Source organism: Euprymna scolopes, chromosome 8 (genome assembly GCF_053919585.1).
Source record: "Euprymna scolopes isolate OS-2025 chromosome 8, ASM5391958v1, whole genome shotgun sequence".
In the NCBI taxonomy this organism is placed as follows: domain Eukaryota; kingdom Metazoa; phylum Mollusca; class Cephalopoda; order Sepiida; family Sepiolidae; genus Euprymna; species Euprymna scolopes.
In genome coordinates this window covers 52,322,829-52,467,007 of record NC_136489.1, presented here as the reverse complement: position 1 = coordinate 52,467,007, position 144,179 = coordinate 52,322,829, and the positions used below count along the sequence as shown (strand labels likewise).

At 35.0% G+C, this 144,179-nt stretch overlaps 2 protein-coding genes and 1 pseudogene across 7 annotated transcripts in view; 2 read left to right on the top strand and 1 right to left on the bottom strand.

Moving 5' to 3' along the window:
• The window catches only part of LOC145283568 (uncharacterized), a 138,801-nt gene extending 84,534 nt beyond the window's left edge, over positions 1–54,267 (top strand). For 3 of the 4 annotated variants that reach the window (XM_080132477.1, XM_080132475.1, XM_080132476.1), the window contains exons 2-8: positions 8,134–8,188; positions 19,927–20,013; positions 23,545–23,578; positions 27,749–27,775; positions 31,801–31,874; positions 36,223–36,444; positions 53,029–54,267. In XM_080132477.1, coding sequence (XP_079988603.1) covers positions 8,171–8,188; positions 19,927–20,013; positions 23,545–23,578; positions 27,749–27,775; positions 31,801–31,874; positions 36,223–36,444; positions 53,029–53,157 — 591 coding nt within the window. In that variant the 5' untranslated portion in view covers positions 8,134–8,170 and the 3' untranslated portion in view covers positions 53,158–54,267. The remainder of the gene's footprint in view (positions 1–8,133; positions 8,189–19,926; positions 20,014–23,544; positions 23,579–27,748; positions 27,776–31,800; positions 31,875–36,222; positions 36,445–53,028) is intronic. The other variant, XM_080132478.1, reaches the window with a different exon arrangement.
• Positions 54,268–68,432: 14,165 nt separating this feature from the next.
• Positions 68,433–130,710, bottom strand: LOC145283566 (GPI-N-acetylgalactosamine transferase PGAP4-like). 3 transcript variants are annotated; one of them, XM_080132468.1, is made up of 4 exons: positions 130,502–130,710; positions 120,957–121,068; positions 89,263–89,416; positions 68,433–88,612 (listed from the first exon to the last, which is right to left on the bottom strand). In XM_080132468.1, the coding sequence occupies exons 3-4, from the start codon at positions 89,278–89,280 to the stop codon at positions 87,302–87,304; spliced, it is 1,329 nt and encodes a 442-aa protein (XP_079988594.1). In that variant the 5' UTR covers positions 89,281–89,416; positions 120,957–121,068; positions 130,502–130,710; the 3' UTR covers positions 68,433–87,301. The 3 variants fall into 3 exon arrangements, with proteins under 3 accessions (XP_079988594.1, XP_079988595.1, XP_079988596.1); XM_080132469.1 differs by lacking the exon at positions 120,957–121,068; XM_080132470.1 differs by lacking the exons at positions 120,957–121,068; positions 130,502–130,710 and adding an exon at positions 102,524–102,830.
• LOC145284194 (U2 spliceosomal RNA) lies at positions 116,249–116,388 on the top strand (annotated as a pseudogene).
• Positions 130,711–144,179: the final 13,469 nt, after the last annotated feature.

Here is a 144,179-nt window from a genome sequence, read left to right as displayed (position 1 = left end):
GTTATTTCATATTATTTTTTATCATTTGGACTACTGTTCTCATTCTGAGTGCTATTCAAAGACAAGTGACCTAATAGATGCAGTACTTGTAAAATTCAGATGTAAGTTAGTTTTCTGGGGGTTAAAGGCTCAATCCTAAGTATGGGTGACACTCAAAATATTATTACGAATTACGGTAAATGTGCAGAATTTGAACCAGACGTAACTAACCGTCTGCTCGTTTTTTGTTGTTTGTTCGTTTGTTTGTTGTTTTTTTTACTGTAATCTGACGTAAGAGGCCGATCAGTAAAACAATGCGCGGCAAAGGAGCAGAAGATCTTTGAGGGGAAAATATTGGAAGAAAAAAATCAATAAATTAAGTAAACAGCACACCCTCAAACGGCCGTTTCTAACAATTTTATACAAGATTAATATCTCCGCTTTGGATCAACAGTTGCAGACGTCAGAAGATTTCGTTTCATATTACCAAAGAAAAAAAATCGTATCAAAGAAAAATTGCGCGTCTCGGAGTGAGAGTTGCGTCATCGATAAAAGAGAATCCGTTATTGTGGCTGGAGATGTACCAGAACGAAATTCCAAGGGAATATCCAGGCTGTCTTAATTTCTTGTTCATGAAAAGAAAAAAATGAGAAAAAACATATATTTTTACTTTTTTTTTTAATTTTAAAAATTATTGTTACAAAACCAAGAAAAAAATGAAAAAAAATTAATACATGAAAAACACATAAAAAGTGCTTTTTTTAAACAAACGTTTTTAAAAAATATAAAAAATAAACAAAAAAATTATTCTCTTATTAATTTTGTTCAATTTAGTTTGACAGCAAAAAAGGTTGAAACAAAAGAGACAACTTGGGGGGGGGTTCACTTAAAAATTTGTACAAGAATAAACAGAAAGTGTTATGGTAGGTCGTTGTTTTTTATCTTCGTTATTGTATTTTTCTGATGATTTTATCATTATCTGTTTTCTTCAGTATTTCCCTTGGGTAGCGTTGTTACGCTTTGATAATCGACGACGAAACCCGGCGGTTGACGTCATGTTCCGAGCAAAGCCGAGCGGCCAGTTAGTTATGCCTGGTTCAAATTCTGCACAAATACCCGAATTACTTAAGACTTTTACCTTTAGTCATGACTATCGGAGCGAGAACATGCTACTGCCGTGGATTAAATCAAGGATTTCGTTGTAAATTGCGTTCAGATTCCCGAATGCGACAGGATACACCTGAGGAAAGTCGGGGGTTACATTGACTGGAACATTGATGAGAATAGTAGTCCGAAGAATTCAAAAAATACAAACAAATCATTTTATAAACGTCTAAACTTAAACTGTAAAACTAATAACAGTTCATGTTTACCCTAGCAACTCATAATACAAGGTTGGCAAAAGAAATTAAATCGAATATTAGATGCTAACATCTTCAATTGAGTAGTTATTTGGAAATTGAATCGCATGTTTGAATTATAGAAAACACCGACACTGTTTTCTTATCAACCTGGTATCATCATCATGATCATCATCATCATCATCATCATCATCAGGGTTTTTGATTACTTATGGAACATTAGATTTAGTGAAAATGCCTAACTATCACCAATGAAAAAACGAAAATTAAAAAAATATTCATGGTGTACGCATCCATGACAAAATATTGTACACAAAAAAAAATACGGAAATTGAACAAGAATTCTTATTGATTTTTTTCATTTTTTAAATAAACGACGATTGACGTTCTCTGGTTGTAATTTTGAAGAATAAGAGTGATAATTTTGAATAATTTAAACATTTTGAGAGTTTAGAAAGCCATTCTTAACATGATAAAATGAGATACGAGTGCTCATTAATTGCTTTAAAATGATTTTCTTTATGAAGATAAAACTATTTGATCAATTTGCGTCATTTTTGGTGTACGGTATTTTCTTTCCACCACAGTTACATGCATCATGATTATTTTTATTTTTGTTTATCATTTTATGGAAGTGGGTTATGAACTAACGCAGAAACTCCTCCTTTATTTCTTTTAACATTATTGGTGTGTGTCATTTAGGGTTTTGCCGTAGTCGCCACGCTTGATAATGGGGACTATATTTTGCTAGGTGTCTCAATTTGACGACAATATTTTTTTCTTTTTTATTTTTGCAGACAGGTGTAACGTCCCTCCCCACATACAGCGCCTGGTAAACGGTCACACATGTAGTACTAACCAGAGTTAACGTGGCTTAAGCTCGCTAATCTAATGGGTATACTTCTATAATATTGAACAATCTACTCATTTTGCATAAACAGTACTGTAGGTGGATGGCTATAATGCTCCCTATCTTGGGTTGAGCATATTGGGAAGTGATATACAAACTGGCATTAGCGTATTAAGCGATGCTCTTTGTGTAAACAAATCGAGCGGAGGCATTTGGATGATGTAAAAACATCGTTAATTCATTATCCACACAGCAGCAGCCGTATAGCACAATGGTGAGAAGCCTTGACTGTCATTTGAGCGGTCGGGTTTAGATCCTGGCTTGAGGCAGTTCCCTGTCTAGCCGCACTGATGAGCTGTGAAACAGCGTAACAGTACTGTATGTGGATGACTATATATATATATATATATATATATATATATATATATATATATATATATATATATATATATATAAATGTGTGTGTATATATATATAATATAATATAATATAATATAATATATATACATATATATGTCACTTTGTGTGTGTGAGTCCCTTCCTTATAGGTTCCCTAATGGCTGAGCTTATCTTTTTTAAATTTAACACAGAGGCAATTTGTATGTCTAATAGTGAGCTTAGATATGTTCGTTACAGAAATTCATCCGTATGTATCGAAAGTCGAAAAAATCCGATCCTAAAAATAGTGTTTTTTTTTATAAATAAAAAGAAGAATTTTTTCAGGGGAATGCTTATGTTACACCGGTAAAGGAGATAATAAAACTTCGCAAATGATTTCTTCTTTAAAAAAAAAACAAAAAAAAAAACAGAATTATTGACATCTGGGGATGTAGTTCAGTGGTAGAGCATTGAACTACAGATCGAATGATCCAATGATCAGCCTGTTTATTTTACCTCACCATTTTATTTTTATTTTTTTTATTAATGAGTTCAATGTACAATAAAATAAGAGTCACTATTCAAAAATCGCCACAAATCATTTCTTCGTTTGCATATTTTAAAACTAAATATAAGTGACTTTTCCAGCGCATTCATCGTCAAGCCGAAATATCAAACATGGACGAAATATGATGAACGACATTACCATTATTATTTTTTTTTTTATGCTCGTAATATTCAATATTAAAAACAGGATTGATTCTATAATAATACATACGCAATCTGCATAAATTAAAATATCTTTAAGCGTATTGTATGACTGGGCAACGCAGGGCGTCCAGCTAGTGTGTATGTATATATATATATATATATATATATATATATATATATATATATATATATATATATATATTGTTGCAAACTAAATATTCTAATTTTATCCGTTAGTGTGCTTTGTGGGAACTTGGCTTACGTCCATTGCAACAAAACTGTGCTCGTATTTAATTTCTGTCGAATAAAATTATATTCGCCCTCAAATTCTTTTACAATGGTGACATATTTCAATGATCAACGATAAAAATACAAGCAACAACAATACGTTCAATTTATTAAAACTTAGCTTTACTGTATAAAGCTAAATGAATGAATGAAGTTTTTTTTAACAGCGTCTAATAAATTAATATTTTGTACAATTTAGTTATAATGTTAGTCTCCTATTTCATTATAGAGAATGAATAACTGTCCTTATATCATTCTTAGCAGGGAACCCCGATGTTGCCAGAGATTGAACGAGGATCAAATGTTCCACCATCCCATACTTGTATTGTCATTGAAATTGGTGAAATTGCCCATTTTTTCAGTCAAATTGATTGATTGTCTGCTCTAGTCGGTGACCCACCACGATGCACTGGGAGGAAGTACGCGCTTTCCCGCATTGGCTTAATCAACAACACATTGTATTCTAAATTGCACTTTAAGGAACTTACTGTTGATTTCATTAAATTTTTATATAATGCCTTCAATCACAGTTTAAAATGCTAAACTCAAGTAGCATGGTTCAATTGTGCTCTAAACAGAAACATTCACTTCGAACTCGCCTCTTTCTTATCAAAGAACCTTGGGCCTTTCTGGTTGTGCGATAATAAAACTTCTTGAATACAATTGCGATGTTAAGCTTTATAAGGTGTAAACTTTGGTAAAAATTAGACTTTCATTATTTAGTCGGATTTTTTCGATTTTCGAGTCTTATCGGAGGCATTCTGATACAAAACCTGTCTAAGAACACTCCCAGACACATCAAGTACATTTGTGTAAAATTTTAAAAGGTCGGCTTAGCCGTTTTGAAGTCCATAAGTATCGATTATCGATAATCGAAATAGTCCGATGAAAGAAGGACAGGCGATTTTGACCAAAATTAACAACTTACACAGCATAACATCACAGTTGCATTTGAGAACTTTCATTACCACACAAGCCGAAAGGCACAACATATAAAATCAACAGAAGATTATTTGATATAACAGTGGCGCCTTTGAAATTAATCTGTTTAGTGCACAATTAAAGCATGATACTTGACTTTTGCAGTTTAAACTTTAATTAGTCATTATCACCGCACAAGCAACAAGCAAAGCATATAAAATCATCAGTAGATTCTTTAATATGATAAATGTTTCTGTTTAATGCACATTATATATATAAAATAATTTCATAGCTTTATCAGTAGGGTTTTTAAGTGCAATGTGAACTACAAAGAATTGTGGACTAAGTCACTGCGGGGAGGCATGTGAAGCTTCCTCCCGGTGCCGATGGGTTCCGAACTAGAGCAGGCAGTCAATCGATTCGATTGAAAATGCGCGATTACATCGACCTCGATGATAAAAAAATATGAAACATTCATTGATCATCATTCAATCCCGATCAACGTCTGGTCTTCCTGCTAGTTTGTCATAAATCTTCCTAAAAAATAATCAAATTTTGTTCATTCAACATTTTAAATCCTTTTGTAGTATTCCTCATTCAAATGACAATTTATCCATCTCATTAACCATTATTTGATGATCTTCATATGTGGTGATTCATCAGGAAAAAAAATTCAATTTTTATTTTTGCTTACTCACGTTCATCCCAAACATGGCATATCGTCACTTGGACGTAAGGAGTTACTATTTGAGACCATGTTTAGGGGAAATGAGCAAGATGTTGGTTGAAGTTACATTTAAACTTCCGCATGTCAGTACAGTCAGGGAAACAGGTAACAGGAAGGAAATTGCAACGTCTAGCTGTCCGAGTGAAGAAACTATTAGAGTAGAAGGCTTTCCTGTATTTAGAGACTACAATAAAGCGGGGGGGGGTGATTTTGTTACTAATCGAGTTTATCGTGGAACTGTAAAAAAATTTTTTTTAAAACATAAGTTGCAGACGTGGTTTGGAAAGTATTGTTGATAAATGCTTTTTTGTTAAATCTGAGAAAAACTGGAGTCATTTTTTTCCTTTGCGACTGTTTCTACATGCAATGTGTTGACTCGAGTGAAAATGTAACAACCACGTTACAAACGACTATGACGCGCGATGCAGATAAAACTATTGGACCCAACTCAACCCACCTCGGGGGACCGTCGCTACAAATACAAATCAATGCTTCGTACACTCTTCAGATACACTCTCAAAATTGAACACAGAACTTCCTACCTCTTGAAACGAAACCGCTTCATAGTCATCTTTAAATCTCACAACAAAAAATACTAATAATATACTGTATTCAGTAGAGAGTAGATCTTGGGATTACTTTCGGCAACCTTTTAACTCTCGTTTCCTATATTTTGTCCTTTAGTTTTCACATTCTATGAGTGACATTTCTGACAATGGGGAAGAATTGCTGTTTTCTGGGTTGGAATTCATTCATCTAACACTCATCGTTGGTTTATTGTTTTTTTTTATTTTATTTATTTATTTATTTTTTACTTTGAAGTAGTATTTTTAGATCCATACCGCCTTTTCCAGGGATGATCCTTCAAAGAAAAATTCCCATGAATTATGGGGATGAATGCTCATTCGATGAGGTAATTCAAGCATTTCGGAAGACCACAAATAGAATTTGTGAAAGAAGAGGAATTACGTGGTTTCATATTTTTCTTAAGGACCTTATTTGTCCGAATAGAATTATGCCATTCAAAATTTCCCAAACATATCCACTCAGGAATTTAATTAAATTACAGATTTTTAAACGTTGGATTAGATCTAAGTTTTTAATCCTATCCAAAGTGGATTGGTTTAGGTTACTATATCCTGGACTAAGACGAAATTTTGCCTCCATTCGTTATTACGAAGCGAGGAATGCTGAATTTAAGACAGTGCATCAGTAAATAATGCGTTAAAGTAGAATGGCTTTTGGGAAACGTATGACTGACGAAGCTTTATATTTTAGTGCTTATAAATGTACTAACAGGTATATTAATACGCTTCGAATTTATACACTCTTGATAACTAAATTTCTCGTACGCGGAGTTGGAAATATGACTATCCATGGCAACGAGACAATTTAAATTTATGGGAGACACTTTCCTCCTCTTTACAGATAAATGCAACAGAGTTCCACATGCGTGCAGTTCTAAGAAAGAAGTTTTGTTCATGGAATCTACATTTAGGTTTAGTCACAGATGAAGAGTGGGGGAAATTATTGATAGTAGTTTCAACTAGACGAGTGTTTTCGTGAAAGTCAGGCCAGAGAGGACCATAGATTGGAGTTCAGACGAGCACTTGCCATGAAACATTCGGTTAAGTCTGCCACCAAAGTTTTTGTATGGATAACAATCATTTGCTTTGTTTTCCATCTTATCGCACAATTTGCACGAATTTTCACTATTATTATTATTATTTTTATTATTATTATTATTATTATTATTATTACTATTATTATTATTACTATTATTATTACTATTATTATTATTATTATTACTATTATTATTATTACTATTATTATTACTATTATTATTATTATTATTATTATTACTATTATTATTATTATTATTATTATTATCATTATTATTATTATTATTATTACTATTATTATTATCATTATTATTATTATTATTATTACTATTATTATTATCATTATTATTATTATTATTATTATTATTATTATTATTATTATTATTATTATAAAATGAGGCAAAAGTAATTTATTTGTCAAACCATGTTCTTAGATATGCTTTGTGCAGAAATTCATTCGATATCAAAAATCGGAAAAAAATCCGATCCTAAAAATAATCTTGTTTCCTTACAGATACAAAAGAATTTTACAGGGTAATATTTTACGTTACACCGACGAAGGGAGATAATTCTCAGCAATTCAAGGGAGATTCAATTCTCAGCAAATCATTTATTCTTAAAATAAAAGAACTATTTAGCTCAATTTTAGAGTATTTGACTACAGATCGAATGGTCCCCTTTTCTATCCCGAGGGTACCTCACCATTTTATTTTTATTTTTTCTGATTAATGAGTTCAATTTACGATATAAGAAGAGGTACAGTTAAAATCGCTGCAAGTTAGTTTTCGTTTACTTATTTAAAAACTAAACATGAACCAGAAGTGACTTGTGACTCATCAGTATATTTTTTTAGCTAACTAAACATTAGCTTCGTTTAAATTATCTTCTTGATAAAAAGCATATTTTGATAAACGTTTTTGCAATTTATTTTTCATGTTATATTACTTCAAATAATTACTATTAATACCGACGAAACTATTGCAGATATAGAAGGGCAATAATACAGTAAAATTACAAATGAATAACAGCAAACATTTATTAATTATGGACTATTTAAAATAACGTATGCAAATTAGACAGACATTTGAATGTGTATATGTCTTTTCGCCGTACTATATATGTATATTTATACCATCTTTCAAAATATCAGTTTAAAACTACATAGACTCATATAAACTCATAAGAAATATAATATAAAATTCACATATTTAAAAATGAAGTATTGTTTCTAAATTTGTTGGAATTAAATGTATGCGCAATAATATGCTGATAACGATTGATATTCGGTATTTTTAGAACAGAGGCACCCGAACAAAACACAAGGAAGTCAAAGATGCTTCAATGTGAACAGGTAAGTAAAAACCTTTATCTGCAGTACATACATATGTGTAATAAAGCGGGGGTCCTACGGCAAAAATTAGTCGAGTAGATTATCTAGACAAATATAGGTTGCACAGCTAAGACAAATAGATGCAAATGAAATATGTGACAAAAATGGAATTTTTAAACAAATGGCAATCGGGCTGAATAAGAGGATACAAAAAATAGACAATAACAAAAACTGGCCTCATTTCAAACGTTAAAGATCACACAATTGTATGGGGTCGAGGTAGGAGTTCTGCGGGACAGCTTATTATATAGTAACAAAATTCGGATCAGTCAGAGTCAAGAAGTTGAATGCGACAGACATTGAACCATGTAATCAATCGCAGATAATCAGAAGAATCGGTTCTGGAAACGAAGCAAGCAGTTATCTAATATAGCCCCAAGAAGAGACGATTCGGTAGTGCGAGATAACCTTACATACATCCGGAAATAAAGTCATTTCAAGCCTTTAACAAGAATTTATCTTGGTGTAACTCATGCAATTAAGTTGGAAGGCCCTTTGGTCCAGCGTCTCCAAGTCGGGTGCCTTTACGCTGGAAGCAGTGTACAACAATGGGCATGTAGGTTGGGGTTAACAATCCGTTATAAATAACGTTATAAAAAAATTCGTGTCATATATTATTGCATACGTTGAAAGAACTCTCGAAACTCTTATTATTTAATCTGCTTATTGAACTATATGTTTATACGATCAGACACAAACGCTCTGATAACTACACACACAACTATGACAATTAAATGCATAACTAATGATCCTTAAAAAATAAGACTATTGTGAGTTCGAGAAAGCAAGTTGATTCGACAATAGCAGAAGAGTAAATGACTTACTGACAAAATTATTTTCCACGTAGGATTAACGTTTTTTGTCTATTAATTCTATTTTCGATCGTTTCAAACTTCTGAATAACAGTCTTTACTTCTGGTGGGAACTTGCTGATGTAATCGCCATGTGCATCATAAGTCCGAGTACTTTCCAATCCTTCAGGATTAATCGTCAAGGATAAATTAATCTAACTAGTTTTGAATAATTGATAATTTTTTCCTTAATTAGTTAATCATTTATCCTTTTTTTTCTATTGGTTAATTTTAACTATTGGAAAAAGACGATAAATAATTCACCAATTTTAACCAATGGAAAAAAAGAAGAAGAATTTTTATTAATCTGTTGTTTTATTAATTTGTTATTTTGTTACTTGTAGTAAATTGTATTTTTATTTATTTGTATTCTCATGAATTGCATGTTATATTAATCTGGTGTTTTGTTTATTTGTTTTTAATGTATCTGTTTTTATTTTTGCTTTTTTTATAATGCATTGTTTTATTAAATTCGTTTTAATAATTTGTCCATTAAATATTTGTCCTTTTATTACCTTCCTGTCTTATTATTCCTTTTTATTCATTATTTTTTTTATTAATTTTTTTATTAATTTGTTGTTATATTTATGTATTTATTGATTTTCTTGTTTCATTAATTGCTTGTTTTATTATTTCTGACTTCCATAATTTGTTGTTTTATTAATTTGTATTATTTATTTATTGTTTTATCTTTAGAGGTTAGCTCTTTCAACTTTCACTTCTTGGCAGGCAAATTTTCGCCCAAAAACTGATTAAAAATCTTGCTGCATGTCTGAATATCCTTTATGTAAAATTCCAAATATTTAGACCCAAAATTGACTTAATAGTTTGCTAGAGACCACAAAGGTCAAATCTTTTGAACTTTGGCCCTTTGGTAGCCAAATTTTGAGGCAAAACAGATTTAAAAAAAAAAACTTGCCTTATGTCTGAATACACTTTATGTAAAAATTCAAATGTTTAGACCAAAAATTGGCTGAGTAATTTGGTAGAGACCGCAGAGGTCAATTTATTTTAAAGTTTGACCCTAATTTTGACCCATTAACATTTATTGGGGGAGGGCTTAAATAAAACTAAATTTTTGATCCAAGTCAAAGTAACTTATATCTAAAATTTCAAGTGTTTAGACCCAAAATTGACGGAGGAGTTTAGTAGAGTTTTCAAAAGTCAAATCGATGAAGTTTGACCCCTTGACAGCCAAATTTCTGGCCAAAACCCGATCCAAAAGATTTTCCCAAATCGCAATATCCCTTATGTCAAATTTCGAGTCTATAGACTGAAAATTGACAGAGTAGTTTGGTAGGGAAATGTACACAGACACACAAAGACACAGATAATTTCATTTCATAGATATATAGATTGTTTTATTTTTGTTGCAAGTATTACTTGTTTTATTAATTTGCTGTTTAACTTATTTTTTGTTTCATTTATCTGTTTTAATAATAATTTTTTGTTATATTATTTTTATTAATTTGTTGATTTATTGGGTTGTTTTATTAAATTCTCTTTGTTATTTATTTGTATTTTTCTGTATTTGTATCTTTCTGAATATCTTGTTTTATTAAACTGTTGTTTTATTGACTTGCTGTTATATAAGTCTGTTGTTCTGTCTATTATCTGTTTAATATTTTCTGTTTTATTAATTCTCTGCTGTATTACCTACTTATCTACTTACGCATGAGTTGTTTCACTTTGAGAGTTTGATTGTTGTGCTGGCCGAAATGTTTTAAACTGCATGCATAAGCAAACATCTGTATGATCGGCTAGAACAGCTGGGCCAACCTCACAAATATAATGAAAGTAATACAATTAAGGTTTATTTATGTCTATACATACGAACATGAAGGTTTGATTAACGGGGTTCAACAATTTGGTTAAGATGAACATTTTTTTTACTTTTTTGTGCCGATTCATTCTTCCTCACAGTTATTTCTATATTGACGAAGATAGACAGTGAGAAAAGACTAGTGGCACTCTAAATAACCTGGAAAGAAAGAATGTGGAAAGCAGATATGAGAAAAGATTCTACTTTTATATTTTTGTAGTGTTTTATTAAGTCATTTTATTTGTTATTTCAGATTTATTTTTTTCTGATTTCAACTATTTTACTAAGCTCAGTGAGTGACTGAATCGATAATGTTTTTAGTGTTATACATTTATCATATTTGTATATGAACAAGTGTTCTGGAATAAAATCTGGAGACCAAGTCAGTCAACTTTATCTAGAAAGTATAAAATGTAACCTCGTAAAATATTTGTAGAATTATTCTCAGTTCGTTCGACAGAAACACTGTCACTTAAAAACGTTGGCAACGTTCACGTTGTGCGTTCTGTAAATAACCGATATCCTTATGGAAAGAATCCTTAATAGAAGGAGATTGGGGAAACGAATGCCAACAAATCACCATCTATAATATAAATCTCACCTGTCTGTTTAAATGTATGTATGTATATATGCATGTATGCCTAAAACTTTCGACGGAGACAACGGTTTTCACGAGGTAATTATCGTTTTGAAGCTCGACCTTTCGGACGACAAATATCGACAAATTGGCTGAAAAAATTAATTCCTTCACCCTCAACTGGGCACTTTTCTACATGGAGGGGTCGCTTTTTTCGCTGATATTTTCGAAAGTCAACCCCTCTTTTCGATTGACTAGCCTTAATTTAAGCCTACGTCACTTCCGGTTTGGCGATGGGCACAACATCAAAGATGTCGCGTTTTATTTTCATATTATTTTCCTCATTCGCGTCATGGGTTCGAGCCTGCCTGCCTACCTACTACCACTTTTTTGCGCAACACACACCTCCAAACACCCGGTCAACGCCGGACACTAAGGCTAGTCTATGATATAAATCTCACCTGTCCGTTTAAATGCATGTATGTATGTATGTATGTATGTATGTATGTATGTATGTATGTATAAAACTTTCGACACAGGCGATGGATTTTCCTGAGATCGGTATCATTTTGAAGTTCAACGTCTCGGACGACAAATATCGAAAATTGGCTGAAAACATTAATTTCTTCATCCTCAACTGGGCAGTTTTTTACAAGGAAGGAACGATTTTTTGCGAGCCATTTTTGCAAGTCATCATATCGGTTGGATTAACTTTGCTTAATTTTAACGTTCCGAACTTCTGGTCGCGTTATGAAATAGTGGTACGACGTGAGATTTTCTTTCACGGATTTGAGCCTGACTGCTTACTACCATTTTTTTTTGTTGCTGTTTTTTTTTTTTTTTTGCTTACACACATTTCCAAACACTAGGGCAACGCCGAACACACAGACTAGTCATTATTATAAATAATCATCAACAAACAAACGAAAAAGCAGCAGCATCATAAAGGATGGCAGTTTATTTTACAGGTACTACTTTATTTATTTTAAAATTATTACATATATACATATATGCATATACATATATATGTACACATATATGTATGCATATATATATACATGTACGCGTGTGTGTATATATATATATGTATGTGTATAGACATATATATGCATATGTATACATATATATCGCTGTTTTCATAGAAAGTAATCGTCTGACCGCTAATCTATGGCCCCTTTGCCAAACATCCACAAAAAGTACTTCACTAGCTACAACCACTATCAACAATTTTCCCTACTTGTCTGTGCTAAATTCTAAACGCAGATTCTATGAACAAAGCTTCTTGCCTAGAATTTCCCACATGTAGAACACCGTTCCATTGGCTTCTCAGTCGATTACAATATGGTAGCCTCCATGTGTAATGTAAACAAGTTTTTGTTGAGCTCATCCTAACACACACACACACACACACACACACACACACACACACACATATATATATATATATATATATATATATATATATATATATATATATATATATATATATATATATTAATGTTGGGTCGATTAATCGAAATCGAAAAAAATCGAGTTTTTCGGGGTATCAGAATCGGTATCGGAATCGGAAAAAATTCGATGGCCAAAACCATTCTTTTAATTGTCTTTTTTATTTGATTTTGATTAAAACAATTGCTGGTAGCAATAATAAAATAATAAATATTATTGATTTTAAACAATCAGTAAAACTAAAATTTATAGATCATCAACCACAATTGTTTAGTTTTACGTTTGGGAAAATATTTGAACATTTACCATGTTTTGTTTTTTGTTTTGTTTTGTTTGTTTGTTTGTTTTTTTTTTTGTTTTTTGTCGGTAATTCGGAAAAATCACACTTCTATAGTTAGGTATTTAGAGATTTTTAAAGAATCAAAATCGGGATGGGGAAATCAGTATGAAATCGGTAATTTTATCGGAATCAGAAAATATATTAGAACTTGTCGATGGACTGGCAGTTTTTCAATAACACGCCAAATTCGCCTTTGAAGTGTTACTTTCTCAGTTTTTCTTGAAAACCGCTACACTTACACTTATGCCATTAATTGTTCCAAAAACCCATACTGCAATTAGAATATCTAAAGTTGTATGTGTGCTTTTAGTAGTTTTTTTTTTCTTAAGTTTAATCCAGGAGAAATACATACAATAAAAACCATGTCTTTCTCAGATAGTAAATTATTGCAATCCAGGATTACATTAATTATAGACTTTAGGAAACAGCAATAAAAATTCTTGCCGGTAATTACAATTTGAGACAAAGAGGCATTTCATTGTTTTACTACAAACCCATTAGCACGTCTAATCAACCTGGTTTATCTTCGATTTAATATTATCAGAGGAGCGTTTTTTTTTAGATAATTTTTATGCTTGTGAATTTTAACATAGGGGTTGATAATTTGAATTAGATTACTATTCGTGTCTTTTCACAACGTTTACGCCGATGTAACATTCGATCTTCTGCAGGCTTTTCGTGTCAATGCGGAAATTTTTCTGTCGAACTCGGGAATCTGCTCGGAGTTTCGAATATCAAGAGGAAATGGACGGTTTAAGAGAAAGCCTCTACTTAAAGCCTGACATCAGCTCCAAGAAATCTGAACCAAACACCAAAGAAAAACAACGGTAAACTGAACACAGATTGGATACCATGCATGAAGGACTTATTAAAAAAAATCAAATAATATGTAATCTATATGACATCAGGAAAATATTCAGGTGCGATTAAACTCTCCGCAAACATCTTCTTGTGAATCAAGTTCTTTAAAGTGTTCTCTTCGAAATTGCGCAGAGATTCCAAAGTTCGACAAGAGACATCTTAAAAAGGTCGGCGGTTACATCAGTCAAAACGTTGTGAAAATAATATTCAAGAAGAAAACAGTAGTTCAACTAAAGAAAACAAATTCTATTTTTATTAAGAAGCAACATTTGCTGATATAATACAGAGTGCCTTACGAGAAACAAGAACTTTAGAAAACAATGGCTCGACCCGTGAATGATCTACAGCCGAATTTGACGCGAAGAAAATCATGAGGAAAAGATACATCAAAGGCATAGGTATTCAACGATAGTGTTGACTAACACAGAGCCAATACTTATAACACCATCTTTTCAAGAAATTATTTTGAACAAGTCTAGATCTCACCGAAATATATTATACAGAGTGTCCAAAAAGTTACAAAAGGGTTAGAACTTAAATAGATTCTTTAATTTTTATATCTTTTTGTGCTCTTTCAAAAATATTATTCATGACTGATTGAAGAATCACTGGATTGCGATTTAACTCCCTAATTTTGTTCCATGTGTTTTCCTTCAATTATTGTAGTGTTTGAAGGTTTCTGGGTTTTTTTACACAGGCATCACCACATTATCAAATCCAAGAGGTCACTCGAGGATAAGGGTTAAAAAGTGTACAGTAGAAATTGGACAATATAGTAATCAATTTGGTAAATTTGTTAACTTATATGGAACGGCTCATCAAGAACTTGACTTGAAGACAACCATATTGTAGTCAGCCGGAAAGCAGGAAAACGGAAGACAATTCCACAGACGCGCAGTTCTAAGAAAGAAGCTTTGTTCACGGAATCTATGATTAGGTTTAGGCACAGACAAAGAGTGGAGGGAATTATTGATAGTGTTTTCAGCTAGACGAGTGTTTCTTGTGAAAGTTTGGCGAGGGGGACCATAGACTGAAGCTCAGTCGAACACTTTCCATGAAAATAATGATACATCAGAGACAAACTCGCAACATCTCTTCTGTGAGATAGAGGTTGCAGGGAAGAGAAAATGACATTTCCTACGAGGCTACGAAGTCTATTTTAAACTCTATCAAGGCAGGACAAGTCCTTTCTAGCAGCTCCTGCCCAGATGTGGCAACAGTATTTCATCCTTAGACGTACCTGGCTCTTATATAGATAGAGAATTGCATCAGCAGTGAGATATCTACTGGATTGATAGAAAGATCCCACCATTTTTCCAGCGGCCTTGGCAACAGATTTGATGTACGCGTTCCATGTAAGATCAGGAGCAAAGGTCAAGCCCAGAAGCTTGTCAAAACATGATGCCTCTCCAAGACGAGAGCCATTCATTTCAATTGATGTCAGATGGGGATCAGAGCGTTGATGATGTAAAGATAAAAGTTTGGTTTTAGATGCATGAAAAGTAATGAGCTACTCCTTTCCCCATTGCACAACGTGCTCAAGATCAGAGGAGATAGAATCAGAGAAAACTTATTCGTTTACTGTCTTAGATGCGCTACCATAAATGGTAGTGTCATCAGCATAAATGTCTACAAATGATGTAAGGATGTGATTTGGAAGATCATTAATGTAGATCAGGAATAGAATTGGTCCCAGGATGGACCCATGAGAGACTCCAGCATTAATACTGTGAGCTTATGATTTTTTCCCCTCAATTACTACTCTTATGTACCTATCAGAAAGAAATGATTTAATAATTGAGAAGACATTTCCAGCTATACCATAGCTAGAGATCTTGTGAAGTAAACCTTTATGCCATACCCTATCAAAGGACTTTGTTAACATAGACTCTTTCCTTAAGATATCCTCCACAAGAAAATATCGGGGATATTCAAGTCTGGGGAATGTGGTGGTCATTTGACATTGCCATAGCTAGAGATAATATGCGAAGCTGAAAACGGGCAAAATTTTTTTTAAAAAAACATCATTTTTTATAAATAAAGATTGTTTGAATTTTACATTTTCTTTTGAATTTCGCAATGTCTTAGTCAGATTGTGTTCAAATTACAGAAAGATATCATGAAAAATTAAGAATCTATTTAAGTTCAAAACTTTTCAGTGACTTTTAGGACACCCTGCATTGATTGAAGGTATCGGTAATATCAACTTCAGTTGTAGACACGAGAGGTCACACCCATAAAATCCACTAAAATTAAAATTCGGTTGATGGAATCTTCGAAATATTGGGTTGATTACTATTTTTATTAGGATTTAATTTAAGAGATTTTATAAAATAAAATGTATAAAAATGCAATTATAATTAACTAATAAGATAATAAAAATAAAATATGATAATAAATAAAACGTAATATATTCGATCCTGCTGTTTACAATATTTAAAAGTTAAACAAGATTTTCAATAAGTCGTTGGTAAAGATAAAATATTTAAAATATTTATTATAAAAACATGTTAATTATATAATGTACTTATTATAATAACATGTTTATTTAAACAAAGTTTTTATTAACTGATGTGAGGACTCACCCATGCACTAAAGATGGACTTTTCCTAACTGTAAAAATAAATGGGTGGCCAATGTGCTTTCGCAAGACACGTAAGTCGAGGTTCCAACAGAACCCGGGCCATGTCAGTGGCCCCTTTACTCCCAGACTGATACAAAATGTTCTGTGTATACTTAGGACGTCAACATTTAAATGAAAAGGGGCGCTCCCCTTGATAGAAGTCGTTATTAATAACTAGAAGCACATAGCACTGGTGGATTGTGGATGCTCTCGGTTCCTCGTGACTGGAGCAGTCTGTGACCCTTGGAGTCAGCTATCATTGGAAGTCCTAACAGTCGCCGGTGAAGTAACAAGAGTATCGGGACTATCACATTGGCAATAGAAAACCCAAGCCCGTGAAAGTTAATGTTCTGGTCATGGACACATCGTTGTTGGGCTTCGGTATGCTGTTCGGAATGGACATAATCAAAATTTTGGATAGGTTCGCATAAACCAGTTCTATGATACTACGTTTGTTAGGACGGAGTCTTATGCCTGTACCGCAATCAGAATCGAGGAACCAGACTTCAATGCCGAGTTTAATGAATAGACTAAGGCTAGGACGTCGTGGAAGTGGTCAAGAAATCAACCACCTAATGTACTCACCAAAAGGTACCTGATTATCCGATGTCCGGCTGAATTCGACATGAGTACTGTCATCATTTCAATCTGTGCTTGGGCAATGGATTGCTACTTCCCTATTCTGAGGAAAAACTTGGTTCTTCACGAAGGGTCTGATTCTATTAATAAGCTAAGATAATGGAGGAGAAAATGTTCCAATGTGTCGTTACTTAACTTTCGAAGGACCGTGCGTGTGCGTAAGTCCTTATGGCCGTAACAGACTTCGAAAGAAAAAGGTACAGTCTGACGCACATGGGTAGCACCCACCATCATACAAGCTATTGTTGGCACACTTGCAAGTTTGGTCACGGAATATAAACTGCCCGTAGATGCAGTCCTAGTTAAAACGTGGCCGAGCAGACACTCTAACGAGAGTACCACAGCGATGGCTTCATCTCGTCAAAAAGCCGTTGAATCTCCATACTGTGCGGTAGTAGCGTCGCCAAGTAAGTACGACCTTGACTGGATAAAGTCTATCCATCACCAAATTGGCCACACCTCGGCGTAATTCGAAGGTTATACTTTGTTAAACAAGTGGACCTCACGATTCCTAAGGCGTTGGTTAGGGCTGTGATAAGAAATTGCGAAAAATGCCAGGCAATTGACCAACTACTCACACGTTGGTCAAAAGGGAACTTGGACGTTAGCGACACTTAGTTTCCGATGGGAATAAATGTAACCCACTACCAAGGCCAACACTACCTGTCGCTCATTAACTCTAGGGCCACATGGTTCTCAATCTGGCGCCATTTGAGACAACAGGATTCGGCAAGCATCATCAGCCACTTAGAACTCCTATTTTGCGAGCATGAAGCGTCGGCAGAAATGCTTGTCGACAACGATACAGCATTCCGCAGCAAGATTTCCGAGAACTTTCTGAATGAATGGGAAGTGACTGCAATGCAACGGCATTGTGGGGTGGTGTTATCGGAGGATAAAACGAATTGCAGCAAAGAAACAGTGTTCCATAGCGGAAATAGTCTATTGATACAATGTAATGTTACTCTTAAGGACGATGTGTCACCACTGACTACCTCAGCTAACATGATTCATCCCTACTGCGTTTTACTGAAGTGTATCGACGAATCCCGTCCAAGCAAGCCCTAAAAGCAGCAACAGAATAGATACAGTATGGGCGATAGTGTCTGGGCGAAGACCCCAATTGGACGGTGCGCGACACCTTATAAACGCAGACGCGTCACAGGAGTGACAAGCCCACAGAACGGTTTTGTCGACGGGATTCCCCGCTATATAAGAGATCTGCGTCCCGTCATGGGCTTGGATGCCACGGAGGATGGCAGTGACAATGATTCCTCAACCCAAAGTGCGAGGTTGATTACTCTGAAGAAGACGGCGTGTCCACGCCAAATAACAATTCTCCAGACGAGTTAGTTGAAGAAGTACCTTTACTCCGAAGGAGCACTATGCGAAAAAGCCTATCTCCAAGTTGCCATCTATGTGATTATCAGATCGAGCGGAAGTGTAGTGGATATGAACAACAACATTAGGGAATTGGTTACGTAGTGAAAGTAATGTAGAAAGTAACTTACACAAACGGTTGCGCCTTTCTCTTTCCTGTCAGGTGACAGAAAGAAAAAGATGAGATCTTCATTTGTAGAAGGCTCAGTAATATACATATTGCATTAATTTGCATAAGAGAACAGAAACTGTTATAAAAAGGACGGGTTAGAAGCACGACAGGCAGTTAGTTTTTCGACAGATAAGAGTGAGAACGGACGGTGTAAATGACAGTTGAATATAGTCGTGGGAAAGCAAGAGTTTAAACAAATATTTTTTCCTCATTTAATTCTCTTTCTATTTTATTCTAAAGTGTTTATTTTCATTTAGTTTTAATTAATCGTTTTTAATTAAAACTAACACTCTAAGATACGTTAAATCAATCTGCCTGTTTAATGATTAAAAAAAAGATTTAAACGTTAGTGAAACTGGCTAAATGACAGAATCTTTTATAGTGGTGGTTAGATGCTCCCTACGATTTAAGTGTGCGTTTCCCGATAGAAATGATATTTCCAGCTTAAACGGAAAAGCCAAAAGCCTCTGTTGATAACGGTAGCCCCCCTCTCTCTCTCCCTCTCTCTCTCTCTCTCTCTCGCTCCCTCTCTCTATCTATCTATCTATATATATATATCTCTTTATAATGCACTTACCCAATCTGGTTATTTTTTCCTATCTTTATTACCTTCGAATCTAAATAAACAGAGACAGAGAGAGGGAGCCGAAGCGAGAGTGATAAACGCGCAATAGAATAAAATTTGTGAGGAGATAACCAACCTACAATAAGCTGTCTTATGGGTTATTCAGATCTGGGTGACTTAGTGAGTTAATTGCAAATTACATCCAATTAGAAAAATAAAAATTGAATATCATTTTTCAAACATAACTCAATCCCAAAACTGAGGTTTATTTTAGCATGAACATTTTAAAAAAGACCTTAGTGACACAAATTAAGCTTTAGTATAATTATATATTTTTAGCGTATCTCAGTATTTATTTTGTATTTATGGCATTTGCTTATCGTTGTTTCTAATACTAAATTTTCTCATGATCCCATACAGTCACCATTCAAGAGCAAAATACAATGGCGATTCAAATACATAGAACCAGTCATCAGGAATGTCATGCTGGAGAATCGGATAAAAGAGGTTCGTAATAATTAAAATGTCTTTCTTTGAAAATTTTATTACGCGAAAATTGTGTCTGTGGATCCCTTTTTCGGCAGTGTTGATTTCAAATAATTCTTCCAGCTTTTCTATCGCTGTCCAATTACCACACGTCCGATCACTGAATTATTCTTCAAATCAGCATTTTTTTATGTGTGCACATGTAATCTTGATACGACGAGTGGGAAAGTTTTGGTTAACAACTATGTCGGTGGTTTACCTGAAATCGTGTATGAGAAAGACCTCGATTAAAAGCTGACGATATCGATATAATTAATTATGTCTGTAAAATAATCGATGTTTATCGTGTAAACATGTGTTGGGCTTCATGTTTAATGGTGTATACGAGTTGAGCAGATAAATATTTTGTTAACAATATCTATATAACGAGTAAAATTTGATCAGTAAAGACACATGAAAATAAGAACAAAATTAATAGTGAATTTTAAAAAAAATTTATAAAAATTCTTATTTTAATGTCGACTTTCGGTATGCAAGTACTTATCAGAGAGATGAACGGCCCTGCCTTGCACAGTTCTAGGTCACATTTGGGCAACGTGTAGTACCTCCTAGCCTCCTTCTAAAGTTCTGGAGGATTACCACACACACACACACACACACACACACACACACACACACACACACATATATATATATATATATATATATATATGGCCCAGATGGTTAGGTGACTGGCTTTTTCCCCCTTTTCGTCTCCACCTTCGCGTCAAGGCTTAGGGGTTCAATCCGACCTTCCGATCAAAACTTTCTTTTTTCTTCTTTTACACCTCTTTTTAACACACACACACACACACCTCCAAACACCCGGGAAACGCCCGGTATCCCCCACTAGTATTTATATAATTGAATCATTGTTTTTATCTCCTTATGAAATAATGTTATAATCTTTAAACTTAGCATTTTTAATACTAATAAACATAAGAGCACAAACACAACATTAAAGCAGAACGAATATATTTTAATTGATTCATATGATCTTAAGAATTTGGTGTAAATAAATGTTACTGGCCCAACATTCCCTAATGAATAAAATATACGAACAAAATAAGGCTATCAAGTTTAACTTGCTTGTAATAAATATTCTCAAGTTCAGAAAGGCACGCTCTACTAACGCCGGATTTTACATCACTGCAAACGTGATATTACAATAAACACGATGACAGTAGCAGTTCGAATAATTTATAAATCTGCAACGTTGCTAGAAAAAATTTTTAACAAACAATATCACTGCATTGTAATTGGTTTAAACCCAAGTTATTTTTATCACCCTAGAATGAAAGCAAGGAACTGCGAAATTCAACAAAATGTTGTATCGAAGCTAAGTTCACTTGTGATTCCTACTTTTTCTGAAATACAAATGTAAAATGGCAAAGTTTTGCTGTGACTGTAAAATTTGATCATATGGATCTTGTAGTCAATGTTGAATTCATGCAAGCTGGCTATGAGCTTACCTATGAACTCTTTTTAACTAGATCTCAAATACCTTTGTCACTAAGCTATGCTTTGACTGTCCACAAAACCCAGGTTATTTCAATCGATTGTATCATTGGTGACTTGTGATCTGATGTCATTTTAGATAGAATGGCCTATGTAGCTTTTTCATGTGCTAGAAAACCGTGCAATGTCTATTTGATTGACTTTGATCCTCATAAATTAACCATATGTAACAAAAGTGTATGGAGTGGATATAATAGATTGAGGATTAAAAGAGATAGAGTTAATTTGCCACTAGGTCCACCTTGGTCTGTCAAGGCTGTCAGTTTGTCAATGTACGAACATAATTATCAACGAAAAATAATCATTATTGACCATGATATAATGATTCAGATAGAAAACGGCTAAAACTTGACAATTCAGATGTTCAAAATAATTTGGACCTGATATTGATCAATGCAAAAAGTCTTGTTCTGCAAACAGCATTGTTCAGACAATTTACCATCTTCCTTTGTTGTCTGACATCATCAAAAGAATTTCCAATTCAGTAATTGAAATGATTGCTTGTTTCTGTCACTCACAGTGTTGACGACCTTAGAGAATCGATTGGAATTGTTTAAAATAGTGATCAACAAGAAAACGCCATTGAATTTTGGAAATGTTTAGTAAACAATTCCTCTGACAGTGCCAAAAGATTATTAAATTTTGAAGAAAATAACACACTGAAATATGTGAAAATACACGAAATGCACTGCCACAGACTACTGGATCGTGAATGCAATTGCACCTTTAAAGCTGTCTGTGAATTTCAAACTGTGACGATTACATTGTTAAAAATAATAATGACAACCATGGTGGTGGGAATGTCATGGTCTGGGGCTGCATGAGTGTGCAGGTATTGGAGAGATACATTTTATTGAGGGAAACATGAACTCCAACATGTACTGTCAAATACTGCAGCAGAGCATGATCCCCTCCCTCCAGAAGCTGGGTCGCAGAGTAGTGTTCCATCATGATCCTAAACACACATTTAAGACAACCACTTCTTTGCTGAAGAGGCTGAGGGTAAAGGCGATGGACTGGCCAAGTATGTCTCCGGATTTGAACCCAACAGAACATTTTTGGGGCATCTTCGAGCAGAAAGTAGAAAAGTCTCAAATATCCGCCAGCTTCGCGACATCGTAATTGAAGAGTGGAAGAGCATTCCAGTGGCTACATGAGCTCAGGTAAACTCCATGCCCAGGAGAATGAAAGCAATTTTGGATAATGATGGTGGGCCACACAAAATATTGAGAGTTGACATGCTGTATGTTAATATTGACAACATTTTGTAAGGGATGTACTCACGTTTGTTGCGAGGGATATAGCTTTTAATGGCTATATTTTGAGTTATTTTGAGGGGAAAATAAATTAACTATGTTATATATGCTGCAAACAGATTACTTTTCATTGTGTCAAAAAATCATTTTTTCTAATGTATCCCATGAAGAGATATACTTTAAAATATTTGAAGAAATGTGAGGGGTGTATTCACTTTTGTGATACACTGAATGTACGTGTGTGTGTGTGTGTGTGTGTGTGTGTGTGTGTGTGTGTGTGTGTGTGTGTGTGTGTGTGTGTGTGTGTGTGTGTGTGTGCGCGCGTGTGTGTGTGCGTGTGTGTGTGTGCAAGTAGAGAGAAGAAGAGAGAGAAAGAGAAAAAGAGAAAAATATATGCCGAACGTACAAGTATATATATTTGAAGGTCATGTGCTAATGAGCTGCACTTATATGATAATTAGTTTAGTACGGGGTTATGTTGATGGCAATAGGAACAAAGATCGCCAGTAAATGAAATTGGGAAATGGCGTGAGGACTTAGGAATGTTGCGAAATTGAAACAATGGCTTAGAAGGCGTGGGTGCCAATCAATTGTGATGATGATGATAATGATGACAATGACGATTACGATGTTGATGATGATTTGCACGCAAAATTTGAGATGGTAGTCGAAAACTGTGCTATTTGAATATTATTCATAACAAAAGTATGTCATCGTCGTTCTCTTTTTTTATTTTCAGGATAATTGTCCAACTCTTCCGAAAAAGGGTTGCGGTAAGTTGAGATTAAATTTTTATCTGTGGTTCTTTTATCTTATATTAAAACACAGGTACACACAGACACATACAGACACATACACGCACGATCATGTCGCATATGGAGAGAAACTAAAACGGAAAACATCAACATTATTTCAATTTTACGGGATGTTTTTTAGCGGTGGCGAACTTTAAATTGACAGCCCTTTTTATTTAATTACAGATTTGGCAACTATCGGGTATTCTGAGTTCAGTTTAGGTTGGCAATTCATCATAAACAGACTGATATTCGAACATTGCAAATGGTACGATCAATTTACTGAAAGAAAGTTTATGAACGAATAATCTCACAAAATGGACTTGCAATTTAACACCATTATATTATTTTCTTTGGGGATATGTAAAGTTCCATGCCTCTGCTGATAAACTAGATACAATGGACAACTTGGAATACAACATTTGACATGTTATTGCCGAAATACAGGCTAATTTAACGTGTAGGGTTTGTAAAACTTGGACTTTTAGATTACGTTTGTTACGCGTGAGCCTGAAATTGTGTTAAAATTATAAATGCAAAAAAAACTATTTAAGCGCTGCCTTAAGGAGAAGTGCTTTCCGACTCCCTGGAAGACCTCCTCAGTTTGCCCTATATTTAAGAATTCAGGTGATAAGTCATCTCCCTCTCAATACAGACCTATAAGTCTCCTGTGTGTTATGAGTAAGTTGCTGGAATCCATATTAAATAGAGAAATAGTCAACCACCTCAGCAGGAATAACCTTCTTAGTGACACACAATATGGTTTCCGCTCTGCAAGATCTACCGCAGATGTGCTGACGGTTATATCCCACAGGATAAGTGAATCTCTTGACAAAGGCTTCCTTTCTAGGGCAATTGCTCTTGACATATCAAAGGCCTTTGACAAGGTATGGCATAAGGGTCTACTTCACAAGATTTCTAGCTACGGTATAACGGGAAATGTTTTCTCAATCATTAAATCATTTCTCTCCGATAGGCTCATAAGAGTAGTGGTCGATGGACAAAAATCGGAGGCCTGCAATATAAATGCTGGAGTCCCCCAGGGGTCAATCCTGGGCCCAACTCTCTTCCTGATCTACATCAATGACCTCCCTAAACACATACTTAAATCATTCGTTGATATCTATGCTGATGACACAACCATCTACGGCAACACATCAAAGGCTGTAAATGACAAAGTTCTCTCTGATTCTCTCTCCTCTGATCTCGAGCGTGTGGTTCAGTGGGGGAAGAGGTGGCTGGTTACCTTTAATGCATCCAAAACCAAACTCCTATCCTTACATCATCAACGCTCTGATCCCCAGCTGGCATCAATTGTGATGGATGGCTCTCGTCTGGGTGAGGCTCCGTGTTTTGACAAGCTTCTGAGTTTGACCTTTACTCCTGATCTGAAATGGAACACGTACATCAAGTATGTTGCCAAGGTCGCTGGAAAGATGGTGGGATCCTTCTACCGCTCCAGAAGATATCTCACTACTGATGCAATTCTCTATCTATATAAAAGCCAAGTACGTCCAAGGATGGAATACTGTTGCCATATCTGGGCAGGAGCTGCTAAAAACAGCCTATCCTGCCTTGACAGAGTACAAAATAGACTTCGTGGCTTAGTGGGGGATGCCCTTTTCTCTACCCTGCAACCTCTCTCCCACAGAAGAGACGTTGCGAGCCTGTCCTTATTTTATCGTTATTTCCATGGCAGATGCTCGTCTGAACTCCAATCTCTGGTCCCCCCTCGCCAATCTTTCACGAAAAACATCCGTCTAGCTGAATCCACTGTGAAAAATTTCCCCCACTCTATATCTGTGCCTAAATCAAAACGCGGATTCCATGAACAAAGCTTCTTTCTTAGAACTGCACACCTGTGGAACTCTGTTCCGTCTGCCTGCTTCCCTCCGGACTACAACTTGGATGTCTTCAAGTCCAATGTTAACAAATTCCTAATGAACCGCCCCCTTAAGTAAACACTTCATCAAATCTCCTCACTAACTTAATGTACTTGCAATAACCCTTATCCCTGAGTGGCTTCCGGGCCTTGATAAGTGGTGATCACTGTGTAAAAAAAAAATAAATAAAAAATTAAAAAAAATAATCCTCCTAATAAACCAGATATTAGTATAATAAAAATATTTTTCTGTGATTATTTTTGTAAAAGAATAACACCCTTAACTAAAAGCTAAAGAGCTCACGAAGAAGAATTTTAAAATGTATCTAGAAAGTATTCCTGGAAGACCATGCATGAAAAAGATCCAAATAATTGCTCTTAAAGAAAACGACCACAATCCTTTAAAAAGCACTCTGTTGGAGCCTCTAAATAACAGGCGATTGTCTGACACATGGAAGAAAGTTTTATCCTTATGCTAATGAAAAAAATAAAGAAGAAAATTAAAAGACAGAAATAAAATAAAAGAAAGAGAAGCCACTAGGCTCATGAAAAAGGACTTAGAATATTATCTGGCGAATATACCCAATGAACAAAGTGCACTTAATGTGACGCTTAGAACCATAAGAAGTTCTCTCGGTTGGAGTCTGAAAAGTTAGTGAATATCTGGCATCTGGTAAGATGCTGAATCTCCAAAAAAAAAAAAACAGAAAATTAAAAAAGAAGAATCATAGTTATTATCATAGACTTCTTTACTTCTCGAATAGTAATCAAGTCAATGACCTGCTGATATTTGTGATCCAAATATAATTATATTTCTATAACCAATCATCATCATCATCATCTTATTATTATTATTATTATTATTATTATTATTATTATTATTATTATTATTATTATTATTATTTACTCTCTACGAGTAGTCACACAGGCCATCATCAGCGGTTTATCATTAAGAACAACTTGGGGTGTTCTCTGGAGTCTGAGTGACAACAAGTCTCCCCAGATTTTCAGTACTCTCCACCTTCTTCGATTCCCTTTGCAGATAAATTTGCGTTATCGCAGCAGCTTCTGTATGTCCGGCTTGTGCCTGTAGCTCATGTGTATTAGTCTCCGCATTCAAGGGTTTTATTTAATAGTTCAGTCATTTTCATTATTGTTATACCTTGCATCTTCTCAGCCACCCCTCTAATTTCAATCTCTCCCATTCTTTTCTCAAAGTTTATCGGTATTGTTTCTAGCACTTTTGCTATTAGTGGTATTATCTTGACTTTCTTCATCTTCCATATCCCTTTACGCTGTTTCTCTGTTTCTTTGGTCTTCATTCTGTGGTCTGCTAGAACGGCAAAATCTACAATCTGGCAGGACTGTTACCCCTTGTTAACTATTATGACATCCGGTAGTCTTGCTTGGATGAGTTTATCGGTTTGTACATCCATGTCCCATAGGATTTTGTGACTTTCATTTTCAAGTACTATTGCCGGTTTGTGCTTGTACCATTTGTCAGAGTGTATAAGATTTAGTTGTTTGCATAATTGCCAGTGCACTGCCTTCACCTACTTGATCGTGTCTATTTTTATATTCTTTTTGTGCTAGTTTGCTGCACTGTCATTGAATTCCTGGCAAAATTGCATTGAGAATAGTAGTGACTATGTCGAAAAAATAAACAGAGTAATAAAACTTTCTCCGAATTCCTAGTCATCACCGGCTTTTGTTTTTTGTTTTGGTTTTTTTTTTTTCAAAGCATTTTTAAAATTATTTTATGGTATCGAAATAGCCATTTAACAATAATTTCTCTCTGAATACGACTGTTAACTATTTCTGGAATTTGAATAATATTAAGCCTTATCAGGACTCTTTATGCTTTTGAAATGGTATTCTCGTTTTTAGGTTTTTCCATCTTTTTCGCGGTCATTTTGTGTGACAGCAACCAATACTGGTACCACAAATTTAGGATAAACCGATTAGATTATGGGCCGTTTTACTTCGCTTTAGTTTATGAAATATTACATTTTGTTACATTTCTAGTTCAAATAAACTGTGAGTGTGTGAGGTTTCTTGATTATACTAGGTTTCTGCACTTGAAAAATGTCCCCAATATTTCAAATGTTTACACCAGTAGCGTGTGTTTTGTAAATTCTTTCCTTCATTCAATTTTTTATTTCTATTTCGAATTTGCAATTCTCTATTTTCATATTTTAAATTATGTTTTTCTTTCGTATTTCAACGTGATAATATCTAATATAAAAATCATTTTTATTTTTCCTCAGAAACCAAATCACATAAAAGTAATTACGGTAAGTCTGTTTTTGTAAAGTTTTTATTCATTAAAAATATATTCATCGATAACTTTATTTTTAGAAAAGCATTTTTGCATCTTATAAATTAATTAATAATTTAAATGTATTTTTTCTTTAAAATTATTTTTAAATACTATAGTCTATTTAGTATACTTTGATTTTTTTTAATAAATACTACATTTTATCGCCGTAAATTATTTTTTATTATTTTAATTTATATTATAATTTACTCAATAATATGGATGATTTATCCCAGCAATTTTAACATTCGTTTTAAATCGGATTCCGACATTAATAATAATAATAATTTTATATTTTGTTTGTTATGAAAAACGTGTTTTAAATTTTAATTTAAAGCTATGAACTATGGTGATTAATTTATATAAAACAAGCAACGCTACCCGGCGTTGCCCGATGCGAAAGAAGCCTATTTCTATTAACATTTCTATCTCTTTCTATTAAAACTTATTTCTCTTTGCCTCTTTCTCTCTTTCTCTCTCTTTCTCTCTCTCTCTCTCTCTCTCTCTCTCTCTCTTTCTATCCGTCTCTTTATTTTTCTTTCTTCATGGGTTGGATATACACACACGCGTATAACTCTCCTTTATATAATATATTTGGAAAGAGTCGGCATTATCTTTCTAAATTAGTACATAATAACATTGAAAAAACACCCCCCACGACGAATCCTGATCCAGTCAACCGCCAGAAAATGATGATTTTTTTTTTATTTTAGATATTATATTTCAAGACAATACAAACTTGATATGTTCTTGTTTAGTAATTTTTATTTTTATTTTCAGCTAGACATAAAACATACAAACACACAAACCACTGTCTTTTATATAATAGATGGAATATTTTTTGTTTATTTTATGCGAAACATTTTAATAAACACTTTATTTGTGATATATTTTTTTAATATGAAATAAGTATAAAATAGTTTTGGTTAAACAATTTTTTTTTTCTTTCGCATAATTAAGTTTTCCACAATTAACCACAAATGTTGCTACCATTTCGCAATTCTATTATTATTTTTAATTTGGTTTATCTATGTAAGGCATTTACAAATAGAGCCCATCTTTCCATCAAAATAGTTTTAAAAAATTCCTTTGTTATAATGAAGTAACCTCTTATCAAGGCCCGGAGGTCATTCGAGGATAAGGGTTAATGAGTGCACGGTCGTGAATGAGGCATCATTAATAACTAACTAATAATCGTTAGTAGTGGAAATTTGGTATGATTTAATTTTTTAAGGAGGCGATTCAACAAGAACTTATTTACGTTAGACTTGAAGACAACCATATTGTAGTCAGCTGGAAAGTAGGCCAGCGGAACAGAGTTCCACAAACGAGGCGGGCAGCTGTAGGAAAGAAGCTTTGTTCCTGGAATCCATGTTAAAGTTCAGGCAAATATAGAGAGTGGGGAAAATTATTGATAGTGGTCTTAGCTAGACGAGTGTTTTTGTAAAAGTTTGGCAAGGCGGACCATAGATTGGAGCTCAGACGAGCACTTGACATGAAAATAGGCAAGATATGTAGCTTCGAGTAGGTCCTGCTCAGATGTGGCCACAGTATTTCATCATAGGATGTACTCGGCTCTTGTACAGGTCGAGTATTGCATTGGCAGTGAAAATGTGTAATGATGTAAGAATGAAATTTGGGAGATCATTGATGAAAATCAGGAAGAGAGTTGGGTTCAGGATGAGGGACGCCAGCATTAATCCTGTGAGATTCTGACTGATAATCACTACTTTTATAAACCTATGCGAGAGGAAAGATTTAATAATTGAGAAGATATTTTCGATGCCGTAGCTGGAGATCTATCTTGTGGAGTAGAGCTTTATGTCATACACTATTAAAAGCCTTTGATATGTCAAGAGTAATTGCCCTAAAAACTACGTTCCGTCGAGATTCGCTAATCTTGTGAGATATTAGAGTTAGCACATCAGCTTTAGATCTAGCAGAATGGAAGCCATATTGCATGTCACTGAGTAGATTATTTTTGCTGGAGTGATTGGACAACTTACGCATGATAGTGTTGAGGCTTAATAGAGTGTTGGTATGTCGCATTACGTGTTTTCAAAAGTAGGGGAAACGTGGGAGGTAGGCGGCTCTGATCACATAGGGTTGAATTTATTGCGAATGTTCTATGAAGACGTTGTACTATCGTAGCTCGTTGAGTATATATTTCTGCGTCTGTGCCTTAAATGGAATCTTCCAACATTTTCTGTGCACAATGATAGTCACGATTCCAACATTTTCCTGTGTACCATGATAGTCACATCTATTTAGACCAGTGTTTGACCATTGTTTCTAATGATGCCACGTTGTTTAGATCTTCACAAACTGCAATTCGCTGCTTGGTTAAACGGGTTAAAATTATCGTAATATGATGTCATTAACTACCTCCATAGAATTAATTATTTGGCTTCGAGATAGGGGTCATCATCGCTGAAATTTGAATATTTGATAAGAAAGGGAATAAGGAATTCTGAATGAAAACTATACTTTTTATTCCCCCCCCCCCCGCAAAAAAAAAACTACGTAGGAACGTGTCTTGTTTTTGTGATGAAATTCAATCAATTGCTGTTTCTCTTTCGTGGCGACAAAAAGTAGATAGAAACAAACGTTGAACAACAAAAAAATTGTATAAACAAAAGAGAGAAAGAAAGAACAAGAGTCAATCATTGTATCAACAGGCTCACCCTTACATTCCTTTGCAGCATCAGGTGCAGATGTTTTGATTTCTGACTTTTCTAGGCAGTCAAAAACACGTGGTATTAAAACCTCTTTTCAAGAGAAATTTGATTAAGTGCGTCAATGGCGGCTGTTTGCGATTTCGCTATTTACTTGCTTCCACACGAGAGAAAAGTACGGTAGGAGATCGGTTTTGAATGTGTGTGTGTGTGTGTGTGTGTGTGTGTGTGTGTGTGTGTGTGTGTGTGTGTGTGTGTGTGTGTGTGTGTGTGTGTGTGTAGAAATCTAGCCGTGCCAAAGGGGCGCTTATCCTTGTGTCATGCATGCCCCCATTTTTTTATTTGCCTATAAATACTCATCTAAACTATTGCGAAACAGTCAAATTAATCTTTAAAACTTTATTTTAGGAATAACCCATTGAAATTCTTATGATAACTTTTTTCTAGAAACTATTTTTGCCTTGCATTGACAACAATATTGTAATCATTTTTTGTTGCTGCATTTTATTTCAGTCGAGGTTCTCATAAACCAAGAAATCCCTCTTCTAGGGCTAGCATATGATCTCTATATAAGATACATTAATATTCCAATATTCCATTAAAGTTATTTATCTCTCTAACACCAAGTTAGTAAAATAGTTACAAACAGAATTTTTCTCTCCACAATTGATCATGCAAACATGTTATATATACTTTTACTGACATCACTGGGTCTTACTGGATTCCAGGACAAGAATTCATCTAATCTGGTTAAGTATCCAACTTCGTGCTACTACTTGAAGTAACATGACTTGGAGAAGATGAACCATTCCTCGTAAAAGCCAGTGTGGATTACCTATACCAACGAAGTCTTATTATAACAGAGAATACTATGTGATTTGGAATATTTAGTCAGGGTTTACTAGTCGAGAAAAGTATCCTCATGCCAGGTTGTTCTGACAAGCCCCTGTATAGAAAAACTTTTGGTACACGAGGATAATATCTAATAGGCATCCAAGTTCTCTCCGTTAGCTCGGGTTAAATGTGTGATTTGTAGCCATGCAATGCGCCAGTGTTGGCATATGTGTTGCATGTTAACTCTCTGCCAGTGCAAGCATCATATTATATTCCAACGATTGTCACTTATAATTAGACCTAATCGAAATCGTTAGTGAGTAGCACGTTGTTAGACCTAGAAATCGACATCGACAACTATTACGCCAATATCACATTCGGTATGAATTCAACTGTGAATTGATAAGTATAGATTATTTAATTTTGATTGATTCTTTTTATTCTGATTCATTTTATAAATTTCGATATTCTACATCGATCTTTCCTTTCGAAGTGTTCCCCCAGAATAAAAAGCTGGCATCAAAAAGTAAGGAGATACCAAGATTTGAAACGGAAACGAATTATATGGTGAGTGTTTTTTTTAATGCATACACACGAAATCATCCATCATACGCACACGCGCACACACACACACACACACGCACACACACATACACATACGCACACGCACATATGGGAGAAAGGTCAGCTGATGGTCTACTTGTGATGCATGTCTGAAGCTCCGCATAACCTCTTGTTTAGCTCCCCCTTACCGAAACTCTTAAAAAAAAATATGACGACAGTACAATCTAAAAATAAGCTTAAACCAGGATTAGGGACAAACAAATTCAACTTGCCTCCTCCCTTGAGGCTCTCATTCACAAATATCCGTGGGCTTAGAACTAACTTAGCTGATGTTGAAGCATTTCTCTTAACAAATACCCCGGATATCTTAGCACTAAGTGAGACTAACCTACACTCCTCCATTCCCTCTAACCACTTTAACATGCCTGGATATCTCCCACTCTGCCGTAAGGACTCTGACAGACATATGCACGGACTTGGAGTTTACATTCGTAATACCCTTCCCTTGACTCGAGAAACAAACCTAGAAACAGATGATCAAGCCTTTATGTGCTTTAGACTAAACGTGCAACACAGTATTAGCTACTATTATTTTCTCTACCGCTCTCCCTCGACTCAGGACTGCTCCATAATAAACAAAGTATCTGACAGCATAGACACGGCACTGTCCCTCGACACTAGCGCACAAATACATGTGTTTGGTGACTTTAATGTCCACCACAAAAACTGGCTTGGAGTCTCTACTGACACAGATGCAGCGGGCAGCACAACCCATAGCTTCGCTATATCTCACTCCCTATCACAAATTGTTACGTTTCCAACCCGTTTCCCTGACCAGGAAGAACAACACGCATCACTTCTAGATCTGTTTTTGACCACAGTTCCCGATGACTGCATAACGAAGGCCCACAGCCCACTCGGGAACGCTGATCATGCAGTGATAATGGTTGAAATCGCCCTAAACTCTAGACCCAAAACTGAAGAGCCAGTGCTCAAAACAACGAGATATCATAATAAGGCTGACTGGGAAGCCATCAGGGAACTAATTAGAGATGCTCCATGGAAAAATATTTTCTCTCTCCCTGCTGAACAATGTGCAAACGAGACCACTGACTGGTTCAAAACTGCAATCGAAGCGCATGTTCCCATGCGGAAATTTTATAGTAAGCCCCACTCTCTCCAATGGTTTACGTCGACTTGTGCAACTGCCATTACTCAAAAGCAGCATGCATACCGTAGGTTTAACCGACATAAGTCCAGTTCAAACAGACTGAAGTATATAGAAGCTAGAAATAACGTTAAGAAAGAAATAGCGACAGCTAAGAGAGAATTTACGGAAACCACTAAAAAGCGCATCGAAGCACAAAAACTAGGAACTCGAGACTTCTGGAAAATCTACAACAGTGTAGTAAATAATGGGCAATCAACAATTCCCCCACTAACCAACAATCACGAGGTTGTCTCCTCAGCAACCGACAAGGCTAACATGCTTGCCAGTCGGTTTGCCTCAAACTCCACACTGAACCCTTCCAACCACCCCCTACCTGACTTTCCTATGCGGACAGACGCCACACTAGACGATCTGAAAACCACCCCTGCTCAGGTGCATGCTATCATAAAAAACCTTGACACCTCAAAAGCATGTGGACCCGATCTTATCCCAGCTGTGCTACTAAAAAAGTGCTCAGCCGAAGTAGCTCCAGTTCTCTCCAAACTCTACAACAAATGTCTTAATGAAGCTTGCTTTCCGGGCTGTTGGAAAACTGCTTCTGTTGTACCAGTATTCAAGAATTCTGGCGAAAGGACAAACCCATCAAATTATCGCCCCATTAGCCTCCTCCCACTTTTTGCCAAAATATTTGAGACCATAATTAACCATGCTCTAGTCCATCATCTTACAGATGCTAAACTACTGACTGACAAACAATATGGATTTAGACAAGCCCGTTCCACAGCAGACATCCTCACTGTGATCTCTGAACGTATATACCATTCACTGGACAAAGCGGGGGAAGGCAGAGCGGTAGCTCTAGATATATCTAAGGCTTTTGACAGGGTATGGCACGAGGGTCTCCTCAGTAAAATCAGATCATACGGTATCACTGGTAGAATACTTAACATAATTAAATCCTTCTTAGATAAGAGAAAAATCCAGGTAGTCCTCGACGGTCGCACATCTAAACAATATGATATAAATGCGGGAGTGCCCCAGGGTTCTATCCTTGGACCTCTATTGTTCCTGATATTCATAAATGACCTCCCCGACAACATTGCCGCTGAGATGGGTATATATGCTGATGACACTACACTCTATGGCAGACACGACAGGAAGACAAATGAACACATTTCTAAAGAAATGGCAGAAACACTAGAGGAAGACCTCCAATCTGTAGTGGAATGGGGACAAAAGTGGTTGGTCGCGTTCAATGCTGCCAAGACTAAACTAGTTTCATTCAATAATTACAAGAAACCCTCTCTACCACCCATAGCAATGGCCAGCGACTCTTTATCTGAGAGTCCATCTTTCAAACTCCTTGGCCTAACGTTCACAGGAAACATGAGTTGGAACAATTACATTGAAGGCATTGCCAGGGCCGCTGCAAGAAAGGTAGGCTCTATCTACCGTGCTAGAAAACTACTAACACCCGAAAGTATCCTGTACCTCTATAAGGCCACCATTCGCCCATGTATGGAGTATTGCTGCCACATCTGGGCTGGTGCATCTGCTACTAGTCTCTCGCTCCTTGACAAGGTTCAAAAGAGAGTCGCAAACCTGATAGGCCCTGAACTGGCATCTAAGCTTCAGACTCTGTCCCATCGACGAAATGTTGCATCCCTCTGCCTTTTCTACAAGTATTTTAGTGGTGAATGCTCTGACGAACTGCAATCACTTGTGCCCCCACGACGCGAGCACCCTCGACAAACCCGACAGGCTACTAAATCCCACCCCCACACTGTAGAGATCCCTAGATGTAAAAGATCTTTTTACTCCAATAGTTTCTTCCCCAGAACCGCAAGACTCTGGAATTCCATTCCAGGTCCCCAACAGTACTGACGTGCAGAAGTTCAAGTGTAACGTGAACCGACACCTTGCTGCCCAAATCCCTACATAGTACCCCAGTAGTTGTTGCCCCTGATAGTAGCCCCCTACACCAAAGTGGCAATTTGCCTTGTTTGGGGTGAAAATGTAATAAAAAAAAAAATATGTGAATAAAAATAGATACGATAGTATGACGTTATGGGAAAGAGAAGAGAATAATCTATAGCATTAGAAAAATGGGACTTAAATTTGATATGTGTACTATCAATAAAAGTGACCATGCAAAAAAGTCTGGAAACTTATTGAAGACATCTCATACTAAACTTAAGAACAATTTCATTATACATATGCTCCCATTAATTTTCACGTAAATAAGAGTACACTTTTTCGTTGTGGAATTGACACATTTCAATGAACTTCTTGTATACAGAGTGAGGCAGAATTATCTCCCACATTTTGCCATGCGATTTTCTCTTTAAGTTATTAGCTAAATGAAAACATGATTGACACTTGAATAAGTTTATTAGTAACATATACTTGAAAGTTTATGATGTGGGAGGTATTTCTGCCGCACCGTGTATTACTTATAGCGATTTAAATCTTTTAAAATATTACTTTCAAATTTTGCGCCTTTGCCATATATATCCTCCTAGCCGATATAGTTTCTATAGATATGTTCTGGAAATAATTTTCTAAATAACTAGAGTTACTTTGTTTTTAATTTTTGTATTCAAATATATATGTGTGTGTGTGTGTGTGTGTGTGTGTGTGTGTGTGTGTGTGTGTCTGGCTGTAGAACGGCCTCTACCAAACTTTTCTGTCAATTTTTGGTCTACAGACATGAAACATAATATAAAGTGGATTTGGTCCTGTGGAACAAATTTGATTTGGTGTTTAGCTGGTAAAAATAACTGCTAAGATGTCAAAATTTGAGTAATTGAAACTTGATAGGCGTAAGTCAACTTAAAGTGCTCTTCCATGCATATGAAAATATAGATTTATAGGTTAGACAACGTTATTTTTTTATAAAAGTGCCTCAGCGGGTAACGTATAAGGCTGAAGTGGTATATGTTTTGGTTTCGATTCTAGCTCATGGCACGGTCATATATTTTTTTTTATTTTGGAAATCACTACTATATATTGTGTACAATATAATAATCGATAGATAATTGATTCTATAATAATTAATAGAAAACTGCATAATTCTTTGAATATTATTTACTTTCATTTAATAATTTCGAAAGATTATTGATGAAACAAAGTTGAGGGTAATTTTAATCGAGAATGTATTTCTGATCTTTAATTTTTCAGAGAGATTACGTTCCGTATAAAATCGAGAAAGAACTTCCGAGCATTGTTTCTAAAGTGATTACTAAAGGTATCATCCCTCGTCTTCCGCCGTTTGGACCTGACCCACACTCTAAAATGTCGCATACAACGGTGGAACTGGAGAAAGTAGCGGCGAGATTGATTCGCACTCGTCGGCTACCTTGTCGTCCCACCAAGGACGTCATAGAGGATTCAACGACATCGGTGATGTTTTCATTAGATTTTGCAATTATTTATATAATCTGTGGTCTGAAATGCTACCAGGGGCAGGATAAGTTACTCTCCTGAGATTACGCGTCTTAAAAGTGGTACAAACCTATTTTTATGCAGCCTGTAGGGTCGCGTTCAGTCAAAAAAATGAAGAAAATAATATGGCAGCCTTCTCTCCTTATATGATAGCGATATTGTCACTTAATATATAAATGAGATGCTTCCGGTTTTAAATGAAAAAGTCTCATTTTTCAGAGACGGAGTTGGTTTTTGATTTGGACATTGTAGTAGCGAATCTTGTCAGCAATGCATCGTGTTTTGAAGTTCAGAATTTTGATAGAAGAGTGTTAAGTTTGTGAATTGGGTTTTTGGAAGCAGACCGTTGAGTATTCGAGTAACGGGTTTTGGCAGCAGTGTAGGTGTGAGACTAACCGTAGCCCTCGGCGCAAGAGGGTCCGTGTGTGCCTGGCGTGTGGGGTGGTGGCTGATCCTGTGGTCGGGGCAGCGGAAGAAAGAGTTTCAAGATGGCGCCTGCCTGCTTTTATTAGAGACGGAATCTCGCAGGATCGTGCGAGATCTCGCGGGGATGCAAATTAGCTAGGCCATCTTGAGTAATAAAAATCGGTCCATTGGAGGTGCGAGGCAGTCGGGTTCTGACGTTTGTGGCGATCAGTACAGTGACCGTTGGGTTCCGTTTCTATTCGTGCAGTCAGCTGAGCTTTGTTAGTTGCCTTCGCGCCGTGGCTGTCATTGTTTGTTGGTTTGCTGTGTGTTGCCGTGGTTCTTCAGTGAAACGCTTCGTCGCCCACGACGAGTCTCACCGTCTCCTACACAAGATACTCTTACAGTAGGACAGGTAACATTTGATTGTTTTAACCACATAACTACTAAACTCGTCAGTTTGTCATGCTTAAATGTTAAATACCATTTTAATCAGTCTGTTATGCTTAAATTTTTAAATATCATTTCGTCGGTCTACAAGGCTTAAAATTAAAATACAATTTTTGTTGGTTTGTCATAGTTTAATTTAGAATATAATTAGTATCGATTGAACAGCTTTCAGTTTAGAATACTATTTCCGTTATTATCTAAGTTTAAGTTTGAAATACAATTTGCGTCGTAGTTGATCCCCGACTAGAGCAGGGAATTAATCAGTTTGATTGAAAAATGAACAATTTCTCCAGTTTCGATGACAAAAATATTTGAAGCGTGAGACATTCACTGATCTTCATTCAATACCGGGTAATGTCGAGTTTTGCTATTAGTATATTGCTGTGACTCTGTAATGGTAACTAAGGAAAACACAGACATGGAGAGGAGTTAGAAAAGATAAAATATATTGAAACAAAAAACAGCAGATATAAAGAGCAACCGTCGTAGTAAATGCCACCAAGATCGCGGACTACGAAAGTATACTGCGATAGTTACCTCTCTTCCACCGCGAGAGTATGTGACACAAAGTGGGAAGATTACAAGCGATAAACTTGCCTCTCCCGAAAGCCGGGAGGTAAGGCCTGGAAGGGTGTACCTCCAAGGGCTACACAAAGCAATTTGCATCAATCCGATAGCAAAAAGGCCATTGAAATGGCTTACTTTCTGTCGGACTGATGGTCGAGGTTGGAACCTCGACTTACGTGTACTACGAAAGTACACTGACCGATATATACTTCTCTCCCATCGCGAGTGGATGTGACACAAGGTCGGAAGGTGGGAAGTGAGTCAGCGCTACAAGAGGAGCACTTCGGCCCTGCAAAAATATGCCTGAGTATCTCCGTCGGTATTCCCCAGTAAGAGCGCCCCAGGCAACAAGCGAAAGACTTGCTCCTCCCAGAATACGACAGGTAATGTGTTGGTGGGTGGATCTCCTAGGGTTACACAGAACATTTTGCATCAATTCGACATAAAAAAAGGCCATCGAAATGACACAGTTTCTGTCGTAGTGATTGTATAGGTCGGAACCGCGATTTCGTGTACTATTGAAGTGCACTGACCACCCCGTCAGTCATATACACAGGCAGAGTCAGAGAGCTAGAGAAGAGATTCAGGGAGGGTTGAGTTGGTCAGACTGGGAGGCGATGCTCCTTGGAGGTGAAAGGGGGAGGAAGATAAGACCATGTAATTGTAAGAGCTTGAATTCTTGATTCATCAATCACCCAGCTGGTAGAATAAAGAATCATCATATATTTTTTAAACCGTTTGTCTTCGTCGTCGCCATTACAACAGAAAAATAAATGTGTTTTGTCTATCATCTGTGAAAGAACTTTGTATAACTCTGTGGTTAAATACAATGACCCCACAACTCAATCTTCACTCTTCAATCCTACAGTCCAATGCACTTCTGACAGCAATTGCTTCTGCCAAATAAAAAAGACACCCTCTCTCCCAAATACAGGCTTTTTATAGGACAAAACCGTCCAAAGTTATTTGCATACTCTTCCCATGATCTCTAGTCTATAAATAGACGCAGTGGCCATTCTCTTCTTCTTCTTTCTTCTTTCACTCTCTGAAGCGGGCGTTGCCAGTGGTAAAAGGTTTGCACGATTTTTTTTTTTTTTTACTACAAACTCCCTCCAAGTATTACGTGTCCCTAACGCCATCATCAATAATAAATCCTTCTGATGTAAAAAGAACTGTTGCATCATATCTCTCAGCACCGTACTATAATATGTTAAAAGAATTATCATCACAGTCGGACTGATGTACAAAGAATATAAATGTCTCAGCCTATGCTATAAATGTATCCCTCCTGGTAAAAATGTATGCCGTGATATGTCAACAGCAATAAACACATCTTCGATATATATATACACAAACTCTGAAATAAATAAACACTCTGAAAAATATACACACGCACGATATATACCATCTGGTATATGTGTACACAAGACAAACACACTGAAATATATATATATGTATATATACACTGAGATACAGTTCATAATATGCACACATGCTATGCAACAAGAATTTGTTTTTATCTCTTCTTTCCTTCTTCTATTTTTATTTTGTTTACCTATATTAATGTGGTATCTATTATTTATTGTATGTTCTCAATATTAAGTGTGTATATAGTATTGTTTTTTTTTAGTTTGATTTTGTATATTTTATGTTCTTATGTTTTGTTCTTGCTTATTTTAATATTATTATCGAGGCAGAGATGGGCGGCTGTTTGGTGTGGGATGTCTGTTTGAATAATCACTATTTGTTTATGCTTCTTGAACGGTTGCATTGCAGCATTTAAAATAAATTTTTTAAATATAATTTATTTTTTATGTAGCAATGTGAGTGTGTAGGAAATATAAACGAATATATTTATTAGTTTAACGTTTAAAAAATACTGACCACTAAAGCAAAGAATACGCTATTGGTAAAAAAAAAAAGTTTTTACGCACGTGACTAACAATCGGGATTTTTTGGCATTTTTTTACGCACGTGTAAAGTCACAATCGCTATTTTTCGGAATTTGTGCAGCAATAGAATTTTTATTATCATTATTTGATAGTAAATATATAAAAATAAACAATATTAGTGTAAAGCGAAATAGTAAAACAATAGTTAATAAAAAAAAAAAATTTAAGCGAATTTTGTCGCGTTCAAAAGTATTTTTAATATTGTAATATTTTTTTAATCCTTAATATATAAAACCACGCTTGGATTAGATAAAAACGCCATCGCATGTTGAGACAATCGATCCAGCAGTATTTTAGATCATCGATTACGAACAAACATACTTTTATATACATATATATGTGTGTGTGTGTAATTATTTCCAGAGTCAGGCAACGTCACAGCTCACAAGAGCTATGAAAACGAACAAACCGGAAGACCAAGAGTTTCGTCCTCATTTGAGCTCATCAGTTAGACACATCCGATCTCTTGTGAACTGTGACGTTGTCCGAATGTGGAAATAATTATATATTCTCTCACATTCTAAAATTTCTATTGCATATAGCTCGTAAAGTAAGCTTGTCGTGATGACATCCTTAGCGAGGATAAAATTCTTCTTAGTGAGACATCGGCTTGGGTTATAGCTGGTCGCGACGATCACATCCCTTGTTTGAGATGAAAGTATTTTCATTCTACTGTCGGAATCTGTTGCGGTTTACTTGATCTGTGATAGTTAATGAGACTTTCTTTGTACGGCATGTTTTCTTAGTTGGTAGAGTGCTTGCCTCGCATACAAGAGGCTCAAGTTTCGAATCCTGAGTTCGGATGTGTCTAACTGATGAGCCCAAATGAGGGGGAAATTTGAATCTTTGACTTCCGGTTTGTTGGCTTTCATGACTTTTGTGAGCTGCGACGTTATCAGACTCTGGAAATAATTATATATTCTCTTACATTCTTAAATATATATATAGATATATATATATAAAATATATATATATACAAATATATATATATATACAAACAAAGCTATATATATATACATATACATATATATATATACAAACAAAGCTATATATATATATATATATATATATATATATATATATATATATATATAGCTTTGTTTGTATATATATATATATATATATATATATATATATATACAAACAAAGCTTGAAACGCGTTATAAAAATATTAAAAATATTAAAAACTGATAAAACAAATCTTAAAACCCTTCAATTGGTGGATGCTACACTCTTTTAAATATACACTTTTTTCTCTCGTTGGAACGACACAACTATCAATTTATAAATATGAATAACTACAACGACAGAATGCTACTAACAAGGAAAAAATCTATTAGATTCGCAGATAACCCTCTCCATGGAACACAAATATCTCGAGAACAGATTACAACAAGTAAGTGGGAAAATAGACTGAATAATCCACCTCGTATCAAACCAACAGGATAAGAAAGATATCCAAATTTAGGAAGTCATTGAACAACTTAAAATACAACAAAAATACCTGAAATACTATTGAAGACCGTATACCCAGAATGAATTATTAAAAACAAAAGAACAAAGTCTCAAAACCTGGAAAGTCCACTTTAAACAAAGAAAAATGGCCTTTTACCATGCAGTCAAATTGAGCGACACCGCGGCAACGTACAGGGTATTTTTAATGATGGAGAACCAATTCATTCCATATCAATTCTGGGGGGAAATTACGCCACAAGATCCGGAGGAACAAAAGAAAAAAAGCTGTAGATGGACATACAGGAGGACAGAAGTACACTTCACAGAAAATACACGGAAATCGATAACAAAATGTTAAACAACATCAAGGAACTTTGTCCTAAGGAGACCCATCAATCCCTCTTGGAACTCTGGGAATCTGAATGCAAAGAAGAGGAAGAGAAATTCGGGAAAACCATCGAACGGAAAATGGCCTGGCTAAATAACCTTCTGGAAAAAGAATAAAGGAAAAAACGACAAACATCTATAACAAGGACAACAAGGAGCAGAACATCCATACATGATATCCACAAAATCACATAACAAAGGTAAGAAACGGAACACACACCATACACAAACACACCCAGACAACAGATCCAACTACACATAAAAAAGCAACTACAATATACTCACATCATACATACAAAATCAATACTAATCACAGCTTAAAATTTCACGCTCCAAACAAACACTACACACCAAATAACATATCACACACTATATCTTTACACACAAAAAAACATATATACAATCCTACACAGCGATACAAACTAAACTACCACCATTCACTCTAGCAAAAACAATCAAAACCCACCCCCACACACGATAAATCTCCCAAATAAAGTACCAAAAATATCTTTATTAAATAACCCTTACCAAAACATCCCCACAATACAAAACAACTGTCACAGATGTCACATAATTCAAAACAATGCCTAAAACAATCACCGCGCCTGCCATATATGACACAAAGAAGCAGACCACCAAAATGCCTCTTTCACCAACAGGCACATTTTAAGTATTCCAGACATCACCAATCCCAACGAATAAAACTACCCTACAACGAACCCATCAACACAACCCTATACAACAACACAAATATCCTCCACAGCAGCATCAATTTCAACCAAAACAAACAACATAGAATAATGACCCAGTCAAACACTCAACTCTTACAATAATGCAAACAACACTGGCTTTACAAGAAGACACAACGCTCCAAAACAAGGAAACCAACAACCCCAACCATTTTTTATAAATCCCTCACAACAACAATTCCAGATTAGAAAAATTAGACGCAAAATCAACTTATCCACATGCACCTTATCAAAAAGCGAAACAAATACTAAAGCTTCGCCTCAAAGTCTGTCTCACTCCCAAAAGCAATATAGCGGAACTAAAAGAGGACCTTAAAGAATTCGAACGCAAAAACAGACTAATACAAACATTAGTAAACAAAGGAGACAAATCAGATGATTCTTTAGTAACAAATAAATCAATATACTTCTCTAACATACATAACAAAACAAAAGAACTAAACACCTACTTTGAAAATCTCTGGAACTTCAACTCTCTATTTCCTGTCTTGGTTGAATTGAGTTTTATAATTTGGTTGGACTTATTATATAAATATTAATATTTATATTTACTTTGTTTACTGGCGCCTTTTTTTTTATAAACTTAATCTTAATGTTTGATTATATATACATAAATGTTTTAAATAACGATTAGTAATTCGTATTATTTTGTCCTTCGGACTACTCTTCTCATCTTGAATAATATCTTCATAGCGTTACGGTCGATGTAACCTCCAACTTCCTTTAAGTGTATATCGTCGAACTCGGAAATCTGCAGAAAGATTTCCGAGTTTGACAAAATACACCTGAATCAGGTCATAGTATACATGGACCGAAAAATTGTGAACATAACACTCATGTTGAGAATAGTAGTCCGATATATATATATATACTGAGGTCTGTCAGAGATTTTGAAACAGTCTGTATAGTTAGATTGTAAAAATAAAAAGGCAGTACTAAAGTATCCCGTGTGATACAGGGACGCTTATAAAACCTGTTGTAATTCAGTGGTTGTTTTCTACAGAAACTCAATAACTTAGAAAAACGTCGCTTTGTTCATTGTTAACCTTTAGAAAGCTTACTTTTGCGAACGAACCAGATCAAAATAGCCATCAGGCACTGAATCCCGTGATCACCCACAAACCACTTAGGAATTGGAATGGCATTTGCGATAAATGCGGGGGCGAGGATCATCCCCCACGCACACACACTACAAAATTGAATCGCAGCCACCATCCCCTCAACAGTGAGATATTATCCGTCTATTTGTTCACTTGTTTATCCGTATGTTATCAACTTGTTGAATAATATAAACCTAAGCAAGATTTGATTCGTCCTCGCTTGTTTAGGAAAGGATGTGTTGGGTTATCGGTTAGTCACGCCTTTATTGGAGGGTAACATCATTATTGCTAAATACGCAGATTAGATAGACGCACGTTTTTTTAGATGCGGCGAAGCATCATAATAGGATGCTCTATCCGTCCATTTCTCTGTCACGTTTAACGTTTAAATATCAGTTTTGGTTCATTGCATTTATGGTGAAAATAGCAGTCGTTTTCTCGCTATCAATTCTAAAATAGCATTCTCGTTCGTCTGTCGAAGCATTTTTCTCGATATGTTGTCGATAATGTAGAATACCATTTTCTGTCGATTTATTATGCTTGACTTTTAAAATAGCATTTTCGTTGGTCTGTCATGCTTAAGTTTGAAATATGATTTTCCTTCGTCTGTTATGCTTAAGTTTAAAATAGCATTTTCGTTGATTCCCATGCTTAAGTTTAAAATATCATTTTCTTCAATCTGTCATGCTTAAGTGTATAATAAGCGTTTTTGTTGGTCTGTCATGTTTAAGTTTGAAATATCATTTTCATCGTTCTGTCGTATTTAAATTTGAAATATCACTTCCGTTATGCTTGCTTTTTAAATAGCATTTTCATTAATTTTCCACTCTTAAGTTTGAAATACCAATTTTGTTAATCTGTCATGCTTAAATTTAAAATATCATTTTCGTTGGTTTGCCATGCTTAAGTTTTAAATAGTTTCGTCCACTTACCATGCTTAAGTTTAACAATAGTGTTTGCAAATACCAGTTTCGTTGTTGCACGCACCGATTGCTTGGACGCGTCCGATGAAAATCATTGATTGTTTGCTTCGATGTGAAACAAAGTTGATTGCAACAGATTTTGATATTCAACATGCAAAGAACATTTCAGTATTTCTAATCAAACGAATGAATTTTACTCACACGTTATACAGACGCTAGCGTTAGATGTTGCGAAAAAATAAATATCGTTTTAAATGAATGGGTCACAACTTAGCAAGGCCAAAAAGCACTCAAGGGTAAAAGTTAATCTCGGTTTAATTATGAAAAATGCTATAAGTGAATTGAAAATATTGGTTGGAATGGGTAATATTTAATTATTAAGAGGACAGATCGATTAGTATTTGTTGATATTGGATTTGATGACAGTCATCTTGTATTGAACAGTGAAACAATCCCGCTGTATTTTTTCCACAGATGGTAAGTTATTGAAAAGGCAGATTGGAAGAAATAAATTTGTTTGTTAGTCAAACGAGTTCTTACTGTGAATGTTCCACAGGTAAAACTAGAGATTAGAAAATAGGAAAAAAGATGCAATCATTTCTTCTGTGGTAAAAGGCAGAAAATATCACTCCTACACAAACATGATGTTTGAAATGTCTGAAATTAAAATTCGCCATCCAAAATAACGGGAAGACATTTTTCTAGATGTGGAGCTTAAAATGGCTAGTTATATCGACTCCAAAACAACTGCCTATATCTATTCTGCATTATAGACATTATCTTAACTTTTTATACTCCCTTAATATTACTCTAATTCCATCTTTATACCTTAATATACATTAACATATATGTTTTAACTATAGTTTTAATCATTTCTTCTAATTCCAATTAATACACAATAATAAGTCTGCTATTCATGCTGTTACATTATTACATCCCTGTACGTAATGCTTTTTATAAGAGGGGCGCTTATCTGCCATTTTTATCAACTTTAGAAAGCAAAAGAACTTTATTTAAGTAGATACTAAATATCTATACTTTATAGCTACGTTTGTATCGATGTTAAGTTGACATTTAATCTGTATAGTTTATATCTATATTTATATATATTAAGTAGATACTCATTATCTATAGTTTATACCTATATGTGATACAACATCTATATTGAAAAGATGTATTTAATCATAATTTATATCGATATTAAAACTATGCATGTATATTAAGTAGATACTCGTTACTTATTTCTTTTCCTTTTATGGACTATAAAGTATGCAGTGTTTTTGCATGAAAACTAAATTTAAAATCCTAATATCATTTTCAATCATACTTCAACATTTGTCCTATTCTTATTCTAATAATTTATTTATTAACAATTAAGTAGACGGTAGTCTAATGTTTACAACACATGTTTACACCCCAGTCACTTACTTCCCTCTTTTCCACTTATAATAAGAGACGAACCATATTCTTAAATTTTATTTTAATTTCTTTGAGGGCGACTATAAATTTTCAGTAGATACATATGTCCTCAGTACTAACTCAAGTAATCCTAACAACTCATGTGGGGGTGCAGAAATACCTGGTTTAGAATCCAGGCGCGGGGCTACCCGCTTCAGATCATCCGTTTCAAATGGCATCCGTTCTGTCTCGGAAAATAAAAGATACCTTTATAAAAGAACCTGTGCATCTAAACCTGAGTCAGCACTGCCTGATTCCATTGGGAATGAGAAGTCCAGGACAGCTGAAAACAATGCCGAGATAAACGGAGGGCACATACAGTACTTGATATTCCTAAACAGTCAATCATTTAGTACTAGGCAGGCTCAACACTGCTTACCTTCAGTAATCTTACGCGAACCGGTGTGTCAACATGATTGTTCCGTATCTGTTCTAGGATGTTAAACCTGTTTTACTAATCTCATACGTTTTGGCACAAAACAAACTCGGACAGGATGGCGCTGATTGACAAGCTTCTTAGAGCTGGTGACTGAAACAAATTACCGGTTGGCAAACCTAAACTGCTTAATGAATAGATACGCTCTTTCTATCGTCCGGTTTTCATACACTTTCTTTTTCCTATTAGTCAGCCGCAGAGGTGCGATCACAGGAACTCGGCAGAGACACCCACTGATAGATCTTGTTTACTGACTAGGGCAATGAATAATGTTTCCTGTTTTTGCTTCGTTCCCTAAAACTAGGCATATTATAGATGATTGAATGCAACACATGTTCATGATTAGATTGGATTGCTCTTGTCTGATAGGTTTTCGGGAACCCGTTTGATAGTTTGTTTGGTTGCTGTATTCCGAATGACAGTACAGGAGTCCTAACTCCTTGGTAGCACTTAGAGTGGATGTGCTATCATCAGTTGAATAATATAGGAATGGTTATAGTGCCATGTCGCGCAGAGAAAGAAATCTCGAACCAATCTCTGTCGGGCTTTCCTGGGGCCACAATCCCATGGATACAGAGTCGCTAATGGTCTACATGGGCTTCGTTTTTGGTATTATGGAGATACATTTTCTCCAACACCTTTTAGCATAAAACTGAAACTATTAACTGAAATGATGGTACAAATAAAAAATATAAGAAAACTGAAATAAAAAATGGTTAAACTGAAACTATAAACAAAATGATGGTCCAAATAAAAGATATCATAAAACTGAAACTATTAACTAAAATGATGGTACAAATAAAAAAATATCAGAAAACTGAAACTATTAATTAAAATTATGGTACGAATAAAAAATATCAGAAAACTGAAATAAAAATATGGTTAAACTGAAACTATTAACAAAATGATGGTACAAATAAAAAAGTATGATCAAACTGAAACTATGAACTAAAATGATGGCACAAAAAAGTATGATCAAACTGAAACTATTAACTAAAATGATGATAAAAATAAAAATATCACCAAATGGAAACTATTAACAGAAATGATGGTACAAATAAAAATATCATTAAACTGAAACTATTAACTAAAATGATGGTACAAATAAAAATATCAAAAAAATTACATAAAAAAATATGATCAAACTGAAACTATAAAATTAAATGATGATACAAATAAAGAAAGTGTGATTAAACTGAAACTATTAACTAAAATGATGGTACAAATAAAAATATCATCAAATGGAAACTATTATCTAAAATAATGGTACAAATAAAAAATATCAAAAAACTTAAATAAAAGCATATGATCAAATTTAAACTATTAACAAAAATGATGGTACAAAAAAAAATATCAAAAAACTGAAAGGATTAACTAAACGATGGTACAAATAAAAAAGTATGATCGAAGTGAAACTATGAACATAAATGATAGTTCAAATACCAAATATCATAAAACTGAAACTATTAAATTAAAATGACTGTACAAATAAATATCTCATCAAAGTGAAACTATGAGCTAAAATGATGGTACAAATAAAAAAATATGATCAAACGGAAACTATTAACTAAATGATGGTACAAATAAAATATATGACCAAACTGGAATTATTAACTAAAATTATGGTACAAATAAAACAAATAGGATCAAACTGAAACTATTAACTAAAATGATGGTACCAATAAAAATATGATCCAACTGAAACTATTAACTAAATGATGGTACCAATAAAAATATAATCAAACTGAAACTATTAACAAAAATGATGGTACAAATAAAAAATATGAGAAAACTGAAATAAAAAATGGTCAAACTGAAAGTATAAACCAAATGATGGTACAAATAAAAAATATCAGAACACTGAAACTATTAATTAAAATTATGGTACAAATAAAAAATATCTGAAAACTGAAACTATTAACTAAAATGATGGTACAAATAAAAAATATCAGAAAACTGAAATAAAAAATATGGTCAAACTGAAACGATTAACTAAATGATGGTACAAATAAAAAAGTATGATCAAACTGAAACTATGAACTAAAATGATGGCACAGATAAAGAAGTATGATCAATCTGAAACTATTAACTAAATGATGGTACAAATAAAAACGTATGATCAAACTTAAACTATTAACATGAATTATAGTACAAAAAATATCATCAAACTGAAACTATCAACAAAAATTATGGTACAAATAAAAAATATAAGAAAACTGAAATAAAAAAATGGTCAAACTGAAACGATTAACTAAATGATGGTACAAATAAAAAAGTATGATCAAACTGAAACTATGAACTAAAATGATGGCACAGATAAAGAAGTATGATCAAACTGAAACTATTAACTAAATGATGGTACAAATAAAAAAGTATGATCAAACTGAAACTATGAACTAAAATGATGGCACAGATAAAGAAATATGATCAAACTGAAACGATTAACTAAAATAATGGTACAAATAAAAAATATCAAAAAACTGAAATAAAAGCATATGATCAAACTTAAACTATTAACTAAATGATGGTACAAATAAAAAAGTATGATCTAAGTTAAACTATGAACATAAATGATGGTACAATTACAAAACATCAGAAAACTGAAATTATTAATTAAAATGATGGTACAAATAAATATCTCATCAAACTGAAACTATTAACTAAAATGATAGTACAAATAAAAAAATATGATTAAGCTGAAACTATTAACTTAAATGATGGTACAAATAAAAAAGTGTGATTAAACTGAAACTATTAACTAAATGATGGAACAAATAAAAAATATGGTCAAACGTAAACTATTAACTAAATGATGGTACAAATAAAAATATCATAAAGGTGCAACTATTAATTAAAATTATGGTACAAATAAAAAATATCATCAAACTGAAACTATTAACTTAATGATTGTACAAATAAAAACGTATGATCAAACTGAAACTATTAACTTAAATGATGATACAAATAAAAAATATAAGAAAACTGAAATAAAAAATATGGTCAAACTGAAACTATTGACTAAATTATTGAACTAATAAGAAATATCATCAAACTGAAACTATTAATTAAAATTATGGTAAAAATAAAAAATATCATCACAACTGAAATTATTAACTAAATGATTGTACCAATAAAAAATATCAGAAAACTGAAATAAAAATATGGTTAAACTGAAACGATGAACTAAATGATGGTACAAATAAAAAAGTATGATCAAACTGAAACTATTAACAAAATGATAGTACAAATACAAAGTATCATAAAACTGAAACGATTAACTAAAATGATGGTACAAATAAAAAATATCAAATTGAAACTATTAACTAAATGATGGTACAAATAAAAAAAGTATGATCTAAGTGAAACTATGAACATATGATGGTACAAATAAAAAATATCATTAAACTAAAACTATTAACTAAATGATTTTACAAATAAAAACGTATGATCAACTGAACTATTAACTTAAATTATAGTACAAATATAAAATATCATCGAACTGAAACTATTAACTAAAATGTTGGTACGAATAAAAAATATGATCAAACTGAAACTATTAACTAAAATGATGGTACAAATAAAAAATATCATCAAACTGAAACTATTATGTAAATGATGGTACAAATAAAACTGAAACTATTAACTAAATGATAGAACAAATAAAAAATATGGTCAAACGTAAACTATTAACAAAAATGATGGTACAAATAAAACTGAAACTATTAACTAAATGATAGAACAAATAAAAAATATGGTCAAACGTAAACTATTAACAAAAATGATGGTACAAATAAAAAATATCATCAAACTGAAACTATTAACTAAATTATTGTACAAATAAAAACGTATGATCAAACTGAAACTATTTACTAAAATGATGGTAAAAATAAAAAATATCACACACTGTAATAAAACAAATATGATCAAACTGAAACTATTAACTAAATGATGGTACAAATAAAAAATATCATCAAACTGAAACTGTTTATAAAAATGATGGTACAAATAAAAATATCATAAAACTGAAACTATTATCTAAATGACGCTACAAATAAAAAAAATATGATCAAACTGAAACTATTAACTAAAATGATGGTACAAATAAAAATGTATGATCAAACTGAAACTATTAACAAAAATGATGGAACAAATAAAAAATATCATCAAACCAGACGCAAACCTTAACAAAACCAATCCGTCACCCCTTCTTGAGGCTTGCATTCACAAATATCCGCGAACTTAGAACTAACTTAGACGATGTACAATGATTTCCGCTAATATACTTCCCGAATATCTTAGCGCTAAGTGAAACTAACCTACACTCATCTTTCTCCATAACGACGTTGACCTGTCTAGTTATCTTCCTCTTCGTCGTAAGGACTCAGACAGATATATGCACAGATTTTTAAGCCTATATTCGAAACACCCTCCGTTTGACTAGAGAATCCAAACTGGAATCACACAACCAGGCTTTCATGCGCTCTAGACTAAACCTGCAACATAGCGTTAGCTACTTATGTTTTCTCTACCATTCTTCCTTGACCCAGGACTGTATCCCAATCAACCATGACAGCGTAGAATAATAATAATAATAATAATAATAATAATAATAATAATAATAATAATAATAAGAAGAAGAAGAAGAAGAAGAAGAAGAAGAAGAAGAAGAAGAAGAAGAAGAAGAAGAAGAAGAAGAAGAAGAAGAAGAAGAAGAAGATTGGTTTATGAAACTTAAGTTTAAAATTACATTTTCATCGCCGCGGAGATTAGATAGATGCATCGTACGAATATGAGTTTGTGTTAAATTTCTAATTTAAAAGCTTTATTTGTTTAATAATAAATTTGTCGCTAAATTATTATGTTTTAACTGGATTATGCTTTCTGAATTAACAAAATTAATATAACATAAAACAAAATGAAGACAATAAAACCAGGTCTTCTACATCGAAAAATTGTCTCCACATATAATTATTTTCACATATAAATATTTTAAACTACGTGACTGTTTCTGAGAATCTTAAAAAAGGGCATAAAAGATATTCGACATTAATTGAAAGCGAATTCTGTCTGCTTAAAAATATAGATTATAAAATTCTTGCCAATTATAAGTACATTCATTACAATATTAATCTCTCGTGCATAATTTCCACAAAATTTCACAAATACATTTCTTCATAAAATTATAAAGCGCTAGAAGTAATGAAAATAAGGAAATAAATTAGAATATATATATATATATATATATATTTGTGTGTGTGCATATATCATATATATATATACATATACATACATCTAGATAGATAGATAGATAGATAGATAGATAGATAGATAGATAGATAGATAGATAGATAGGTAATCTTGGAAGTTTTTCAACCTGTAAAACTATATATGGAAAAAAACAATTTTGTGTTCTTTGGAAAATTATTTGCCAGTAAGTCAATTGATCTCGTGCAATTGATGTATCAAATCGCTTTCACCGATTCACAATAGTCCTAAAGTTATTCAGTGATCATCAGTTGTTTACCATGAAACACCATTTCGGGGATTTCAAAGCAAAACATTATATTAAATCATGGCTCTCCATATATATATATATATATATATATATATATATATATATATATATATATATATATATATATATAATCTGAGGTTATTGTTTTAAGGTTAAGTAACCAATGAAGTTTAACGAGGTTAATACAAGAGTGCCCAATGCCAAAGTAAAGCAGAGTATGCACACACACACATATATATATATATATATATATATATATATATGTGTGTGTGTGTGTCTGTTCTGTGTGTGTATGTGTGTACACACATCACACACACACACACACACACACATATATATATATATATATATAGAGAGAGAGAGGGAGAGGGAGAGAGAGAGTGAGAGAGAGAATAGTTATCCACAAACGCATGTTTCGACGTGACTATGACTCATCAGCATAGCATTACTCGATATCAGAGGGTGCATTAACCATTACGCCCCCATGATACAGCCTTAAGTTACGTGCTAATTTACTGCTTATCAATTTATGTTGTAATATTAAGACGTAAATTGATAAGCCATAAATTAGCACGTGATTTCAGGCAGACTCATTAAATGGCAAAATAATATCCAATTAACGTTTTCACAAAAATGCTTTATCATAGTAACTAAATTGATAAGACGTTTAATTCCGAGTTTAATTTCTGTATGAAAATCGTTTATAGATTTATTCTTATTCTTAAATCATGATGACATTTTTACTTCAGTTGAGTGTGGGGGTCGGACGGCGTTCAACTTTTTAGTTTTTTTTTGTTTTTTTTTCTAAGGGGATACATGCATTTTTTATTTATTTATTTATTTATAACCCAAACAACGTTTTCTGTAAGGTTTTCAACGTTTTAAGGCAAATTATTTATGCAAAAGAGTCGTTCTACATTAATTAACATTTTTACTAGTAAGAAAAAAATAATCTAGTGTTTTATAACAACCTCTGCAGTTTTATGTATTTTAAGATCGTATATGTTATGCGATTATTTTTGCAATTCTGAATGTTTTGGCAATTAATTTTAAGTTGGGTTTTTTGTAAGCTTTATTTTAATGATTTTAATAATTTTTGGTGTGGTGATTTTGTTTTAATGATTGATGTAAAACTTTCTTTGTAGGCCCTACTGAAAATCGCTGCATCTAAGCGCCCCGAAGATCCTGAGGAAGAAGCCACGGATTATACAAAAGAGCCGGAAGTATCTAGTTGCTGCAAAGGTTATGGGAAACCTTCTAACGTGCAGACATGAATAAATGGTGAACTGTTTTTCGAGAAATAACAATCAAATTAAACATTAGTAGCAGATGTTGGTTGTTATTGAATTTCGATATCGTTGTTGGTGTTAATGTTTAGAAAGGTCATATATTATCTCTACGTCCATGGCCATAATGACATTTTGATGTTAAATAAAATCCTTTTTTCAAGAAGTTGGCAATCATAGTCGTTGTGGTCACTAGATTATGCTTTTTTCTTAACTTTTTTAACTCCAAACAAAGCCTATTGCCACTTGAAGCGTAAAACATGTGGTATCATTTCTAAGAAGGGATTGTACAGAGTTGAGTCGCGAGAAGCGTGTTCATATTACGTTTAAACTTCTCTCAATGAAGCAGGAAGCAACAATTAGAGTAGAAGGCTTACTTGTGACATTACAGGTTGGCTTATGACAAGTCAGAGCCGGTGTTGTTAGAGAGAGGACAGGTTATAACTTTTTTCTCTTAATTTTATTTATTTCTTTAAAAAGAGCGTGACCGGTTAAAATTCTGATAATAAGCACTGGGAGCGGTATAATGTTTGTCTGTAAAAAAATTAAATTTCTAGTGGGTGTTGTGTAGAAAGCCAGTTAACACCCAAGATTAACAGGTGAGACTGACCTTTGTGACCCCTCTAGAATCGATGTTACGATGAGTTCAAACCGTCTGGGAAATTATCGATATGAAGCGTGGTGGAACGGGAAACCAATCGCGTCTGACAACGGGTAGACGTGAAAACAGCTGATTGGTTAGGGATTTTCCCTAACCATACATCGTCCCGGGATAAAAAGCTGTGCGAACTGACTTTTAACCAGAATTTACGCCGTGCTCGTGGGGATATGTAAAAGTGACCCCCAACCGCTCACTCAAACTGACAACCTCTCTTCCTTTCATTCAACAGAACTAAGCTGGCGAATAAGCTTGAAGTAACGCATGCCTTTTCATTAGATTAGAAAAAAAAGAAAAAAAAAAGAACAATCAACGTGCGAAGCAAATTTCAATATTGCTGGATAGATTTTTCTGCCTGATTATTTTTATGTTGCATTTTTTGTACAAAGCTTCTTTTATCATTTTGTTTGCTGAATACATGCTTATAGTTTGAACTCAGACTCCATCGTTGTTTGTTTGTTTTTTGTTATTGTTTTGTTTGTTGTTATTGTTTTGTTTTTTGTTTTGTTTTGTTGGGGTTTTTTTGGAGGGGGGTGTTGTTTTTTTTGTTTTTTTTTTCTTCTTCTATTGCCGAATTGAAATGATTAACATTTATTTTGAGAATTCCCTTTTTTCATCAAAGCGCATATGGGGATTTGAAAAAAAAAGATGTCTTCTGACGTTTGAACGAGGGGTGATCGACGCTCGAACTAAACTAGAGGTGAATTCTGAACCGAATGGTTTCTTTTTCTATGTGTGACCTATTGAAGACTTATGAACTCGAAAAGGAGATTTTCCGATTTTTTTTTTTTTTTTTGTGAACTATTTGAGTACTGGGAACTCCGCGACGGCATCGGTCATACGAACTCTATAACTGATACAGCCTATCAGTGGGGTCGCGACATAAACGGGTTATAACTTGTCAGGCTAGTCAGGATATGTACGTTGTGAGGGCACAAGTGTTCTGAGATCATCAGAGCAGATGTCATTATCTCTTCAACGTTGTGCCATATCGATATATGTATATATACGTGTTTTAAAGTTGTGCCATATCGATATATGTATATATACGTGTTTTAATATTTTTTGATCGTCTAGTTCCTTGAATGTGCGTATAACGTCTAGTGATCGTCTTTAGTGTACATGTGTGTTGATATGTTTATAACAGTGTGTATAACAACTATGGATAAAGGCAACTGAGACAGTCTTTACCAAAAGGACGGATAACATTGTCGTTGGAGAAACACCAACAAAAGGCACATGCCTTTACAAAGTTTATTTCGAGCTTCCTGCAATTAAGGATGCTTAAACGCGAAGACGTGAATGATATTTAAATATAATCATTTGTTTCCATGCTGGGTGCCTTCTCGGAATGGACACACTTTGTACATCTACATTTTATTAACTCGCCCCTCTTTGATTTCCACGGGTGTCATTTCCAAGCCTAGGGCGCAAGACCCACGTCTGTTTGCTAATGCGTTGGGTACTGAACTGAACTCTGCTCTCTCCTCACTGTCCACGTGTATATATATCCAAATCCAATCTGTCTTTGGTTTATGACGTCACCAATAAATCATTTTTATTGTTTATCTGAATTCCCGTTTACGTTATTAGCTATAAAAATTAAAATTCCTTTTCACCAAGTTAACATTCTTGATACATATTTTAACATAAATATTTTATCTTTAAATACTTAATTCGTTTCGATAACAGTCTTTCTGTTATTCAAACATTCCTTTTAGTTATCGAAATACTTCTACTAACTAACCTTGATATTCGCCCACAATCAGGCTACCCAATATTATCCGGGACTAACAACACAACATAAGCATTCAAACTCTCTTTAGTATTATTTTATTATTGGAATCTTTGTGGCCCATGTCACAATAAATAGAGGAGTTGAATCACTACGATTCCAGGTGAGCATTGTTAGAAGATAGCGATTTCAAGTCCAGCCAGAAGATTAGTTGGCCAAAAACGTGGTGGTACGACAACTATGGAAAGCAGTAATTATTGAGAATATAGTAAGGAGAGTCAATATTCCTATCCTGTTGCGGTTAACCACCTGATGAAGACCAGATAAATAGTTGGTAGAAACGTCAGGAAAACAACAACTATGAAGATGAGGATAACAGTCTACAAATAAATAAATAAATAAATAAATAAGAAACCTCTTCAGTGTGCATTCAAATTCTCTTCAGAATATGTTCAACTCATTTGCTGAACTACAAAAGCTGATATTGTAGCATGGATCCTGGCTTGGCTAGGATGTAAATGTCAGTCCCGTCTTTCTAATGTATCAAGGCTCACGTTAAATATTAAAATGCTATATTTGGCAAATGAAAAAAATACGGACAAAAATCTATCGAGGTAATTTAATATTCATGACTTCCACAAAAAACACTTGACTAGCCACAACCAATATCAACAATTTCCCCCGCTGTCTACCTGTGCCTAAATCTAGACGCAGATTCTATTAGTAAAATCTGCTGGTCTGCTTCCCGGTGACTACAATATCATAGCTTTCAAGTCCAATGTAGAAAGGTTCTTGTTGAACCGTTCCTCTGAAATAATCAAATTCTATCAGATCTACGCTATTAATAATTATTACACGACCACCTTACATTCATTAATCATTATCCTCGAGTGGCCTTCAAGCTTTGGTAAGTGATGACCTCCGTATAAAAAAAGTGAATAAAACATGAACTTGATGATTTAAAAAGTGCTAAACTTACTGAGAGGATCAAGAATGGGAGTTCATACAGAAACGTTGTTTTAAATTTGAATAAAATAAAATACACATCAAGTGCGCTTGAAAGCCAAATATTTGGCTTCCAAGCGCACTTGATACGTATTTTATTTTATTCAAATTAAATCAACATTTCTATATGAACTCTCATTCTTGACGTTATTCTCGCGTTGCCTACGCACAGTTCAAACATTTCAAAATATAACCGCTAGATACAACGCGCGGCTCTTTACAAACTTCTTTCGTCAACTTTACAACATAGCAAGGAAAAAAAGAAACAAAACAATACACTGAAGATGGAGTATACCTCTGAAATATATTTGTGATAAATTTCAAACAAGTAAAATATTTGTTTATTTTACTCTTCCAAGCGCACTTGATGCGCATTTTAGTTTACTAATAGGATGTCGTAAATGAAAGGTAGAAAAACATGCCAAATTGCATGAGCTCTGTACAGTCTTAAAAGGCCATCACTAACCCTTGTAAGGGTAGCCGCACATGTAGTTGAGAAGCAAGGTTGCACAATCTCCACCATACTTCTTCTGAGTCAGCACTATTCGATTCTAGTGGCAAGGAAAAATCAAGGACGACTGGAAACAATGCTGAGATAAGCGGAGCACATAAAGCGCCTCGTATTTCCGAATGGTCACTCATCTTGTACTGACTAGGCTCAACGTCGCTTAACTTACATAATCTAACAGGGACCGGTGTGTCAATGTAATTATGCTGTATATGAAATAGAATGTATAATGCCCAAAATACACACACACACACACACACACATGTATATACATATATATATATATATATACATACATATATATACATATGTGTGTGTGTGTGTGCGTGTGTGTGTGTGTGTGTGTGTGTCAAAGATGTTGATGATGATTAAATTTTTCATTTGAAAAAGGTAAAAGAATGTGCTTATGTTTGTTCTTTGTTTCATTGTTCTTTAGTCGAATTCTCAGAAATCAAATCATCCCTTCCCGAGGTTAACACTTGATCTCTATATGAGATTCATAGATATTCGACTATTCCAGTAAAGTTCCTCTTTACCTCTCAAATATTGAGTTAGTAAAGAAATTGAGAACATAATTTTTCTCATCCCAATTGACTATTTAAGTATGTTATAATAGACAAACAGAAAAAAGAAAGCAAAGCTGTGTTTGAGTTTTTATAGTCCATTGGTTGAAAAAACTGTTGATTGGAAATTTTGACCAAAAGTCAATACGTAATAACAATATTTACTTTTTAATTTTTTTGCTTTTTAATTTGCACGTATTCATCTTTCTGTTTCTACCATTTTGAGATGATAAGGCATATTATTTTACCTTGTTCATACTACTGTTCTTATTTTGAATGTTATTATCACAGCAGTTTTTCTCTTATAACCTCAGACCTAGTTCAGATGTATCTTAATAATGGTTTTTATTGGTGGATGGTGAAAAGAATGTTTGTTTTTTTTTAGGGTTTTTTTTTCGAGCAACCATAGTTGTTAGAATTAAAAATGTGTTTGTGAAATGAAAAGTGCATCGAGTCGTTTCATTTTAATATTAATTCGACTCCAATAATATGTATTACCAGGATGGCTCGGACCACCACTCTTATCCTGGATGCTATTCTCACAACGCTCCTGAAACATTATATCAAATTGGTAACAACCCAAATTAATACATTTTTTTTTTTTACACAGTGATCACCACTTATCAAGGCCCGGAAGCCACTCAGGGATAAGGGTAATTGCAAGTACATTACGTTAGTGTGGAGATTTCATGAAGTGTTTAATTAAGGGGTCGGTTCATTAGGAATTTGTTAACATTGGACTTGAAGACATTCAAGTTGTAGTCACGTGGGAAGCAGGCAGACGGAACAGAGTTCCACAGGCGTGCAGTTCTAATAAAGAAGCTTTGTTCATGGAATCCGCGTTTTGATTTAGACACAGATATAGAGTGGGGGGAATTTTTCACAGTGGATTCAGCTAGACGGATGTTTTTCGTGAAAGATTGGCGAGGGGGGACTAGAGATTGGAGTTCAGAGGAGCACCTGCCATGGAAATAACGATAAAACAAGGATAGGCTCGCCACATCTCTTCTGTGGTAGAGAGGTTGCAGGGTAGAGAAAAGGGCATCCCCCACTAAGCCACGAAGTCTATTTTGTACTCTGTCAAGGCAGGATAGGCTGTTTTTAGCAGCTCCTGCCCAGATATGGCAACAGTATTCCACCCTTGGATGTACTTGGCTTTTATATAGATAGAGAATTGCATCAGTAGTGAGATATCTTCTGGAGCGGTAGAAGGATCCCACCATCTTTCCAGCAACCTTGGCAACAGACTTGATGTACGTGTTCCATTTCAGATCAGGAGTAAAGGTCAAACCCAGAAGCTTGTCAAAACACGGGGCCTCACCCAGACGAGAGCCATCCATCACAATTGATGCCAGCTGGGGATCAGAGCGTTGATGATGTAAGGATAGGAGTTTGGTTTTGGATGCATTAAAGGTAACCAGCCACATCTTCCCCCACTGAACCACGCGCTCGAGATCAGAGGAGAGAGAATCAGAGAGAACTTTGTCATTTACAGCCTTTGATGTGTTGCCGTAGATGGTCGTGTCATCAGCATAGATGTCAACGAATGATTTAAGTATGTGTTTAGGGAGGTCATTCATGTAGATCAGGGAGAGAGTTGGGCCCAGGATTGACCCCTGAGGGACTCCAGCATTTATATTGCAGGCCTCCGATTTTTGTCCATCTACCACTACTCTTATGAGCCTATCGGAGAGAAATGATTTAATGATTGAGAAAACATTTCCAGTTATACCGTAGCTGGAAATCTTGTGAAGTAAACCCTTATGCCATACCTTGTCGAAGGCTTTTGATATGTCAAGAGCAATTGCCCTAGAAAGGAAGCCTTTGTCAAGAGATTCACTAATCCTGTGGGATATAACCGTCAGCACATCTGCGGTAGATCTTGCAGAGCGGAAACCATATTGTGTGTCACTAAGAAGGTTATTCCTGCTGAGGTGGTTGACTATTTCTCTATTTAATATGGATTCCAGCAACTTACTCATAACACACAGGAGACTTATTGGTCTGTATTGAGAGGGAGATGACTTATCACCTGAATTCTTAAATACAGGGCAAACTGATGAGGTCTTCCAGGGAGTCGGAAAGCACTTCTCCTTAAGGCAGCGCTTAAGTAGTTTCGTAAGTATTGGAGCAAGTTCTGGTTGAAGCTTTTTTAACACTATAATTGGGATGCCGTCAGGGCCAGTTGCTTTACTGGAATCTAGATTCTTGATTAGCTTGGCGACCTCATGCACGGATATTTGTATGTTACCTAGCTTGTTCTGTGTAATAGGAGGAAATATGGGGAGTTGATGACCTTCATCGCATAGGGTAGAATTAACTGCAAAGTTCTTTGCAAATAGTTTGGCCTTGTCTGACGCTGACGAGATGACCTCTGGTCCATTGATAATGGTTGGTATAGAACGCACACTTCTGTTCAGGATCCTATTTGTTATTTGCCAAAACTGGTGGGAACCATGCCGTTGATCAGCTACCTTGGATTTAACAGACTGGGCATATAGCTCTCTTGCATTTTTTATTACTCTTTTACAGTGGTTGCTGGCAGTCCTGAAAGCAGCTTTAGCCTCAGTGCATCTATTACGTTGGTAGCTATGGAAAAAGTGATTTCTGTATGCGATAGCAGCAGCACATTGAGGGGAGAACCATGGCTGGCTGTTAGGTTTTTGTTGGAATTTTTTAGATGGTATGAATTGGTCTATGCCTACAATTAACCATTCGGTCAGATCTGATACTATAGAGGACACTTCCTTTTTAAACATGGAGTGCAGAGGTAAATCAGATATGAATGTACGGAAGCTATCCCAGTCAGCCATAGAGTATCGGTATACAGTACGGTGGAGGGGTACGTCTGGGGACTTCTTACATTTCGTTTTTATCTTAACTGATACGACGGAGTGGTCGGAGGATCCTAGAGGAGAATTAACGGAACATGAACATAGCTCAGGGGAAGTTGAGAGAAAAAGGTCTAGGAGGCTTGCATATTGATCGTGTGTATCGGGCACACGGGTGGGTTCGCGAACAATCTGAGTGAGGTCATAAGCAATGGCAAAATCATGACAAAACCTCCCCTCATCATCTGTCATATTTGAATGGGTCAGCCATTCCACATTATGGACGTTGAAGTCACCACAGATGTGGATGTTAGCCGAGGGATGTGAAGACACTATGTTGTCTATTTTCTCAGATATGCTCTTAAAGATAGTAACTCCGCTGTTGTGGGGCCTATAGAGGGCAAATATAAATGCAGTGGTGTTAGCAAGTGCAACCCTGAAGCACATATAGGGTAAATTAGGATCTTCTCTAGAGATCTCCCTGCCACATGGGAAGCCATCCTTAATGTAGGCACATATTCCATGCCCATGGCGATCTTGGGTGTCAGATTTAGCTGTTAAATTAGAGTATCCGTTAATTATGAATTAAATTAGAGTATCCGTTAATTATGAATTAAATTAGAGTTAATTATGAACTCACCATTACATGTGTAACACAGCACGGGCGCGGGCGCGCGTATGTAAATGCATGTGAAATGACGTCACCGGTAGGAAAAAAATAAGGACTTTAAAAACGAGATCACATTAGAGACAGAAAAAACATTCGAGACCTCGTTAGAGGAACGATCACCTGGTGCCGTTACAATGAGGAAATAAATGTTGTTGTTGTTGTTGTTGTTGTTGTTGTTGTTGTTGTCGTTGTTGTTGTTGTTGTTGTTGCTGCTGCTGCTGCTGCTGCTGCTGCTGCTGCTGCTGCTGCAAAGAAAAACGAGTTGAAGTTTGTTTTGTTTTTTATTCATCATCCATTTTTTGACTGAGGCATGCGTGTGTTCGTCCCCTGACAACGCAACTCATGTTTGGAAACGAGTTGACACTGTTTGGATTTCATAAACTGTCAAGATATGGGTTATCTCATCTTGTTTTGTATTTTTAACTGTACGAGTTACGTCCCTTGGAATATAATAAAAATTACTTCTTGTACCCTAAAGACGTTTCGTCGTTATCTCTCCTTCATTCGTCCTAACATATATCACGGAATAATACAACATAAACACACCACACATTTTTAATTCGAACGACTAACATTTTTTCTGTCATTCACCAAAAAGATCGATTATCAAGATATACTTGAAGATCGGATGTTACATTGGCCAAAACGTTGTGTGAATAAGTTATTCACTGAATAACACCCAATATAAGAACAGTAGTCCAAACAATCCAAATAACACATTAACATTTATAGTTAAAAATCAGTGTTCTTCATCAACTTAAAATGATCTGCCTCACTAACGCTCAGTTCGAGTGGCAAATATTCGCTTTCTTTGCTTGTTCGGAGGGTGGCGGACACCACTAAGATAAAGAGTTAGGGGAAGCATGTTTTGTCGTGTAAGAAACAAATAATAAAATCAATTGAAATATATTTCAATTTAAACATCATAATAATGGCGTATCCAATATATGAGAAATCGACGGCTAAATTGTCTTTTATACGATGAATAATTTTTTGCACGGGGAACTTATCCGCAAAATAAGAAAACAAATCGGCTATTGACAAAATAAAAACGAAATATTAATAATAAAATCCGCAAAAATCATACAAGTCGATAAAATTTGACAGATAATTTGGGATCTAAATGCTTCATTGCTTCACTAAATGCTTCAGTATATTTAAGAAATGTAAAAGAAAAATAAAACAAATAAATTATATATATATATATATATATATATATATATATATATATATATATATATATATATATATATATATACTGAAAATGTTCAGACGTTTAAAAACAAAAAGCCAATAATCAAAATACCTTTCTTTGTCTTTAAAAATAAGGAGACGCAAGCTAATTACGAAGAAAGATAACTCAATTTTAAACGTATTTTCAAGTAACTACAGAGTTATTTCCCTTAAATCTGGCAATTGCTTGTTTTTAGTCGCGTGCAAGTGACTCTATAAGTCACTCCGTCGGTCGGTCGGATGCTGCATTGCTACAGTGCATAAAAATGATCCCCCACTTTATATCACAATAAGTGCAGCATTGCTGCACTTATTGTGATATAAAGTGGGGGATCATTTTTATGTATTAATTTAATGTAAAATGATAACCCACTTTACAACCAGGAAGTCTCAAAGCCATTCAAGTCATTCTCCAGATCTTTCAAGTTGTTTTTGAAGGATTCCAGTTATTTTTTAAGCATTCAGGTCATTCTTAAGGTCATTCAATTCATCCTTAAGTTCATTAAAGTCATTTACTTTTTATTTATTTAAGTCATTTTAAGCCCATTTTTTGGCCATTTTAGTTTATCTTTAAGAATTTCATGTCAATCCTACATTCACGCATTCATTCATTCATTACACGAGAGCACGCGACTAATGGTTATCGGCCTTGTTGATATCTTGACAATCATTTGGACATTAGCTTTGTTTCTGGCTGGCTGAGGTACAATCCGTTCAGTCCTAGGAGGTTCACACTCCCAGGCTTTACCTTAGCTATAAGAAGGAGTTGATTTATTGTTAATATTGAAGTTCCCTACGCGAATGCTCGGACATTTTTTGTAAGTCAAGAGTGCGTTTGTTCAAGTTTGCTGTTGTTTTTTAAAATTACGTCTGGGCGCTTCTGTTTGAGAGGAAGATTATATAAGGGAGATAACTCCCATTTACTAAAAAAGAAGCATTCATTTTTTTTTTTTTTTTTAGTTTTGACATTGTTTCATAGTTACAGTTTATTAATTTTTTGTTTTATGTACGTTAATAAACAAGTTAAATTATTTTATTACTTAACATGTAATTAAAAACGTCTATTGCTAAGCATTGTTTCATTTTTACTTTGTTAATTAATTTTTTTCCAAATGATTTCATTTTTCGATTGCTTAACTGATTATAATTGTTCAGGAATAATATTCGTGTATGAATATTTTTCATTTGTATTCATCCATCATTATTATTATAAAAAAAATTGCATGTGTTTGTTTTTGTTAACGGTTTTTAATTAATGTGTTTCATTTTCGGCAATACTTCATTTTTTTATTATTTATTTATTTATTTATTTATTTATTTTAGTAAATGGGAGTTATTTCCTGTAGATAATCGTCCTCTAAAACAGAAAAGCCCCCACACTTGTGTTTAACCTCTGCCTGGAAAGATGTTGATATACTTATTCGGAGATAAATCTTTCAATTTTATATGAAATTTTATATGAAAGATTTTTTGTAAGTCAAGAGTGTGTTTGTTTTCTTTTTTCTTTTATTTTTTCTTAATTTATAACGCATCTATTTCTACTATTTTTGAAATGAGAAATGTTCATTATTATTTATAATATTATATATGCTATGATCACATTAACACAGCAGTTTTCATTAGATCAGCGAAGTTAAACAATTTTGAGTCTGATTAGTACTAGATGGATGACAAATTAGGAACACTAGTTATAATATGTAACACTAGTTATAATATGTAACACTAGTTATAATATGTAACACTAGTTATAATATGTAGGAGAACGTCAAGAGTAAAAATCTAGCGTCATCATTTATTTATTTTTTTTTTTTATTCAATTTTCACCCCAAACAAGGCACAGTGCCACTTTGAAGCAGGGGGCTACTATTAGGGAATTAATTAGTGGGGTCATTATGAATGGAGAAGAGTAGAAAGATGTTTGTTGAACTTCTGCATATTATTGCAGTTGGGAAAGCAGAATCCCGGAAGGGAGTTCCAAAGACCCGCAGTTCTGGGGAAGAAACTATTGGAGTAAAAGGCTTTCTTGCACCTAGGGATCTCCACTGTAAAGGGATGAGACTTAGTAGCTTGTCGGGTTTGTCGGGGGTAGTTACGTTGGGGAGGTACAAGTGTTTGCAGTTCGTCAGAGCATTCACCATTAAAGTATTTGTAGAACAGGCAGAGGGATGCAACATCTCGTCGATGGGACAGAGGTTGAAGCCTAGATGACAGTTCAGGACCTATCAGGTTGGCGACTCTTTTTTGAACCCTGTCCAGGAGCGAGAGACAAGCAGCAGATGCACCAGCCCAGATGTGACAACAGTACTCCATACATGGGCGAATGGTTGCCTTATAGAGGGATAGGATGCTGGCAGGCGTAAGTAGTTTTCTAGCATGGTAGAGGGAGCCAACCTTCCTTGCAGCAGCCTTGGCAATGCTCTCAATGTATCTATTCCAGTTCATATTCCCTGTAAACGTTAGGCCGAGGAGTTTAAAAGAAGTACTTTCAGGCAATGTGTTCTTGGCCATTGCTATTGGTGGTAGAGAAGGTTTCTTGTAGTTATTGAAGGAAACAAGCTTAGTCTTAGCAGCATTGAATGAGACCAACCATTTTTGTCCCCATTCCACTACGGATTGGAGGTCATCCTCTAGTGTTTCTGCCATTTTCTTGGATATGTGTTCATTTGTTTTCCCCTCATATCTGTTATAGAGAGTGGTGTCATCGGCAAATATACCCATCTCCGAAACAATATTATCAGGGAGGTCATTTATGAATATCAGGAATAATAGAGGTCCAAGGATAGACCGCTGAGGTACTCCCGCATTTATGTCATATTGTTTGGATGTACGACCGTCGAGGACAACTTTGATTTTTCTATTACTTAAGAAGGATTTAATTACGTTATGAATTCTTCCAGTGATTCCATATGATCTAATTTTCCTTAGAAGACCATCGTGCCATACCCTGTCAAAAGCCTTAGATATATCAAGGGCCACCGCTCTACCCTCCCCTGTTTTATCCAATGAACGGTATATACGTTCAGAAACTACAGTTAAGATATCTGCTGTTGAACGGGCTTGCCTGAATCCATATTGTTTGTCAGTCAGGAGTTTAGCAGCTGTTAGGTGCTGGACAAGGACTTGATTAACTAAGGACTCAAATATTTTGGCGAAAAGTGGGAGGAGGCTAATGGGGCGATAATTTAGTGGGTCAGTTCTTTCACCAGAATTCTTGAAGACTGGTACCACAGAGGCGGTTTTCCAGCAGTCGGGAAAACAAGATTCGTTAAGGCATTTATTGTAAAGTTTGGACAGAACTGGAGCAACCTCGGCAGAGCATCTTCCCTGCCGAGGATATACAAGAAACTCAGGAACGCATGTGAATTTGATATTCCCACGAATTTTCCCCTTGTTATTTTTATTTATGACAAGAGTACACCAATTCTGCTTCCTCGGTGTTCATACAAATATTCATATAAAATAATTGAAAGACACTATCTTCGAGTATCTAACGTATCTCTGTACAGGAGTTTATTAGGACAATCTGATATGAAAATATTTTCCCTGTAAGTAAACTCAGATTAAATATTCAAAATCACATGGTATTCACAGCCCAAATAAGATCTCCTCTGGATGGCTAACCTACATCGGTTTTTATGAGGGAATGGTGCACCTTCTCCAACTGATGTTACCTTAAGTAACAACACAAAACTGCTTACTCCACCAGGCTAGATGAATTCTTGTCCAAGAATCCAGTAAGACTTAAGAGACCACAAGAAAGGCATACTATACCATATGTAAATGGTCAATTGGGGAGAGGAAAATTATGAGAAGCCTTCAATAAGTTTTCAGACTTTTTGTACAAGCATTTAAAATTGTCACAGGCTCTTGAAAATTCAGTATGTTATTGTTATACATCTTATGAGATGACTGACCAATTTTTATGATTTCATGTTCAAATAAACAGGTACAACAAGAATTGGAATACACCCTACTAAAGCCTGATTGTTACAGCTAGTGAATTTCAAAAATGCAATCTGGACGTGAGGACATTTTAGAAGAACGATATGCAATAAAATTCCGTTTTAAACTTAGGAAAAAATGCTACAAAATCGTATGGAATGCTTCAAACTGCTTTTGGATCACTTTGCATAAATCGAACATCAGTTTTTGAGTAACATAAGAGATTCAAGGAAGGCAAGGAGTCTGTGAGAAATGATGAGAGGTGTGGGAGGAGTAAAGAAGTCAGAGCACCAGAGTTGATTGGCCAAATAAAGAATTTCATGGATAAGGACTGTTGTGTGTCTATAGAGACAATAAATGCACAATTTGATGTCAGTGTGGAAACTGTATACACAATTATTCATGAGGAACTAAAGATTTGCCCAAAGTTTGTCCCAAGGGTATTCAGAGAAGATCAGAAAGAAAGACGTTGACATGACAACAGGGAGATGGTCGAGCTGATCAATTCAGTTCCCACAGTTCTTGATGCTCTGGTGACCCATAATGAAAGCTGGATTTACTGCTATAACCCAGAGACCAAGAGACAGAGTTCCCAGTGGAAGCATGTTGGCTCTCTCAGAGCAAATCAACCGCGAAACTTATGATGATCTTTTTTTGACAACACTGGCATGATCTACATGCGCTGACCTCCCACTGAACAGTCAACAAGGAATACCATATTATGGTTTTAAGGGAGTTCAGCACTCTTCAAATCGGATTAGTGGCATTTTCACCAGAACAATACATCAGTCCACAACTCCATCCTTCACAGACTATTTGACCAAGATGAGTATCAAGACAGTAACTCACCCTCTCTATAGTCCAGATCTTGCTCTTTGTAACTTTTGGTTATTCCCTAAGCTCAAGGAAAACCTTAGAGGCTGTCGTTATTAGACAATTGGGAAGATGAAAGTGGCTGTGACGAGGGTCATTGGCACACTCACACAAGAGGACTTCCATGGAGCCTTCCAGTTGTTGGAATCGTACAACAAGTGCATTGCAGCCGGAGGAAATTACTTTGAAGGGGGCTAGAGTTGCATGTGTGTACTATTAATAAAAGTGCCCATTCGGAAAAATTCTGGAAACTTATTGAAGGGATCTTGTATGTTCTCAACTTCTTTACTAATTCGGTGTTTGAGATGTAAAGAACTTTGTGCTGTTACTTCAGATAACATCACTTGGAGAAGTAAAAGCTAGTGTGAGTTAGCCATAATGAGGAAATCTTATTTGGACTGAGAATATGTGATTTGGAATATTTAGTCAGGATTTACTTGTAATTAAAAGTATTCTCATGTCAGGTAGCTCTGACAAACCTCTGCGCAGAAAGACCTTAGACATTTGAGGACAAGTTCTAGTAGGCATTCAATTTTTTTTTTTTCTTATCAGTTTGTTCAAGTTGGAGATTGGGTATCTTACTGAATGTCAAACATTCACCCACTAATTCAGATATTCACACTGTGAGATCTTTTTTTTTTTAATTCTGGCTGTCCCTTTAAGTGCAATTGTTTTAATCTCGCTTGCACTTGGTTCATCAAGTATATTTGCCAGGTAGTTTTTGACATTCTTTTTCATGAGTCCAGTTGCTCCTATTAAATCAATAAACGCTTGCCATAAGTTGTCAACATAAATAAAATTTTATTCATCGCATGAATTATTTTACAATCTCCACATTTATCATTTAAGGAGAACAGAAACTTGATGTTAGGTTTATGTTTGGCAACCTCGTACATCACTTCCTTCAATTGTCACATTCTCTGAGCGATGTTTTTGACAAAGAGAGTGCTTTTTTTAGTTCCTTACATCGAGTGTCTTCATGCCTTGTCTGAAGAGATTCACATTAAAAAAAAAAAACAAATCAAAAACTGTTTTTCTGAAAAGAACATGTTTTGCCATCATGAGCCTTTCCAGAAATCAGCTCAACTTTAAGACATGTTGCTCAAGAACAAGTTAGTTCAGCTCCACAGCATTTCTGTAAGATATCATGAATGAAAAGGTTAAAAATATCTTTCAAAATACACTTTGAAAGACACCTGGGCAATATCAAGTGATCTTACTGACAAAAATAAGAAACAAAGAAAATAAATTTTCAATCAAATTTTATTTATGTTAAAAAATCAAAGATTTTTTTTTTAATTAGAAATTGTGAGATTTTATTTTAAATATCAAGAAAATTATTAATTATAAACACATGAAACAAATTTTATTTTATTTTGTTTTTATAAATAACGTTTTGTTTTTATAAATAACGTTTTGTTTTTAAAAATTCTGTTGCATAAGAATGAAGAAACTGAGATCAGGAAAAAAAATAAATAAATAATAATAATGAAAAAATAAGAAAAAAATCTGGTAAAATTTTAAATCATTCAAAATCTGTTAATATTGCTGAAATAAAAAATAAATGATATATAATCAATCCATTACCCGCCAGTGTCCTATAATTTTGACACTCAAAAATATCTACATTATCATCTAAAAGTTTCCCTTAATTCAGCCGCTAATGGGTTCAGTGACTGATGTAAAATTAGTGTGTTCAATATTTTTCAATAGATCATCGTTGAACCACTATGAAATTGCAAAGCATTTCTATATTATAATTTATATTTTAAATAATTTCTAAAGACATGTGATATCATTGAAACGCTATGCAAGATTATAGTAAGTCAGGATTCTATCTCTAATATATATATATTAGTGTATACATCTTGTGTCAGCAGAAATTAGTCAACCGAAATGTTCGATTATAGAATAATAAAAAAAATAAAAAAAATGAGCAGAATATGTTTTTATTGATATAAGAGAAGTCCACTAAAAAAGATACTCGGGTTTCCTATCCCTGGATTGACTATGAATCAGAACAATCATCAGCCGTTCAGCAGATGCAGTTTTGGACAGAGAGGTTTCCACAACTGTATTTGTTCATTTGTCAGTAATTAAAAAAAAAAAAAAAAAAAGTGATTGAGTGGCATATATATATATATATATATATATATATATATACATACACACACATATAAATCATCAGCAAACAATTTTGTTTACAATGTATGCAAGTCTTAAAATGTTTCATCATTTTTTTATTAAGCATTTTCTCCAAACAAAAAAGGTCCTGATCCACAACCTATCTTTTTTATTAGCATCTTCTGACAGTTTATGGTAGGCTGCTTGAAAACAAAAACAAAAAATGGCCAATCTAGAATTAGCTGACAGCAGATGACGAAATTGTTTTCATTAATAGAAAAAAAAAACAGAACATTTATCTGTTAGTTAGTTTTTTTAAACAAATTGTTTCTGATTATAGTTGTTTTCATGAAAAAAATATATATATTTAAATAAACACATTTGCTTTTATTGTTACAAAAAAAAAAAAGAAAAAATTTTATTGAAACTTTTCTTGCAAAAAGAAAAAATTCTTAGATACATTCCATGAAGAAAAAAAGATTCAGTCATATTTGTTTGTTTAAAAAAAAAAAAAAAAAAAAGGGACTTATTTCTTTCAAACATTTGTTGCAAAAAAATAAAATAAAAATAACATTTTTTATTTTTTCAAGAAAAGTATTTCATCTAATTAAACTTACAGTAAATCTAATCTTGTGTAAAAGTTTTGTTTTCAGCTTTTTGAATTTATTGTCCAACAATGTTCACATCAGCTTACTTTTAACTGCTTGAAGATGCCTACGTAATCTTGGGTCAGCTTCTGGATCAGTACCAAAAAATCTAGCATAGAAAACATAGTTGTTGCTGCTTGCAAAATGCCAATTAAACAGTTTGACAGCAAAAAGTAACAAAAAAAAATTAAACAATGTTTTGTTTCTCAAGGCAGATCCAGGTGTTTGTCTGCAGACATGGAGTGGAAAAGAGATCAGAATGGTTTTTGTAAAGTGATGGTTTTTCCCACTTCATGATGAAAATTTTATTTTATTTGCAAACTAGTTGTACCAACCTAGCGTTATCTGAGATACTGTGAAGTAATTTTAGTTTATATATTTTTTTAATATTGGTAAACTTCAGGTAGAAAACTCATTATATTCTTCAATTGAAAATGAGTTATACTTTTATTTTTAGATAATTAAATAGGATTCATATTGGCAGTTGTTTTATGAATTATGTAATTTTAAAAATAAATTGTACATTGCCAATAACATGGTATAACTATAACAAATGAAAACTGGATAAACAAAAAAAAAGTTAGCAGTTTAAATGTTATTTAGGTCTGACTTTAAAAATCTGACACAAAACTTTAATACTAAATCATGAAAAATAAATGCATTTATGTAACTTTCTTATTTAAACTTGTGGTAACTATGATAAATGGTGGTAGTTGCTTTTGGTTTCCTTCTGGATCTGCCTGTGTTTATGAAACATTTTATTCAATGAAGAAATAACCTAAACATATTTTTAAAAAATAAAAAAATAAAAAAAACACAAGGATGCTGATGTGAAAGTGAGAGACAAAATGGTGTATACAAAAAAGTTTTAACCAGATTCAAATCGACAACAATAATAGAAAGTGTAAAAAATATTTTGAGCTTCTTTACAAGCAAAACAGCAAACAAAATGTTTCATCATTTCTTTTATAAAGTCCGTAAATTCTAAAGGCAAGTTCTTCAACAGTCATAAATTCTCAGGATCTTGGAATATTTTAATACAAAACAAGAACGTTATATTGTAACATATTACTGGCAGGGTGCCCTGTGGCATCGGGTTCTCATTTCAATAAATTACATAGATTACAGAAAAAAAATCAAAGTAAAAAATTAAAGTAAAAAAATCTGCTTATATCATTAAGTCACACTGTTCTTTAAACCAAATAATTTCTTTTTAAAATCCATAAGATAATATTTAATAGTTCTGTAGTACTGTTTATGGCATAATTATTCTGAAGAAAGCATAAAATTCACCTATGTTAATGATTTTCTCCAAACCCTCTTAAAATTCTTGCGAAATTTGCTAAAAATCTATTTGTATGATTATGTATGAACCTATAGGAATCTTATAATAAGAAGCCACTAACTTATTGACCAAAGTGCAATGTAACTCTTTGTATGAAGTGCTTAGCATAAGGTGGAAATTTTATCTTGAGTCCTAAAATATATCATGTGTGCCCAAGGCCCTATTTAATATTTCAATTTCTAAATAAAATAAATAACCTTTTCCATTCAATTTGCATATTCTCTCAAATTTTTAGTCATTACACAAAGTTTCAACTCAATAGTAAAAAATTTAAATACTCTGGAACTTGATAGATTAATAATTTGTAATGATTTTATTTATGCTTTGGAAAAATTACAACTGACAATAAATTTCTCTAAGCATAAGGTGCTAACTAAATGGCTCATGGCAGCAAGTGAAAAATATTCAGTGCTAAATTCCTTCTCTCTCTTTTCTTTTTGAAGTCAAATGTATATCAAAGGAGAAAGACACTAACACTTAACTAAACCATGTATTAATAAAAACATTATCTTGTTAAATTTCTTATTTTCAGTGTTATGAGTGGCAGACATAGTAGATAAGACTGTTTGAATAAGTACTCCTCCACCTTCCTCTATTTATGACTAATAAAACAGAAAATATTGAGCAGAATTAAATATTAAAATCAATTGAAAATATTTTTTCCTTTTTAAGATGGGCAAATATTTGATATATAACGTCTGACAAAATAATCAATCTATCTTTCTACTAATAGATTAAACCAGCGCAACATTTGAACTTGATTTTCAAAGAGTAAGGTAACCAAACGTCAAAATAGTGAGTGGTGTATGCTGAAAATTATCATATATAAGCAAGAAAAACCGAGCTGCCACCTTCCACTACAAAGTTAGAAACAAGGTCACTTTATAGCAGGGAATCATAAAAAAAGATACTTACGGCCGTGCAAAATTATCACTATCAGTATTCTTCAGAGTAGATGTCTCAGATGATTAGCAATAAACGAACCTCTATGATTGTTTAAGATAGATACTATCTATGATCTTGCCAAAGGGCCCCTCTGCCAGCTGAGGTTACATTTGTAATCATATAATGTAACTGTTGAATATTTTTCAGTTAAAACACAAATTCCACTTGTTTATTTGTTATTGAAATTGGAACCGAGATTGGAATGAATATTGATAAAAGACACTAAGTGAAAGAAAAACAAAAGCACAATTTATTTTCAAAATTACGATTGTTGAAAAATAACTGCTTCTTTAGAAAAAAAATTTTTAATGAAAAAATTTACAAAAATGTTTACAAAAAATTATAAAAATTTTTACATTTTAATAAAAAAAAATTTTGAATTACATCAAATTTAATTAAGAAAAATAACTGCTTCTTTAGAAAAAAATAAATCAAATATTTTTAATTAAAAAAATTTCAAATAAATATTTCATTAAAAATGGTTTTAAAAAATTGAATTAAAAAATAAAATAATTTTAGATAAAAATCAATTTTAATTGAAATAAAAATTTACAAAAACAAATTTTTGTTTGAAATTAGAAAAAATAAATAATTTTTGAAATTTAATAAGTAAATTAAAAAAATATTGATTTCAACTGTTTTTTTTTTTTTTTCTTTAAAACATCAACATAGCTTTCGATAAGTTCAGATTCTTTTTTTAAAAAATTCGGTTATAGTCAGCTAACATACTTCCAAACTTCCAGCGTACTTGCTATTGGAAGCAGTAACGAGGCAAATCAGTTTCTTAACTTTTATTATTCTTCAGTATTTCTATTATGAAACAATTTATTGAAATAAAATGTAAGAAAAGAACGTTATTTAAAAATATACCATTAAAATTAACAAATTTATACAAATCAGAATAACACAATTAAGTCTTTATTTACACTTGTAATAACAGACTTTAAAAAAATAAAAGTTTTTATTTCATTTGAAATTTTATAAAGAAATATGTTTATGAAATTATAAAAATGTTTTCTAATTTCAAAAACAGTTGTATTTTTGTAATTTATATAAAATATCTTTATGAAAGTATGAAAGAAAATTATTGAAATCTAAATAAATGAAATTAGTGAAATATAAACATCATAAAAAGAACACATCCAATATATAATATTCCCAAAATAGTTTTAAAAGATTTTAAAGTGTTTTCAATAATTCTTTAAAAAAAATTAAATTAAAAAAAATAATAATTTCAATAATTCTTAATTTAAATAATACAGAAAACCTTTTCCATGATTATTAAATAAAACAAGAAAGATCGAGAAAACATAATAAGATAAAAAAAAAAGAGTACATGGAAAAAAGAGTAGATATAGGTGTAAGAGAAAAAAGTGGAGGAACTGATTTGCCTCGTCACCAATTCCGGTAGGATGCATGGCAGAAGTTAGGAAGTACGTTAGCTGACTATTACCAAAAAATCTTATCTGAAAGCTCTCAATAGAGTCCATGCAATCCATTCTTTACATGATTATCACATACTTGGTCAAATTATAACTTCAAAGTAGTTACAGCAGTGGAGTATTCATTTACCTCCTCTCCAGAAGGTTAGATAAAAAATCAGGTGTGCATTAGATGAAATGTGTTTCTGTGGAACAAACTGGATTCGAACTCAGTACACCCAGATTTGCAATTTGTGGCATTAACCACTTAGCCACCATCATCACCTTGGCCTAAAGTCAAATGTTTTTAAATAAATAAAATAGAAAATAAAAAATAATAAACTGATGCTTTTGTATTCATGGTGGGGGTTATAGTAAAGAAGCACCAAATATTACTTGATAAAAGTCAAAGAAATTTTTTGTTAGGTAATAATTTCAAAAAGATTTATTTAAATATTTTAAAAGTCTCTATCATCTACGATTATATACACAGTGGGAAGGAAAAGAATAAGAAAAAGAATGTCTATAACCTATTTGGAAAAAATTGTAGTTACACCTTCCAGTTGAGTTTTTTTTTTTTACAAATAAATTCATATTACCTTTTAATATGAAATCGCCCAGCGGAATGTTGTCCCACATATTTTTAACCGGATGAAAGAAAAATTTACTGAAATTATTGTGCGTGTAATAGTTGAAATTGTTATTTTAGTGTTCTAATCACAGATTTTGCTATTTAAAAAATTATATATATATATATATGCACAGACAGGGAAGTACATAGACACCTCACAAAAATAATGCATATATATCTAAAGTTTCTGTCTCCTTTGCCGACAGCCATTACCCAGGGCTGTACAGTGCAGCAGTAAAAATTTGAAATATTGATATTTTATGTTTCGGAATTTTTTAGATAAAGATTGACAATTTCAATTATTTGAATTATTTAGACTACTGTTCTCATCTTGAGTGTTATTTTGTTATGTTATGGTGTAATGAAAGTAAAAACTTCATTCTAAACCACACTCTTCTAGGGCTTGATGGTTCAATCCTCAGTGTGGGTAATACCAAGACCACAATTATGAATTACTTAAAACTTCTATCTGGTCATGAGAAAGTGCATACGACCCTTGTGGATTAGTGATGGGACTAGTGGATGCTACCCCTGTGGATTAAATAAAGTGTTCAGTTCAAAATTCTGTTCAGATTCCCAAGTTCAACAAGACACATCTGTAGAAGGTCAGCGGTTACATCAGCCAAAATGTTATGAGAATAACAGATGAAAACAGTAATTTAAATAATACTTTGATATTTTATAAAATAATTTTTACGTTTAAATACATTTCAAAAGTATTATATAAAAAAATAGTATCAACAATATTCAAATTCAGAATCAAAGCCTAAAATGTTTCTTTTGAAATGCTGTTTTGTTAATTTTATTTCTTATAATAAAATGCAGATTTTGCTATATATATATAATATAAAGCTGAACGTCTGTGTGTCTGGTCACAAATAAGCTCCTATATGGTTGACTATTATAGAAAACTGATTGCATATAATGATAGATGTATCGAGACACAGGAATGTGTATGTTTGATCTGGCATAATGATGATTCATTAAAATTGTGGGGTCTGCGTACACGCCTGGTCCACAAAGTATGGAAATAAAATATTTAAAAATTTTAAAAAAAAACGTTTACAAGTGTTTTTGATATAGATGTACATAATACTACTTTGATAAGTATGTTTTAACTTAAAGAGGAATGGTATAATAAAATTTTAGGGTCTGCGTTCACGCCTGGCCTCCATAGAATGGAAATAGGCATAAACTTTAATAAAGACTTTTCATATCTATCTGCGTAAGTATACTTTGATAATTATGTTTCAGTTTGAAGAAATATGACATAATAAAATTATGGGGTGTTCGTTCATGCCTGACCTCCATAGAATGGAAATATGTCACAAAGTTTAACAAGGTCTTTTAATATATATCCACAGAATATTGTGATAAGTGTTTCAGTGTGAACAGGTATGGTATAATAAATTATAGAGTTTATCTATTTTATTTTTACTTTCATCATATTTTGCTTTGGTTTTGATACCCCCAAATTCGAAGCTATCTCTTTACAACCCTTCCTTTTCATAACCTATCATACTTTCATAAATCAGAGTCCATTTTCTGTAGGCTGTTTTTGAACCCAGTCAACGACAGGTACTTTTGCTAGTATATATATATATATATATATATATATATATATATATATATATATATATATGGCAAAATAACTGACACCAATTGAATTATTTTGGAATTTCAACAGTTAGAGAGACAAAAAGTATATTTTAGGCTTTGATTCTAAATTTGTATATTATTGATACTATTTTCTTCATATAATACTTTAGATATTTTATACTAATTGTCATTTTTATTTCGTATATTGATACATAGTATATCTATCATACATCACCGTTTAAGTATGACATGAGCCAAAGAAGCTTTAGAGTTTCAAAGGAGACATGCTATAGTTTAATCCAAAGATGAACTTAATCAGTATTAAATTGATGCAACCATGGGAGTCTGCTTTCCACTGTTAAGCAAGTGATTGTTCAATTCATTAGAGATGGAAAATAGTTCATCTAATGTCACCTAAATTGATCAGGATCCTCTGACAGCAGTCATGTTTGTGACTAATGAGAATAAGAGTGTCTATTTACTTTTATATCTGCATATATATATATATATATATATATATATAGATATATATATATATATATTGGAAGACGTATATGACACGTCACTTCACACTCTCTAAATCATTTTTCATTCAATATTATATCATAGCAAAAAAAAAAAAATATTAGAAAACAATTGTAGCAATGTTCAATTTGTAGCAGGGAGATCTTTTTACATGAAACATAGCAAACTGGACACACGTTATCCTCCTATGCTCCACTCAAATGTTAAAAAAAAAATTGTAATATGAAAAGTCGGTGCTTAAATAATATTTATTCAGAGTTTTTTAAATAAAAATGTTGGGTGGAGGAGACGTGTCGTGTACGTTCAGCCATTTTTTTTTATGATGAAATCAAAAAATATTTTTGTTTTAAGTCATGGATATTTTCAACAAGTTATCAGTGAAATTCTAGCTGAGACTAAATTTAAATATAGAAAAATACAAAAGCCTTTTCTGTTCTGTAGTTGTGAAGCCTTACATTTCATCTTCAGTTAGAATTATTATACATGGGAATAAAAGTTGGAACAAGGGAAGCAGTGTTTCCCCCAATTTCAAGATGCCCATACATTACCGGTCGTAGTGACTCTTGCATTAATAAAAAAGACAAAAAAGAAAAAAAAAACACAAACAACATCTTTGTGAAATACAGGGTGACTAAAAAATCATTGAGGAACTTTTTAAAAAATGTTCGTACATGTCCGCAAAAGTTGTAGTGACTCTTGTATAAACAAAAAAAAAAAAAAACACACACACACAAACAAAATTTTTTTTTAAACCAAGGAATTATTGAGGAATTTTTAACTTTAACAGATTCTTTATTTTACTTATGGTACTTTAATAGAATTTTAGCATATGACAAGACAATGAAGATTTGTTTGCAAATGGAAATTAATTTATTTATGAAAAATAACATCTTTTAAATGGTTTCCATTTTTAGTCTGTTAGCAAGTTTTTCTTGTGAAAGTCTATAAAAGAAAGCTTCAAATCAACAAAGCTGAAACTTTCCAAGAATCAAAGGACATCAGGAATGAAGTTTGAATTAAATCATAAGCAAGTGATCCTACAATCCATCATCAATAATGTTTTGGAAAAGGCCACAAATTTATGAAACTAAAAATGGAAACCATTTTTTTTTTTTTAAGTAAATTCTTTTTAATTTACTTATTTATATATATTTTTTCCAAAGAAATCTTTGTCATGTGTTAAAAATCTGCTTAGATACCATTCAAAATAAAGAAACTATTCATGTTAAGAGTTTTTCAGTGAATTCTTGGCCAGCCTTTGATATTAGGTTGGCGCAAAAATAATGTCGTTTTTGGCGTATATATATATATATATATATATATATATATGATAAAAAAACGACATTATTTTTGCACCAACCTAATATATACATTTCATTCCTCTTTTACTTTTCATTTTTTTCTATCAGTCAGTCTGTCGGCATGTCAAGTCAAGTTTATTTCAGTAAATCTTAATACAGAGTAACTCAAAGAAAATGCCATAATAATAAAAAAATATATATATATATATATAAAATGCCATAATTAATAAAATTCACAATCTTTTCTGCAATCTTTTTGGCACAAATAACCTTAAGCCTATAGTCGACTTGTCCACCAAGTTTCAGGCATAAATGTCCGACAGTATTTGTTTTATTACTGTTCAGTAATATTGTAATGTGGCCTAATAGTTATCGTACTTGACTCACTGTCTTTATGTTTTGGTTTCGATCTTAGTTCAAGTATTTTTTTTTACTTACAAGAACAGAACTGTTTGGAAAAAAAAACATAATATATACGTGTCTCAATTTCCTTCTCTTTTTTTACTTCATTTTTTAAAGGAATTTAATGTTATGTTTAATACTGGGCAATGCCAGGTACATCTAGTTGTATTAATAAAAAAGTGGATCTGCATAGCTTGTTCCGCCGATTATGTTGATCTGTTGGTATTACTTTCTATAAATTCCCTTTATATTCACAATGCTTCAATCAAACAATATTAACTTCTTAAAACAAAGATTGTTGGATATTCATGATTAAAACTTGGTGGGCAGGTCAGTCAAAAACTAAAGTTTATTTGTATGAAACCTTGTTTGCAGAAAAGATTGTGACTTTTATTAACGATTCCATTGGTGACATTTTTTGACAGTCATTCTGTATTTTAAAAACAACACTGTCAATCCTTATATAAAAACGGTGCATAGATTGTGACAATTACCCAACATAGGAAAGAATCTAGCTTGGATTGATCCAAGAGTTATGAAATCAGTTTTAAAAATGTGATTTTCGTTTGTCTGTCACACATAAGCTGATGATAGCATTTTTGTTAGTCTATCGTGCTCGAAATAGCATTAGTTGATGCATCTATGCAGGCTTCGTCAGTCAGTAGAAAGGTCTTTTGGTTGATCGATCACATGCTAGTTGCTAAATGTGCAGATTGAATGGATGTATCTTATGCTTCGATACTTCCAAAAATCTATAAAAAATGCTCTGTCCATCTGTCTGTCGGTCACAGTACTTTGTAATTAGGTGAGCAAAAGACTTTCTCCATAAAAAAGTAGAAAGAATTTTTTTCACAAAAACATCATTCAAAAATAAAAATGTAAATATTTTACAGACGTAAACTTACAACAGTTCAAAAGTCGCCAAATGTTAAAGGTCACAACCAAAGCAAAATGTGAAAAAAGTCATGACACTTTCATTCACCACCTTCCAGTGTTTACGTAAACTTCTCGGAAAATTCTGACAATAGAACGGCCCTTATTCAGTACGAGTACCAAAAAGAGTTTTATATTGCTGTCTTTCTGTTATATTACTAAAGAAATACTTTTAATTTAAAATCCATTCATCTGAACAAGAAAATTCACATGACATTAGGTCAAATTCATTTGCCATCTTTTTTTGTTTTGCTTATTCAAACATGTTAACACATTTCAAGCACGATTTTCTTAAGTTTACATGCGTGATACTAAATAGATTTTAAATCAAAATGATTCCTTATTTAATCTATATACCTGTAAAGCCGAGTTTTTTTTTTCTCACTCTGACATTGATATTTAAAGCCTACTTTTTCTATTTAAAAATTATTAAAACAAACTTCTTAATATACTTACGGATATGCAAGTGACTACATGAAGGTCAACTAATTGGCATATATAATTACTTATTCATTTTTTATGGTTTTCATTTAACTATTATGCTGAATTCTATTTAAGCATAGTTTCTACATTCTGCATAGTTTCATAGAATTTAATATGAAAATGATCTAGCACACAGAAATATATATAAGTGACCTTGTTGGTGTGTGTGCGAAAAGTGTCTACCAAATTACTTTCTGAATATTTGGTCTACAGAGTTGAAATTTGATTTACAGAGTATTTAGACCTGTAGCAAACTTTTGATTTGGTTTTTAGTCAGCGAAAATTGCTGCTAATGAGTCAAAATTGAAAACAAAACAGTTGACCTAACCCTGTTTGCATGCACAAATCTATAGTCATAGGTTAAGCGTTATTTTTTGTAACTATTTATATGCGTATGGGCATGAAGGAATCTAACTGGAGAGTTGTATGTTTTGGTTTTAGTTCTAGCAATTGGTACTCAAGTCATTTTTTAAAAACTTTTTGAAATTGCTACTATATATTAGGTACAAATAATTCATAGACTTTTATAAAGATACCAGCTATAGAAATTTACCGAGAGAACATATCTAACAGCTGATATTTACTTCCTTTCCACCAGAGGAAGATGTGACAAGGTTGGAAGTGTCATACCAGTACTCCTAAAGAAGGAGTACTCAGACATTTTAAAAAGTAGGTCAGGGCACCACAGGCAGTAAGCAATAAACTTAATCCACCCCAAAAAAGAGAGGCAAAGCTTGTGAAGGTAGACTTCCTAGAACTACTCGGGATCAATATCACAGCCTGACAGTAAAAAAAAAAAAAACAGCAAAATGGCCCAGTTTGTGACAAACTAATTGTCGAGAGCAGTCTGGCATTTAACAGTCCAAAGTCTCTAAGCAAATAAAGTTGTGGGGAGAACAATTACTTCTAGTAGTGTTCGATTTGTTTTATACATTTTGAATCAACAATGGAAGTTGGTGGGCAAACCAGGAATTTTGACACCCAATTTGTTTTGTAGAATAGTCTAGAGTAAAATTAAGGTTACAGACAGTGTTTCTTTTATTTAAGAACTAGCAAGCAACCCAGTGACCCAGCATTGCAGGATCATAAAATATGCTTCAATATGATATTTTAATTTATGCAGATTACATATTTATTATTACAAAACCAATATGCTACTGATTATTATATTGTACCCAATATAGTGATTTCAAAAGTTAAAAAGAAAATAAAAAAGATATGACTTGGGTGCTATCAGGTAGAATTGAAACTAAAACAAAGGTCCCCAGCATTATTCATTACCATTTGAGAAAAGTCCATATTCATATAAAAAATTAAGAATGTTATTAATAAAAACATAACATTCATCAATAAGAATGTTATTTTTAATGTAAATTTGCACATGCGTAGAAATAGCATGTTTAGTTCACTTACACCTGCCAAGTTTTTCCAATTTTTTTCAATTTTGGCCCTTTTAGCAGCAATTTTTTTTTTTTACTGACAAGAAAAATTCTTACAACTACCAGAATTGTATAGCTCTAGAAAACCTCCAATCACTCATGCATACTGTATCGTTGACACATCTGGGCTGATGCATCAAGCCCTGGTGTTTGTCTTTTGAACGGTGCAAAAGATAGCGTGCAACATATTAGGTTAGAGACTGTCTGCCAACCTCCAGCTCCTGTCCCATCACCATAACGTTGCACCCTTGTGCATGTTTTACAATGGAATGTGCTCCGACCAAATTTATTTGTACACTCTCAATGTAAATACCTCCAACCAACCAGCTTAGAAGCAAAATCCCACCTCTTCACTGATGCCAAAAAGCTTTCTATTCTAATAACTTCTTTCCGTGGATCATGTGCTTTTGGAAGTTCCTCATTTTCCCTGATTATATGAACATACAGTAATTTAAATGTAATGTGAAAAAACATCTTGCTGTACAACTTCCCACTTAGGATGCCTTCCTTTAAATCTGGCCTCTAATCTCGGCAGCCACTTACATTTTAGTGGCAATATATTTCTTGTTTGGAGAGGATAATAATAAAAAAGATTTTAAAAAATAAATTACTTGAATAGTTCAGTAGAGAAAATATACAACATGTAACTCCTTCCCCATTACCGCCTCCCCTCAGTTCCAAAGGAAAGAATGTGTGTAATATTAAATATGAGGAAAAGGCATGAGCCCCCATTTCCCTCAAGCTATGGATAAAATAAAAGAGGAAGCAAATAGTCAGCAGATTAGAGTTCAGTTCCCATTATTATCACGATGAGGCATATTGGAGAAGAGGAGATAGTTGCTGCTAAGTAACAGGGAAAAGTAAATACTTGATATGATGCTCTAATGGTCTACTCAAGAGTATCAGTCCAAAAAGGAAATGGAAGCAGTCATTTTTCTCTTTGCTTGTGTATAAAAAGCAAAGCAAACTTGATACTGTTTCAGTATATTGATAGAATTTGGCTACATGAAACTTTACTGAGGATAATTCTACTTTATTTCTCACTTTTTTTTCTATTAGATTTCCACCCCAAACAAGGCACATTGCCACTTTGATGTAGAGGAATACTATCAGGAGCAACAACTACTGGGGTACTATGTAGGGAGTTAGGCAGCAAGATGTCGGTTCACATTACACTTGAACTTCTGCATGTCAGTATAATTGGGAAAGCAGGGACCCGGAAGGGAATTCCAAAGTCTAGCGGTTCTGGGAAAGAAACTACTGGAGTAGAAAGCTCTTTTACATCTAGGGATCTCTACTGTGTGGGGATGGGATTTAGCTGCCTGTCGGGTCTGTCAAGGGTGTTCACGTTGTGGGGGCACAAGTGCTTGCAGTTCATCAGAGCATTCACCATTAAAATACTTGTAGAACAGGCAGAGGGATGCAACATTTCGTCGATGGGACAGAGGCTGAAGCTTAGATGACAGTTCAGGACCTATCAGGTTGGCGACTCTCTTTTGAACCTTACTTACTAACTTAGTTAATAATATAAATAAATTAATTTTCTATGTCTGGTTCATGCAAAATCTTAATATGGATTTCAAAACTCAAATCCCTACTATATAATTTTATATAAGGAATGTGCTCCTAACCTTGTGCCAGATATGTGTGATAGTTTCCTGCATGGAGGCAGGTCAAAGATTACAATATTGAGAAACGCACTCAAGTGAACTAAGAGAGATGAAAACAAATTAGCAGCAGCCCTCTAAAGTCCAACTTAAGTAACTTATGGTGGTAAGCCTGGTGGTGTCAAGGTTACTTAGGTAACACATGGTGGCAAGCCTGGTGGTGTCAAGGTTACTTAGCTACTCTGATTCTAAAATCACCTAATCCCTTATAAAATTTGAATTTCAGGGTTTATATTTTTTAAGGGGAGGGTTGGGGGATTTGAATTTTGGACTATAGATATTACTTACTTTTTTTAAACACTTATAAGAGTAAAATTTCATTTTTTTCTTTTTTTTGGGGGGGGTCAGGTTTTGTAAGGAGAAGGGGATTTTCAACTTAAATGTCGATATAATTTTTTTTTTTAATTTAAAAAAATTCTTTATGTATTACATCACAGATTTTTATAAATATCCTTCAATTGTGTTTTTTTTTTTTCTATTTATCCGTCTATGTTTAACCTATCCTATTCTTAGCAGATCATATATTTTTGCAGCAGTTTTTATCTAAATTTGTTATGATCTTTTAATTTTAGTTTTGCTGATAATCTTGAATTAATAATTATTTAATATTAATACAAGCAATGACAAGTTAAATTGAAAAATTAATAGCAAATAAAAGAATCATTTTTGGAATCAGAAATTGTTTTGATTCTGATTCCAATACTCCAAAAAGTTCAGATTTTTTTGATTCCGCTGAATCATCCCCAAGAGTAAAAACCTGAAATCTTGCAAATTTAACAAATAACTACAGTCAATGAGAAGAGCTTCATGTACACTAATCTTGAAGTGCCATATTTGTAGGCTCTGAATAGCATGGTGACTAAGGATGGCTAACCACCCAAATAAATTTCGGTAGATTAATTTTCTGTTGTATATTTAACATTTTTCAGGTGAGATCATGTGGTTCAGCTGAGATTAACATGCAGTAAGAAAATTCATTTAAGTACTTTCTCCCTCATGGATGTGTGTACTTGAGATACAAATGTAATATTTCTTCTTTCTTTTTTATTTAAATTAAAATAACGGTATAAGATGTAATCGGGATGATGTGAAACAGGGGTCAGAAAATGGAGTTTGAAAAGCTGGCACTCAAGGAAAAATAATCTACCCTGCAAAAATTTTCTGGGCAGTCCTGTCAGCATTCTCTGGTTAGAGCACCTCATACAATCAGCAATAAACTAACCTCTTCTGAAAAGCATAAGGTACGGCCTAGGAGGGTGGTACAACAGCAAAGGACCAGAGACACACCTTAGTCCAAAGGGAACAAGTTATCTCAACAGTGATCTATATTCCGTTGGATTTGGTGCTGAAGGAAAACACTCAATTATCATGGGATAATCCCATTATTTCCAACAGATTGTTTCGATTTTCTCTAAATATGTAGAAATATAAAAACTTTTAATGCCAAAGCGCATCTATATAATAAATAAGTGATTCTGGGAAGATTATTTTATCCATAGTATATTGTGAGGCAAAGGGGGTTCATACCTATTCCAATGGTTTCAGAACATAAGTGAATTCAAGAGATCTGACCAGATTTGAACTTCACTTTCAAGTTTTACAGTCTGCGCAGGTAATTATAGCAGCACTACAAGTTGTGCTCCTACCTACTCCTCGCCCCCACCCTCACTTTCTAAAGTAAAAAAATATAACACTTTGGTGTGTGAATTCGAAAAGTAAAAACTTTTTAAAAAATCATAGTAAAACAAAAAAATTAAAAAAGAAACAATATTAATTCCAGTTTTGTGCATGTAGGTAAAAAAAAAAGTCTGCAATTCTTAATTTTATTCTTTGAACGTTGCGCAAAAATGCAACTTTTGTGATTAGAGTGGAGTCAATGCTAATCGCAAAACCCGTTCCAAGGAAATTCATCGACGAATACAATTTATCTACAGATATGATTCAGGAATTGAAGTATAAAGGAAGACCAAATTACTGAACTGCTTTATAGGTTTGTACGTGACAAGAGGATTGGTTATTTTGGGAGAATATACACAACGGGGGTGTAACATCAAAACTTATGTAATTAAGGAAAATATAAGTGTGCATTACACTCATATAAGAAACATATACATTTATTGAAATATATATGAAGGAACTAATTTATAATTATCTTATCTAGCATCTAAGTTATTTTCACTAATAATAGTTTTTGATAGGTGACAAGAGATCTGATGGAAACCCTTTGTTTTATTGTATTAGTGGAGTGGGATTTCAGAGCGGATTCAATTAAATGTGTAGATTTATTTTGCATTGATTGAATTAGATTTGCACTTTCTAAGTTAAAGCGATGATTATACTCCACAAGATGAGAAAAAAATGTCATTGAGTGTATTATTGGTCATTATGTCTTTTGCATTTGTAAAGTTCTCTCTCCAGAGAATGGAGTATACACCAGCTTTGACTATACATGTAGTATTGAATTTAGATTAACATTCTATATCCATAATTGTAGATGAGGTTACTCAAGATATTGTGTAGACAAGGTTCTTATTAGTGTTAATCCATAATGCTAAATTTCTAATTCATATTGGGTTAATTTGTGAGTCATCTTCTTTGCAGTAAAGTTTTGCATGAAATATGTATGGTACTATAGATGTTGAACATGTATTTGATGTATTTAAATTCTTTGTCTAAATGTTTGTTGCAACATAATCTCAGAACTCAAAGATAAAATCCGATTATAATGCCCGTTTTTATGTTATTGTTATGGTGCAAATAGAAATTACCTGCAGATATAATTTATCTATTTTTCCAATATGGCCTATTTATAGCATCCTCATCTGGTCTCCATATGTCCCGGTACTATGGGATGCATAAAATACAGCCTCAACATAGTGAATAAATATATGTGGTGAAGAGGCACATCACTTATGAGTTTAACCTGTTAAGATGCATCGAGATGGAAAGAATACAGCCGACCTATAGAATTAAACCTTGAATAAAAATCCGATAATGATGAATTAGTCTTCCTTTCATATGTTATACTGCACCAAAGCGGCAATTACCCCAGCGGGTTGGACAGATTTTTCTTTGAAGTCGCAAAGTCATCATTTACTGTAGTCTTAATATCACAACCTTACAATCTTCAAATAACATTTTCACAAAACAGAGAATAACTTATGATAAAATAGAAACACTTGAGAAAGGTGTGATATCCCCAGAATATTGTGATATTTCGACTTGACATGTACAACTCTAGTAAAATAAATAATAAACATAAATATAAATAAAATACAGCCTTTTCCATAGTGAATGATCGTGCGTTGTGAAAAGGTACATCCTTTACAAGGTTAGCCTGTTAATATTCCATGCCAGCAGCATTCACCCTAATTGGGTTGAATCGGCTTTTTCCGTAGGAGAAAGTTTCACGGGAATATTAAGTTTACAAGCAGTTCCTAGTCATATTTGCTAATATACATGAACATAGAAAGAACACAACTGATCTAGAGGAGTAAACCTTGAACAAAAATATATTCTTTATAGTTGTAGTTCATGTAGCAACTATTGACAAATGGATACTTCGACAGAGATCATTGCAGCTTCAGAGAAATGAATATAAAATCCACGTCACATATATTTCATTACATAATCTTAAGACTGTTTTGTTTGCTGTGACACATCATTTATTGCAATCTTGATATAAACAACCTCACAATCTTCAAAAAGCTATTTTCACAAGACAGAGAGTAACTTTAAATAAAATAGAAACACTTGAGAAAGGTGTAAATGTTGGATATGGAGACATGTCGATGCACATTTGAAAGCAGACGTGTGCACAGATAGATGGATTTTGATCTACATTCTTGTGTCCCAGAGAAATGACCAGGATTGTAATTATCACAAAAACAACTGTTTACATTCCAGGTCAGAAGTTATGAATTGCACAATGCAAAATAGAAAAGATTTTAATATTTATATTTCCAGGAATGTAGATTGATGTCTATGTAAGAGAAAAATAAACAGAAAACAGAAGAGAACGGACACAGCAGCAAGAATGATTGATATCTTGACATTTCTCTGTCGTCGAGCCACACACCAACCAACCCCACACAACTAATGTCACTCTCTGTCTTTGTCGACGAACAAGAAGTTTAATTTTGAATAAAACTTATGTTGATAAATTCATGTGTTGATTTTCAGAATAACAACTAAAGAATTGTCAGTATGTATGATTTTAGCAAGTATTTGAAAGTGCAAGTTAAAAAAATTATATATAAATTCAACAATACAACATTATGTCCCCAAAATATTATATTCAGACTTCACACGTACAACTCTAGCAAAATAATTTCCATTACTCTTTCTTTAGTTGTTTCACTGCATCATTTACTGCATTTACTGCGGTCTTCATATCAAAAACCTTACAATTTTCGAAAAGTCTATTTTCATAAAACAGAAAGTAACTTAAGATAAAAATAGAAACTCTTGAGAAAGAGGTTATATCCCCGATATATTATATTCTGAATTCACATATGCAACTCTAGCAAAATAATTTCCATTACCCTACCTTTATATAAACTTCTAAGCAAATCATATCTGTATATGAACTGTCATACTTATAGATAAATTATCGTAGACGAATTTACAGGACACCGACAGCATCCAAAGGATCACACAACAGATGGACTAAGAATCTTTGTCCGCAGAGATGAGTATAATCCAATATGCTTAAATAGGTTCGGTTGCAGAAGATAGGCCTTCATACCAAGTCGGTGACGCATTTGTTCAAGTGCCATGTCTTTGGCAAAGCTCGGCTTGCAATAGGTGATGGATAAATAATCCACAACAGCTTTGGCGCCAGCGTTGGGATAAAGTATTGCTGGAGTGCAACACGACGGAGATGGCGTAACCATGAAGAAATATTTAGAAAAACGTCGCAGCTCCAACAAATTCTGACGACCAATGGCAACAAAAAGCAAGCAAAAGTAGAGACTCAGAAAAAACCATGCAGAGTTGATATTTGCAAAGACAGTGACCCTGAGGCCAAGGCATTGGTAAAATCCAATAAACAGCAGACCACAAAAGAGACTAAGAGAGGCTAATTCCGGTAACCTTTCAATTTCCATACTCCAGTAACCAAGTAGACGTTCAGGATGATACAGTTTCATATACCACTTCTCTGGGAACATCGATGCCGTTTTGTGTCCTTTCTTATCCGAGGTAAAATAATCCAAAATATAATTCATAACAGGAAAGAGTTCGTCACGAGGTAGACTATCATCCTCGACAAGTAATACAAAATTTGGGTTCCAGGAAAGCGATGCATTCAGACAATAAGCATAATCCTGCTTTTCTTTCTCGAAGACATTGATATTTAATTCAAATTTATTTGGGAAACGCTGAAATGTGTGCACAATTGACGAGAGATTCACAAGTTCATGATACGTTCCAGGATCATTATCGACATTGCAAAGGAAAAGCTTAACGCTGCGTTCTTGGGCTTGTGAGCTTGACAAAAGATGCAGATAGCGCCACACGGTTTGTGTGAGATAACGCGGTTCATAGCTGTCAAATTTATGCCTGTTACGTGATACGGAAATAATAGTTATGGCAATGTCAACATGTGGTTCAACTTCATTCAGAAAATGTGGTATTGCTTGCCGATCTGCTTCAGAAATCACAGTATCCATGTTACTAGCTCTTTGGGTTTCTATGGGACTTCCGCCAGCTTTGAAGAGACTTTGCAGATATATGTTTGCCTGTCGAATCCGTTTGTCATTTTCAGCATTGAAGATCTGTATTTGTTGGTCCTTGTCTCTCAGATTCTCAAGAAAATAAATGGAATGCCTCATCCGGTAACAAAGGGCTGGCAAAAGAAAGAAAAATGTTACCGAATAAAGTGCGATCAGATGGAGACAGGCAAGCCGTCCAGGGTAAGGAAGCTTCCGTGCACAGGAAATAGCAGCATGTCGAATTAGCAGCTGGAAAAACAAACAAAATATTAGAAAAGAATTTAATTTTTCAGTTTAGATTTGCTATATAAATAAACTAACAGGGCTATCCGGTGTTACCCAGAGTAAAAGTGTAACATATTTCTATTAAAACATCTCTTTACCTTTCTCTATTTTTCTCTCTTTCACCTCCACCATTTTACATTGTAGTCTACATTGCACTGTAGAGAATCTACTGTTGATTTTATCTTATTATGTTTTATATATAATAGCTTGAATTTAAAATGCAAAAGTCACCTTCAATTGTGCTTCTAAATAGAAACATTGATTTCAAACTCACCTGTCATATCAAAGAACCTAATGTTAGTTTTATATACCAAACCTTTCTGTTTGTGTGGTAATAAAACTTCTCAAATGCACTTGTGATGTTAGGCTGTAAACTTTGGTCAAAATCGCCTGTTCCTTCTTTCTTTCAATTATCGATACTTATTGAAGATATTTCGATGCAAAAACCTATCTAAGAACACTGGCAGATACATAAAGTACATTTGTGCAAAATTTCATAAAAATCGGCCCAGCCGTTGCAAAGTCTATAGGGAACTAACTCATACACAGACAAAAATCCTTTTATATAATATTAGATAGATTAACAACTGGAAAAATAAAGAAGATGAACTTACAAAAATTTTTGGCTTCATCTTCAGACGCTGTGCGACCGAGTGACATGACTAGTGAAAAGAATTTGATGTTGATTTTTCATTTTGCACAATTCACTTTTTCAGCCTTTTCAGAAAATGGTGGTCCTTAATCACAGTCGGAAAAAAAAAGGCAGCACTAAAAAGAAAAAAAAAGAAAATAAACAAAAAAGGAAAAGAGGAAATTTTTTAAAAAGTTACACTGAAAAATAGTGCAGAATACCTGTGGACATTTTTATATGCCCAATGGTATGGAAAATCCATTTCTGAGCATTTTTTTGACGAATTAGGTACACGTTATTTTTGCAAAATGAAAATTTTGCAGAGGATGTGAGTGATGAATATGGCGAGAGATTCCATCAAGATATTTCAGTGATGAGAAAACATTTTAAAGGAAAATGGAACCCTGGCATATTGGCAGACTATTGCTGGCATATAAAAAGGGAGGATAACACTCAACATAAGAGAGTTAAGAGGACAAATGTTGCTTAAACTGACAATTGTTTTTCATTCATAACCAATATTAATAAAATATGATTTCTAGCAAACTGTACCTAATCTAGAAAAATATTTATCAGGATATTTTTCTCACATCGAAACAGATCTTATGTGACATGTACTTTTTTAACCTGAAATTTGTTACAGTGTTATTGGCACAAACTTATAGAAAGTATTTTGGTAAATATTTAATAATGTGAAAATTCAAAGTTGCCTGAAACTTAGAAGTACAAAACAATTTTTTTATGTTTTTGAATTTTTGAGATGAGGATTGATTATTAATTTTTTATTTTATTTTCGAGAATTAATTATTCAATCATTTATTAATGATTATTATTGATTTATTTTGTTTTTTGAGGATTGATTATTCATATTATTTGAATTCTTCGGACTACTGTTCTCATCTCTAACGTCATTTTCAGTTTTAGTTGAGGTAATCTCTGACCGTCTTCAGTTTTTTAAGGGTTTTTTTATTGCTGAACTTGGGAATCTGCATGGAATTTCCAACGGAACTTTTTATTCATTTCACAAGGGTAGCATGCTCTCATTTCATCAGCCATGACTGGATAGAGGTTTTAAGTAATTCGCAATTGTATTTTTCGATTGCTCACACTGACGATTGAACCTTCAGGGGAGTATCAGTTTACAATTGAATTTTTCCAAATACTTTAACAAGAACCTGTGGCACAGCGGTTACTTTGAACTTCTATCTAGTCATTGCTGATGGAACGAGAGTATACTACTTTTATGAAGTAAATAAAAAGTTCCGTTTGAAATTCCAAGCAGATTCTTGAGTTTGCCAAGATACACCTGAAGAAAGCCAGAAGTTACATCGACTGAAATGCTGTGCAAATTGCAAATAACACTCGAGGAAAATAATAGTTCAAAGAATTCAAATTAATGCTTTCTAACAGTGAATTTTTATTAATAATAACATTACACCTGTGCATGATCGTGCGCTTACCCACTGGACTGGACGATAGGAACTCTATCTCCGACAATTAGAGACTGCACCGAACATCATGGCAAGTACAAAAAAAAAAAAAAAAAAAATGTATTGTCTAAACTTTCTTGCTGAGGGTTTTGTTATAAGCTGAAAATTAGAAATTTTAAATAAATAAATGTTTATCAAAAAAATAAAAATTCCACACATCTGATCTTTTAACCATCATGTTTTCAAAGCTGCTTTACTTTTGAATTGGATAATTTAGAAATAAAGATTTTTCTATTTAATTTGCATAGGTGTCTATGGTGTGCACGAACACATTAGCCAGAAAGAGACCCACCTCTTCTCTATAATAGACATTTATTAGGATTTTCACATTCTAAATATCATAATACGCATGGTTTATTTACCAAAAAATGGTAATTAATTGATGACGTATGTTGCTTTGCAATTATAACAAAATCATCACACACCACAGAAATTAATTCCAAGGCAGCTTTACAGTCCCTAATGAATTGTTATTTTTGGTCACGGAAACCACAGGTATGACGACATCTCGAATATAAATATTTTCTTAATTACATAAATACATAATTTTTGAACATGAGTAAGTGTGGTTACACTAATAGAAGATAATTGAGTGGTATTTGTCACAATGTTCATTTCATGTGGGAATCGTGTCTCAAACATAAAAATAAAAATAGAAAAAATAAAGAGAAAGAGGATATCCCTATTATGCAAAACAAAACCAGGATCAAAATAGGAAATTTTACTGCTATTTTTAGCAGAGTTCCTTTTCTTTATTCCATAATATAAGATATTAGTCAGGATGTATGTGTAATGTTTGATGTTTAAATAAATGACGAAAAAAAAAAAGATTTATCATCCAAGTTGAACAGCATTTATAAACATCCACCATGGCATAGCACATGAATGCATTTAATCCAAAAATATGAATCCTCTTTTGAAAAAAAATTGTTAAAACTATTTTTTTACGAATGAGTCAGTGTTAAATGAGATGTGTAGATAATCTCTCGAATGATGAACATTGCAAGAGGATTGAAAATAATGAATTGAATAAATAAAATTGGATTACTTAGGAAGACAGTTTATAACAAGGACTTGATAATAGATTTAAATATGACCATGTTGCAGACAGGACATTCGTGAAAAGAAATTCAAATCATCGAAATTCCAATCAATGCTAGGCACATGGAAGAAAGAAGGAAATTTCTTTGCAGTTGTGGTAGAGAGAAGAGTTCTTGCTGAGAATGTCATAGAAAAAAGAGGAACAAGAGATTGAAGCTTGAAAATAACATGAGTGGAGCAAGACTAGCAAGTATGTGAGAAATGGTCTATAGCAGAAGAAATCATCCCACCTCTTCAGATGTAGCAGAAGAATTCTGTCTTTGGATGAATCTGAAGTTCATACAGGTGGAGGGTCTTATTTGATAAGAATAAATCTCACCTGTCTGTTTAAATGTATGTATGTATGTATGTCTGTCTGTCTGTATGTCTGCCTAAAACTTTCGACAGAGGCAACGGATTTTTACGAGATGGGTATCATTTTGAAGCTCGACGTCTTGGACGACAAATTGGCCAAAAGCATTAATTCCTTCATCCTCAACTGGGCAGTTTTCTACAAGGAGGGGTCGATTTTTTGCAAGCAATTTTTGCAAGTCATCGTATCGGGTGGATTGACTTTGCCTAAATTTAAAGTTTGAACTTCCAGGTATCATGAAGTAGTGTTAAGACGTCAGATTTTCTTTCACTTTCTTTTCCGCCTTCGCGTCACGGATTCGAACCTGCCTGCCTGCTACGTTTTTTTTTTTTTTTTGCTCAACACGCATCTCCAAAACACCCGGGCAACGCCTGTCACCCAGGCTAGTTTGATAAGAAAGAAAAGAATGTTTGAATAACAGAAAGCAGAAGAAATATTTAAAGATAAATTATTCATGTTAACATTTGGCGCAAAAGAATGCAAATTTACATAAACATGACAAAAAGGTGGATCATCTGATTTATGCCTTTGATCACGCAGAGTTAATAATGTAACAAAATAGTTTAGAAATGCACGCAAGTTTTGAAGGAGTTAGTCAAAGACAGGACGGCAAGTTCTCAGCTGCGAGGAAGTCATTCAACTATGGAAGCATCTGGCTGGAAGGACGGTAATATGTAACCCCCGAAAAGGAATAGAGTGCAATCCTAGAACAAAAAGTCACAACAAAAATAAATGTAATGTGGAAAAACAATTTGGTTGTCTGAGCTGTTGGGGTAGAAAATTATTTACATTTTCAAAAGCGTGTCTGGAACAATACAGTGATGGTGGTGATCAAAAGCTTACGCCGTTCCCCTGTGTAGGCAAGCAGACAAAGATGCTATTCGTCCATGTTGAACTATTGTTGGAGATATCTATATCCGTTTATTATGTGTTAAAAACATACACACACAATGAACATTACATAGACGACTATATAACATTCACATTTTTGGCCCCTCGTTTTACCTCTTCATACACTCACTATACACTAGCTATGGCCACCGTTTTAATAGATTGAGAGAGTCAGAATTTGAATGAGAGAAAACTGACAGTTAAACTCTGGTAATCTTTTACCACGCGAAATGGCGTGATTAATAAGCAAGAAAGGAAACATCAGCTTGGTTCCATGTTTCTCCGCGAATTATTTGAGAGTTGTGCAAGATGTATTTTATGTTTATCAATGATAACGACTTCTCTACCATATTCTATCATTCCATTTAGCTCACTCAGATTTTTTATCAAACCCAAGAAATCAGAAAAAAAAATATAATAGCACGAGAAAAAATGTGCCACTGCCTGGTTGCAAAAACTCCAAAATTCTGTCTTCAGCAGCAGCAAGTTGCTAATGAACAAAGAAAGAATTGATAGAACACACAACAGGGGAGTGTTGGGTAATGGGGTATCAAATTATCGATGAATACTGTTTTGCTTCAGCTGGACTGAAACGATGGCACGAACATCTTAACACATTTTGAGGATATAGCAAATACTTGTACATGTGAAAAGTCATATTAGCATTGTTATTGTGTATTGTTATTTTGTATTGTTATTTTGTATTGTTATTGTGTGTAAAATCTTAGCAATTTTTCATTCTTCTATTTCAGCATACCTGTGATTCTTGATGAATAAAGCATTATTAACTGGTTTTCATTCGTCTTTCGTGTTCCAAATCATTACAGTATGCTTTATCAATGTCAGAGAGAAAATAACTACTTATCGGTATGTTAAAATCATTTAATTACTCTAGATCTACTTGAATGTAGGTGTCATATTAGCAATGTTGCCTTGTGTAAAATCTTGGCAATTTTTTATTCTTCTATTTCAGCATGCACACCTGTGATTCTACATGAATAAAGCCTCATTAACTGGTTTTCATTCGTCTTTTGTGTTTTGAATCATTATAATATATTCATCTAGAATTTAATCTAAAATGGACCAATTTCTGAAGCCACGGTAACCCTTCAGAACCTGATTCTGCAGACCATTGAACAAATTAGCTGTGTACATTCAACAAATTTCTGAGGTCAATCAACTGTCCACCAACTAGCAAACTAGACTTTTTTTACCAACTACATCTCTCATCCAGTGCACTAATAGCAAATTGTGATTCATATGAATCAGCCATCGCTAAACTCCAGTCTCTTTTCGTAAAGCCCTCTAACATTGTCCATTCTTGACATTTTTTGGCAACCTCTAAGCGGGATCTCAGTGAAACGATTCACAAATTATTTGCAAAAGCTAGATTTGCTTACTGTGGATTGTCACTTTGAGGCAGTAACATCTGAAGAACATTGTGACCAAGCAGTTCGTGATGCCCTGATAACAATCATTCACTCTCATACAATTCAACGACTCTTAGAAAGGACACTCAGTTTGAAAGACACTTCCAACTTAGCTCATTTTCTAAAAAAAATGACACAGAAACAAGCTGAATCTTATATCAAGCTCACACCATGTGGCACCACTGCCAAACCATCAGTTACTCATGAGATTTCTTGTACTTCCGAAAATGTTTCAGCTGCAGCGGGAGAAAAAGGTTTTTTCTGCAGTAATTGATAACATCCACAGTCTGATTTTGCATGTAAAATGATTTATATCTCTAGGGGTATGTGGAAAATTACAGCTCTGAATTAATTGTGGTTTCTGTTTTACAGGTGTTTGAACTAAGTCAGGTGTGAAATGGAGACTGTTGAATGTCGAGTAGTGATCCGGTTTTTGTATTTGAAAAGACGCACACCACAGGAGACTTTTGATGAAATGAAAGAAACTTATGGTGATAATGTCCCATCATATGACCTTGTAAAACGCTAGCATTGTGAATTCAAACATGGCCGGAAGTCTGTGGAAACAGTTTCCAGAACTGGTCCCTCCCCCTCTTCTGCCATTGATGAGGCATCTGTCCGTCAAGTTGAGGCTGCCATTTTGGAAGATCGACACATTACTATTCGCCAAATAGCCCAAGATGTCAAGATTAGTACAGGGTCTGTGGAAACTATCATTCATGACCATTTGCATATGCATAAGGTGTCTGCCAGATGGATTCCCAGGTTGCTCACACAATTCCAGAAGTGAGAATGCATCAAGTGCTCGAGGATGAATTTGGAGATATGCCAAGAAGATGAGTCAAAGTTTTTCAAAAGACTGATTACACAGGATGAAACCTGAGTCCATCATTATGATCCAGAGACCAAAGCCCAGTCAATGCAGTGGAAGTACTTGGACTCACCACCTCCAAAGAAGGCAAGGGTACAGCCCTCCGATGGCAAGGTCATGCTCACAGTCTTCTGGGACCAGGACGGAGTAGTGATGACAGATTTCCTGGCAAAAGGTACCACAATTACAGGAGCCTATTATGCTTGAGGAAATTAAGGGAAGCTATCAAAATCAAGAGGCGGGGTAAGATCAGCAAAGGTACACTCCTCCTGCAGGACAATGCTCCAGCCCACAACTCGCATGTCACCAGATCAGAAGCACGGGTGTGTGGTTATGGAATCCTCCCCCATCCTCCCTACTCTCCTGACCTTGCACCCTCTGACTTTCACCTCTTCCCAGCCATGAAGTTGTTTTTGAAAGGAAAGCATTTCCCAGATGATGCAGCCTTGATTTCTGAAGTCACGTCGTGGTTGGAGGACCAACCTGGGGTGTTCTACAAAAACGGTCTCCAGAGCTGCATCAAACAATGGGAGAAATGCATAACTTTGCATTGTTCCTATGCAGAGAAAGACTAATAACTGTGCCAAGTTTCGTTGCTCTACTCCTATGGGAAGTGAATCAGGGGCATTACTTATTGCACGCCCCTCGTATATCAATTCTGCTGGTGTCTCATGTTGCCAACGATTGATAAACAATCTAATAAAATTCAAGAAGGTTGCCGAAACATTCACCTATGTTGATATCATTACTATATGCAACCGTAATATGATGGAACATGATGAAAACCTTAATCGTTTCTTAGATTTTGCCAGGAAGTATGGCATAAGTTTCAGTGAAAACAAGAACATTATGCAAACTGAGAGAGTCAACCTCTTCGGGTATGAAGTGTCGTTTGGAGTTGTAAAACCAGATCCGGAATTCTTCTGTGCTTTACAATATCTATCTCCGCCGCAAGATGCCAAATCACAACAGCGGGTTGTTGGAATGTTTGCATATTATGCATTCCTCATTTCTCAGATAAAATTTGATGACTAGCACAGAACTAAGTCTTCCCTCTACCTGAATCCTGCTTAGAGGATTTCACCAACCTCAAAGAAGAACTCAAGCATGCTTCACTTACGACTATTGATCCCAACATACACCTTACCATAAAAATTGACACCTCGAACATTGCCTTAGCTGCCACTCTCAATCAGAATGGCTGCCCAGTTGCTTTCTTTTCCTGATCTCTTGCAGTCAGCGAGCAACATTACTCTTTGGCCAAAAAAGAAGCACATGCCATCATCGAAGCAGTGCGTAAATGGCGTCACTACCTTATTGCTTCCGCCTTTAGACTCATTACAGACCAATGCTCTGTAGCTTTCATGTATGATCTGAAACACTCAAGCAAAACAAAGAAGGAGAAGGTAGCATGCTGGAGAATCAAACTACCAGCCCTTGATGTAATATATTGTCCAGGGAAAGATAATGCAGCCGCAAACACACTTTCCCAAGCAGTTTGCTTCTCAACTAATTCAACCAGTCTACAAGACCTACACGTTTTATTGTGATATTCAGGCATCACACAAATGTCTTGTTTTGTAGGTTTCATAACCTCCCTTACTCCATCGAGGATGTTCGACAAACTATTGGGAACTGTTCCATCTGTGCAGAATTAAAACCATGAATTTTTTTCATCCTACTAATTTTAAGCTTGTCAAAACAACACAACCATTTGAACGCTTAAATGTTGATTGCCTTTAAAAATCCCCTGCAATAGTCAAAAAAAATATCTATTCACAATTATTGACGAATATTATGCTTCCCCTTTGCCTTTCCTTGTCAAGATATGACCTCAGTCATAAATTGTTTCTGTCAACTATTTTTGCTGTTTGAAATGCCTTCCTTTATTCAGAGGTTCATCATTTATTTCAATGCAACTAACAGATTTTTTTTGAATAGAAAGAGAATAGCAACAAGCCGTACAACTGCCTATAAACCGCAGGGAAATGACCAAGTAGAACAATTAAATGCTACATTATGGAAAATGATATCGCTGACATTGAAGTCATGAAGACTGCCAATTTCTCATTGGGAATCAGTTTTGCGCGATGTCTTGCATTCCATTTGTTTGTTATTGTGTACTGCCACTAACACTACACCTCACAAGCGAATATTCCAAATCAACATCTAGTACCTCTCTTCCCAGCTGGCTTTTGAATCCAGGTCTAGTTCCGATTAAATGTCATCTAAGTATGAACCCTTTGTCAATGATGTCAAGTTGCTAGAATGCAATCTTCAATACACCCATATTAGACTTCCAACTGGAAGAGAAGAAACAGTATCACTGCATCAACTTGCCCCAAAACCACAAGATATAGCACCTAATACTAATGATTCTATTATCTGATTGGAAACTCCATCTCTACCACCAGATGCCGCATTTGAAGCAAATGTATCCAAAGAACAGTGAGAAACCTCACAGGCCGATAATAACTAGTGATGGACGATAAGAACTAGTGATGGGACGATTCTAATATTTTTCACAATTCCCGATTCCGATTCTTTATAAATCTCTAAATATTTAAATAAAGAGTTGTAATTTTCCCCGATTTCCATAACAAAAACACATGTTAAGTATGCAGATATTTTTGTATATGTAAAATTAAACCTTGTGAAGGATGATCTATATAGATTTTAGCTTTACTGATATTATAAAATCAATAAATATTTATTATTTTATTATTATTACCAGCAATGGAAGATTTTGCTTTAAACAAAATAAGTAGTGGTGGGACAATTAATCGGAATCGGAATCGTTAATCGTAAGAATCATGTATTTTGGAGGGGAATCGGAACCGCATTGTTAAAAAATACCTAAGATTTACGATTCTTTCATTACGATTCTCTTATATTTTTATGTTGAACTGTTTGTTTGAAGTGAGATTAATGCTGTCAAAAATTTATGATAAAAATGTCATAGAACTTTTCATAACATATTTAATATGATATGATATACAAGAATTTTATTAATTACTTCAAGGGTAATCTTTATTGGTAAAATCCCTTGAAAGCGTATTGAGTTTATATGAGAAAATTTGAACTAAAGGAAATCATGATTAAAATGTGTATGTCTCGTGTAAATAGCTGACGAAGAATATGGAAGATAAGGGAGGATTCCAACAAATGACGTGTACTTTTGTGTATTGATTTTAGAATTGTTGTATACTCAAAACCAAAATGGTGGTCATGCTCCATACTGTGGGAAAAATGGCATTAAGAGTGATACAAGACATTATGATATTAAATAAAATTGAGCAACCTACAAATTACACATATGAAAAAGAAAATAGATCCATATTGTTTCTTGATATCCATTTAATAAATAATAATGAATTGAAGTATAAAGTCCATCGCAAACAGACCAATAAGACTATATACACTTTCACTCTTATCATAACAATAGTGAAAAGAGGCACCGTAATTGGTTTCTACCTCAGAGTTTTGAGAATCTGCAGTCGCGAACATTTAGAGGAAGAATTCTGACACACAGAACGCACTTTTAAAGAATTGCAATACCTACCATACTTCTCACTAGACACTAAAAGAAAAGCCCTAGAAATCTTTAAGTGTAATCAACACACCTCCATGATTAAAAGAACATTTAACAGAAGTATTATCTTACTTACAAATAGTAAAAGCAATGCCATATATAAAAAACTAAACCAAATAAATATTGAAGTATCTGAAATAACCTTCTCAACAATCAGAGATATAATCCATAAACCCAAATTTAATTCCAAGATCAAAGCTAGCATATACTCCATACCTTGCCTTGACTGTGGACATATATACATTGGCAAAACACAATGCAGTCTCAACAAAAGAATATAGGAATGTAAAAGGGACATAAAACTAAACAACTCTTAACGCCATTTTTCCCACACTATGGAGCATGACCACCATTTTGATTTTGCAAATGCAACAATACTAAAAACAATACACAATGAAGCTACACATTGTTTGTTGGAATCCAGCCTTATCTCCCACTCCCCCAATGTAATCAAACAAAGGAAAGGATTTTTTAATATTTCTAAGCACTTATGTAATATAATTATCCATGAAAATAATTTAGGCACTGGTTATTATTTCTTTTATAGGACATATTGTATGTACACATGTAAATATGTGTAATATACTGCCCCCCCCTCTACATATACTCTTAATTAGTTTTATCATCAGTGAACATTTTACATTTTTATTCTTGAGAAAGCCCGCACTAAACGGGTGAAACGTCATTGAGTTTTTAGTTTTATTCCATCTCTGTTTTTATAATATCTGTTTTAATTATATATATATAAGAGCAAATAGTTAATAAAACATGTTAAAAAAACTTTGAAAAAGAGTTAAAAACATATTTAATTTCAAAAGGAAACACTAAATAAGTGGATAGTCCTTAATCCACGGAGTTTCGAAGAAATACTTTCCTACTTATCAGAGGATAGGAATTAGCAAAATGCGGGATCGGATTTTGCATACAAAAGTATTTGATGAAACTGCAAGTAAGTCAAAGACCTTACTTGATAGCAAAAAGTGAAGCATAGGGAATATGGTGAAGAAAAAGGTGATTTCACGTGAATGGATAGTCTGGTGAAAGGTAAAGTATCCAATGACGGTAAAATCCAAAAATGTAAATCCAAGAAAGTTAGTTAAATAGTTAAATCCAAGAAAGTTAATTTTTTATTTTATATATATATGTGTGTGTGTGTGTATGTGTGTGTGTGTGCGTTTGGACAATTAATCAGAATCAGGAATCGGAAAATCGGGACTTTAGGGGGTATCGGAACAGGAAAAATTTGTTCCGATTTTCCAATGCTAAAAACGATTCTGTTAATTATCTTTTTATTTGACATTGTTTAAAACAAATTCTTCTACAACTGATAGTAATAATGAAATCAGAAATATTTATTTTCAACTACCAGTAAAACTAAAGTCTATACATCATCTCCCCACAAGAGTGTTTTTAAGTTTGAAAAAATATATGCTCATTTAAACTGTGTTTTTACAGTAATCGAGGAAAAAAAAATAACCATTTTATAGTTTAATATTTTTAGAGATTTATTAAGAATCGGAATTGGTAATTGTATCAGAATCAGGAATTTAGTACGGAATCAATAAAAATATTGGAATCGTCCCATATATATATATATATATATATATATATATATATCATATATATGAGAGAGAGAGATAAAAAAAGAAACAAACCAAGTTATGTGTTCATCAACATGTCGTCTTTATTGTGAGACTTCCTCTGGATGAATATATATGTGTGTGGGTGTGTGTATATATATATATATATATATATATATATATATATATATATATAAAGGGGGTTAGAACAGTAGTCTAAAGAGCAGAGTGTATTTTAATGTGATAATAAATTTACTAATTTAATTTAAATACAAGAAAAGAACAGTGATCGTACATTTATAAGCTATAATCAACATCCAAATGAATGCTTTGCCGATAATTATGCTTTTCAAAAGGCGAACAATTAAAAGATACATCTGCCTTACTTAAAAATTGCTAGGTTTATTTATGGTGTCTTTTACATATATAAAAAAAACCCATGCAATACTTTTGCTGATGAGGAGACTTTGTTTAAAAAATACTATATGTCAAAATTATTGTCCGTGGCTTAATGTCTATCACAATAAAAACATCATTTCCGAAACGATTGTACAAATCATTGACTTTGTTGTTGTTCCTTCTTATGAAACAGATTTTTAATTTTTAATTCTAATGCGAATTTTAAATTATCAATCATATTACTAAATATATATATATATATATATATATATATATATATATATATATACTAGCATGGGTGTCCAGCGGTGCCCGGATGTTTGGAGGTGTATGCTAAGCAAAAAAAAAAAAAAATTAAAAAAACAACAAAAAAACGGTCAATTTTTTTAACTTTGACCCCTATTATGACTCCTTAACATTTATTGTTTTGGGTTCAAATCAAGTTATTAAGTTAGATCCATGTCCAAGGAACCTATATCTAAAATTTCAAGTGTTTAGACTCAAAATTGTCGGAGGAGTTTGGTAGAGTTCTCAAAGGTCAAATCGTTGAAATTTGACCCCTTAAAAGACAAATTTCTGTCCGAAAACCGATCACATATATTTTCCCAAATCTCAGTACACTGTATATCAAATTTCGAGTCTGTAGACTAAAAATTGACAGAGTTATTGCATAGGGAAATGTACACAGACGGACAGACACGTTCACTTTTATACATATATAGATATATATACATACACACACACAACAACAGCAAGAGTTCAAGTCTCTTGATTATCACTTCCTGCACTGATGATTGCAAAAGTATAAGATACCAGTGTTTTTACATCTAAAAATATTTATAATGATGAACCCTTTTGAACCCTGTATAGAGAATTAACAAAAGGCGATCTATTAGTGATATGCATCATTCCAACTTTTAGCCATTAGAATGCATTCTAGTTGCTTTGTTATGTTATGCCTACATTTGACATTTATAGGTGTTAAATTTACCTTAATTCTAATGTTAATTGCTACTGGCATAAAGGAAACGTACTTGCCAATAAAGTCAAGGGTGGACTTTGTGGTTTATGTCACAGCAAATGGGAACATAATTAAAAATGTAACCCTAAAGAAGTGGTACGGGACTACGAGAAGAAAAAACTAGATGGAGACAAGAGTCTAGATGAGGGAGGAAACCAAACGGTACACTGTAATGGTCACAAGCCAAACTTACCAAACAAAGCAAAGGATAGAAATCTGGAGGGAAATATTCTTCCACTTCTGTCTAAACAAATGAAATGTCCCCATTTCCCAAAAAATAAACTGCCAAAGATAGAACAGCATGGAAGTGTTCAACGAGACTGAGCAAGACTATGAGATCAGAAATAGAAACCCTTATTGAAACTGTAAAAAAAAAAGAAAAAAAGAAAAATCCACTGGAAAAGCCCATCCAAATTCCCATCATAAATCAACATACAAAACATGTGAGAAATTTATTCTCACATGATTTAGAACTCTGGCAGAGCAAAAATTGACACAACAATGAAAGCAAACTTACCAGGTTGATGCAGCCAGTCAAGTCTTATCATGTGCAAGTGTCATTTAAGCCCCTCTTTCGAGTCTATTAGAGAAACTTTCTATGAAGTGGTAGTTTTTTTTTCTTCCTCTGAAAAAGCTTTCATGGTTTCTTGGTTAGAGTCCAAAATTTGCACATTCTTTCAAGGCAGACATTCCATAGAAATGGGAATCCCAATGTCAGCATAGTTGCCGATTTAAAAGACGACATTTCATCTGGAAGGAAAACCTAATAAGTTAGACTAAATTGTCTCATGGTGCCGAGACAAACAGGGACTAATTTGCCCTTAAATTAATAAATCCATTGAAGTTTGACTGTGTTTGAATTCCCCGCGTGTGAACAGAGTTCAAATTTAAATCAACCCATCAAAAAGACTAAACAATGCATCAATTCATATCAACCAAGGAATGTTCACATTTCAAGTTATGCAATTTCTGACACACTGCCAAAGGCGAAAAGAAAGAGTAATCACTTTTTCCAAATATTGAATACAAAGTAACTATGTATTAGGCTGTCAATTTAACGACAAGTAAATAATTCTTTTGGTCACAAGGACTTAACTAACCATCATAGGTTTTTTTTTTATTTGCAGACTATTATCTTCATCTTTTGTTGTTGTTTGATGATGTTTCGACCAACTATTCCTCTGATCTTCATCAAGTTGTTAACTGTGATGGAAAGGAGTACTAAATCTCTTAACTGTATCTTCAGTAATTACTGCCTTCCATAGTTGTTGTCTCACCATGTTTTGGCCAACTATTCCTCTGGCCTACTTTGGGTAGGATTGAAATCACTATCTTCAGACAAAAAGCGATCAAGGTTGGATTTTTTTACTCAACATTATAATTTACAATTTTAGCGACCTCAAATATTCAACTCGTGAGTTTGCAGCTTTAAATGTGGTTCTAATGTAAAGAATTAATGTAATCTTCTACTCAAAGGCAACTCGAAATAAGTAAATGTCATAACTTAAATTAAAATCATAATTTTTATAATTTAAAGCAAACTAACATTAATTAAAAAAAGTCACATCTTTCTTTACTTAAAGTCAATTAAAATTAAAGTTAGTTTGCAAATTAAAGTATTTATGACAATTAAATTAAACAAAGGTCACATTATTATACAACTTAAATTGTTTAAGACAAATTAAAATTAATAAGCTACAACTTGCAACTTAAGTATTGAGGTAAAATTTAAATAGCATTTTTTCAACTTAAAGTATGCAAGAAATTTATTCTCACATAGTTTAGAACTAGAGCAGAGCAAAAATTGACACAACAATGAAAGCAAACTTACCAGGTTGATGCAGCCGGTCAAGTCTTCTTATCATTTTCAAAAATGCTATATGTCATTTAAGCGGCTTTTTCGAGTCTATTAGAAAAACTTCTTATGAAGTGGTAGTTTTTTGTTCTCTTTTTTTTTCTGAGAAGATTTTCGTGGTTTCTTGGTTAGAGTCCAAAATTTTCACATTCTGTCAAGGCACCGATATTCCATAGAAGTGGGAATCCCAATGTCAGCATAGTTGCCGTTTTAAAAGACAATATTTTATTTGGAAGGAAAACCTAATGAGTTAGATTAAATTGTCTCACTGTGCCAAGACAAATAGGGATTAATTTGCTCTTAAATTAGGGAGTCCATTGGAGCTTAGATGATAAACACAAACTAACGTCCATCGTGCTAGGGAGCTAGTCACAAATTGATTGTCTGTTTAAATTCCCAGCGCATGCGTGGGGTTAAAATTTAAATCAACCAATCAGAAAGGCTGTAATAAACAAGACATCAATTCATATCAACCAATGAATGTTCGCATTTAAAGTTATGCAATTTCTGACAAACAATATCACTAACATTCATCTGTGAATTTAGCCAAACCGTTTGGAGTCATGACAACTGAACAACGATTTAACATTAAAATCCCCTTTTTTTATCAAGTCGTTCTCTGGCAGCTCTCTCACCACTAGTAACTGTGTATTTGATCTCCCTCACTGAACCGAAGCTTGATGACCAACGCCTTTAAGATGAGTGGTCTCAACAATGACAACAAGTGTATGTTCTGTCACACAGAAGTAGAGGGTGTGAGCCAGCTGACAATCAGTTGCAAGGCTACAATGCGACACAATGCAATGTGTATACATGATGTTGCTCTTCAGAAACCACTCTTCTATTTCATGTATTTCTAGATGCTGTAATCATTGGTTAATAAAGAAGATTAACTAAAGAGTTGAAACTCATCTATGATTACAGCACCTTGCTATCGGGCCGCTTGACTTCTTCCTCTCACAAGTCTCAAGCCAACAATGCTTGACATTCTGTGCCCCGCCCCTGACTGCGAGACCACCTAGTCAGACGACATCCCACCAAATGTCCTGCTCAGCTTAATTGACTTCCACACCTGCACAGCCCATCCAGTTGACCAGACCGCACATCCAGCTCCAGCCGCCAGCACCCCTAAAGCGGAGAGGGTGAAACGGCTGATCGTCACAGCAGGTGGCACCAGCGAGGAATGGTCCTACTTTGAGCTACGCTGGACAGAGTACAAGGTTGCGACTCGGCTCACTGGGACGGACATCGCATACCAACTCCTCAAATGCTGCAAAGACAGTCTTTGAAAGGACCTCACACGGACTTTTGGCACCCTGATAACCAAGGATGAAAAGACAATACTCAGGAACATCAAGAGCCTCACAGTTCGCCAAGAGAACATCATGGTTGCTCGTCTCCAACTTCAACAGACTCGCCAGGACCGCAATGAGCCTTTGAGGATGTACGCCGCCCTCCTCCACGGACAGGCCAGCATCTGTAACTTCAAGAAAATATGCACGTGTGCCCTGGAGGTCAATTTCAGCGACATCATGATCTGGGACACCACCATTCGTGGACTGGAAGACAAGGACATCCGATTAGATGTCCTCGGCCAGGCAAAACAGCACGTGAGGCTAGAGGACGTTCTACAGTTTGTCGAGGCCAAAGAGAGCGGCAAGCGCTCTGCAAGCCACTTATCTGAGACTCCTACCTCAGTTACAGCCACCGCAGTAAGCACGTACATGCGTCACAACAAACCGAAAACAGCTCGTGACACCACCAAAGGTACCAAGTTTTGTGATTACTGTGGCACCACAGGCCATGGGCGAACCAGACAGGAGCGTATGCAGAAATGCCCGGCATATAATCACACATGCACCAAATGTGGAATACTTCACCACTCTGAGGGCGTATGGCGACAGACACGTCAAAAGTCACCCTCCGCTGGAACAGCGCCAAGCCCAGATGCTGCCACAGCCATCTTTAACACCTTGTGCCCGATCGCCAATGTCTCTTTTGCGGCAATTGATGCCATAAAGCTCGACCACCATATATACAATGAGTTTTGCGACGCATGGGAGCGGCGGCCTTCTGACCCCCAGCCTTGCATTGACGTGACAGTTAGCGCCACCTCGTTTGATACACATGCCCTTGTACTCTCAACACTGGAGACCATCCCTTCGCGTACCATCCCCTTCAAAGCCTTGGCTGACACCAGCTGCCAGTCTTGCTTAGCCGGTACAACGCTTCTCTTGAAACTGGGGCTGGAAAAGAGACATCTGCATCCACATCACATGAAGATGACTACTGCCAATAATCATGGAATTGACATCACAGGCGCCACGGTTTTAAGAATCTCTGGGATATCCCTGTCCAGAAAAGCCATGGAAACAAGACAGATCATCTACTTCTCTGACTCAACGGACAAACTGTTTTTGTCGAAGGAAGCATGTATCGCCCTTGGGATGATACCAACCAGCTTCCCCACAATCGGTGGGACATCCAAAACCAACAATTCAAATGTTGTCACAGACATGACACAGATGTGTAATTGTTCTCATCATCAACAACCCTCGACCCGCCCAACATCGCTCCCATACCCACCCACAGAGGAAAACCGTGAAAAGCTGGAAACATGGCTCCTAGAGTACTACAAGTCCACCACCTTCAATGTTTATGACTACCAACCACTACCGAAAATGGCTGGTCCCCCTCTGCGCCCCATGGTCGACCCCAACACTCAGCCCGTCGCCTCCCACACACCCATACCCGTGCACTGGCAAGATGAGGTGAAAGCTGGCCTGGACAAGCACGTTCATCTCGAGATGATAGAGCCTGTTCCAATCAGCACACCAGTCACCCGGTGCCACAAAATGATGGTCTGCCCAAAGAAGTCCGGCAAACCTCGACGGATAGTTGACCTACAACCCCTCAACAATAACGCCACCAGAGAGACCCACCATACCCAGTCGTCCTTCCACCAGGCTAGGATCATACCTCTAGTAGTAGTATCCGATGCTTGGAATGACTATCATAGCGTTGCTCTCCACAAAGACGACTGCCACCTTACCACATTTCTTACGCCTTGGTGACGTTACCGCTATCGCGTCGAACCATAGGGCTACATCGCGTCTGGGAATGGCTACAGTCGTCACTTTGATGAAATCGTATCCCACATCACACGGAAAACCAAATGTGTGGATGACACCCTCATGTGGTCAGACTCGATTGAAGATGCATTCTTCCAAGCGGTAGAATGGCTGCACACCTGTGGCAACAATGGCATAATACTGAATCCAAGCAAATTCGTTTTTGCCAAGACCCATGTGACATTTGCTAGCTTCGAGATCACCCCAACGACAGTACAACCATGTTCCCGGTACCTAGAGGCGATTCAGGACTTCCCTGCTCCTCACAACATCACAGATGTCTGCAGCTGGTTCGGGCTCATCAATCTTCGCTGAGTGCATGAAGCCATTCCGCATACTACTTAAACCTGGCAATCCATTCCAATGGACAAACTCACTGAATCAACTTTTTGAGGAGTCCAAAGCCATCATAATCAGTGAAATTCAAAAGGGGGTAGAAATATTCAACAAGACAAAGTTAACCTGCCTCGCGACTGACTGGAGCATGGACGGTATGGGGTTTTGGCTCTTCCAGAAACACTGTGATTGCTTGTTCCCCAGGCCGTGCTGCTACAGAACGGGCTGGAAGATCACACTGGTTGGTAGTCGCTTCACGTCGGGGGCAGAATCCCACTATGCCACAGTATAGGTTGAGGTGCTCCCCATAGTCAACACTCTGGGCAAATGTCAACACTTTGTGCTGGGATGCCCCGACCTGATCATTGCAGTGGTCTACAGGCCCCTCCTGAAGATATTTACTGACCGCTCTCTCGACGACATCCCAAACCCCAGGCTTTGCAATCTGAAGGAAAAGTCGCTCCGCTATCGATTCAAGATGGTCCACATCCCAGGTGCTTGCCATGCCGCAGCTGACGGCCTATCTAGACACCCTGTCAACGAGGCAACTCAACTCACACTCCTTGATGACATGGATGACACAGCTCCAGTGTATCAGCAGGGTCAAGTCGACTGCGCACTACCATACCTGCCACAATCCGCACCCAAACCAAAGACACTTCCGACTCCAGCATCTTCTCCCAGGTAGCTATCACCAGTGATCAAACCGATCACGTGGGATGATGTTCGCATCGTCACATCCAGCGATGCATCCATGATCAGGTTAACAGAAGCCATCCACCAAGGCTTCCCCGATCACCCAACAGATCTCCCTGATGACATCCGACCCTACCATCAATTCCGAGAATACCTCTCCGACTTCGATGGGGTATTCTTTTACAAGGTCCGAATCATCATCCCGCCAACTCTCCGCAACCCGTGCTCCAGACGCTGCACTCTTCTCACCAAGGTGTAACCACCATGTGCTCGCATGCAAAGTCATCATTCTTCTGGCCAGGAATGACCCGCACTATCACCGAAATGTGCTCTCGCTGCTCTCCATGCAATCGGATCTCTCCGTCAAACAACCACCAACTCCTCCGACTCTACTCGAATACCCGATTCAGTGTATCGCCGCGGACTACTTCACATTCCGTGGAAAACACTACCTTGTTGTCGTTGACAGGTACAGCAACTGGCCAATAGTCAAACAGTCGGCCAACGGTTCCAAGGGACTCATTTCAGCACTACGTCGCATCCTTGTAACATATGGTATCAGTGATGAAATAACATCCGACGAAGGACCTGAGTTCACTGGTCACGATGCGTGATTTCCTTTACAATTAGGGCGTTCACCACCGGATTTCATCTGTCACATTCCCACACAGCAACTGCCGCACAGAAATAGGAGTCAAGAGTGTCAAGCGACTTCTCACAAACAACACCGAAATTGACAGTTCCCTCAACACAGACGCATTCCAGCAAGCCATGCTCCAATACCGCAACACTCCAGACCGTTATACTTTGCTGTCTCTGGCTATGTGAAGGCCAATCTGGGATTTCATACACATACAGCTCGGAAAGTACCAACAGCACCTGGCGTGAAACTCTGGCATCGAGAGAGGAAGCCCTCCGCAACCACCACATGCGCATCTCCAAGCGGCTCATAGAACACACTCGTCCCCTGCCACCACTAGTCGTTGGTGACTGTGTGAGGATGTAGAACCAAACAGGATCTAACCCCAAGAGACAAAACTGGCATAGTCGTGGATGTGCGACAATTCATTACACTGCGGAACCAGAAATTCCTGCAGAAATACATACCAGTGATTGAACGCTCCCCACTCCTGAGGCTACCCGGACCAACGCCTGCGTCCCACAGCCCCAGCAGTGCAACTGAACAGCCATAGTCAAACCAACCAACACCGCTCACTAACACACCTTCCAAGCCTCCCGAGCAAAAGGAACACTCAGCAGATACCACTGTCATGCCTCCCAACCCTGACCCAGCATTTGTTCAGCCAGCCTCTGCAAGTACGGAGAAACCAGTGGCCGAGCACAAACAGAAGATTCCTATGGCTCTTCGGGGTCTGATGCCACCCAACGCCCCCGGCCTATAGGAACGCCCGGTGTATCTGCCTGACCTAGATACCGCACAGGAGCCAGTAGATGCTTTGCCTCTACGTCGATCAACCCGCCTCTCGTGCCCACCTGCCCAACTGAGTGTAAACTGAAACAGACTTTAAATTTCTAAATCTACTTTATGTACCAACACATTTTATTAAGATCTCATGCCCAGATGGACCATTCACATTGAGCTTAACTGGTTACCTGGAAATCTTACAACACTCGTCTTTATGCCTTAAAGACTTGTGTGTGTGGGGGGGGGGGCATACATGATGTTGCTCTTCAGATACCACTCTTCTATTTCATGTATTTCCAGATGCTGTAATCATTGGTTAATAAAGAAGATTGACTAAAGAGTTGAAGCTCATCTAGTGTAAATATCTCCACTGGACCATCTATTAAAATTTTAATATACAGTGTAGCAGCAAGGTTCAGGAACATTTACCAGAAAGAACAAAGTCATACACCATCCACTATGAGTATGCAATTCCTACAGTTATGTACCAAGAAAACCGAGCTGTTAAACTTGACAATGATATGGGACAAGAGAAAGAAAGCAACTTTTTTTCCATTTTCTTTCTTTGAAAATTGTAATGCTGGGCATGGGGCAACCAAACCAGCTGCCAAAATTGCACTACTTTTTATTGAAACCAACCGAGAGCTCTTTTTAGTATACTTGCTGTTCCTTTAAGTGCAATTGTCTGGATTTCTTTTGCACTTGGTTCACCAGGAATATTAGTTAGGTAGGATTCAGGTTCTTCTCCATAAGCCCTGTGGCACCTATAATAACTGGTATGATTGATATCTCCCTAAGATTCCAGTTTCTTTTCATATCATACATGAGACCTTCCTAATGGAAGCCAGTATCACTAATAATGCTGGCTTAGACAGAATTGAACGGGAGAAGATAACTTAATATAAAGGTTTTATGTATAACATGAAAAGAAACTGCAATTTTAGGAAGATCTATTTTAATTTTAACATACGCACTAAGCACTGATTGTGCTTCACACTTAAAATACACTTTAACATCAGTTAAAACATGAAAAAACTTATCCAGGTAGGTAGAAGAGTAACTTATCTTGCCTTTTGTAACATTTCATTTTTTAATTTTTTTTAACCATTTTTTCATACCTCGATTTATTGTAAAACAAGCCCTGAATTCTTGATAGATTTACGATACAGATTAAGTCATAATTAAGAAGAAAGTGAGTTCCCATTTCAATTAATTCCTATATCAATCACCTAAATTATTTAGAGTGAAATAAACTTATTTTTACTGAAAATGTGTTAAACATTTAAAGCAGTCACTTATAACAAGTTTCTTTGTATACGTACAACACAGAAATTAAAACTCAACAAAAATATAGTCGCCATCTTTATAAACAAATCGAGAAAGACGTTAAGTAATCTAGGAAAAATACTGATGACATAAGTTCGTAACTTTGTCTTTTAACTTTTAAAAATAACTTGAGTTATCTCTCTTCCTTTGTTAGCCTCTCGACTTGTTCATACAGGTGACGACTATACCTTTTCTGGAAAGCAATTAATCAATTAGTATACACGCAAATAAATAAATAGGCCCATCAAAAAATTGAAAAATGATACGGTTTTCTTGTCAACAAATAATATTGAAAAGACACGGTCACTACATAAACGTTGACCTAGGTAGTTATCGCAATGCCTGACAATTGGAGTTTCGTGACTGGAAACTTAATACACAGAAGACCAAGCCAAAAATTATATGCCCCACCCCCAACTGATGCCTTTGTCATGTTCTTGAATAAAAGGTAATGAAGCAACTTTAGTAAAAGCCCTATAACCACGACAAGGTTGTAGTACTTACCAACAAAACAAACGCCCACATGTTTGTGCCTTGTGTAGGCATGCACGACAACAAAACTTGGGTTTTTATAAGCGGAAGTCTCGTAGTTGTCAGGAATCTCCGGGCACATGAGCAAGAGGAGGGATTGAGAGAGTGGTATAAAAGACAGGTCGAGTGAGAAGGTTGTTGTTGTTGTCATTGGACATTACAGTGACGCGTGCGTTAGCAGTTGATTAAGAAGTTTGTTTTTTTTGTGTCAAGTCGTGCACCTCGGTGAAGGTCATATAAGTCGTGCACCTCGGTGAAGGTGAAGGTCATAAGCTATTTCGGTGATTTCGTTTTGTCTCTTTTCCTGGACAACTATGGCTGGGGCAAAGTTTGATTTAAAACTGATACCCGAATTTGACGGATCCACTTCTGTTGTCGACTGGGTCGAAAGGGTTGAGCTGACCTTCAACCTCTGTGAAGTAAAGGGGGTGCATACCGTGATTCCCCTGAGATTGGCTGGAGGCGCCCTGAGTGTGTATCAGCAACTTAGTGCTGTGGAGAAGGCTGATGTTACCTCTATAAAAAATGCTTTATACAAGGCATTCGCCATGGATCCCTGCACGGCCTACGAAACATTTGCCTCTAGGAAACTCATGCCAGGAGAAACCGTGGATGTCTTCTTTGCGGAGCTGAAGAAACTTGCAGTTCTATTTGGCAATGGAGTGTCAGAGCAGACACTAGCGTATGCATTTGTGGCCGGCCTTCCCATCCATGTTAAGCAATTGTTGACGGCTTCCACCAGCATATCTGTAACGCCCATGGAACATTTGTTGGAATGCACTCGAGCCATTATCAGAGATGAGGAGGACCTGAGGAAACCGGTTGTAATGAATGCGCAGGCAACCAAGACTAATGCTGAAAAGAGTCCCAGTTTGAGACCCACAACCAATGGGAGATGTTTCTGCTGCGGCCAGCGAGGCCATTTCGCAAGAAGTTGTACTAACAAGGGGCGGGGGCGCCCGTGCGCTGTTTTCAATATGGTAATTATGGACATTTATCCCAAAATTGTGTGGGAAATGCATCAGGGGGCAGGACGTCAGTGCCACCCTGTTCCCCGGACAAGATTTAATTGAGGCGCAACCGACAATAAATGTGTACGTGGACCAAGTGCCTTGTTCAGCTCTTCTCGACTGCGGGTGCTCACACACCATCATGAGTGCCAAGTTGTGTCGAAACTGGACAAAGCAGAACATCAAAGTAACCACAATAGGTGGCAATACGCAAGCTTGCTGTGGAGCTGGAACTGTCAAAGTCCACACAGACTCTGGTGTGGCCGCAGACATTAATGTGCTGGTGATGCGAGGGGATTTGCTGGGATTCGATGTACTGTTGGGATATGATGCTATTAAGGCACTGGGGGGAGTTGTTATCGGAAGAGATGGGACTGTGCAGTTTTTAGAAACCCCAGTGTGTGCTGCAGTTCACATTGATCGGCCTGATTTTAAGGTGGACTACAACCATCACCAAAAAGCATTGACTGCATTGTGGAAGTGGACAGAAGGAAGGGCGCCAACCAAACTCAAGAATAGCATTGCAGAGTACTCGATACCCAACAAGGCCCGTAATGAATACGAGAAGGAGCTTGAGGCATGGATCCAGGATGAATGTCTGATCCCCTACTCCAACAAGCTGGGACCACCCAAGGGTCTGATTCCCTTAATGGCTGTAGTCCAGCATAACAAATCAAAAGTTCGTCCAGTGCTGGACTATCGTGAACTCAATAGATACATTGAGACGTACACTGCCGATGCTGACATGTCCGCCAGCAAGCTGAGAGAATGGCGCCAGAAGGGCTCCAATGTGTCTATAGTAGACTTGCGGAAGGCTTATTTGCAGGTGCGAGTAGATGAGACACTGTGGCCGTTCCAGACAGTGTGGTTCAGGGGTCAGAGATACTGCCTTACTCGACTTGGCTTTGGGCTGAATGTGGCACCGCAAATCATGAAGACCATTGTAAATGCAGTGTTGTCCCAGGAAAAGACCACTGAAGAAGCAACATCGGCCTATATTGACAATGTGTACGTCAATGAAGATATACAATCTGCGTCGCACGTCAGAGAAAAGTTAGCTCAATTCGGGTTGGAGTGCAAGGATCCCGAACGTCTGAGGGATGGAGCACGGGTATTAGGATTGGACGTCTGCGGGAAAGACGGTACCTTACGATGGAGGCGTGGCAGTGAGATTCCAAACATCCCTGATGTTATTACGCGGCGGACTATTTTTTCCTTGTGTGGGAAACTTATTGGTCACTTACCAGCGTGTGGCTGGCTCCGAGCAGCTGTGGGCGTCATCAAACGTAGGGCAAGTTTAGTAACTACAGGTTGGGATGATGTATCTGATGATGCTTTTGTAACTCTGATGATGACGGAAACTTTAGAGAGAGTTGACAAGGAGGACCCTGCCCGTGGAGAATGGTGTGTCGATGGGGACACTGTGAATGTGTGGGTTAACACTAGTTCTTTGGCATTGGGAGTGTTATTGGAGCAACGTGGAAACGTAATTGAAGACGCGTGCTGGCTGTGACCGTGAATGATGCTCAACACATCAACCTGGCGGAACTGGATGCTGTTGTGAAGGGTTTAAATCTGGCACTGCAATGGCAGTCAAAGAAGTTGCACTTGTACACGGATTCTCTCTGCGTCTCCCACTGGGTGTCCAACACTCTTTCGGGACGAACAAGAGTCCGCACTAAGCCAGCCAGTGAGATGTTAATCCGGCGGAAGCTAAACACCCTGAAGAGTCTGGTATCGGAGTATGACCTGTCGGTGAGTGTAACGCTTGTGGCATCACACTGTAATTGTGCAGACCAACTAACCCGTATGCCTCACAAATGGTATGTGCTGCTCGATCTTGCACAGTTGGCGCGATTAGCTCATGCCAAATACAAAGAATTCATGTGCAGAGTGGACATCCAGGTATCAAAAGAACTCTGTATTTTGCGAGGCGCGTGGACCCGGCAGTGACAAGGGCAGATGTCAGGCAGATCATCAAGCACTGTGAGGCATGCCAGTCTATCGATCCTGCACCTGAGCAATGGCAGAAGGGGTGATTGGAGGTTGAGCATGTGTGGCAACGAGTAGCGATGGATATTACCCATTACAGTCGTAAGCCCTTTCTAACCCTTATCGACTGTGGATCCACTAGTTTTGCGGTGTGGTGGCAAATGACCAGGCAGGACACAGCGAATGTTGTCCGCCAACTGTCATCTATCTTTTCTGAGCGAGGTGCGCCGGAAGAGATATTGATGGACAACGATGCTGCTTTTTTGTAGCCACCAAGTTCGGCAGTTGTTGAATGAGTGGGGTGTCCGACTACGACTGCGATGTGCTCATGTGCCATCAGGGAATGGCATTGCTGAGAGGAGCCATTGCAGCATCAAGAGAATTGCTGCCAGAAAGCAATGCACCATTACGGAGGCCACGTATTGGTATAACATCACACCAAAGGATGGGAAGACACTAACAACAGCACCGGCCAATGCCATACACACATACCGTGTTAGGATAAAGGGCATTGACACTGTCCAGCCAATCGACGAGGAGAGTTATGACAAATACAAGGTAGGGGATCCAGTTTGGGTAAGACCCTCTGGAAACCGGTGCACCACCAAATTCAAGCAAGGACGAATATTTGGAGTGGTCAGCCAGCAGTCGGTCCTTGTTGATGGAACCCCACGCCATGTGCGCGATCTTCGCCCAGCTAGTGAATTACATTTCACAACTACAGAGAGCGATGAATCATCAGATGATGAGCTGCTGATAAGTGAGGTCACCGAGCAAGAGAGTGGTAGTTGTAGTTCGTCTGATCAGGCAGGATCAGAACCAGAACCAGAACCAGAACCACACCAAGAACCAGAACCTGAATCCGAGATTGTAAATACCACCCTTCGCAGAAGCCAGCGAACTAAGACGCCACCCCCAGAGTGCATCATCAGATCAGGGGGGAGTGTAGTACTTACCAACAAAACAAACGCCCACATGTTTGTGCCTTGTGTAGGCATGTGCGACAACAAAACTTGGGTTTTTATAAGCGGAAGTCTCGAGGTTGTCAGAAATCTCCAGGCGCATGCGCAAGAGGAGGGATTGAGAGAGTGGTATAAAAGGCAGGTCGAGTGAGAAGGTTGTGGTTGTTGTCATTGGACTTTACAGTGACGCGTGCGTTAGCAGTTGATTAAGAAGTTGTTTTTTTTTGTGTCAAGTCATGCACCTCGGTGAAGGTGAAGGCCATTGCATCTGTAGGGTCAAATATTATCTTTCCATACATATATCCATGTGGTCTTTCTTTTGGGTAATTTTCCGCCAAATCTAATGGTTGGAAAAGATTCTATGTGTCGAAAAGTGTTATTTTGGGCCATTTTGATCCCCTTTTTTGACTCCTGGGGACACAACCAGAATTTTCCCAAGGTCAAATATTACGTTTCCAAATGTATATCATGTGGTCTTACTTTTGAGTAATTTTCAGCAAAATCTAATAGTCGGAAAAGATTATATGTCCCGAAACGTGCAATTTTTGGCCATTTTGCCCCTCTTGGACCCCCTACGGATGCAACCGGAATTTTTATCAAAAATCTGAGAATGTTACATTTCCTCCCTTGGGTAGTTGTAACTTAATGCAAAATTTCAGAAAAATGTAATGAGTAGTTCTTGAGAATTTTGGGAACGAACGGATGAACAGATGAAGGTGAATTCTAAAGTCCAAATCCGATTAAGTCGGTGAACCAATAATTAAGTTTTAGATTCCAAAGTTTGCACCAAGTTATAAAAAAAAAGGATGCAATTGATTATTAACGTAGATTCCATAATATTTGTTTTATTATTATCATTAATTATTACGCTTATCGCTCCGTCCGTTATCATGCTGTGCATCCCTAAAAAAGGAAAGTGGAATTTCCAAATAAAAAAAAATTGGTGTCGCTGTTGAGACAAAGCTGATAAAAATGATTTGTCTTTCTTGGCCTTTTGGCTAAGATCAAAGTGTAGTATCTGTTCTTCATGTGCTACATTTCAATTTCTTCTCTCTCAGTGGAAGAGAAATCCTTTACGACTAAGACAATTTTTTCTCCACGTTAAAAAACAACCCTGGTGTCTAAATCTGTCCCGTGGGGAGGCATTGTGAATAGGTACTATGTTAAATGTAACAAAGTTTTAATATTAAAAAAGTAACTGGAAAAAGTTATTTCTGATTTAATTACAAAATGCCCAGGAAATGTCACTTCTGATTAATGACCTGGAAAATGTCCGTTCTGATTATTTTTTTTTGTTTACTCCTCGGAAATGGCTGAAACTGTTTACGATTAAAACATTACTTTATTTAATGTATTTTTTCAACAGTGGGCTGGCGGATATGAAGTCAGTGCCGGTATTGAATGAGATGTGCAAATATATACTATCAGAAAGCGTCCCCAGTATTGAATGAGATAGGTGGGTATTTTGCTACTATATAGTAGCAAAATACCCAGCGTCGCCCGGGATCGAATGAGATAGGTGAATAATATATATTAGCAGAATATGCGGTGTCACCCGGGATTGGATAAGATAAGTGAAACATATATACTATGAGAATACCCAGAATTGATTGATTTGTTTGTAATGAAATAATCAGCCCAGACAATATATCAAAGTTATTATTTAAGTAAGGGGAAGCGACATAGTGGGTTAAAGTTATGAAAATTATTGTCAAAATTAGTGACATATCCAAGAATTATGAAAAATGATGAAATGTGAGTTACTTGATTGGTGTGTTTGTAATGATATAATAAGCCCAGACAATATATCAAATATATTATATAAATAGGAGGAAGAGGCATAATGTGGGTTTTTAATTATAAAAATTATTGTCGAAATTAGTAACATATCCAGGATTATGAACAACGATTAAATGTGAGTTAATCGATTGTGTGTTTATAATAAAATAATCAGCCCAGGAAATGTATCAAAGTAATTATGTTAGTAAGAGAGGGCGATAAGGATGGTTTAAATTATGAAAAATAATTGTCGAAATTAGTAACATATCCAAGAATTATGAAAAATGTAATATGTTATTTAATGCATTACTGTGTTTGCAATGAAATAATCATCCCAGATAATATATCAAAGTTATTATTTTAGTAGTGGGGGGTTGATAATGTGGGTTAAAATATTAAAAATAATTGTCGAAATGAGTAACATATCCAAGAATTAAGAAAAATGATGAAGTGTGAGTTAATTGATAGTTGTGTTTTTATGAAATAATCAGCCCAGACAATATATCAAAGTAATTTTTTAGTAAGAGAGGGCGTCGAGGATGGTTTTAATTATAAAAAATTATTGTCGAAATTAGTAACATATCCAAGAATTACGAAAAATGACGAAATATGATTTAATTGATTTGTGTGTTTATAATAAAATAATCAGCCTAGACAATATATCAAATTTATTATATAAGTAAAGGGAAGGAGATAAGGAGGGCTTAAATTATGAAAAATTATTGTCGAAATTAGTAACATATCCAAGAATTACGAAAAAATGATAAAATATTAGCTAATTCATTCGTGTGTTTGTAAGGAAATAATCAGCCTAGACAATATATCAAAATTATTATTTAGTAAAGAGGGAAGGGTGAAAATGTGGGTTAAAATTATGAAAAATGATTGTCGAAAGTAACATATCCAAGAATTATGAAAAATTATTAAATGTGATTTCATGCATTAGTGTGTGTGTGTAATAAAATAATAAGCCCAGACAATATTTCAAAGTTATTATTTTATTAAGGAGGTGGCGATAATGTGGGTATAAATTATGAAAAGTGATTGTCGAAATTAGTAACATACCCAAGAATTATGAAAAATGATGAAATGGAGGTTAATTGATTAGTGTTTGAAATGAAATAATCCACCCAGCAAATTTATCAAAGTTATTATTTTAGTAAGGTTGGGCGACAACGTTGGTTTGAATTATAAAAAAATATTGTTGAAATTTGTAACATATCCAAGAATTACGAAAAATGATGAAATGTGAGTTGATTGATGTGTGTGTTTGTAATGAAATAATCAGCCTAGACAATATATCAAAGTTATTATTTTAGTAAGTTTGCGATATGGCGAGTTATAAATGATGAAAAATTATTGTCAAAATTAGTAACATATTCAAGAATTATTAAAAATTATGAAATGTGAGTTAATTGATAGTTGTGTTTTTCTTTTTATAAAATAATCAGCCAATACAATATATCAAATTTAATATTTTAGTAAAGGGAGGGGCGATAATGTGGGTTGAAATTATGAAAAATTATTGTCGAACATAGTAACATATTCAATAATTATGAAAAATGATAAAATGTGAGTTAATTGACCGGTGTGTTTGTAATGAAATAATCAGCCCAGGAAATATATCAAAGTTATTATTTTAGTAAGGGGGCGATACAGTTTTAATAAAAAAGTAGAATAATATGATTGTGCCTTCATTCATGCAGAACAGAACGCTCACAGCATGCCCAGCAACAATATATTACATAGGAAAAATGCCGCTGTGGAATTTCCACAGGTCCCGCTAGTTATTATTATTATTATTATTATTATTATTAAGAAATAGACAGGGTTATGGGCGTGGTTATTAGTCGCTACGTAAAGATTTTTTAAATTCCATTCATACTTGAAATATAGAAAGGAAAAAGAAAAAGGTGCGGTGTCGGTGTACTTAAATGCAAAATATGGACCGTATAATTTTTTAGATAGGATTTTCACGTTCAATTTTTACGGTATCTTTTGTTTATTAAATTGCTAGGTGAAAGGACAGAATAGTTTATTTGTTTTTACCCCCCCCCCCTTTCCACGTTAAGAATAAGTCTCCAGTTAATGTTATTATTTCAGCACGGTCCATATTCCGCATAAATTTTTCTTTAGATTTTAGGAGGTTTAGGGTACTTGTCTCCCCACGAGGGTAGAATTAGACCCAAGGTCGATTTTTAATATCGCAAAAATCCAGCGTCGTAGAAAGGGTCAGCCTGGACTGGAAGATTTTTTTTTTTTTAATTGACTCAATCAAGAAGAATTTCTCCTTCACTGACCATAATCAGATACAGAAAAGATGAAGTATAATATCAAAACAGGTACTATACTTTGCTCTTAAACAAAAAGACAAAGAGTTTTAAGTAGTTAAGAATTCAAACCTTGAAAACCGAAGGTTAACTATCAATCTCGTTATGATTTGTTCCGACCAGATACTAGTCAGTAAAGGCAAATCGATTTTAGAACTCTTCAAAATATTTTAAGGCCATTTTTTACAAAGACAGCGAATCGAAAAGGTGGTCATGAAACAAATACATGTGACCAAAGGCAAGATACCTGGATAAATCTTTGGTATCTTAACTTATTTTAAAGCGTTTAAGTTTGAAATGCAAGTAGTGCCGAGCAGCAGTCAGCACTTGTCAAAACGGTCGGCATGAGACTTTCATCTTTAGTCTCGTTAATCGCTCAAAACTCGAAAATAAAACATACTCATAGAAATCCATCCAATCAAATGTCACCGTGACTTTTTTTTTTTAGTCTAATGCCTTTTTTTCTTTCTTTTAAATGTTTGGTTCTTTGACGCAATAGTCGCGTGTTCACTGGGAGCACAAATAAACCAACATACTTGATTTCGGTTCATGAGCTTAAATTCTAACCAGAAATTACTTTCGGAGTGACAGTTTAAAGGCTCCAAAATCACTCTCGAAATTTTCACAACCACAAAACCCATTCTAATAAAGTGCATAACTGGCTGCAGCTTAAGTAAATATTTAGGTACTTATGCAGAGAAGGTACCGTGCCTTTCTTTTATATTATTTTCAAGTTAAATTCAAGTTTTACGGTATCCTTTGTTTATTAAATTAGGTGAAAACGCAGAATAGTTACAAAACACCCTCCTCTCCTCCTGTTAAGAACGCTTTTTAAATAATAACGTTATTATTTCGGAACGGATCAATAAGTGCACTAGTAGCACGTTTTCATTTCAGCACGGTATCTTTTCTGCATAAGTACCAATATTCAGCCGGCACTTGTGCATTATAACATCCCCAAGCAAATTTAGAAAGTGATTCTTAACATGAGGTGAATTTTTTTTAACTCGATATTTATGCAGAATACAGTCCGTGCTGACATGAAAATATTGTTTCGAAAACCATTCTTAACATGGGGAGGGGACGGCACGTTTTGACTATTCTGTACTTTCACCTAATGATTTAATGAACGACAGATACCGTAAAAATTAAATGCAGCTTTAAAGTCCTATCTAAAATATAGCACGATCTGTATTCTGCATAAGTATCGTTAACTCTTCCCTTGCACGGACGGAACTCATAAAATGAAAACAATTCGTTTGCTTGGGAATGTTAAAAAGCATAAGTAGCATTTAACCCTTTTCAATAAATACAAATTTTAAAGTTTAGAAAATTTGATAAAATTATTGATTTTATTAATCATCCGGAAGACATTGAAGATGACGTGAAAAGATGAAAGTCGGAGAATAATTACGCGCTCGTCAAAACACGAAAGACCGAGGTTATTTCAAAATAACAAACAATTTCAGGACAGGTAATAGGTAAATTGTACGTTTCAGAAAGATGATAAATAGAAAAACAGAAATGTATTGAAAGAATTCAAAAAGAAAAGATGAATTAAACCGAAGATACATACAGATAAAATGGATACAGGTAATTCCTTTCACGGAAGTAAAGATGAGCTCAGTAGCCGGTGTCGCATAAAGAAATGTCCCGTTAAAAAAAAGAAAAAGGTGATCCAAGCGAAGCTAACAGATGAAAACAAAAGGGTAAAAGAAATTTTAAAAATATAGCAATTAAATGTTACCAAAGGCAAGATACGTTATTCTTCTACCTATCTGAATAAGTTTTGTGTGTTTTAATATATTTAAAGCTTTTATTTGCTTTGAAAAACTAGTGCCGAGTTCGACAAGAACATGGCCGACATATGTAGGAATTTTTGACACCTCTAACACGAAACTGCGAATAAAATATAAAAACCTCGTAATTTCTCTGTTAAAAGTGGGTTGTTTATTTTCTTTAGTGATTATACTTCCAAAATAAACTATTAAAGTTGTTTTAAAAATAATAGAAATATTTTTTTTAAAACAGTAATGAATTTTCCGAACTTAATATTTTTCAATTTTTTAACTTTAAAAATCTATCAAAATTTTTCTATTGATTCTATTTTTACGATATTTTCAGGGTCAATGTGAAATTTTCAATAAATCGAATATAATATTTTAGACAAACGTTTTTTTTTTAAATTCACGCCCCCCCCCCATTTTCAAGTGTCTATTAAAAAGTAAATAATTAATTTACTCACCGAAAAGTAAATAATTAATTTACTCACAAATTGAAGAGAAAAGGTCAATAAATAATATATTCAAATTTAAAAAAAAAAACGTAGTGTTTTTTTAGAATTTTACCTGTAAAGTTTGAAGTTTAAAACCTTTTTTTAAACCACGTTATTTGTTTTTTTTTTCTTCTTCTTTTTTTAATGGAACCTTGGTCCTTGCTCCTTTAATTGAAAAAAAAAAATTAGGGCTTGAATTACATTTTTCAAGGAGTTATAAGCTTGGAAAGACAGGGGGTCGAATAATTCACGCCTCCCATTTTGAAATGTCTATTAAAAAGTAAATAATTAATTTATGTACCAAAGTCTTATATATCACAAATTGAAGAGAAAAGATCAATAAATAATATATTCAAATTTAAAACAAAAAAAAAGTATTGTTTTTTAGAAATTTACCTGTAAAGTCCGAAGTTTAAAACCTTTTTAAAAAAAAAACACGTTGCTTTTTTTTTTTTTTTTTTTAATGAAACCTTGGTCCTTGCTCCTTTAATTGAAAAAAAAATTAGGGCTTGAATTGCATTTTTCGAGGAGTTATAAGTTTGGAAAGATGGGGTGGAATTATTCACTATTTTCACGAAATTTCTGACACACCTACCACTGCAGTCTTTATAGTGTCAGTAATGGCTCGAAACTTGAAAAATAAACAAAATACTGATAGAAATTCACCCAATAAGTGTCACTGTGATATTTATTGGGTGAATTTCTTACTGTATTTTGTTTTGTTTTCATGATTAAAGCGATTATCGAGACTTCCCAATTGGACGTGTGATGTCGGCCATCTTGTTGTTCTAACTTACCAACGGCGCTACTTGAGGTTCGAATTAAATAGACGCTTTAAACAACCTTAAGCCTTCAACTTTAAACCATGTTCAAGCATGCAAAACTTATCCAGGTTTGCAGAAGAGTAACTGGGTTTGTATTATTATAAACATAGATTCGAAAAAGTTGTCAAAATACAAATATATAACAAATAAATGTTATCAAAGGCAAGATAAGTTACTTTTTTACCTAACTGGATAATTTGTTAGTGTTTTTATTTAGCTCGAAAAACATACAACTGATAAAGGAGACAGAAGGCATGAAGTAACGGCAATAGCAAAAAAGGATGACACACACAGATGATCACTTAAAGATAACGTGTATCGCTTTTAATTTTTACAAAGAAAAAAGGGAAAATTTCTGGCAATAGATTTAGGATTAGTTGGAGCGAGAACAAGCATCTCTTGAGGTTGGGATTATCGAGTCCTTAAAGTAGGAACTGGTAGCTAAACGTCAGTGGACACTGGAACAAATAGGTGGACATTAGTGGACACTGGAGTGGGTAGTCAGACATCAGTGGGTGCTGGAGCAGGTGACGAGACATCAGTGGTGGAATAGACAAGTGTATGGTTGCAAGAAAAATACAGAAAACTGAACAAAATTAATTATATATATTTTATTCTCATCAAATCAAAGATTTATAGCGGTAGAGGCGTCATCGTCAGTAGCAATGAGTCTGGTTGATGTTGGCGAGTTACTTGCAATAAGTTGGTGACGGCGACGTCACCAGGATATTCGCAGTAAGTTGGTGATGGCGATGACGGCAAGATATCAGCAGTAAGTTGGTGATGATGACAACAGCGAAATATTCGCAGTAAGTTGGTGTCGGCGGCGAAATATTCGCAATAAGTTGGTGACGGCGATGTCGAGATGATCCTCAAGGACAGTAAGACTGCTTTGTGGTTGAACTTGGGATTTCTTTTATAAGTGGTCTTTGGCTCGAATCGGATCAAAAAATATTCCATTTATTTTGCCTCTGATCGATCAGTAAGTCGCATTTTCTGATCACGTGGTATGTGACTTGCTATTTCTGCGTGAAGAATGCAGTTTTGTTTTTGTTCTTCGCAGAACATGCGTAGGCATAATGGCAATTGTGTACATGACTGAAATTTTAATGTGCGTCGAAATGCGTGCACAATTGCACTTTTTAATAGATGAATAATACAGTAATTGAGTGAGATCATTTATATAACAGTGTGCACTGGAGCAAGTAGCCAGACATTAGTGGGCACTGGAGCAGGTAGCCGAGCATCAGTGGGCACTTGAATAGTAGCTGGATATCAATGTGTACTGGAGCAGGTAAGTGGGCATCAGTGGGTTGCAGGAGCTGGTAGCTGGAAGCATTGGACAGCAAGAATGAGATGGAGTTGCTGGAAGCTGCAGGAGTGAGTTGGAGGTGCTGGAAGTTCCAGGATTAAGCTAGAGTGACTGGAAGTTGCAGAAACTGGTATGGCAAGCTGTGAGTTCTAGGAGGCAGCCAGCATTGTATTCTGCCGCCCCTGGTTTTCCACCATGGCGACACCAACTTGACTCTCATCAAGTCATCCTAGCTTCCAAGCTGAACTAGAGATTTGCTGTAAAGTCGCTAGCTTTATGGATATGGGTGATACACAAGTCTGTATCACCCATATCCATAAAGCTAGCGACTTTGCAGCAAATCTCTAGTTCAGCTTGGGAGCTAGGATGACTTGATGAGAGTCAAGTTGGTGTCGTGAACAACCAGTGATGGTGCTGCTGAACAAAGAATGACTTAAATTAATTTCACACAATAATCTTTAAACTTAAAAGTGTCTTTGGTGTTTGTTAACTGTATTTATTTTAATTTAGGCTCAAAATAATAGTCCTTTGTTTATGTTTGGTTAAGAAAATGAAATTTTTGTGTTTCGTATTTGTTGTTTGAAAACACTATATTAAGCACTCATGTTCATAGCGCATTTCCAGATGTACTAGGTTTCATGTTTGTTTCTGCGGACCAGTGTATGTTGCTTACAATAACAAGGGAGCAGTGATTTGCAACCACAACACTGATCCTGAAAAAAATGTCTGTGCAGCCATGTCAGCATTTACCAGCAGAGGAACCTGAAGCGATTAGCAATAAATTAACCTCTTCTCTGAAGAGAGAAGACAAATCTTGGGAGAATAGACCTCTAGAACTGCACAAAATCCTCATTAATCAACTGCAACCAACAGGAAACAGGTCATCAGAGGAATGGTTTAACCTCTGTTGATTTGGGGGCCAGGGGAAAAATCCTTCATATTACTGATCACCTGAGACACCACCCCCACCAAAGAATGTCGACGCATTCATTCTTGGCTACTTTTGTACCTGCCTGTATAGCTGGCATATTATTATATCTTAACACTCTCAACTAAATCACAAAATGAGATTTTATTTTTTTGGCAATTACGTGTAAACAGACCCTGAAAAACTTGATGGAAATAAAAAAAAAAAGAAACAATTATACTTTAATTTAAAATGGGGCTCAGTTTCGCATATAAAGTTAAAGTAAAATTATCTCACATTTCCAAGTTATTCTAGCATGTAAAGGCAGTTAACCAGTTTTTTATCTATTTTGTGCTAAGGGAGATACATTCTATGCATTTGTGGGGGGAGCTCTACTTTTTTCAGCGATTAAGTGTGGTTTTCTCATTTAGTAGGCAAGTGCAGCACACCGTTGGTGGTAATCCTAGAAGATCCATGAGATTGATTGCAAAAGAACAGTGAATATCAGAAGGAACATGAAGACATCAGATGCATCAGATACAATTGTGATGAATAAAAGTTGCTAATCTTAGTCTTTTCTACAAATACTATCATGGCATGTGTTCCTCAGAATTGTCTGATCTATTCCCTGCTTCCTTTGTTCCAGCTTGTTTGACTCGTTGGTCTACAGGTCTCCATCAATTTGTTGTTTTAATACCTCATTGTAATACAGCTTCGTATTTCAGTAGTTTATTTTCAAGAACTGCAAGGTTCTGGAACTCTGTTCTTGCCAACTTTTTTCCTTCTCCCTACACATTTGGTCTTTTCAAGGGCAAAAGGTAGTACATTTGGTTTTTAATTAAGTGAGAAATATTGACAAGTTTTTTATATGTGGAAGCATATATTTTCCGTACTTCTGATTGGCTAAAAGGTAATGTTGATATTAAGATCTTATCCAATCGAGAGTTAATAATTTTACAAGATTTCCTTTTGTTGCTTCTGTCAGAGTTCAACAGAAAGATTCCTGAATGTGAAAAGATACACATGAAGAATATCACAGGTTACATCAGCTGAAATATTGGGAGAATAACAGTCAAGATGAGAACAATAGTTCGAAGAATGCAAATAATATAAATTCTCTTCCATTATAAATGAGTCAAGATGCATGTCCGTTAATCTATTATTATGAGTGGACGTTAATTGATGAAATTTAGGACTCACCAATTAATATCAAATTATGCACTTCATTGTGCAGAGACATTTAGTAAGAAGATCAGATTGCAAATACTGCACTCTAATTCACTTACATCACTAACCTTAATTGGCATGTAGATTCTCTTATGGAAGTGCAAATGTACTAACACTGTTCATCATGACTAATTTTGGATTTGTATGATCTTGTCTCGGCCATTTCTCGAGCGTTTTCAATCACATGATCGTTATAAGTTGTAATATTTTGTTCGTTTAATATTATATTCTTTACTTCATCTACTTTATGCCACATTATACAATTACATGAGATAGCATTATGCCTATTCTGTCAAATATTCCAGGTTCATTGAAATTATTACATTCATCGAATTCCATTGGAGACAACAAATCCCTAAATTATTCTCCTTAACGAATAATTAAAAAAATTTTTTTGTTATTTAGACTATTTCCACAATTTTTGGCTGATCTTCTTCATTTCATCTTAGGTCATGGCCAATGTACCACCAATAGTATAATATAACCAGATATATTCTATATCAATATCATATAACCAGACATATTCGACCCCTATAGGAACTGTGGATACTTTAACCTGGACTTTAGTTACTTAAGAGGTCATTCTTTAAGGTGTTAGCCCTTTCTTCAGAAATGATGAATGAGTTAACACCTGCTTCGTTTCCTTACTTAGTAGTTCTCCTGGCCAGGATTCACAGTGCAATCAGCCCACTTGCAATGTAGTTGTCATAATGATAACGCATGATAATTGAGTAAACAGACAACTCTTCCTCACGGAGTTACTTCCAAATAGTAGTCTCAGAACTATTCTGTCTGAAGTGCTGGTTCCAGATAATGTCAGTTGTCTTTGTTGTTGTTAAGTAAAGTTTTACTTTGAATTTTCTCATTTGGAGCTTTAATGCTCATTTCTGAATTCTTATGGTGACTGAAATGCAGTTTTAAATATTTATTGGATATTTTATGCAGAAGAGTAGTTATGAGTAACATGTTTTTAGACAATAATGTTATATTTACATACTAGATAATTAAGATTTCAGACTGGATTTATGGATTTCACAAAACCAATGCTTTATTAGGTCAAAGACTAAGGACTAAGAACATTCAATGCTCATATCCTCTCTGGGATGACTTCGCAAAACACAGGTACTATTCAATGAGATATATATATATATATATATATATATATATATATATATATATATATAAATTAGGATTGATGTGGCCCCACACAGCTATCCAATTTCCGCTCCACCATCTAGCATGCTTTGAATCGATCTGTTACGTTCACCATTTGAAAAGGGAATTTTTTTCCGAAATTAATAATGGATATTGTCGCAGACCTTTTACCTAATACAACTGAATAAATATATGTATATATAAAATATATGTGTATGTACTTATTGATTTGTAAATCGACACTTGTTCTCGTCTATTTTTACCAACAATGACTATATTTCATTCCTCGCATTGTGACAGCCTTCTAAATCTTTACTACATATATAAATTAACTTGAAAAAGTACATTTTCAAATAAGACAAATCTATCCGGATAGAAAAGCTCTACCCGATTAAGAGGAGTAAATTCTAGTATACGTAAAAAAGATAAGGAGTAAAGTGACATAGGTAATTAATTGCATCATCACTTCAATAAGAGTTAAATAAAGGGAAAAATAAAGGGGGGGAAACCTCTTTAGGCGATGGCATTTCGAAGAAGAGAAAAATGCATTATTATACAAAAATAAGGGTGAAAAGACAATGCCGCCTTCAAATATATTTAGATTAGAAATGGGAAAATGGATAAAAAAAATGGAAAAAATTTAGAAGCCAGCTTTTAAAAAGCCCTTATTGAATTGATAATGCAATAAACTTTTTATGGAACTTTACATCTTTTTGACCTTCTCTCTCTATCTATCTATCTATCTAACTATATATATATATATATATTTATATATATATAGGGTGGAACGATAAAATTGTCACCCTAGAAAAGACAACATATTCCATTTCTGTTTGATGAAAACCGGTTTTCTTTTTTTTGTTGCAGACCATCTCTTAGTTAACCAGTTGTGATAGGAGCTTTCTATCATGTCTAAAAGTGACGCAATGTTCAATGAGCAAGATCGGAGATGTGCCGCTGTACAACTCATGCTTTCTACCGATCCAGATTATGACGACAGGACCATTGCCGGCATCCTTAAAATGCATCGCTGGATTGCCATGAATAACAGAGATATGTCCAGGGTGATGAAAACAAAGCTTCCGGTGATGGAATGTGCTGAAGAGTGTGGTGATCCTCTTGTGCAATTAGGTGGCTGCTGGCAGACCCTGGGTATGGCAGCAGAACTCCGTGCTGACCCACAAATCTGGTAAGCCAGGCTTAGCTTTAGGAGTGCTATGACTTTATACCCTCCTCTCACTGGCTCCCCTCCTCCCACAATCTGAACACGCTGGACTACTTTGTTTGGTCAAATATCGAGAACATCACCAACATGACCTCCCACAACACCAAAACCAGCCTGATCGCCGTCATCTGCCAAGTATTCGCCAAGTTCTCACTGGCACTTGTGGAAAAGGCATGCTCCCAGTTCAAGACCTGTATCGAGGCGGTGATTGAAGCTGAAGGTGGTTACATTGAATAAGTGTCAGCTTTACTACATAATCAAGTTACCTGAATTGATTTTTTCAATAAAAGTTTTAAAATAGGAAGACAATTATATCTCCCCATATATATATGTATGTATCTAATGAATATAATAAATAATTATGTCAGCCCTTTAAGAAACTTGTTTCTTATAATTGAGCACTTTCAGTTGTAATAAGTCAATTTACCTTATATGTGTAGATCTTCATATAATGACTAGATCAATCTGACTGATGTTAAAAGCATTTGAAAAGAATAAATGTATAATTTCAACTGTATCTCTTACGGTTGTCGATAGTCGAATGGTTTGAGTCCTTGTTAATGAAGTCAGACATGACTTCTGTTGCCAGGGTTCGAATCTCCCGACTGGCATTAATCGTGACACCCTGCACTGATGATTCCCGAAAGGATGAAACACTAGTGTCTGTAGGTATTTAATTATTATAGTAAATAATTATATATATATATATATATATATATATATATATATATATATATATATATATATAAAGTAGTTATCCATGAACACATGTTCAATTATAACTATGGCTCATCAGTGTGCTTGACTATGATAGGATTTGAAACCATGATCACTGAGTCAGATGTGTTATTACAGACAGGTCCAGTATCCAATAGTGTTATAGTTTCAACGCAGTTAACAGGGATCTGGTGAAAATCCAGAAGGAATTAGCATCAAGATCTGTTCTCCTCTGGTAATGTCTGTGCACGCATGAGGCAAGCAGAAATGTTTCAGGTCTGAAATGCAGATTTATGGAGTGAGAATAACATTGTTGCTTTTGCACATGTAAAACTGCTATTTCTTTATATGTTCTATACGAAACCCTTCCCTGACTTTGTATGCAACAGCTCGCAGTGTCACAAGTGAAATTGCAATTCTGCAAGACTAATAAATAGCTCTAGCCAATGAAGATAACTTCATGTGAACCAGATAATATCATATTTATGATTTTTATGGAGAAATTCGATTCACTCCCCAGCAATAAAAAAGTGCAACAATAGCAGTTCTCCTGCCGATGACCACCTGTTTATTCAGTTATTAGATGGCATCCTCATGATAGCTGTGGTCAATTCAGGTGCTAAGAAAATCCTATTATCATATGCTACAAAGTAATTACAATATACTCTCACCTGTTCGTGGTTTTCCATCATATATTTGTGGGTTAGGTAGTTAATCCTATCACATCATATTCTGGTATAACGTCATAAAAACAAATGTTCAGTCAACAATGTTGCCAATTTAGCAGTTTTCCAGCTAGATTGGTTGGTTGGTTGGTTGGTTGGTTGGTTGGTTGGTTGGTTGTTTTACGGCATATCAACCCTTTTCAGGTTATTTAATGCCGAATCCGGTGATTTTGAATAAAAAATTTTTAATAGAATATATTTTTTTTGCAAGTCAGTTTCTATTTAACCCATAGTTGGGACCCTCACAGGTACTACAACTCCGGGTCAGAGTGGACCTGGGAACTATGGCAATTAAAGGGTGGCTTCACACTCCATAGAGCCCGCAAGCTGGGGCCTCACCATCGGATATAGTTTAAGGTCATATCCAGGACCAGTCCAGCTAGATTGGAAATTTTATTTGGAATATAGCAGGTAAATTTTGGATCTAGCGGCTAGCGTTTTTTTTTTTCTCTCTCTCTAAAATCTAGAGCAGATTTCGTTTGCCAGTAAAGTTTGAAGAATTTCAAACCCCCAAGAAATACAAAAAAATATTAATTAGTTTGGACGATATGCAATATCACTACATTATTATTGTATTAGTAAATAAGAGTGTTTTTAGAAAGTGTTCGGGAAGCACTTGGTACCATATATAATCACATGCATGGACGTTTTAAAACTGTATTTGATATTTATTTCTTTTTTTTTTTTTTTCTTGAGAGGAGGGGTTGAAGAACATAAACCCTGCGAATAATAAGGAAATACTGTACTAACTTACCCATAAGTCAAGGAAGAAACAACCTTCATCGTACGTCTTCTTTCCTAAGAATAAAACTCAATAATTTTCGTATTTAAAAAAATGTGTGATCAACTCTTGTGTTTCTCGACCTACACATTATTATCAGATCATTTAATGTTAATCCATTATTTTTTAAACAGTACAATAGCATGAAATAAAATGTCCTGAATATGTTTTCGTGGATGACATCATCCCTTTTTGATGGCTTCCCTTTGTGATGTCATAAATGATTTACTGTGTTCCAACTTGTGATATCATCCATCACGGATGAAGACGATGAAACACCCCCCCAACCCCGCAAATAAAAAAAAAACAAGATCTGTAGAGATTTTTTTTTTACAAGGGAGACACTACTTATAAAGGCTGAAAGGCTACTTCAGGATAAGGGTTAATGAGTGTACAGTGGTAACTGGGACAATAGTTTAGTGATTGTTAGTGGTGGTAATTGTGTAGAATTGGATTATTTAAGGAGGCGGGATAGCAAAAACTTGTTTACATTGGACTTGAAGACGAGCATGTTGTAATCAGCTGGAAAGTAGCCCAATGCAACAGAGTTCCAAAGGCCGGCAGTTCTAGGAAAGAAGTTTTGTTCATGAAAATTGCATTTAAACTGAAGCACAGATAGATAGTGGGGAAACTCTTGATAGTACTTGTACCTAGACGAATGTGTGAAAGTTTGTAAAGGAGAGGCTATAGATTGGAGCTCAGACCAGCACAGATTTAGTAAAATGGAGATATAAAGAATTGTGGAATAACCATGGATTTAGTCATTAAATGTCAAGTATAATATTAAAACATGCAAGGAAGATTCTTGAACAGCTTATATAAAAAGAAATCTTTCAAAACATTCTTGTGTAAATGATATTTCTTTGCTTAGTAAAAGACTTTGGTTTGGAAGCTATTTTTGGTTTATCCATATTCACTCCTAAGTCAAATTGCCACTGAAACATAAGGAGCTACTGTGAATATGAAACCATTCCTACAAGGACACTCTAAGTAGGGAGCTAAGCAGAAAGATGTCTGTTCACATTACATTTAAATTCCTGCATGGTAATGCAGTCGAGGAAGCAGGATAGAAGGAGGGAATTACTAACTTGACCCCACATTATAAGTAAAGTAGAAAGTGGATCCTACGTTTAATTCCACCAGCCACGTAACTCTCACTTTTCTTATTTTGTCTTTAATCTTTACATTCCATGAACGATGTTTCTGACAAAGAAAGAAAGAATTGCTGTTTTCTGAGCCAGAAACTATTCCATCTAACACGTATCATTGGCAAGTTTTTGGCTTTGGATTAGTGTTTCTTTATCTCCTTACATGAACAGGCCTCATGACTTGTCTGGAGCGATTACCATAAAAATTTAAAAAATGTAGGTGTATAACAGAAGAAACTTTCAGGCTCTCCAAAATCAAGGAACCTCTACAGTGTAAGTGTGGGATTTTGCAGCTTATCGGAAATTTTCAGGTTCCAACTGGTGTGTACCCTCAGAGAAAAAAACATTTGCCCTGTTTTTGTCTCATCCATTCTGCAATCTCAGTAGTTTATTTTGAACATTTGAGGACCGAAGCAAAACCATGTCCTTGTGGTTGGAAACTTTGCGGCTATCTTGAAGTTTAGATAAACAAAAATATGAGGAAAATACTAGGACATATTTGTGTGGCACTATTTCTCAGTGCCACGGTTGCTAACACACTCTACAGCATGGCCAGGTGGTGATTTGGCCATAAGCATAGAGATACAAAGATGACTGCGGCTATCGTTTCGACAGAGTATGCGAGATGTTAAGATCGAGTTACATACGATGAAAAAAATAAATTAAAAATAAATTAAAAATAAAAGTATAAATGTAAGGATATGCATATGTTTTTCCTTTTTTTTATCATTGTTAGTTCGAGCAGAATCTAAAAAAAAGAGAAAAAAAAACTGGGTGAAAAAAGAAAGAGAGGAATCATTTTTTCTTTCCCTCTTTTTCCTTCTCTTACATGTAAGACAATTAATTGTTCATTGTTTGTATTGTGGTGTGGAAATACATATAAAAGCGCTTGCTTTTTTATTCGGACATTTTTTATGTATAAATTGTTCTGATAAATGTTGCTGCATAATTGAAAAAAAAATAATAGAAGGAGAAACGGTGGCAACGAGGATAGAAAAATAAAAAGATATGTATATATTTTTTTTTAAATTGTGGGGGAGGGATGTCGCACAGTGCATTGTGTGGAAACACCCGCAGGTGTTGAATTGTCAACGGTAGCGGAGGCTGGATGTACTCGTTGATGGGGTCACAGGTTAAAGTCGTTGACATCGCAGGTGCATCAGGAACCTCCAGACTGATACAAATAAAAGCGGGTAGCTTGTCAGCCAGAAGGAGAAAAAACCAGACATGCGCTTTGGGGACACCGCTCGATTGTCTCTCAACCACTATCAACCGCCACCCTGTCTATTCCATGTCGTCGCTAAGTTTTCTCATTGCTACATACGAACAATTTATTTTAGTAGTTGCAGCATTTTGAAAAGAAAGGAATAAAGGCATTTATTTTTCTACAAGTTGTTTCGCATCTGTTTTTGGCCGGATGGGCACTGGGGAACGCATCATTTGGGGCTATACTGCTCGTAAGAATGTAATTTGATTGGCTATTGAAATTGGCATAATTATCGTGAAAGAATTTAAAAAATTAAAATGAAACAATATTGAAATTGACGTAATAAAATTAAATTGAAACAATATTAGAAAACAGAATATTTTTCCATCGAGAATGAGAGTTCAATAGAAACGTTGTTTTAATTTGAAGAAAATAAAATATGCATCAAGGGCGCTTGAAACCAAATCACAACGGAATATTAGGAAAATAAACAAATATTTTACTTGCTTGAAATTTATCACAAATATATTTCGGAGGTGAACTCCATCTTCAGTGTGTTGTTTTGTTTCTTTTTTTTTCTTTTCTTCTTCCTTGCCATGTTGTAAATTTGTAGAAAGAAGTATGTTGTATAGAGCCGTGCATTATTTCTGGCGGTTGTATTTTGAAATGTTTGAACTGTGCGTAGGTAACGCCAGAATAACGTCAAGAATGAGAGTTCAATAGAAATGTTGTTTTAATTTGAAAAAAATAAAATACGCATGGATGGGGCTTCAGACATTAGGAACTAATAAGATATCGTTTTATGTTACTTTATCTATAACTTTAAAATTGAAAAAAGTGATAAGAATAAAATAAAATAAATTATAATATGGGGTTTTATTAGTTTATTTATATTGAACTCTTTTATTGATTGTCTCCCTTTCCTCTTTGAAGTCCTGTGAATTGGCCAACAGGTAATCGAATCTTTGCTCCCTTGTCTGACTACCAATACTTCAAGAAGGTTTCCATTCTCCCTATGCATCTGTTGTGGTCCCATAAGAGTCTAGAAAAAAACACAACTCTGTAATTAGTAGAAAATACATTAAACAGAAAAGCAAACACAGCAAATGAAGAGTGTTTGGATACGCCAGTCCGACCTGCCACGAGTGCAAAACTTGAACATAATCTACGCTAATGGCGCTAGCCATATTTTCCTAGTCTTTATAGAAAGGGGAAGAGTTCATTATTATCTATAAGGTTGGGAACCATAACAGTATAAAAAATGAAACAGAAATTTCATTATTGGAACTCCCTGTCAAATCTGACACCATGGAACAGCTTCACTACTAACATAGTCGTTTTTAAGACCAATGTCCACAGATATTGTCAAGCCTTTCTCTTAAGTAATTAAAACCTGTTTTCCACTTATTGCCTCCCCCCCCCCCTTATGATGCCATCCACTTGACAATCTCATTAGGTGTCATTAATGATTGGTCTTTGGGTTTTGATAAGCTATGACTCACTAATATAAAAAATGGTAACAGTGTAGATGCTACAGTTTTTATAATGAGTAAACGCCAGGTTTTTTGAAACCATCATCTATCAATCATTCTTTGACAAATGCTTTGATAATAAATTTTAATGAAATGTTTTTTATGAATTAAAAATCAGAGGGTAAGTCTGTCGATCATTGTTTATATGTAGGTATGATTGTTGTAAGCAAAGAGCCTAGTTTATCGATATGGGTCCGAATGAAACGGATTAGAAAATGAACTTTGACTACTGTTAGTATCACTTTATATTTTTGCTTTTTGGCAAGGAGCACATCTTTGGCAAAGAGTAAATCTTTGACAAGGAGTATATCTTTGCCAAAAAGTACATCTTTGACAAAGAGTACATCTTTGACAAGAAGTACATATTTGGCAAGGAGTACATCTTGGGCAAAGAATACATCTTTGACAAGGAGTATAGCTTTACTAAGGAGTACATCTTCAGCAAGTAGTACATCTTTGTCAAGAAGTACATCTTTTGATAAGAAGTATATCTTTGCATACATACCTAATATCTGCATTCATATTCAAGCAACAAACATCAATTTGTGTGTAGCACATCAGACAGATTTTTATATATTCACAAATCACCATTTAGTTACTAAGTGCTCAAAGGTTATTTGATGATAAGGATAAATAGGATTGTGAGGATTGGTAACCATTGTTAAAAATTGGTAGAATTTCATATTATTTGGATTCTTCAAATTGCTTTTCTCATCTCGAACGTTATTTATACAACGTTTCAATCAATGTAACTTCCAACTTTCTTCAGGTGTATCTTATTGAACTCGGGAATCTTTATGCGGAACTCGGAAATCTTTATGTCAGATTCAGGAATCTGCACGGAATTTCAAAACGGAACCCTTTATTTAATCCATCAGGGGTAGCACGCTCTCGTTCTATCGCCCATAACTCTGTAGAAGTTCACAATTATATTTTTAGGTTTCCTGCACTGAGGATTGACCCCTCATTTCACGGAATGTAACTTTTACAACTGAATTTCACCAAGTATTTTATCCACTACACCATGGGTTTTTGCAGGAACCGGGCAGAATTTGATTATTTTAGCAAACAGCTCATCAAGAATTTGTTTACTTTGAATTTGAAAATGACTATGTTGTAATCAGCTAGAAAGCAGCCCCATGATATTGTGTATCACAGACAGAGAGTTAATAGAAAGAAACTTTGCTCATGAAAGTACCATTTAGTTTGAGGTACAAAAAGCAGAAATGGAAATTATTTACAGTGGTTGTAGGTAGATGAGTTGGTGTTATAGATGTTTAACAGATGATAGGGAACAATATTCAATCGAATAACTACCATGCAAATTATGTTAGAGAAAGACTAGTGACTTCTCTTCTATGAGAAAGAGGTTGCATCCCTTCCCCCACTAGATTCTGAAGTCGGATATCAAATGCTGGCACACGTTTACGATATGAAGGTGAAACACATGGCCTCAGACGCATTTATGTATTTAAAACAACGGTTATAGTAAACTAACGTACTTCCTAAGTTCTGACGTGGCTGCTACTGGAAGCGGTGACAAGGCAAATTAGTTCCTTCACTTTTTTCTATCATGACTATATCTCCTCTGTGCATGTACTCTTTCTCTTACGTTTTTCCGGTAGTTCTTTTTTTTTTTTTTTAATAATCATTGAAATAGTTCTTCGGTCTTATTTTAATTAAGAATTATAGAAATTTGTTTAGTTTTTAAAAGAATTATTGAAAACACTTTTAAATCTTTTAAAACTATTTTGGGAATGTTATGTATTGGATATGTTTTTTTTTATGATGTTTGAAATTTTGTTATTTTGATTTCAATAATTTCATTTGTTATTTTCATTACAATAATTTTAATTTTATACTTTCATAAACATATATTCATTATATAAATTAAAATATTTTTGTTTTTAATAAAAAAAAACTTTTATTTCTATAATTTCATAAAGATATTTTTTATAAAATTTCTAATAAGATAAAAACTTTTATTTTTTTAATTTTGTTATTACAAGTTCAAATAAAAATGAATTGATTTTTTTACTTGTATAATTTTGTTAGTTTTTATTGTATATTTTTCAATAACGTCCTTTTCTTCTATTTTATTTCAATAAATCGCATCACAATAGAAATACTGAAGAACAATAAAAATGAAGAAACTGAGCAGCCTTGTTGCCGCTTTCAGTAGCGCTACGCCGGAAGGTAGGAAGTATGTTAACTGACTATAAACCAAGAAACAACTGAATAATTTCCGGAAATTGTTTCTAAAGAAGTTTGCTTGGGAGCGATAAAATAAAAACCCAAGTGTTTGACGATAACCTAGATAAATCTGTCAGTGATTAGGTGTGACCTTCATAAAAAGTATGTGCTTGCGAAAGTCACGGATAGGGGCAAATGTCTTGAATAGCTGAAATCGTAAGAAAAGTTGATGATATTAATTAGAGATGATGACAGAGCAGCTTAAAAGAAGCGTGTCCAAGCTCAGAATACTCGTTTTAAAATTGGTCAAATGAAGCAAGTAATTTGTAGTAGTCGATGTTTTCACGTTGATGTACAAAATCAAAATGTGCAAAGGCGTTTATGCGCATGTCTAGGTGTATCAGAATCGGCCATTAAAAATGCCGTATATGAACTTGAATAAATCAACTTAATATCTTTCGAAGCTTATCACTACTTAAAAAATGTAATTCAAATCCTATTTTTTTTTCAATTAAAGGAGCAAAGATCTAATTTAGAAAACAATAACAAGTTTAATAGCAAACTATGCAATATTTGTTTTTTCAAAATCAGTTTTCTTTAAAAAAGATTTAAAGAAAATCAACGAAATTTTACTTAGTTCGATTATAAAAAATATATATAAATTCCAAAAATTCACTTACCTACAAAAAATCCTATTTAATGTGTACTTCCATTGTTCAGTGTTAAGAATTTATCCATATTTATACTTATATTCCATGTCCTTTTTAAATAAATAAAAATGCTGGAATAAAGATAAGGGGACATTGTTTGAAAGCCAATTTATCATATTTTTTGTAGGTTTCTGAATACCTTTTGATTGTATTTGAAAAATTAAAGATTAAAGTTAATTTCCAAAAGGGAAAAAATATTTGTACACGTGAAAAAAAAGTTATGAAAAATGTTTTCACAGCGAGCTAATTAATTCAGCTAAATTTTGAAAAATCCTCAGAAAGATAAATAAAAATAACACGTGTAAACCTAGAACTCCATCCTCCAACATAGACCCCACTACCATGTCTCCTTCTCCAACATCAGGGGTCTACGTTCCAACCTTCCAGAGGTTGAAACCCAATTACAGGAGACGAAATCAGACATATTCTTCCTAAGTGAAACTGGCATTAGGTCGACCACTTCCCTTGACGAACTCATAATTGAAGGATACTTTAAATTAACATCTAAATCTGACCCCCAAGATCGCCATGGACATGGAATATGTGCTTACATTAAAGATGGCTTTCCATGTGGTAGGGATATCTCCATAGAAGACCCTAATTTACCTTATATGTGCTTCCGGGTTTCACTTGCTTACACCACTGCATTTATATTCACTCTCTATCGCCCCCACAACAACGGAGTTACTATCCTTAAGAGCATATCTGAAAAAATTGACCACATCCTGTCTGCTCACCCTTCAGCTAACATCCACATGTGACTTCAATGTCCACAATGCAGAATGGCTGACCCACTCTAACAAGACAGATGATGAGGGGAGGTTCTGTCATGATTTTGCCATTGCCTATGACCTCACCCAGATTGTCCACGAACCCACCCGAGTGCCCGATACTTCTGGTCAGTATGCTAGCCTTCTAGACCTTTTTCTAACAACTTCCCCTGAGCTATGTTCAAGTTCCGTTCTGTCTCTGGGATCTTCCGACCACGCGGTTGTATCAGTTAAGATAAAAACGAAATGCAATAAGTCTGGAGATGCACCTCTCCACCATACTGTATATCGATACTCTACGGCTAACTGGGATAGCTTCCGTACACTTATATCCGATCTACCACTGCATTCCATGTTTAAAAAAGATGTGTCCTCCATAGTATCAGACCTCACCGGATGGCTAATTGTAGGCATAGACCGATTCATACCATCCAAAGAATTCCAACAAAAACCTAACAGCCAGCCATGGTTCTCCCCAGAATATGCTGCTGCCATCACTTTTTCCATAGCTACCAACGTAATAGATGCACTGAGACTAAAGCTGCCTTCAGGACTGCCAACAACCACTGCAAAAGAGTAATAAAAAATGCAAGAGAGCTATATGCTCAGTCCGTTAAATCCAAAGTAGCTGAGCAGTGGCTTGGTTCCCACCAGTTTTGGCAAATAACAAACAGGATCCTGAACCGAAGCGTGCGTTCTATCCCAACCATCATCAATGGACCTGAGGTCATCTCGTCAGCATCAGACAAGGCCAAACTATTTGACAAGAATTTTGCAGCTAATTCTACCCTATGCAACGAAGGCCATCAACTCCCCGTATTTCCTCCTATAACGGACAACACGCTCTGCAACATACAAATATCTGTACGTGATGTCGCCAAGCTAATCAAGAACCTTGATTCCAGTAAAGCAACTGGTCCTGACGGCATTCCAATCATTGTGCTAAAAAAGCTTCAACTAGAACTAGTTCCCATACTTATAAAACTCTTTAAGCGTTGCCTTAAAGAGAAGTGCTTCCCAACACCCTGGAAAACCTCATCAGTATGCCCTGTATTTAAGAACTCAGGTGATAAGTCCTCTCCCTCTCAGTACAGACCATTAAGTCTCCTGTGTGTCATGAGTAAGCTGCTGGAATCCATATTAAATAGAGAAGTAGTCAACCACCTCAGCAGAAATAACCTTCTTAGTGACATGCAGTATGATTTCTGTTCTGCTAGATCTACAGCAGATGCACTAACTGTTATATCCCATAGGATTAGCGAATCTCTTTAAAAAAGCTTCCTCTCTAGAGCAATTGCTCTTGACATATCAAAGGCCTTCGATAAGGTATGGCATAAGGGCCTACTTCACAAGATGTCCAGCTACGGTATAACTGGAAATGTTTTCTCGATCATAAAACCATTTCTCTCTGATAGGCTCATAAGAGTAGTAGTTGATGGGCAGAAATCAGAGGCCATCAATATTAATGCTGGAGTCCCTCAGAGGTCTATCCTAGGCCCAACTCTCTTCCTGATATACATCAATGATCTCCCAAAACACATACTTAAATCATTCGTTGACATCTATGCTGATGACACGACTATCTATGGCAACACATTAAAGGCCGTAAATGACAAAGTTCTCTCTGATTCTCTCTCCTCTGATCTTAAGTGCATGGTACAATGGGGGAGGAGGTGGCTGGTTACTTTTAATGCATCTAAAACCAAGCCCCTATCTTTACATCACCAACGCTCTGATCCCCATCTGGCATCAATTGATATGGGTGGCTCTCGTCTGGGAGAAGCTCCATGTTTTGATAAGCTTCTGGGCTTGACCTTTACTCCTGACCTGAAATGGAATACGTACATAAAGTCAGTTGCCAAGATCGCTGGAAAAATGGTAGGATCCTTCTACCGCCTCAGAAGATATCTCATCCCTAATGCAATTCTCTATCTGTATAAAAGCCAAGTACGTCCAAGGATGGAGTACTGCTGCCACATCTGGGCAGGAGCTGCTAAAAACAGCCTATCCTGCTTTGACAGAGTACAAAATAGACTTCGTGGCCTAATGGGTTATGCCCTTTTCTCTTCCCTGCAACCTCTCTCCCACAGGAGAGACATTGTGAGCCTGTCTTTGTTTTATCGTTACTACCATGGCAGGTGCTCGTCTGAGCTCCAATTTCTGGTCCCCCCTCGCCAATCTTTCACGAAAAATACACGTCTAGCTGAAACCACTGTCAAAAAATTTCCCCACTCCTTATCTGTGCCAAAATCAAAACGTAGATTCCATGAACAAAGCTTCTTTCTTAGAAGTGCACGCCTGTGGAACTCTCTTCCGGTTGCCTGTTTCCCACCTGACTACAACCTGGATGTCTTCAAGTCCAATGTGAACAAATTCCTGATGAACCGCCTCCTTAAGTAAGACACTTTATTAGATCTCCAAAACTAACGTACTGTACACACAATAACCCTTATCCCCATGTGGCTTCCAGGCCTTGATAAGTGGTGACTAAAAAAAAGGTCTATTTCAAAGATAATTAGTAAAGTCCTAAGATATTGAATAAAATTAAAAAAAAAACACCTTAGCTTAATTAGCCCCCAAAGACCAGCGATTCTCGCTTTGTTCAACCAAAATAAAACCAAGTCCTCGTCACATAGATTCTACGGAAGCCCCAAATTTCAGACAGTCGAAATGCTGTCTGAAAATGACGTCAGGTAGTTAAAGGGAGGTAGGGGGTTCTGTCTTTTTTTTCCAGGCGTGCATCCATACATTCCTATCGTGGACGTTTGTAGAATTTTTACCAAGTTTTTATTTAATTATTTTTCTATGTTCCTGCTTTTAAATTATACTTTTTTCAAAATTATATAAAAATTATGTTACACCGAAAGTTAAGATTAAAATTAAAAAAAAAAAAATGGATTCCTAATATTCCGTGATCATTATTTGATAAATACAAAAATTTCATTAAAATTGGTTAACTTCTTGATATTTGGTGATTTTTTAAGTAAAGTGTGGGGGGGGGGTCAAAATCTTTATACATTTTGAGCATCGGCATTCATTTTGCACGTACCTAATAAAAACAAATGATTACATTTTGGACCAATCGCAAAACTTTCTGAATTTATTTGAAATGGTCTTTCTGGGAGTCACCTAACACATTTAAAAAGCTAAATTTTTCTTCAATAAACCAGAAGAATCCAGTTAACCCGAGCCTAAGTATCAGATCGGTGTCGCTGGTCGTCCTTCTGTGGGCATTTCTCTCTATAATATCTCTTTCCACTGTCACACACACACACACACACACACACACACACACACACACACACACACACACACACACACACACACACACACAAATTATTGACTCATCATCGTCTGACAATCTATATAAACTTTAGTCATTTAAATATTTCCTATTTTTCTCACTGAAATATCTTACTAACACAAAAACAAAAGAAAAACAGACTCTTAAAAACAACTTTCAATGAATTATGATTTGTTTAAGTGAGCAGAGAAGTTTTGATAACGATTTTTCTAGCCCCTGAAGGTCACGGCTCCTAATTAATTGATTCAGACTTTTTTTAATGTTCCAGCTGATGAATTCCTCTTGACTTTACAAGAATTCTTAAAATATTCACGAACATTATATGTTTATCTATTGCTGTAAAACTTCCGTTTTAAACACATATAAAATATCTTAACTCATTATTTTGTTTTGTTGACCGTATGACATGTCTGTCGTTTTTCTTACATTTGATTATAAAACCCGCAAAATCTCATCTTTGAGGATGAATCGGATTCAAAAGTTCCATTACAAAACACTCTAAAACTGGCGGGAACACATTTCTGAAACAGGTTAAAATATCCTTAAAAACTAATAACCAAAATCTAATAAATTAATTACATCACTTAAAACATAATTAGTACTTTACCTCTCTCTCTCTCTCTCTCTCTCTCTCTCTCTCTCTCTCTCTCTCTCTCTTACACAAGAATCACCACTTATCAAGGCCTGGAGGTCACTCGAGCATAAGGGTTAATGGGTATACATTAGACAATGTGATTATAGCATAGTAAACATAAGTAGTGGAATTTTTGTAAATTGGATTACTTAGGGGGGCGGTTCATCAAGAACTTGTTTACGTTGGACTTGAAGACAATCAGATTGTAGTCAGCAGGAAAGGAGGCCAACGGAAGAGAATTCCTTAGGCGTGTAGTTCTAAGAAAGAAGTTTTGTCCATGGAATCTACATTTAGGTTTAGGCACAGATAAAGAGTGTGGGAAACTATTGATCTGCCCTTTCAACCGAGAGACGATCATTCGGTGTAATAAATACTTATTTTTCAAGAATGTGTTAATTAATAAGAGAACGCTCGTTTGAAAAATGGTATGTAATTAATCACAGCGCTTATTGTTGGATAACGAGTGAGTCTGTCTTGAAATGTATGCATAAAATCGCGTTGTGTGTTTGTCCTATGTGTGAGCGTATACTATGTTTTCAATAACAGAATGAACGATTCTTTTTGTTGATAAAAACAAAATGCCGTTTGTTTGACATTTGGAGTTTGTGGTTATGGAGAGAGAGATGAGGTGGCAGGTTATGCCAGCGACAAAAGTGTGCAGAAAACCCTAACCCGTTGACAGGTGGACTTTTTTCTCTGTAACTTCTCTCTGACTCAAAACAATTTATTTTTATTATCATTACAGAAGTCGGAATTGTTTCTTTGTTTTATTCGACTTACGTCATTCTACATCACCGGTCACAAACTGTAACTCTTTTCTCAGAAGCCTTTCTATTCTTTATTCCACTTGCTATTTTTGGAAAACCCGGTATCGCCCGGCTCGATTACCCAATAACATAATTAGTACTTTTCTTTCTCTTTTTTCACCGTTGCCCTTTCAACTGTAAGATGATCATTTGGTTGAATTAATATTTATTTTCCAAACGCGTGTTATTTGAACGTGTCCTTCAAATTAACTTTTAGAGAATAGAAAGTGAAATTTTGGCATTTAGTTCTCACATTCCATGAACAATATTTCTGACAAAGGGGCAAGAATTGCTATTTTGGGGGATCTGAATCTATCCATCTCAGACGTATCGTTGACTGATTTTTTAGTCATAATGTTTTATTATATTAGTTAGCTCCTAAGATCAAGTGGCTTTTTGCCTTGTTTGGAGCGATTTTCATAAAAAGAAAATTTCATGATAATTAATCTAAAAAGACGTTGCAGTCTTTTATTTCAGCTAATTATTCATTCTAATTTATTTCAGTCGTGGGTGGAAGGTAACAACGCACACACACAGCAACAACGTGAGAAAGCGTCGATGACAATATTTTTGTTCCTTGAATATTACAAATGCTGATCGAAAACTGTACAATCTAGCCTAACTAAAGGACTTCACGCAGCAAAAGCATTTATTTTTTCATTAAAAGAAAAAGTTTATAATCCGTGAATATTATGCATTCTCCTTAATCCTAATCCTAATCCTACCCCTAATCCTAACCCTAACACTAAATATAACCCTAACCCTCAAACAAATGAGGAAAATGCTTTATAAAGAGAAAAGTTCTCGCCTAAAAAATGTATTATTTGAATTATTCCGACTACTGTTATCATTCTTAATGCTAATCCCACAACCATGTAACCATCGATCTTCTTCAAATGTATCTTGTCCAACCGAGGAATCTTTTTTCTTGTCCGTAAGGACCTGTATGTAACAGATAAACATTAAACAAAATTTGATTCTAACTTACACTTTTTTTGAAGTTGGAAATCCAAACATTCACAACAAACACTCGTCTTTCTACAACCACTGTCAACAATCCCCCCCCACTCTCTATCTATGCTTGAATTGAAATTCAAATTCTATGAACAAAGCTTTTTTCTTAGAACTGCCCGCCTGTGGAACTCTGTGCCGCGGGTCTGCTTTGTAACTGACTACAATATGGTCGTTGTCAAGTCCAATATAAACAAGTTCTTGTTGAGTTGTCCCTTTAAATAATCAAATTCTACTCAATTTCTACCAGTAACGATCACTATGCTGTTGTCCCGGTGACCAGTATACACTCATTAACCTTTATACTAAAGTGGCTTTCAAGCCTTGATAAGCGGT